We start from the raw sequence: 144,179 nt of genomic DNA, 5'->3' as shown, positions 1-144,179 counted from the left end.
ATCAAACTGGACGTGTTAATTCAATGAGTAGAGCCTATCGCATTCATTCGATGACACCAGCGTGACATATTCATTCAATGCAACAAACTGAATGAAACTTCAATTTGATTGAAACATTCTTGACACATTCGTTTCATGGATCATTCATTCAATGTCTCAAGCTGAACTCCCTCATTCAAAGAATCAAACTGAAAACATTCACTCGTTGAATGAAACTTCAAACATGCATTCAATAAAACAAGCATTATTTATTGATTTGATCAAACAAACGTAACTCGAACATTGACTGAATCAAACTGCACTAACGTTTTTACACAAACAAACCGCATTGATTCATTAATTCTGAGAATCAAACGGAACTCATTCAGTTCTTGAAATAAGCTCTACGTATTATTGCAAAGAGTAGAACTTATCTCAGTCATTCAATATCTCGACCTTAACGCATTCATTCAATCAAACAAACTGCATTCACTCATTCACTGAATCAAACTTCAATCGTACATTCAAAGAATCAAACATTATTCCTTGAATCAATGAAATATCCTTCACACATTCATTTAATGAATGCAAATGGATTCATTGTATCAGACTGTACTCAGTCATTCATTGAAACACACGGCACGAGTTAATACCAATGAGTAGAGTTTCTCTCATTGATTCAATACCACCAGCTTAAATTGATTATTCAGAGTTTAAACTGCATTCGTTCTTTCTATTGAATCAAACTGCATTCTTTCTTTCTTTCAATGAAACAAACCGCACGTGTTAATTCAACGAGTCGAGCTATTTCCTTAATACAATGTCTCGAGCTGAACGCATTCATTCAATGAAACAACCTGCATTCATTCTTTTGTGGAATCAGACGTCAATCGTACATTCAATGAATCAAGCGTTATTTATTGATTGAATGAATCATTCTTAATACATTCATTGAATGAATGCTACCGCACTCATTCATTCTATGAAATAAACTGAACAAGTTATTCAAATAAATGAGCTAATCTCATGATGTAAATATCTCGACCTAAACGCATTCATTCATTGAAACAAACTGCACTCTGTCATTGAATCTAACTCGAATCGTACAGTTAATGAGTTAAAAAGTATTCATTGATTAAATGAAACAAACATAACATAATCATTTCAGGAGACTAATTGCGTTCATTCATTCAGAGAATCAAACTGCTCTCGTTCATTCAATAAAACAAACTGCATAGTTAATTCAATGATTAGAGCTTACCACATGTCTTCAATGTCTCGAGTTAAACGCATTCATTCAATGAAACAAATTGTATACATTCATTCATGGAATCCAACATCTATCGTGCATTCAATGAATCAAGCGTAATTCATTGATTCAATGAAACAAACTTTTCACAGTTATGTAATGGAATCCTTTTGCACTCTTTGAATGAGACAACCATTCTAAACACGTTCATTTTATGACAACCAACTGCATTCATTGATTCATTGCATCAAGTTTTAATCGAACATTGAATGAATCAACAGTTATGTATTGATTCGATGAAACATTGTAAACACGTTTATTTCATGAAATTCATTCTTTCATTCATGGAATCACACTGCACTGGATCATTCAATGAATCAAACTGGACGTGTTAATTCAATGAGTGGAGCCTATCCCATTCATTCGATGCCACCAGCGTGACATATTCATTCAATGCAACAAACTCAGTCAAACTTCAATTTGATTGAAACATTCTTGACACATTCGTTTCATGGATCCAACTGCATTCATTCATTCAATGTCTCAAGCTGAACTCCCTCATTCAAAAAATCAAACTGAAAACATTCACTCGTTGAATGAAACTTCAAACATGCATTCAATAAAACAAGCATTATTTATTGATTTGATCAAACAAACTTAACTCGAACATTGACTGAATCAAACTGCACTAACTTATTTACACAAACAAACCGCATTGATTCATTAATTCTGAGAATCAAACTGAACTCATTAAGTTCATGAAATAATCTCTGCGTGTTATTGCAATTAGTAGAACTTATCTCAGTCATTCAATATCTCGACCTTAACGCATTCATTCAATCAAACAAACTGCATTCATTCATTCACTGAATCAAACTTCAATCGTAAATTCAATGAATCAAACATTATTCCTTGAATGAATGAAATATTCTTCACACATTCATTTAATGAATGCAACTGGATTCATTGTATCAGACTGTACTCAGTCATTCATTGAAACACACTGCACGAGTTAATACCAATGAGTAGAGTTTCTCTCATTGATTCAATGCCACCACCTTGACTTGATTAATCAGAGTTTAAAATCCATTCGTTCTTTCATTGAATCAAACTGCATTCATTCTTTCTTTCAATGAAACAAACTGTACGTGTTAATTCCAAAGTAGAGCGTATTTCCTTAATACAATGTTTCGAGCTGAACGTATTCATTCAATGAAACAACCTGCATTCATTCTTTTGTGGAATCAGACGTCAATCGTACATTCAATGAATCAAGCGTTGTTTATTGATTGAATGGGCCATTCTTAACACATTCATTGAATGAATCCTACCGCACTCATTCATTCTATCAAATAAACTGAACAAGCTATCTCAAATAAATGAGCTAATCTCATGATGTAAATATCTCGACTTAAACGCATTCATTCAATGAAACAAACTGCACTCTGTCATTGAATCTAACTCCAATCGTACAGTTAATGAATTAAAAATTATTCATTGATTCAATGAAACAAACATAACATATTCATTTCATGAGACTAATTGCGTTCATTCATTCAGAGAATCAAACTGCTCTCGTTCATTCAATGAAACAAACTGCACAGTTAATTCAATGATTAGAGCTTACCACATGTCTTCAAAGTCTCGAGTTAAACGCATTCATTCAATGAAACAAATTGTATACATTCATTCATGGAATCCAACATCTATCGTGCATTCAATGAATCAAGCGTAATCCATTGATTCAATGAAACAAACTTTTCACAGTTATGTAATGGAATCCTTTTGCACTCATTGAATGAGACAAACATTCTAAACATGTTCATTTAATGACAACCAACTACATTCATTGATTCATTGCATCAAGTTTTAATCGTACATTGAATGAATCAACAGTTATATATTGATTCGATGAAACATTGTTAAAACGTTTATTTCAAGAAATTCATTCTTTCATTCATGGAATCACACTGCACTGGTTCATTCAATTAATCAAACTGGACGTGTTAATTCAATGAGTAGAGGCTATCCCATTCATTCGATGCCACCAGAGTGATATATTCATTCAATGTAACAAACTGAATCAAACTTCAATTTGATTGACACATTCTTGACACATTCGTTTCATGGATCCAACTGCATTCATTCATACAATGTCTCAAGCTGAACTCCCTCATTCAAAGAATCAAACTGAAAACATTCACTCGTTGAATGAATCTTCAAACATGCTTTCAATAAAACAAGCATTATTTATTGATTTGATCAAACAAACTTAACTCGAACATTGACTGAATCAAACTGCACTAACTTATTTACACAAATAAAGCACATTTATTCATTAATTCTGAGAATCAAACTGAACTCATTCAGTTCATGAAATAATCTCTACGTGTTATTGCAATGAGTAGAACTTATCTCAGTCATTCAATATCTCGACCTTAACGCATTCATTCAATCAAACAAACTGCATTCATTCATTCACTGAATCAAACTTCAATCGTACATTCAATGAATCAAACATTATTCCTTGAATGAATGAAATATTCTTCACACATTCATTTAATGAATGCAACTGCATTCATTCATTCAATGTATCAGATTGTACTCAGTCATTCAATGAAACACACTGCACGAGTTAATGCCAATGAGTAGAGCTTCTCTCATTGATTCAATACCACCAGCTTAAATTGATTATTCAGAGTTTAAACTGCATTCGTTCTTTCTATTGAATCAAACTGCATTCATTCTTTCTTTCCATGAAACAAACCGCACATGTTAATTCAACGAGTCGAGCTATTTCCTTAATACAATGTCTCGAGCTGAACGCATTCATTCAATGAAACAACCTGCATTCATTCTTTTGTGGAATCAGACGTCAATCGTACATTCAATGAATCAAGCGTTATTTATTGATTGAATGAATCATTCTTGATACATTCATTGAATGAATCCTACTGCACTCATTCATTCTATGAAATAAACTGAACAAGCTATTCAAACAAATGAGCTAATCTCATGATGTAAATATCTCGACCTAAACGCATTCATTCATGAAACAAACTGCACTCAGTCATTGAATCTAACTCCAATCGGACAGTCAATGTATTCATTGATTCAATGAAAGAAACATAACATATTCATCTCATGAGACCAATTGCGTTCATTCAATCAGAGAATCAAACTGCTCTCCTTCATTCAATGAAACAAATGAGTAGAGCTTACCACATGTCTTCAAAGTCTCGAGGTAAACGCATTCATTCAATGAAACAAATTGTGTACATTCATTCATGGAATCCAACATCAATCGTGCATTCAATGAATCAAGCGTAATTCATTGATTCAATGAAACAAACTTTTCACAGTTATGTAATGGAATCATTTTGCACTCTTTGAATGAGACAAACATTCTAAACACGTTCATTTTATGACAACCAACTGCATTCATTGATTCATTGCATCAAGTTTTAATCGTACATTGAATGAATCAACAGTTGTGTATTGATTCGATGAAACATTGTAAACACGTTTATTTCATGAAACCAAATGCATTCATACTTTCATTCGTGGAATCACACTGCACTGGTTCAGTCAATGAATCAAACTGGACGTGTTAATTCAATGAGTGGAGCCTATCCCATTCATTCGATGCCACCAGCATGACATGTTCATTCAATGCAACAAACTGAATCAAACTTCAATTTGATTGAAACATTCTTGACACATTCGTTTCATGGATCCAACTGCATTCATTCATTCAATGTCTCAAGCTGAATTCCCTCATTCAAATACTCAAACTGAAAACATTCACTCGTTGAATGAAACTTCAAACATGCATTCAATCAATCAAGCATTATTTATTGATTTGATCAAACAAACTTAACTCGAACATTGACTGAATCAAAGTGCACTAACTTATTTACACACAAACCGCATTGATTGATTAATTCAGTTCATGAGTAGAACTTATACCAGTCATTCAATATCTCGACCTTAACGCAATCAATCAAACAGACTGCATTCATTCATTCACTGAATCAAACTTCAATCGTACATTCAATGAATCAAACATTATTCATTGAAACAATGAAATATTCTCCACACATTCATTTAATGAATGCAACTGGATTCATTGTATCAGACTGTACTCAGTCATTCATTGAAACACACTGCACGAGTTAATACCAATGAGTAGAGTTTCTCTCATTGATTCAATGCCACCACCTTGACTTGATTAATCAGAGTTTAAAATGCATGCGTTCTTTCATTGAATCAAACTGCATTCATTCTTTCTTTCAATGAAACAAACTGTACGTGTTAATTCCAAAGTAAAGCTTATTTCCTTAATACAATGTTACGAGCTGAACGCATTCATTCAATGAAACAACCTGCATTCATTCTTTTGTGGAATCAGACGTCAATCGTACATTCAATGAATCAAGCGTTATTTATTGATTGAATGAATCATTCTTAATACATTCATTGAATGAATGCTACCGCACTCATTCATTCTATGAAATAAACTGAACAAGCTATTCAAATAAATGAGCTAATCTCATGATGTAAATATCTCGACCTAAACGCATTCATTCATTGAAACAAACTGCACTCAGTCATTGAATCTTACTCCAATCGTACAGTCAATGTATCAAACATTATTCATTGATTCAATGAAACAAACATAACATATTCATCTCATGAGACCAATTGCGTACATTCAATCAGAGAATCAAACTGCTCTCCTTCAGTCAATGAAACAAATGAGGAATGCTTACCACATGTCTTCAAAGTCTCGAGGTAAACGCATTCATTCAATGAAACAAATTGTGTACATTCATTCATGGAATCCAACATCAATCGTGCATTCAATGAATCAAGCGTAATTCATTGATTCAATGAAACAAACTTTTCACAGTTATGTAATGGAATCCTTTTGCACTCTTTCAATGAGACAAACAATCTAAACACGTTCATTTTATGACAACCAACTGCATTCATTGATTCATTGCATCAAGTTTTAATTGTACATTGAATGAATCAACCTGTATGTATTGATTCGATGAAACATTGTTAACACGTTTATTTCATGAAACCAAATGCATTCATTCTTTCATTCGTGGAAACACACTGCACTGGTTCATTCAATGAATCAAACTGGACGTGTTAATTCAATGAGTGGAGCCTATCCCATTCATTCGATGCCACCAGCGTGACATATTCATTCAATGCAACAAACTGAATCAAACTTCAATTTGATTGAAACATTCTTGACACATTCGTTTCATGGATCCAACTGCATTCATTCATTCAATGTCTCAAGCTGAACTGCCTCATGCAAATACTCAAACTGAAAACATTCACTCGTTGAATGAAACTTCAAACATGCATTCAATCAATCTAGCATTATTTATTGATTTGATCAAACAAACTTAACTCGAACATTGACTGAATCAAAGTGCACTAACTTATTTACACACAAACCGCATTGATACATTAATTCAGTTCATGAAATAATCTGAACGTGCTATTGCAATGAGTAGAATTTATCTCAGTCATTCAATATCTCGACCTTAACGCAATCAATCAAACAAACTGCATTCATTCAATCACTGAATCAAACTTCAATCGGACATTCAATGAATCAAACATTATTCATTGAAATAATGAAATATTCTTCACACATTCATTTAATGAATGCAACTGGATTCATTGTATCAGACTGTACTCAGTCATTCATTGAAACACACTGCACGAGTTAATACCAATGAGTAGAGTTTCTCTCATTGATTCAATGCCACGACCTTGACATGATTAATCAGAGTTTAAAATGCATTCGTTCTCTCATTGAATCAAACTGCATTCATTCTTTCTTTCAATGAAACAAACTGTACGTGTTAATTCCAAAGTAGAGCTTATTTCCTTAATACAATGTTTCGAGCTGAACGCATTCATTCAATGAAACAACCTGCATTCATTCTTTTGTGGAATCAGACGTCAATCGTACATTCAATGAATCAAGCGTTATTTATTGATTGAATGAATCATTCTTAATGCATTCATTGAATGAATCCTACCGCACTCATTCATTCTATCAAATAAACTGAACAAGTTATTTCAAATAAATGAGCTAATCTCATGATGTAAGTATCTCGACTTAAACTCATTCATTCAATGAAACAAACCGCACTCTGTCATTGAATCTAACTCCAATCTTACAGTTAATGAATTAAAAATTATTCATTGATTCAATGAAACAAACATGACATATTCATTTCATGAGACTAATTGCGTTCATTCATTCAGAGAATCAAACTGCTCTCGATTATTGAATGAAACAAACTGCATAGTTAATTCAATGATTCGAGCTTACCACATGTCTTCAATGTCTCGAGCTGAATGGATTCATTCAAAGAAACAAATTGCATTCATTCATTCATGGAATCCAACATCATTCAATGTATTCAATGAATCAAGCGTAATTCATTGATTCAGTGAAACTAACATTACACAGCTATGTCATGGAATCCTTTTGCACTCTTTCAATGAGACAAATATTCTAAACACGTTCATTTAATGACAACCAACTACATTCATTGATTCATTGCATCAAATTTTAATCGAACATTGAATGAATCAACAGTTATATATTGATTGGATGAAACATTGTTAAAACGTTTATTTCATGAAATTCATTCTTTCATTCATGGAATCACACTGCACTGGTTCATTCAATGAATCAAACTGGACGTGTTAATTCAATTATAGAGCCTATCCCATTCATTCGATGCCACCAGCATGACATATTCATTCAATGCAACAAACTGAATCAAACTTCAAATTGATTGAAACATTCATGACACATTCGTTTCATGGATCCAACTGCATTCATTCATTCAATGTCTCAAGCTGAACTCCCTCATTCAAAGAATCAATCTGAAAACATTCACTCGTTGAATGAAACTTCAAACATGCATTCAATCCATCAAGCATTATTTATTGATTTGATACTACAAACTTAAATCGAACATTGACTTATTAAACTGCACTAACTTATTTACAGACACAAACCGCATTGATTCATTGATTCAGTTCATGAAAAAATCTGAACGTGCTATTGCAATGAGTAGAACTTATCTCAGTCATTCAATATCTCGACCTTAACGCATTCATTCAATCAAACAAACTGCATTCATTCATTCACTGAATCAAACTTCAATCGAACATTCAGTGAATCAAACATTATTCCTTGAATCATTGAAATATTCTTCACACATTCATTTAATGAATGCAACTGCATTCATTCATTCAATGTATCAGACTGCACTCAGTCATTCATTGAAACACACTGCACGAGTTAATACCAATGAGTAGAGGTTCTGTCATTGATTCAATGCCACCACCTTGACTTGATTATTCAGAGTTTAAAATGCATTCGTTCTTTCATTGAATCAAACTGCATTCATTCTTTCTTTCAATGAAACCAATTTTACGTGTTAATTCCGAAATAGAGCTTATTTCCTCAATGCAATGTTTCGAGCTGAACGCATTCATTCAATAAAACAACCTGCATTCATTCTTTTGTGGAATCAGACGTCAATCGTACATTCAATGAATCAAGCGTTGTTTATTGATTGAATGGACCATTCTTAACACATTCATTGAATGAATCCTACCGCACTCATTCATTCTATCAAATAAACTGAACAAGCTATCTCAAATAAATGAGCTAATCTCATGATGTAAATATCACGACTTAAACGCATTCATTCAATGAAACAAACTGCACTCTGTCATTTAATCTAACTCCAATCGTACAGTTAATGAATTAAAAATTATTCATTGATTCAATGAAACAAACATAACATATTCATTTCATGAGACTAATTGCGTTCATTCATTCAGAGAATCAAACTGCTCTCGTTCATTCAATGAAACAAACTGCACAGTTAATTCAATGATTAGAGCTTACCACATGTCTTCAAAGTCTCGAGTGAAACGCATTCATTCAATGAAACAAATTGTATACATTCATTCATGGAATCCAACATCTATCGTGCATTCAATGAATCAAGCGTAATCCATTGATTCAATGAAACAAACTTTTCACAGTTATGTAATGGAATCCTTTTGCACTCATTGAATGAGACAAACATAGAACATAGAACATAGAACATAGAACATAGAACAATACAGCGCAGTACAGGCCCTTCGGCCCTCGATGTTGCGCCGATCAAAGCCCACCTAACCAACACTAACCCACTATCCTCCATATACCTATCCAATGCCCGCTTAAATACCCATAAAGAGGGAGAGTCCATTACTGCTACTGGCAGGGCATTCCATGATCTTACGACTCGCTGAGTGAAGAACCTACCCCTAACATCAGTCCTATATCTACCCCCCCTTAATTTAAAGCTATGCCCCCTTGTAATAGCTGACTCCATACGCGGAAAAAGGTTCTCACTGTCAACCCTATCTAACCCCCTAATCATCTTGTACACCTCTATCAAATCACCCCTAAACCTTCTTTTCTCCAAAGAAAACAACCCCAAGTGCCTCAGCCTTTCCTCATAGGATCTTCCTACCATACCAGGCAACATCCTGGTAAACTTCCTCTGCACCCGTTCCAGTGCCTCCACATCCTTCCTATAGTATGGCGACCAAAACTGCACACAATATTCCAGAAGCGGCCGCACCAGAGTCTTATACAACTGCAGCATGACCTCAGGACTCCAGAACTCAATTCCTCTACCAATAAAAGCCAGTACGCCATATGCCTTCTTCACTGCACTATTTACCTGGGTGGCAACTTTCAGAGATCTGTGTACATGGACACCAAGATCCCTCTGCTCTTCCACACTACCAAGTAGTCTACCATTAGCCCAGTAATCCATCTTTTTATTACTCTTACCAAAGTGAATCACTTCACACTTAGCTACATTGAACTCCATTTGCCACCTTTCTGCCCAGCTCTGCAGCTTCTCTATATCCCGCTGTAACCTGCCATATCCTTCCTCACTGTCTACAACTCCTCCGACTTTCGTATCATCCGCAAACTTGCTCACCCAACCTTCTAACCCTTCCTCCAGGTCATTTATAAAAATGACAAACAGCAATGGTCCCAAAACAGATCCTTGCGGAACACCACTAGTGACGGCACTCCAAGATGAATCTTTGCCATCAACTACTACCCTCTGTCTTCTTCCAGAGAGCCAATTCCTAATCCAAACCTCCAACTCACCCTCAATGCCATATCTCTGTATTTTCTGCAGTAGCCTACCATGGGGGACCTTATCAAACGCCTTACTAAAATCCATATATACTACATCTACCGCTTTCCCCTCATCTACCTCCTTCGTCACCTTCTCAAAGAATTCAATAAGGTTTGTGAGGCACGACCTGCCCTTCACAAAACCATGCTGACTATCTAAACATTCTAAACATGTTCATTTAATGACAAACAACTACATTCATTGATTCATTGCATCAAGTTTTAATCGTACATTGAATGAATCAACAATTATATATTGATTCGATGAAACAATGTTAAAACGTTTATTTCAAGAAATTCATTCTTTCATTCATGGAATCACACTGCACTGGTTCATTCAACTAATCAAACTGGACGTGTTAATTCAATGAGTAGAGGCTATCCTATTCATTCGATGCCACCAGAGTGATATATTCATTCAATGCAACAAACTGAATCAAGCTTCAATTTGATTGACACATTCTTGACACATTCGTTTCATGGATCCAACTGCATTCATTCATTCAATGTCTCAAGCTGAACTCCCTCATTCAAAGAATCAAACTGAAAACATTCACTCGTTGAATGAATCTTCAAACATGCTTTCAATAAAACAAGCATTATTTATTGATTTGATCAAACAAACTTAACTCGAACACTGACTGAATCAAACTGCACTAACTTATTTACACAAATAAAGCGCATTGATTCATTAATTCTGAGAATCAAACTGAACTCATTCAGTTCATGAAATAATCTCTACGTGTTATTGCAATGAGTAGAACTTATCTCAGTCATTCAATATCTCGACCTTAATGCATTCATTCAATCAAACAAACTGCATTCATTCATTCACTGAATCAAACTTCAATCGTACATTTAATGAATCAAACATTATTCCTTGAATGAATGAAATATTCTTCACACATTCATTTAATGAATGCAACTGCATAAATTCATTCAATGTATCAGATTGTACTCAGTCATTCAATGAAACACACTGCACGAGTTAATGCCAATGAGTAGAGCTTCTCTCATTGATTCAATACCACCAGCTTAAATTGTTTATTCAGAGTTTAAACTGCATTCGTTCTTTCTATTGAATCAAACTGCATTCATTCTTTCTTTCAATGAAACAAACCGCACATGTTAATTCAACGAGTCGAGCTATTTCCTTAATACAATGTCTCGAGCTGAACGCATTCATTCAATGAAACAACCTGCATTCATTCTTTTGTGGAATCAGACGTCAATCGTACATTCAATGAATCAAGCGTTATTTATTGATTGAATGAATCATTCTTGATACATTCATTGAATGAATCCTACTGCACTCATTCATTCTATGAAATAAACTGAACAAGCTATTCAAACAAATGAGCTAATCTCATGATGTAAATATCTCGACCTAAACGCATTCATTCATGAAACAAACTGCACTCAGTCATTGAATCTAACTCCAATCGGACAGTCAATGTATTCATTGATTCAATGAAAGAAACATAACATATTCATCTCATGAGACCAATTGCGTTCATTCAATCAGAGAATCAAACTGCTCTCGTTCATTCAATGAAACAAATGAGTAGAGCTTACCACATGTCTTCAAAGTCTCGAGGTAAACGCATTCATTCAATGAAACAAATTGTGTACATTCATTCATGGAATCCAACATCAATCGTGCATTGAATGAATCAAGCGTAATTCATTGATTCAATGAAACAAACTTTTCACAGTTATGTAATGGAATCGTTTTGCACTCTTTGAATGAGGCAAACATTCTAAACACGTTCATTTTATGACAACCAACTGCATTCATTGATTCATCGCATCAAGTTTTAATCGTACATTGAATGAATCAACAGGTATGTATTGATTCGATGAAACATTGTAAACACGTTTATTTCATGAAACCAAATGCATTCATTCTTTCATTCGTGGAATCACACTGCACTGGTTCATTCAATGAATCAAACTGGACGTGTTAATTCAATGAGTGGAGCCTATCCCATTCATTCGATGCCACCAGCATGACATGTTCATTCAATGCAACAAACTGAATCAAACTTCAATTTGATTGAAACATTCTTGACACATTCGTTTCATGGATCCAACTGCATTCATTCATTCAATGTCTCAAGCTGAATTCCCTCATTCAAATACTCAAACTGAAAACATTCACTCGTTGAATGAAACTTCAAACATGCATTCAATCAATCAAGCATTATTTATTGATTTGATCAAACAAACTTAACTCGAACATTGACTGAATCAAACTGCACTAACTTATTTACACACAAACCGGATTGATACATTAATTCAGTTCATGAGTAGAACTTATACCAGTCATTCAATATCTCGACCTTAACGCAATCAATCAAACAGACTGCATTCATTCATTCACTGAATCAAACTTCAATCGTACATTCAATGAATCATTACATTATTCATTGAAACAATGAAATATTCTCCACACATTCATTTAATGAATGCAACTGGATTCATTGTATCAGACTGTACTCAGTCATTCATTGAAACACACTGCACGAGTTAATACCAATGAGTAGAATTTCTCTCATTGATTCAATGCAACCACCTTGACTTGATTAATCAGAGTTTAAAATGCATTTGTTCTTTCATTGAATCAAACTGCATTCATTCTTTCTTTCAATGAAACAAACTGTACGTGTTAATTCCAAAGTAGAGCTTATTTCCTTAATACAATGTTACGAGCTGAACGCATTCATTCAATGAAACAACCTGCATTCATTCTTTTGTGGAATCAGACGTCAATCGTACATTCAATGAATCAAGCGTTATTTATTGATTGAATGAATCATTCTTAATACATTCATTGAATGAATGCTACCGCACTCATTCATTCTATGAAATAAACTGAACAAGCTATTCAAATAAATGAGCTAATCTCATGATGTAAATATCTCAACCTAAACGCATTGATTCATTGATACAAACTGCACTCAGTCATTGAATCTTACTCCAATCGTACAGTCAATGTATCAAACATTATTCATTGATTCAATGAAACAAACATAACATATTCATCTCATAAGACCAATTGCGTACATTCAATCAGAGAATCAAACTGCTCTCGTTCATTCAATGAAACAAATGTTTAGAGCTTACCACATGTCTTCAAAGTCTCGAGGTAAACGCATTCATTCAATGAAACAAATTGTGCACATTCATTCATGGAATCCAACAGCAATCGTGCATTCAATGAATCAAGCGTAATTCATTGATTCAATGAAACAAACTTTTCACAGTTTTGTAATGGAATCCTTTTGCACTCTTTGAATGAGACAAACATTCTAAACACGTTCATTTTATGACAACCAAATGCATTCATTGATTCATTGCATCAAGTTTTAATCGTACATTGAATGAATCAACAGGTATGTCTTGATTCGATGAAACATTGTTAACACGTTTATTTCATGAAACCAAATGCATTCATTCTTTCATTCGTGGAATCACACTGCACTGGTTCAGTCAATGAATCAAACTGGACGTGTTAATTCAATGAGTGGAGCCTATCCCATTCATTCGATGCCAACAGCGTGACATATTCATTCAATGCAATAAACTGAATCAAACTTCAATTTGATTGAAACATTCTTGACACATTCATGGATCCAACTGCATTCATTCATTCAATGTCTCAAGCTGAACTGCCTCCTGCAAATACTCAAACTGAAAACATTCACTCGTTGAATGAAACTTCAAACTTGCATTCAATCAATCTAGCATTATTTATTGATTTGATCAAACAAACTTAACTCGAACATTGACTGAATCAAACTGCACTAACATATTTACACACAAACCGCATTGATACATTAATTCAGTTCATGAGTAGAACTTATACCAGTCATTCAATATCTCGACCTTAACGCAATCAATCAAACAGACTGCATTCATTCATTCACTGAATCAAACTTCAATCGTATATTCAATGAATCAAACATTATTCATTGAAACAATGAAATATTCTTCACACATTCATTTAATGAATGCAACTGGATTCATTGTATCAGACTGTACTCAGTCATTCATTGAAACACACGGCACGTGTTAATACCAATGAGTAGAGTTTCTCTCATTGATTCAATGCCACCACATTGACATGATTAATCAGAGTTTAAAATGCATGCGTTCTTTCATTAAATCAAACTGCATTCATTCTTTCTTTCAATGAAACAAACTGTACGTGTTAATTCCAAAGTAGAGCTTATTTCCTTAATACAATGTTTCGAGCTGAATGCATTCATTCAATGAAACAACCTGCATTCATTCTTTTGTGGAATCAGACGTCAATCGTACATTCAATGAATCAAGCGTTATTTATTGATTGAATGAATCATTCTTAATATATTCATTGAATGAATGCTACCACACTCATTCATTCTATGAAATAAACTGAACAAGCTATTCAAATAAATGAGCTAATCTCATGATGTAAATATCTCGACCTAAACGCATTCATTCATTGAAACAAACTGCACTCAGTCATTGAATCTTACTCCAATCGTACAGTCAATGAATCAAACATTATGCATTGATTCAATGAAACAAACATAACATATTCATCTCATAAGACAAATTGCGTACATTCAATCAGAGAATCAAACTGCTCTCCTTCATTCAATGAAACAAATGAGTAGAGCTTACCACATGTCTTCAAAATCTCGAGGTAAACGCATTCATTCAATGAAACAAATTGTGCACATTCATTCATGGAATCCAACAGCAATCTTGCATTCAATGAATCAAGCGTAATTCATTGATTCAATGAAACAAACTTTTCACAGTTATGTAATGGAATCCTTTTGCACTCTTTGAATCAGACAAACATTCGAAACACGTTCATTTTATGACAACCAACTGCATTCATTGATTCATTGCATCAAGCTTTAATCGTACATTGAATGAATCAACAGTTATGTATTGATTCGATGAAACATTGTAAACACGTTTATTTCATGAAACCAAATGCATTCATTCTTTCATTCGTGGAATCACACTGTACTGGTTCATTCAATGAATCAAACTGGACGTGTTAATTCATTGAGTGGAGCCTATCCCATTCATTCGATGCCACCAGCGTGACATATTCATTCAATGCAACAAACTGAATCAAACTTCAATTTGATTGAAACATTCTTGACACATTCATGGATCCAACTGCATTCATTCATTCAATGTCTCAAGCTGAACTCCCTCATTCAAATACTCAAACTGAAAACATTCACTCGTTGAATGAAACTTCAAAAATGCATTCAATCAATCAAGCATTATTTATTGATTTGATCAAACAAACTTAACTCGAACATTGACTGAATCAAACTGCACGAACTTATTTACACACAAACCGCATTGATTCATTAATTCAGTTCATGAGTAGAACTTATACCAGTCATTCAATATCTCGACCTTAACGCAATCAATCAAACAGACTGCATTCATTCATTCACTGAATCAAACTTCAATCGTACATTCAATGAATCAAATATTATTCATTGAAACAATGAAATATACTTCACACATTCATTTAATGAATGCAACTGGATTCATTGTATCAGACTGTACTCAGTCATTCATTGAAACACACTGCACGAGTTAATACCCATGAGTAGAGTTTCTCTCATTGATTCAATGCCACCACCTTGACTTGATTAATCAGAATTTAAAATGCATTCGTTCTTTCATTGAATCAAACTGCAATCATTCTTTCTTTCAATGAAACAAACTGTACGTGTTAATTCCAAAGTAGAGCTTATTTCCTTAATACAATGTTACGAGCTGAACGCATTCATTCAATGAAACAACCTGCATTCATTCTTTTGTGGAATCAGACGTCAATCGTACATTCAATGAATCAAGCGTTATTTATTGATTGAATGAATCATTCTTAATACATTCATTGAATGAATGCTACGGCACTCATTCATTCTATGAAATAAACTGAACAAGCTATTCAAATAAATGAGCTAATCTCATGTTGTAAATATCTCAACCTAAACGCATTGATTCATTGAAACAAACTGCACTCAGTCATTGAATCTTACTCCAATCGTACAGTCAATGTATCAAACATTATTCATTGATTCAATGAAACAAACATAACATATTCATCTCATGAGGCCAATTGCGTACATTCAATCAGAGAATCAAACTGCTCTCCTTCATTCAATGAAACAAATGAGGAATGCTTACCACATGTCTTCAAAGTCTCGAGGTAAACGCATTCATTCAATGAAACAAATTGTGCACATTCATTCGTGGAATCCAACAGCAATCGGGCATTCAATGAATCAAGCGTAATTCATTGATTCAATGAAACAAACTTTTCACAGTTATGTAATGGAATCCTTTTGCACTCTTTCAATGAGACAAACATTCTAAACACGTTCATTTTATGACAACCAACTGCATTCATTGATTCATTGCATCAAGTTTTAATCGTACATTGAATGAATCAACAGGTATGTATTGATTCGATGAAACATTGGTAACACGTTTATTTCATGAAACCAAATGCATTCATTCTTTCATTCGTGGAATCACACTGCACTGGTTCATTCAATGAATCAAACTGGACGTGTTAATTCAATGAGTGGAGCCTATCCCATTCATTCGATGCCACCAGCGTGACATATTCATTCAATGCAACAAACTGAATCAAACTTCAATTTGATTGAAACATTCTTGACACATTCATGGATCCAACTGCATTCATTCATTCAATGTCTCAAGCTGAACTCCCTCATTCAAATACTCAAACTGAAAACATTCACTCGTTGAATGAAACTTCAAACATGCATTCAATCAATCAAGCATTATTTATTGATTTGATCAAACAAACTTAACTCGAACATTGACTGAATCAAACTGCACTAACTTATTTACACACAAACCGCATTGATTCATTAATTCAGTTCATGAAATAATCTGAACGTGCTATTGCAATGAGTAGAACTTATCTCAGTCATTCAATATCTCGACCTTAACGCAATCAATCAAACAAACTGCATTCAATCATTCACTGAATGAAACTTCAATCGTACATTCAATGAATCAAACATTATTCATTGAAACAATGAAATATTCTTCACACATTCATTTAATGAATGCAACTGTAATCATTGTATCAGACTGTACTCAGTCATTCATTGAAACACACTGCACGAGTTAATACCAATGAGTAGAGTTTGTCTCATTGATTCAATGCCACCACCTTGACTTGATTAATCAGACTTTAAAATGCATGCGTTCTTTCATTGAATCAAACTGCATTCATTCTTTCTTTCAATGAAACAAACTGTACGTGTTAATTCCAAAGTAGAGCTTATTTCCTTAGTACAATGTTTCGAGCTGAACGCATTCATTCAATGAAACAACCTGCATTCATTCTTTTGTGGAATCAGACGTCAATCGTACATTCAATGAATCAAGCGTTAATTATTGATTGAATGAATCATTCTTAATACATTCATTGAATGAATCCTACCGCACTCATTCATTCTATCAAATAAACGGAACAAGCTATTTCAAATAAATGAGCTAATCTCATGATATAAGTATCGCGACTTAAACCCATTCATTCAATGAAACAAACCGCACTCAGTCATTGAATCTAACTCCAATCTTACAGTTAATGAATCAAACATTATTCATTGATTCAATGAAACAAACATAACATATTCATTTCATGAGACTCATTGCGTTCATTCATTCAGAGAATCAAACTGCTCTCGTTCATTCAAGGAAACAAACTGCATAGTTAATTCAATGATTAGAGCTTACCACATGTCGTCAATGTCTCGAGGTAAACGCATTCATTCAATGAAACAAATTGCATTCATTCATTCATGGAATCCAACATCAATAGTGCATTCAATGAATCAAGCGTAGTTCATTGTTTCAGGGAAACTTACATTACACAGCTATGTCATGGAATTCTTTTGCACTCTTTCAATGAGACAAATATTCTAAACACGTTCATTTAATGACAACCAACTACATTCGTTGATTCATTGCATCACATTTTAATCGTACATTGAATGAATCAACAGTTATATATTGATTCGATGAAACATTGTTAAAACGTTTATTTCATTAAATTCATTCTTTCATTCATGGAATCACACTGCACTGGTTCATTCAATGAATCAAACTGGACGTGTTAATTCAATGAGTAGAGCCTATCCCATTCATTCGATGCCACCAGCGTGACATATTCATTCAATGCAACAAACTGAATCAAACTTCAATTTGATTGAAACATTCTTGACACATTCGTTTCATGGATCCAACTGCATTCATTCATTCAATGTCTCAAGCTGAACTCCCTCATTCGAAGAATCAAACTTCAAACTTCAAACATGCATTCAATCAATCAAGCATTATTTATTGATTTGATCGAACAAACTTCACTCGAACATTGACGGAATCAAACTGCACTAACTTATTTACAGACACAAACCGCATTGATTCATTAATTGTGAGAATCAAACTGAACTCATTCAGTTCATGAAATAATCTGTACGTGTTATTGCAATGAGTAGAAATTATCTCAGGCATTCAATATCTCGACCTTAATGCATTCATTCAATCAAACAAACTACATTCATTCATTCACTGAATGAAACTTCAATCGTACATTCAATGAATCAAATATTATACATTGAATCAATGAAATATTTTCACACATTCATTGAATGAATGCAACTGCATTTAGTCATTCAATGTATCAGAGTGTACACAGTCATTCACTGAACCACACTACACGAGTTAATGCCAATGAGTAGAGCTTCTCACATTGATTCAATACCACCAGCTTAAATTGATTATTCAGAGTTTAAACTGCAATCGTTCTATCATTGAATCAAACTGCATTCATTCTTTCTTTCAATGAAACAAACTGCATATGTTAATTCAACGAGTATAGCTTATTTCCTTAACACAATGTCTCGACCTAAACGCATCCATTCAATGAAACAAACTGCACTCAGCCATTGAATCCAACTCCAATCATACAGTCAATGAATCAAACATTATTCATTGATTCAATGAAACAAACATAACATATTCATCTCTTGAGACCAATTGGGTACATTCAATCAGAGAATCAAACTGCTCTCGTTCATTCAATGAAACAAATTGCACCAGTTAATTCAACGAGTAGAGCTTACCACATGTCTTCAAAGTGTTGAGCTAAACGAATTCATTCAATGAAACAAATTGCAATCATTCATTCATGGAATCCAACATCAATCGTGCATTCAATGAATCAAGCGTAATTCATTGATTCAATGAAACAAATTTTTCACAGTTATGTAATGGAAACCTTTTGCACACTTTGAATGAGACAAACTTTCTAAACACGTTCATTTTATCACAACCAACTGCATTCATTGATTCATTGCATCAAGTTTTAATCGTACATTGAATGAATCAACAGGTATGTATTGATTCGATGAAACATTGTTAACACGTTTATTTCATGAAACCAAACGCATTCATTCTTTCATTCAATGAATCAAACTGCACGTGTTAATTCAATGAGTAGAGCTTATCCCATTCATTCGATGCCACGAGCGTGACATATTCATTCAATGCAACAAACTGAATCAAACTTCAATTTGATTGAAACATTCTTAACACATTCGTTTCATGGATCCAACTGCATTCATTCATTCAATGTCTCAAGCTGAACTCCCTCATTCAAATACTCAAACTGAAAACATTCACTCGTTGAATGAAACTTCAAACATGCATTCAATCAATCAAGCATTATTTATTGATTTGATCAAACAACCTTAACTCGAACATTGACTGAATCAAACTGCACTAACTTATTTACAGAAACAAACCGCATTGATTCTTTAATTCTGAGAATCAGACTGAACTCATTCAACTGCTTTCATTCATTCAATGTATCAGACTGTACTCAGTCTTTCAATGAAACACACTGCACGAGTTAATGCCAATGAATAGAGCTTCTCTCATTGATTCAATACCACCAGCTTAACTTGATTATTCAGAGATTAAACTGTATTCGTTCTTCATTGAATCAAACTGCATGCATTCTTTCTTTCAATGAAACAAACTGCACATGTTAATTCAACGAACAGAGCTTGTTTCCTAAATACAAATCCCTCGAGCTGAACGCATTCATTCAATGAAACAACTTGCATTCATTCATCTGTAGAATCAGACGACCATCGTACATTCAATGAACCAAGCGATATTCATTGATTCAATGAATCATTCTTAACACATTCATTGAATGAATCCCAGGGCATTCATTCATTGTATGAAATAAACTGTACAAGCTATTTCAAATCTCATGATGTAAATATCACGTTAACGCATTCATTCAATGAAACAAAACTGCACTTAGTCATCTGAATCAGAATCTAACTTCAATCGTATAGTCAAAATGAATCAAACATTATTCATTGAATCAATGAAATATTCTTCACTCATTCATTTAATGAATGCAACTGCATTCATTCATTCAATGTATCAGACTGTACTCAGGCATTCAATGAAACACACTGCACGAGTTAATGCCAATGAGTAGAGTTTCTATCATTGATTCAATCCCACCAGCTTAAATTGATTATTCAGTGATTAAAGTGCATTCGTTCTTTCATTGAATCAAACTGCATTCATTCTTTTTTTCAATGAAACAAACTGCATATGTTAATTCAACGAGTAGAGCTTATTTCCTTAATACAATGCCTCGAGCTGAACGCATTCATTCAATGAAACAACCTGCATTCATTCTTTTGTGGTATCAGACGTCAATCGTACTTTCAATGAATCAAGCGTTAATTATTGATTGAATGAATCATTCTTAATACATTCATTCAATGAATCCTACCGCACTCATTCATTCTATCAAATAAACTGAACAAGCTATTTCAAATAAATGAGCTAATCTCATGATGTAAGTATCGCGACTTAAACTCATTCATTCAATGAAACAAACCGCACTCAGTCATTGAATCTAACTCCAATCTTACAGTTAATGAATCAAACATTATTCATTGATTCAATGAAACAAACATAACATATTCATTTCATGAGACTAATTGCGTTCATTCATTCAGAGAATCAAACTGCTCTCGTTCATTCAATGAAACAAACTGCATAGTTAATTCAATGATTAGAGCTTACCACATGTCTTCAATGTCTCGAGCTGAACGCATTCATTCAATGAAACAAATTGCATTCATTCATTCATGGAATCCAACATCAATAGTGCATTCAATGAATCAAGCGTAATTCATCGTTTCAGGGAAACTTACATTACACAGCTATGTCATGGAATTCTTTTGCACTCTTTCAATGAGACAAATATTCTAAACACGTTCATTTAATGACAACCAACTACATTCGTTGATTCATTGCATCACATTTTAATCGTACATTGAATGAATCAACAGTTATATATTGATTCGATGAAACATTGTTAAAACGTTTATTTCATGAAATTCATTCTTTCATTCATGGAATCACACTGCACTGGTTCATTCAATGAATCAAACTGGATGTGTTAATTCAATGAGTAGAGCCTATCCCATTCATTCGATGCCACCAGCGTGACATATTCATTCAATGCAACAAACTGAATCAAACTTCAATTTGATTGAAACATTCTTGACACATTCGTTTCATGGATCCAACTGCATTCATTCATTCAATGTCTCAAGCTGAACTCCCTCATTCGAAGAATCACACTTCAAACTTCAAACATGCATTCAATCAATCAAGCATTATTTATTGATTTGATCGAACAAACTTCACTCGAACATTGACGGAATCAAACTGCACTAACTTATTTACAGACACAAACCGCATTGATTCATTAATTGTGAGAATCAAACTGAACTTATTCAGTTCATGAAATAATCTGTACGTGTTATTGCAATGAGTAGAAATTATCTCAGGCATTCAATATCTCGACCTTAATGCATTCATTCAATCAAACAAACTACATTCATTCATTCACTGAATGAAACTTCAATCGTACATTCAATGAATCAAATATTATACATTGAATCAATGAAATATTTTCACACATTCGTTGAATGAATGCAACTGCATTTAGTCATTCAATGTATCAGAGTGTACACAGTCATTCACTGAACCACACTACACGAGTTAATGCCAATGAGTAGAGCTTCTCACATTGATTCAATACCACCAGCTTAAATTGATTATTCAGAGTTTAAACTGCAATCGTTCTATCATTGAATCAAACTGCATTCATTCTTTCTTTCAATGAAACAAACTGCATATGTTAATTCAACGAGTATAGCTTATTTCCTTAACACGATGTCTCGACCTAAACGCATCCATTCAATGAAACAAACTGCACTCAGCCATTGAATCCAACTCCAATCATACAGTCAATGAATCAAACATTATTCATTGATTCAATGAAACAAACATAACATATTCATCTCTTGAGACCAATTGGGTACATTCAATCAGAGAATCAAACTGCTCTCGTTCATTCAATGAAACAAATTGCACCAGTTAATTCAACGAGTAGAGCTTACCACATGTCTTCAAAGTGTTGAGCTAAACGAATTCATTCAATGAAACAAATTGCAATCATTCATTCATGGAATCCAACATCAATCGTGCATTCAATGAATCAAGCGTAATTCATTGATTCAATGAAACAAATTTTTCACAGTTATGTAATGGAAACCTTTTGCACACTTTGAATGAGACAAACATTCTAAACACGTTCATTTTATCACAACCAACTGCATTCATTGATTCATTGCATCAAGTTTTAATCGTACATTGAATGAATCAACAGGTATGTATTGATTCGATGAAACATTGTTAACACGTTTATTTCATGAAACCAAACGCATTCATTCTTTCATTCAATGAATCAAACTGCACGTGTTAATTCAATGAGTAGAGCTTATCCAATTCATTCAATGCCACGAGCGTGACATATTCATTCAATGCAACAAACTGAATCAAACTTCAATTTGATTGAAACATTCTTAACACATTCGTTTCATGGATCCAACTGCATTCATTCATTCAATGTCTCAAGCTGAACTCCCTCATTCAAATACTCAAACTGAAAACATTCACTCGTTGAATGAAACTTCAAACATGCATTCAATCAATCAAGCATTATTTATTGATTTGATCAAACAACCTTAACTCGAACATTGACTGAATCAAACTGCACTAACTTATTTACAGAAACAAACCGCATTGATTCTTTAATTCTGAGAATCAGACTGAACTCATTCAACTGCTTTCATTCATTCAATGTATCAGACTGTACTCAGTCTTTCAATGAAACACACTGCACGAGTTAATGCCAATGAATAGAGCTTCTCTTATTGATTCAATACCACCAGCTTAACTTGATTATTCAGAGATTAAACTGTATTCGTTCTTCATTGAATCAAACTGCATGCATTCTTTCTTTCAATGAAACAAACTGCACATGTTAATTCAACGAGCAGAGCTTTTTTCCTAAATACAAATCCCTCGAGCTGAACGCATTCATTCAATGAAACAACTTGCATTCATTCATCTGTAGAATCAGACGACCATCGTACATTCAATGAACCAAGCGATATTCATTGATTCAATGAATCATTCTTAACACATTCATTGAATGAATCCCAGGGCATTCATTCATTGTATGAAATAAACTGTACAAGCTATTTCAAATCTCATGATGTAAATATCGCGTTAACGCATTCATTCAATGAAACAAAACTGCACTTAGTCATCTGAATCAGAATCTTACTTCAATCGTATAGTCAAAATGAATCAAACATTATTCATTGAATCAATGAAATATTCTTCACTCATTCATTTAATGAATGCAACTGCATTCATTCATTCAATGTATCAGACTGTACTCAGGCATTCAATGAAACACACTGCACGAGTTAATGCCAATGAGTAGAGTTTCTATCATTGATTCAATCCCACCAGCTTAAATTGATTATTCAGTGATTAAAGTGCATTCGTTCTTTCATTGAATCAAACTGCATTCATTCTTTTTTTCAATGAAACAAACTGCATATGTTAATTCAACGAGTAGAGTTTATTTCCTTAATACAATGCCTCGAGCTGAACGCATTCATTCAATGAAACAACCTGCATTCATTCTTTTGTGGTATCAGACGTCAATCGTACTTTCAATGAATCAAGCGTTAATTATTGATTGAATGAATCATTCTTAATACATTCATTCAATGAATCCTACCGCACTCATTCATTCTATCAAATAAACTGAACAAGCTATTTCAAATAAATGAGCTAATCTCATGATGTAAGTATCGCGACTTAAACTCATTCATTCAATGAAACAAACCGCACTCAGTCATTGAATCTAACTCCAATCTTACAGTTAATGAATCAAACATTATTCATTGATTCAATGAAACAAACATAACATATTCATTTCATGAGACTAATTGCGTTCATTCATTCAGAGAATCAAACTGCTCTCGTTCATTCAATGAAACAAACTGCATAGTTAATTCAATGATTAGAGCTTACCACATGTCTTCAATGTCTCGAGCTGAACGCATTCATTCAATGAAACAAATTGCATTCATTCATTCATGGAATCCAACATCAATCGTGCATTCAATGAATCAAGCGTAATTCATTGATTCAGTGAAACTTACATTACACAGCTATGTCATGGAATTCTTTTGCACTCTTTCAATGAGACAAATATTCTAAACACGTTCATTTAATGACAACCAACTACATTCTTTGATTCATTGCATCACATTTTAATCGTACATTGAATGAATCAACAGTTATATATTGATTCGATGAAACATTGTTAAAACGTTTATTTCATGAAATTCATTCTTTCATTCATGGAATCACACTGCACTGGTTCATTCAATGAATCAAACTGGACGTGTTAATTCAATGAGTAGAGCCTATCCCATTCATTCGATGCCACCAGCGTGACATATTCATTCAATGCAACAAACTGAATCAAACTTCAATTTGATTGAAACATTCTTGACACATTCGTTTCATGGATCCAACTGCATTCATTCATTCAATGTCTCAAGCTGAACTCCCTCATTCGAAGAATCAAACTTCAAACTTCAAACATGCATTCAATCAATCAAGCATTATTTATTGATTTGATCGAACAAACTTCACTCGAACATTGACGGAATCAAACTGCACTAACTTATTTACAGACACAAACCGCATTGATTCATTAATTGTGAGAATCAAACTGAACTCATTCAGTTCATGAAATAATCTGTACGTGTTATTGCAATGAGTAGAAATTATCTCAGGCATTCAATATCTCGACCTTAATGCATTCATTCAATCAAACAAACTACATTCATTCATTCACTGAATGAAACTTCAATCGTACATTCAATGAATCAAATATTATACATTGAATCAATGAAATATTTTCACACATTCATTTAATGAATGCAACTGCATTTAGTCATTCAATGTATCAGAGTGTACACAGTGATTCACTGAACCACACTACACGAGTTAATGCCAATGAGTAGAGCTTCTCACATTGATTCAATACCACCAGCTTAAATTGATTATTCAGAGTTTAAACTGCAATCGTTCTATCATTGAATCAAACTGCATTCATTCTTTCTTTCAATGAAACAAACTGCATATGTTAATTCAACGAGTATAGCTTATTTCCTTAACACAATGTCTCGGGCTGAACGCATTCATTCAATGAAACAACTTGCATTCATTCATTTGTGAAATCAGACGTCAATCGTACATTCAATCAATCAAGCGATTGATTGAATGAATCATTCTTAACACATTCATTGAATGAATCCTACCGCACTCATTTATTCGATGAAATAAACTGGACAAGCTGTTTCAAATACATGAGCTGATCTCATGATGTAAATATCTCGACCTAAACGCATCCATTCAATGAAACAAACTGCACTCAGCCATTGAATCCAACTCCAATCGTACAGTCAATGTTTCAAACATTATTCATTGATTCAATGAAACAAACATAACATATTCATCTCTTGAGACCAATTGGGTACATTCAATCAGAGAATCAAACTGCTCTCGTTCATTGAATGAAACAAATGAGGAATGCTTATCACATGTCTTCAAAGTCTCGAGGTAAACGCATTCGTTCAATGAAACAAATTGTGTACATTCATTCATGGAATCCAACATCAATCGTGCATTCAATGAATCAAGCGTAATTCATTGATTCAATGAAACAAACTTTTCACAGTTATGTAATGGAATCGTTTTGCACTCTTTCAATGAGACAAACATTCTAAACACGTTCATTTTATGACAACCAACTGCATTCATTGATTCATTGCATCAAGTTTTAATCGTACATTGAATGAATCAACAGGTATGTATTGATTCGATGAAACATTGTTAACACGCTTATTTCATGAAACCAAATGCATTCATTCTTTCATTCGTGGAATCACACTGCACTGGTTCATTCAATGAATCAAACTGGACGTGTTAATTCAATGAGTGGAGCCTATCCCATTCATTCGATGCCACCAGCGTGACATATTCATTCAATGCAACAAACTGAATCAAACTTCAATTTGATTGAAACATTCTTGACACATTCATGATTCCAACTGCATTCATTCATTCAATGTCTCAAGCTGAACTCCCTCATTCAAATACTCAAACTGAAAACATTCACTCGTTGAATGAAACTTCAAACATGCATTCAATCAATCAAGCATTATTTATTGATTTGATCAAACAAACTTAACTCGAACATTGACTGAATCAAACTGCACTAACTTATTTATACACAAACCGCATTGATTCAATAATTCAGTTCATGAATAGAACTTATACCAGTCATTCAATATCTCGACCTTAACGCAATCAATCAAACAGACTGCATTCATTCATTCACTGAATCAAACATCAATCGTACATTCAATGAATCAAACATTATTCATTGAAACAATGAAATATTCTTCACACATTCATTTAATGAATGCAACTGGATTCATTGTATCAGACTGTACTCAGTCATTCATTGAAACACACTGCACGAGTTAATACCAATGAGTAGAGTTTGTCTCATTGATTCAATGCCACCACCTTGACATGATTAATCAGAGTTTAAAATGCATGCGTTCTTTCATTGAATCAAACTGCATTCATTCTTTCTTTCAATGAAACAAACTGTACGTGTTAATTCCAAAGTAGAGCTTATTTCCTTAATACAATGTTTCGAGCTGAACGCATTCATTCAATGAAACAACCTGCATTCATTCTTTTGTGGAATCAGACGTCAATCGTACATTCAATGAACCAAGCGTTATTTATTGATTGAATGAATCATTCTTAATACATTCATTGAATGAATGCTACCGCACTCATTCATTCTATGAAATAAACTGAACAAGCTATTCAAATAAATGAGCTAATCTCATGATGTAAATATCTCGACCTAAACGCATTCATTCATTGAAACAAACTGCACTCAGTCATTGAATCTAACTCCAATCGTACAGTCAATGTATCAAACATTATTCATTGATTCAATGAAACAAACATAACATATTCATCTCATAAGACCAATTGCGTACATTCAATCAGAGAATCAAACTGCTCTCGTTCATTCAATGAAACAAATGAGTAGAGCTTACCACATGTCTTCAAAATCTCGAGGTAAACGCATTCATTCAATGAAACAAATTGTGTACATTCATTCATGGAATCCAACATCAATCGTGCATTCAATGAATCAAGCGTAATTCATTGATTCAATGAAACAAACTTTTCACAGTTATGTAATGGAATCCTTTTGCACTCTTTGAATGAGACAAACTTTCTAAACACGTTCATTTTATGACAACCAACTGCATTCATTGATTCATTGCATCAAGCTTTAATCGTACATTGAATGAATCAACAGTTATGTATTGATTCGATGAAACATTGTAAACACGTTTATTTCATGAAACCAAATGCATTCATTCTTTCATTCGTGGAATCACACTGTACTGGTTCATTCAATGAATCATTTTGGACGTGTTAATTCAATGAGTGGAGCCTATCCCATTCATTCGATGCCACCAGCGTGACATATTCATTCAATGCAACAAACTGAATCAAACTTCAATTTGATTGAAACATTCTTGACACATTCATGGATCCAACTGCATTCATTCATTCAATGTCTCAAGCTGAACTCCCTCATTCAAATACTCAAACTGAAAACATTCACTCGTTGAATGAAACTTCAAACATGCATCCAATCAATCAAGCATTATTTATTGATTTGATCAAACAAACTTAACTCGAACATTGACTGAATCAAACTGTACTAACTTATTTACACACAAACCGCATTGATTCATTAATTCAGTTCATGAAATAATCTGAACGTGCTATTGCAATGAGTAGAACTTATACCAGTCATTCAATATCTCGACCTTAACGCAATCAATCAAACAAACTGCATTCATTCATTCACTGAATCAAACTTCAATCGTACATTCAATGAATCAAACATTATTCATTGAAACAATGAATGAATGCAACTGGATTCATTGTATCAGACTGTACTCAGTCATTCATTGAAACACACTGCACGAGTTAATACCAATGAGTAGAGTTTCTCTCATTGATTCAATGCCGCCACCTTGACTTAATTAATCAGAGTTTAAAATGCATGCGTTCTTTCATTGAATCAAACTGCACCAGTTAATTCAGTGAGTAGAGCTGACTTCAATGTCTCGAGCTGAACGCTTTCAGTCAATGAAAAAACCTGCATTCATTCATTATTGGAATCAAAAGTCAATCGTGCATTCAATGAATCAAGCGTTAATTCACTGAATCATTCTAAACACATTCATTGAATGAATCCACCGCACTCATTCATTCTATGTAATAAACTGTGCAAGGTATTTCAAGAAAATGAGCTAATGTCATGATGTAAATATCTCGACCTTAACGCATTCATTGAATGAAACAATCTGCACCAGTGAATTCATTGAATCTAACTTCAATCGTACATTCAATGAATCAAACATTATTCATTGATTCAGTGAAACAAACATAACACATTCATTTCATGAGACCAGTTGCGTTCATTCCTTCAGAGAATCAAACTGCTCTCGTTCATTCAATAAAACAAACTGCACCAGTTAATACAGTGAGTAGAGCTGACTTCAATGTCTCGAGATAAACGCTTTCAGTCAATGAAACATACAGCATTCATTCATTCATGGAATCAAGCATCATTTGTGCATTCAATGAATCAAGCGTAATTCATTGATTCAATGAAACAAACTTTACACAGTCTGTAATGGAATCCTTTTGCACTCTTTGAATGAGACAATCATGCTAAACACGTTCACTTCATGACAATCGACTGTATTCATTGATTCATTCATAGCATCAAAATTAAATCGTACATTCAATGAATCAACAGCTTGAGAGATTGAATGAATGAATGCAGTTGGATCCATGAAACACATGTGTCAAGAATGTTAACTTGATTATTCAGAGATTAAACTGCATTCATTCTTTCATTGAATCAAACTGCATTCATTCTTTCTTTCAATGCAACAAACTGTACATGTTAATTCAACGATTAGAGCTTATTTCCTTAATACAAATGCCTCGAGCTGAACGCCTTCATTCAATCAAACAACCTGCATTCATTCATTATTGGAATCAAAAGTCAATCGTGCATTCTATGAATCAAGCGTTAATTCACTGATTCAATGAATCATTCTTGATTCATTCGTTGCATCAAACTTTAATCGTACATTCCAAGAATCAACAGCTTGAGACATTGAATGAATGAATGCAGTTGGATCCATGAAGAGAATGAGTCAAGAAAGTTAAATTGATTATTCACAGATTAAACTGCATTCGTTCTTTCTTTCAATGAAACAAACTGCACATATTAAAGGAACGAATAGAGCTTATTTCCTTAATACAAATGCATTCATTTAATGAAACAACCTGCTTTCATTCATTATTGGAATCGAAAGTCAATCCTTCATTCAATGAATCAAACGTTATTCACTGATACAATGAATCATTCTTAGCACATTCATTGAATGAATCCTACCACACTCATGCATTCTATAAATTAAACTATACAAGCTATTTCAAGCAAATGAGCGAATTTCATGATGTAAATATCTCGACCTCAACACCTTCATTCAATGAAACAAACTGCACTCATTCATTGAATCTATCTTCAATCCTGCAGTCAATGAATCAAACATTTTTCATTGATTCAATGAAACAAACATAATATATTCATTTCATGAGACCAGTTGCGTGCATTCCCTCAGAGGATCAAACTGCTCTCGTCATTCAATGAAACAAACTGCACCAGTTAATTCAGTGAGTAGAGCTGACTTCAATGTCTCGAGTTAAACGCTTTCAGTCATTGAAACAATCTGCATTCCTTCATTTATGGAATCAAACATCATTCGTGCATTCAATGAATCAAGCGTAATACATAGATTCAATTAAACAAACTTTACACCGTCTGTAAAGGAATTCTTTTGCACTCTTTGAATGAGACAAACATTCTAAACACGTTCACTTCATGACAACCAACTGCATTCATTGATTGATTCATTGCATCAAACTTTAATCGTACATTCAACGAGCAGAGCTTTTTTCCTAAATACAAATGCCTCGAGCTGAACGCATTCATTCAATGAAACAACTTGCATTCATTCATCTGTAGAATCAGACGACCATCGTACATTCAATGAACCAAGCGTTATTCAATGATTCAATGAATCATTCTTAACACATTCATTGAATGAATCCCACCGCATTCATTCATTGTATGAAATAAACTGTACAAGCTATTTCAAATCTCATGATGTAAATATCGCGTTAACGCATTCATTCAATGAAACAAAACTGCACTCAGTCATCTGAATCAGAATCTAACTTCAATCGTACAGTCAAAATGAATCAAACATTATTCATTGAATCAATGAAATATTCTTCACACATTCATTTAATGAATGCAACTGCATTCATTCATTCAATGTATCAGACTGTACTCAGGCATTCAATGAAACACACTGCACGAGTTAATGCCAATGAGTAGAGTTTCTCTCATTGATTCAATCCCACCAGTTTAAATTTATTATTCAGAGATTAAACTGCATTCGTTCTTTCATTGAATCAAACTGCATTCATTCTTTTTTTCAATGAAACAAACTGCATATGTTAATTCAACGAGTAGAGCTTATTTCCTTAATACAATGCCTCGAGCTGAACGCATTCATTCAATGAAACAACCTGCATTCATTCATTTGTGGAATCAGACGTCAATCGTACATTCAATGAATTAAGCGTTATTCATTGATTCAATGAATCATTCTTCACACATTCATTGAATGAATCCTACCGCACTCATTCAATTCTATGAAATAAACTGGACAAGCTATTTCAAATAAATGAGCTAATCTCATGATGTAAACATCTCGACCTTAACGCAGTCATTCAATGAAACAAACCGCACTCAGTCATTGAATCTAACTTCAATCGTACAGTCAATGAATCAAACATTATTCATTGATTCAATGAAACAAACATAACATATTCATTTCATGAGACTAATTGCGTTCATTCATTCAGAGAATCAAACTGCTCTCGCTCATTCAATGAAACAAAGTGCACCAGTTAATTCAATGAGTTCATGACTTCAATGTCTCGAACTAAACGCATTCATTCAATGAAACAAACTGCATTCATTCATTCATGGAAGCAAACATCAATCGTGCTTTCAAGCGTAATTTATTGATTCAATGAAACAAACGTTATACAGTCTGTAATGGAATCCTTTTGCACTCTTTGAATGAGATAAACATGCGAATGAGACAAGCATTCTTAACACGTTCATTTCATGACAACCAACTGCATTCATTGATTCATTCATTGCATCAAACTTTAATCGTACATTCAATCAATCAACAGTTATGTATTGATTCGAAGAAACATTGTTAACACGTTTTTTTCATGAAACCAAATGCTTTCATTCTTTAGATTAGATTAGATTACTTAGATTAGATTAGATTACTTACAGTGTGGAAACAGGCCCTTCGGCCCAACAAGTCCACACCGCCCCGCCGAAGCGTAACACACCCATACCCCGACATCTACATCTACCCCCTACCTAACATACGGGCAATTTAGCAATGGCCAATTCACCTAACCTGCACATCTTTTGGACTGTGGGATGAAACCGGAGCACCCGGAGGAAACCCACGCAGACACGGGGAGAACGTGCAAACTCCACACAGTCAGTCGCCTGAGGCGGGAATTGAACCCGGGTCTCTGGCGCTGTGAGGCAGCAGTGCTAACCACTGTGCCACCGTGCCGCCCACTTTCATTCATGGAATCACACTGCACTGGTTCATTCAATGAACTAAACTGCACGTGCTATTTCAATCAGTAGAGCTTATCCCATTCATTCGATGCCACCAGCGTGACATATTCATTCAATGCAACAAACTGAATCAAACTTCAATTTAATTGAAACATTCTTGATACATTCGTTTCATGGATCCACCTAACTCCCTCATTCAAAGAATCAAACTGAAAACATTCACTCGTTGAATGAAACTTCAAACATGCATTCAATCAATCAATTTCTTGATTTGATCAAACAGACTTAACTGGAACATTGACTGAATCAAAACTGCACTAACCTATTTACTGAAACAAACCTCATTGATTCATTAATTCTGAGAGTGAAACTGAACTCATTCAGTTCATGAAATAATCTGTACGTGTTATTGCAATGAGTAAAATGTATCCAGGTCATTCAATATCTCGAGCTTAACGCATTCATCCAATGAAACAAACTGCATTCATTCACTGAATCAAACTTCAATCGTACATTTAATGAATCAAACATTATTCATTGAATTGATGAAATATTCTTAACATATTCATTTAATGAATGCAACTGCATTCATTCATCCAATGTTTCAGAATGTACTCAGTCATTCAATGAAACACATTGCACGAGTTAATGCCAATGAGTGGAGCTTCTCTCATTGATTCAATACCACCAGCTTAACTTGATTATTCAGAGATTCGTTCTTTCATTGAATCAAACTGCATTCATTCTTTCTTTTAATGAAACAAACTGCACATGTTAATTCAACGAGTAGAGCTTATTTCCTAAATACAAATGTCTCGAGCTGAACGCATTCATTCAATGAAACAAGCTGCACTCAATCATTCAATCTAACTTCAATCGTGCAGTCAATGAATCAAACATTATTCATTGATTCAATGAAACAAACATAACATATTCATTTCATGAGACCAATTGCGTTCATTCATTCAGAGAATCAAATTCTCTCGTTCATTCAATGAAACATACTGCATTCATTCATTCATGGAATCCAACATTAATCGTGCATTCAATGAATCAAGCGTAATTCATTGATTCAATGAAACAAACTTTACACAGTCTGTAATGGAATCCTTTTGCACTCTTTGAATGAGACAAACACTCTAAACACGTTCATTTCATGACAACCAACTGTATTCATTCATTCATTGCATCAAACTTTAATCGTACATTCAATGAATCAACAGTTATGTATTGATTCGATGAAACGTTGTTAACACGTTTATTTCATGAAACCAAATGCATTCATTCTTTCATTCATGTAATCACACTGCACTGGTTCATTCAATGAAGCAAACTCCACGTGTTAATTCAATCAGTAGAGCTTATCCCATTCATTCAGTGCCACGAGCGTGAAATATTAATTCAATGGAACAAACTGAGTCAACCTTCAATCGTACATTCAATGAACCATTCCTGACACATTCGTTTAATGAATCCAACTGCATTCATTCATTCAATGTCTCAAGCTGAACTTCCTCATTCAAAGAATCAAACTGAAAACATTCACTCGTTGAATGAAACTTCAAACATGCATTCAATCAATCACGCATTATTTATTGATTTGATCAAACAAACTTAACTCGAACATTGACTGAATCAAACTGCACTAACTTATTTATACACAAACCGCATTGATTCAATAATTCAGTTCATGAATAGAACTTATACCAGTCATTCAATATCTCGACCTTAACGCAATCAATCAAACAGACTGCATTCATTCATTCACTGAATCAAACATCAATCGTACATTCAATGAATCAAACATTATTCATTGAAACAATGAAATATTCTTCACACATTCATTTAATGAATGCAACTGGATTCATTGTATCAGACTGTACTCAGTCATTCATTGAAACACACTGCACGAGTTAATACCAATGAGTAGAGTTTGTCTCATTGATTCAATGCCACCACCTTGACATGATTAATCAGAGTTTAAAATGCATGCGTTCTTTCATTGAATCAAACTGCATTCATTCTTTCTTTCAATGAAACAAACTGTACGTGTTAATTCCAAAGTAGAGCTTATTTCCTTAATACAATGTTTCGAGCTGAACGCATTCATTCAATGAAACAACCTGCATTCATTCTTTTGTGGAATCAGACGTCAATCGTACATTCAATGAACCAAGCGTTATTTATTGATTGAATGAATCATTCTTAATACATTCATTGAATGAATGCTACCGCACTCATTCATTCTATGAAATAAACTGAACAAGCTATTCAAATAAATGAGCTAATCTCATGATGTAAATATCTCGACCTAAACGCATTCATTCATTGAAACAAACTGCACTCAGTCATTGAATCTAACTCCAATCGTACAGTCAATGTATCAAACATTATTCATTGATTCAATGAAACAAACATAACATATTCATCTCATAAGACCAATTGCGTACATTCAATCAGAGAATCAAACTGCTCTCGTTCATTCAATGAAACAAATGAGTAGAGCTTACCACATGTCTTCAAAATCTCGAGGTAAACGCATTCATTCAATGAAACAAATTGTGTACATTCATTCATGGAATCCAACATCAATCGTGCATTCAATGAATCAAGCGTAATTCATTGATTCAATGAAACAAACTTTTCACAGTTATGTAATGGAATCCTTTTGCACTCTTTGAATGAGACAAACTTTCTAAACACGTTCATTTTATGACAACCAACTGCATTCATTGATTCATTGCATCAAGCTTTAATCGTACATTGAATGAATCAACAGTTATGTATTGATTCGATGAAACATTGTAAACACGTTTATTTCATGAAACCAAATGCATTCATTCTTTCATTCGTGGAATCACACTGTACTGGTTCATTCAATGAATCATTTTGGACGTGTTAATTCAATGAGTGGAGCCTATCCCATTCATTCGATGCCACCAGCGTGACATATTCATTCAATGCAACAAACTGAATCAAACTTCAATTTGATTGAAACATTCTTGACACATTCATGGATCCAACTGCATTCATTCATTCAATGTCTCAAGCTGAACTCCCTCATTCAAATACTCAAACTGAAAACATTCACTCGTTGAATGAAACTTCAAACATGCATCCAATCAATCAAGCATTATTTATTGATTTGATCAAACAAACTTAACTCGAACATTGACTGAATCAAACTGTACTAACTTATTTACACACAAACCGCATTGATTCATTAATTCAGTTCATGAAATAATCTGAACGTGCTATTGCAATGAGTAGAACTTATACCAGTCATTCAATATCTCGACCTTAACGCAATCAATCAAACAAACTGCATTCATTCATTCACTGAATCAAACTTCAATCGTACATTCAATGAATCAAACATTATTCATTGAAACAATGAATGAATGCAACTGGATTCATTGTATCAGACTGTACTCAGTCATTCATTGAAACACACTGCACGAGTTAATACCAATGAGTAGAGTTTCTCTCATTGATTCAATGCCGCCACCTTGACTTGATTAATCAGAGTTTAAAATGCATGCGTTCTTTCATTGAATCAAACTGCACCAGTTAATTCAGTGAGTAGAGCTGACTTCAATGTCTCGAGCTGAACGCTTTCAGTCAATGAAAAAACCTGCATTCATTCATTATTGGAATCAAAAGTCAATCGTGCATTCAATGAATCAAGCGTTAATTCACTGAATCATTCTAAACACATTCATTGAATGAATCCACCGCACTCATTCATTCTATGTAATAAACTGTGCAAGGTATTTCAAGAAAATGAGCTAATGTCATGATGTAAATATCTCGACCTTAACGCATTCATTGAATGAAACAATCTGCACCAGTGAATTCATTGAATCTAACTTCAATCGTACATTCAATGAATCAAACATTATTCATTGATTCAGTGAAACAAACATAACACATTCATTTCATGAGACCAGTTGCGTTCATTCCTTCAGAGAATCAAACTGCTCTCGTTCATTCAATAAAACAAACTGCACCAGTTAATACAGTGAGTAGAGCTGACTTCAATGTCTCGAGATAAACGCTTTCAGTCAATGAAACATACAGCATTCATTCATTCATGGAATCAAGCATCATTTGTGCATTCAATGAATCAAGCGTAATTCATTGATTCAATGAAACAAACTTTACACAGTCTGTAATGGAATCCTTTTGCACTCTTTGAATGAGACAATCATGCTAAACACGTTCACTTCATGACAATCGACTGTATTCATTGATTCATTCATAGCATCAAAATTAAATCGTACATTCAATGAATCAACAGCTTGAGAGATTGAATGAATGAATGCAGTTGGATCCATGAAACACATGTGTCAAGAATGTTAACTTGATTATTCAGAGATTAAACTGCATTCATTCTTTCATTGAATCAAACTGCATTCATTCTTTCTTTCAATGCAACAAACTGTACATGTTAATTCAACGATTAGAGCTTATTTCCTTAATACAAATGCCTCGAGCTGAACGCCTTCATTCAATCAAACAACCTGCATTCATTCATTATTGGAATCAAAAGTCAATCGTGCATTCTATGAATCAAGCGTTAATTCACTGATTCAATGAATCATTCTTGATTCATTCGTTGCATCAAACTTTAATCGTACATTCCAAGAATCAACAGCTTGAGACATTGAATGAATGAATGCAGTTGGATCCATGAAGAGAATGAGTCAAGAAAGTTAAATTGATTATTCACAGATTAAACTGCATTCGTTCTTTCTTTCAATGAAACAAACTGCACATATTAAAGGAACGAATAGAGCTTATTTCCTTAATACAAATGCATTCATTTAATGAAACAACCTGCTTTCATTCATTATTGGAATCGAAAGTCAATCCTTCATTCAATGAATCAAACGTTATTCACTGATACAATGAATCATTCTTAGCACATTCATTGAATGAATCCTACCACACTCATGCATTCTATAAATTAAACTATACAAGCTATTTCAAGCAAATGAGCGAATTTCATGATGTAAATATCTCGACCTCAACACCTTCATTCAATGAAACAAACTGCACTCATTCATTGAATCTATCTTCAATCCTGCAGTCAATGAATCAAACATTTTTCATTGATTCAATGAAACAAACATAATATATTCATTTCATGAGACCAGTTGCGTGCATTCCCTCAGAGGATCAAACTGCTCTCGTCATTCAATGAAACAAACTGCACCAGTTAATTCAGTGAGTAGAGCTGACTTCAATGTCTCGAGTTAAACGCTTTCAGTCATTGAAACAATCTGCATTCCTTCATTTATGGAATCAAACATCATTCGTGCATTCAATGAATCAAGCGTAATACATAGATTCAATTAAACAAACTTTACACCGTCTGTAAAGGAATTCTTTTGCACTCTTTGAATGAGACAAACATTCTAAACACGTTCACTTCATGACAACCAACTGCATTCATTGATTGATTCATTGCATCAAACTTTAATCGTACATTCAACGAGCAGAGCTTTTTTCCTAAATACAAATGCCTCGAGCTGAACGCATTCATTCAATGAAACAACTTGCATTCATTCATCTGTAGAATCAGACGACCATCGTACATTCAATGAACCAAGCGTTATTCAATGATTCAATGAATCATTCTTAACACATTCATTGAATGAATCCCACCGCATTCATTCATTGTATGAAATAAACTGTACAAGCTATTTCAAATCTCATGATGTAAATATCGCGTTAACGCATTCATTCAATGAAACAAAACTGCACTCAGTCATCTGAATCAGAATCTAACTTCAATCGTACAGTCAAAATGAATCAAACATTATTCATTGAATCAATGAAATATTCTTCACACATTCATTTAATGAATGCAACTGCATTCATTCATTCAATGTATCAGACTGTACTCAGGCATTCAATGAAACACACTGCACGAGTTAATGCCAATGAGTAGAGTTTCTCTCATTGATTCAATCCCACCAGTTTAAATTTATTATTCAGAGATTAAACTGCATTCGTTCTTTCATTGAATCAAACTGCATTCATTCTTTTTTTCAATGAAACAAACTGCATATGTTAATTCAACGAGTAGAGCTTATTTCCTTAATACAATGCCTCGAGCTGAACGCATTCATTCAATGAAACAACCTGCATTCATTCATTTGTGGAATCAGACGTCAATCGTACATTCAATGAATTAAGCGTTATTCATTGATTCAATGAATCATTCTTCACACATTCATTGAATGAATCCTACCGCACTCATTCAATTCTATGAAATAAACTGGACAAGCTATTTCAAATAAATGAGCTAATCTCATGATGTAAACATCTCGACCTTAACGCAGTCATTCAATGAAACAAACCGCACTCAGTCATTGAATCTAACTTCAATCGTACAGTCAATGAATCAAACATTATTCATTGATTCAATGAAACAAACATAACATATTCATTTCATGAGACTAATTGCGTTCATTCATTCAGAGAATCAAACTGCTCTCGCTCATTCAATGAAACAAAGTGCACCAGTTAATTCAATGAGTTCATGACTTCAATGTCTCGAACTAAACGCATTCATTCAATGAAACAAACTGCATTCATTCATTCATGGAAGCAAACATCAATCGTGCTTTCAAGCGTAATTTATTGATTCAATGAAACAAACGTTATACAGTCTGTAATGGAATCCTTTTGCACTCTTTGAATGAGATAAACATGCGAATGAGACAAGCATTCTTAACACGTTCATTTCATGACAACCAACTGCATTCATTGATTCATTCATTGCATCAAACTTTAATCGTACATTCAATCAATCAACAGTTATGTATTGATTCGAAGAAACATTGTTAACACGTTTTTTTCATGAAACCAAATGCTTTCATTCTTTAGATTAGATTAGATTACTTAGATTAGATTAGATTACTTACAGTGTGGAAACAGGCCCTTCGGCCCAACAAGTCCACACCGCCCCGCCGAAGCGTAACACACCCATACCCCGACATCTACATCTACCCCCTACCTAACATACGGGCAATTTAGCAATGGCCAATTCACCTAACCTGCACATCTTTTGGACTGTGGGATGAAACCGGAGCACCCGGAGGAAACCCACGCAGACACGGGGAGAACGTGCAAACTCCACACAGTCAGTCGCCTGAGGCGGGAATTGAACCCGGGTCTCTGGCGCTGTGAGGCAGCAGTGCTAACCACTGTGCCACCGTGCCGCCCACTTTCATTCATGGAATCACACTGCACTGGTTCATTCAATGAACTAAACTGCACGTGCTATTTCAATCAGTAGAGCTTATCCCATTCATTCGATGCCACCAGCGTGACATATTCATTCAATGCAACAAACTGAATCAAACTTCAATTTAATTGAAACATTCTTGATACATTCGTTTCATGGATCCACCTAACTCCCTCATTCAAAGAATCAAACTGAAAACATTCACTCGTTGAATGAAACTTCAAACATGCATTCAATCAATCAATTTCTTGATTTGATCAAACAGACTTAACTGGAACATTGACTGAATCAAAACTGCACTAACCTATTTACTGAAACAAACCTCATTGATTCATTAATTCTGAGAGTGAAACTGAACTCATTCAGTTCATGAAATAATCTGTACGTGTTATTGCAATGAGTAAAATGTATCCAGGTCATTCAATATCTCGAGCTTAACGCATTCATCCAATGAAACAAACTGCATTCATTCACTGAATCAAACTTCAATCGTACATTTAATGAATCAAACATTATTCATTGAATTGATGAAATATTCTTAACATATTCATTTAATGAATGCAACTGCATTCATTCATCCAATGTTTCAGAATGTACTCAGTCATTCAATGAAACACATTGCACGAGTTAATGCCAATGAGTGGAGCTTCTCTCATTGATTCAATACCACCAGCTTAACTTGATTATTCAGAGATTCGTTCTTTCATTGAATCAAACTGCATTCATTCTTTCTTTTAATGAAACAAACTGCACATGTTAATTCAACGAGTAGAGCTTATTTCCTAAATACAAATGTCTCGAGCTGAACGCATTCATTCAATGAAACAAGCTGCACTCAATCATTCAATCTAACTTCAATCGTGCAGTCAATGAATCAAACATTATTCATTGATTCAATGAAACAAACATAACATATTCATTTCATGAGACCAATTGCGTTCATTCATTCAGAGAATCAAATTCTCTCGTTCATTCAATGAAACATACTGCATTCATTCATTCATGGAATCCAACATTAATCGTGCATTCAATGAATCAAGCGTAATTCATTGATTCAATGAAACAAACTTTACACAGTCTGTAATGGAATCCTTTTGCACTCTTTGAATGAGACAAACACTCTAAACACGTTCATTTCATGACAACCAACTGTATTCATTCATTCATTGCATCAAACTTTAATCGTACATTCAATGAATCAACAGTTATGTATTGATTCGATGAAACGTTGTTAACACGTTTATTTCATGAAACCAAATGCATTCATTCTTTCATTCATGTAATCACACTGCACTGGTTCATTCAATGAAGCAAACTCCACGTGTTAATTCAATCAGTAGAGCTTATCCCATTCATTCAGTGCCACGAGCGTGAAATATTAATTCAATGCAACAAACTGAGTCAACCTTCAATCGTACATTCAATGAACCATTCCTGACACATTCGTTTAATGAATCCAACTGCATTCATTCATTCAATGTCTCAAGCTGAACTTCCTCATTCAAAGAATCAAACTGAAAACATTCACTCGTTGAATGAAACTTCAAACATGCATTCAATAAAACAAGCATTATTTATTGATTTGATCAAACTTAACTCGAACATTGACTGAATCAAACTGCACTAACTTATTTACACAAACAAACCGCACTGATTCATTAAATCTGAGAATCAAACTGAACTCATTCAGTTCATGAAATAATCTGTACGTGCTATTAATTCAATGAAACAAACTGCGTTCATTCATTCATTGGATAGGTATATGGAGGATAGTGGGTTAGTGTAGGTTAGGTGGGTTTTGATCGGCGCAACATCGAAGGCCGAAGGGCCTGTACTGCGCTGTATTCTTCTATGTTCTATGTTCTATGTAAACTTCAATCGTACATTCAATGAATCAAGCGGTATTCATTGAATCAATGAAACAGTCTTAACACATTCATTTATTGAATCAGACTGTACTCAGTCTTTCACTGAAACACACTGCACGAGTTAATGCCAATGAGTAGAGCTTCTCACGTTGATTCAATACCACCAGCTTAACTTCTTTATTCAGAAATTAAACTGCATTCGTTCTTTCATTGAATCAAACTGCATTCATTCTTTCTTTCAATGAAACAAACTGCACATGTTAATTCAACGAGTAGAGCTTATTTCCTTCATACTATGCCTCGAGCTGAACGTTTTCATTCAATGAAACAACCTGCATTCATTCATTTATGGAATCAGACGTCAACCGTACATTCAATGAATCAAGCGTTTTTCATTGATTCAATGAAACAAACTTAACATATTCATGCAAGGGATAATTTTGCATTCATTCAATGTAACAAACTGAACGTGCTCATTAAATGAATAGAGCTTATCTCATTAATTCAATTTTTCGAATTTAACGGACTCATTGCATGAAACAAACGACATTCATTCATTCTATCAAACTTCACTCGTACATTCAATGAACCAAACGTTATTCATTGATTCAATGAAACATTCTTAATACATTCATTTAACGACTCCAAGTGCATCCATTCATTCAATGTATCAACTGTACTCAGTTTTTCTATGACATAATGCAACGAGTAGAGATTCTCTCCTTCATTCATTACCACAAGTTTAACTCGTGAATTCGAACATTAAAGCTGCATTCGGTCTGTCATGGAATCAAACTGCATTCATTCTTAAATTCAATGAAACAAACTGCACGTGTTAATTCCATGAGTAGAGCTTATCTCATTTATTCAATGACTCGAGCTGAGCGCATTCATACATTCATGGAATCAAATGTTAATCGTACATTCAATGAATCAATTGTTATTCATTGATTCAATGAATCATTCTTAACACATTCATTGAATGAATCCTACCGCACTCATTCATTCTATGAAACAAACTGTACAAGTTATTTCAATTAAATGAGCTAATCTCACGATGTAAATATCTCGACCTTAACGCATTCATTCAATGAAACAACCTGCACTCATTCATTGAATCTAACTTCAATGATTCAATGAAACAAACATACCATATTCATTTCATGAGACCAATTGCGTTCATTCATTTATTCAGAGAATCAAACTGCTCTTGTTCATCCAATGAAACAAACTGCACCAGTTAATTCAATGAGTAGAGCTTACCTCATGACTTCAATCTCTCGAGCTTAACCCACCCAGACCCATTCCCCTACCCTATTACATTTACCCCAAACCCTACACATCCCTGAACACTTAGGGTAATTTAGCCAAACCAATTCACCTAACCTGCATATTTTTAGACTGTGGGAAGAAACCGTAGCACCCGGAGGAAACCCAGGCAGACACAGGGAGAATTTTCAAACTCCACACAGCCTGAGACTGGAATCAAACCAGGATCCCTGTGAGGCAGCAGTGTTTACTACTGAGTCACCATGCCACCCCATTTGTACATTATATAAATATGCCCTTGTGTGTAATATAGAGACGTATGTACGTTAGAGAGAACAACAATCCCTGTCTTTATTGTAGACAACTGTTGTCCCTGCCTTTATTGAAGAGAACAACAATTGCTATACAGATCACTGCGGAGTGATTGTTGAGTACTAGGAATACAGTTAAAAACCAGGACCTCGATGGTAGTAATCTCTGGATTACTTCCAGTGGCACGTGCTAGTGAGGGTAGGAACAGAAGAATGTGATGGATGAACATATGGCTAAAGCAATGGATTCAGATTCTTAGATCATTGGTATCTCTTCTATGGCAGAGGTCACCTATTCAAGAGTGCGGGTTACATGTAAACTGAAGGGGGACCAATATCAAGGTGGGCAGATCTGTTAGTCTTCAAGGGAAGGTTTAAACAAGTTTGGTAGGAGAGTGGGATCCTCAACAGCGGGGAGACAAGTGCGAGGTTGGAAGGAGATATAATAATCAAAAATAATAAGCTGAAGAGATAGGGAACATGATAAGGAATGAGGAATGCTATTGGATTAAATTGAATCTATTTCAATGCAAGAGGGCTAACAGGTAAGTCCGATGAAATCGGTAGAGACGTGGCACTGGGATATTATGGCCATTACAGAAACATGGTTAAGAGAGGGACAAGACTTAATTGCCATGGTACAGGTGCTTTATGCAAGACAGAAGTGGTGGAAAGAGGGAAGTTGCATTTTTCATTTAAGTTCCAAATAGCCAATGGGAATCAAAGGAACAAATATGCAGGGAGACTGGGCAATTCCTGTATCACGAGCATTGATTGAAACTTTGAAGGGTTTCAAAAAATTTGATGTCACTAAAAATTGATGCAGTGGTTAATATAATTTTTAAATTCTCAAATGTCTCCTGGCATTGTTCTGTCCATCGAAATTTTTTTTGTTCTTCTTTAGTAAATCCATCAGTGATGCCACCACGCTGCTGAAGTTTGGAACAAATTTCCAGTAGAATCCATTCAGTCCCACTTCTTTCTTTGAGGATGGTCTTAGAAATTCGTTGATGGCTTTCGTCTTCATGTTCCCTGGGATCAAGCTTCAATGTCCGTGGTGAAGTGGAGGAGATGTGGTTGACGATGCTCTCCACCGCATCTCTTCCGCCCTTGAACCCCGCCCCTCCAATCGCCACCAGGACAGAACCCCATTGGTCCTCACCTACCACCCCACCAACCTCCAGATATATTGCATCATCCTTCGTCATTTCCGCCACCTCCAAACAGACCCCACCACCAAGGATATATTTCCCTACCCTCCCCTATCAGCGTTCCGGAAAGACCACTCCCTCCGCGACTCCCTTGTCAGGTCCACACCCCTCCCACCAAAACAACCTCCACTCCCGGCACCTTCCCCTGCAACCGTAAGAAATGCAAAACCTGCGCCCACACCTCCCCCCTCACTTCCCTCCAAGGCCCCAAGGGATCCTTCCATATCTGTCACAAATTCACCTGCACCTCCACACACATCGTTTACTGCATCTGCTGCACCTGATGTGGCCTCCTCTACATTGGGGAGATAGGCCGCCTACTTTGTGGGCGGCACGGTGGCACAGTGGTTAGCACTGCTGCCTCACAGCGCCGGAGACCCGGGTTCAGTTCCCGCCTCAGACTGTGTGGAGTTTGCACGTTCTCCCCATGTCTGCATGGGTTTCCTCCGGGTGCTCCGGTTTCCTCCCACAGTCCAAAGATGTGCAGGTTAGGTGAATTGCCCATGCTAAATTGCCCATAGTGTTAGGTAAGGGATAAATGTAGGGTTATGGGTGGGTTGCGCTTCAGCGGGTCGGTGTGGACTTGTTGGGCTGAAGGCCTGTTTCCACACTGTAATGTAATCTAATCTAATCTACTTGCGGAACATTTCAGTGAACACCTCTAGGACACCTGCACCAACCAACCCAACCGCCCTGTGGCTGAACACTTTAACTCCCCCTCCCACTCCGCCAAAGACATGCAGGTCCTTGGCCTCCTCCATCGCCAGACCATAGCAACACGATGCCTGGAGGAAGGGCGCCTCATCTTCTGCCTAGGAACCCTCCAACCACAAGGGATAAATACAGATTTCTCCAGCTTCCTCATTTCCCGTCCCAACCCTCAGATTCAGCACCGCCTTCTTGATCTGCAATCTTCTTCCCGACCTCTCTGGCCTATCAAACTCCCTTAACTTCCTTTCACCTATCGCATTCCCAACGCCCCTCCCCCAAGTCCCTCCTCCCTACCTTTTATCTTAGCCTGCTTGGCACACCCTCCTCATTCCTGAAGAAGGGCTTATGCCTGAAGCGTCGATTCTCCTTTTCCTTGGATGCTGCCTGACCTGCTGCACTTTTCCAGCAACACATTTTTCAGCTCTGATCTCCAGCATCTGCAGTCCTCACTTTCTCTAAGCTGGTAGTCAGCCTCAGTTTGGCTGCTGTAACCGAGTAGCATAAACCTCTTTCACATCTTGAGTTTCCAATGCAGATTTTAACTAGAGAGACAGTATGTAATTTAAAAGAACCTAAATAACTGCAAGGTTACTCTGCAAATAGACAGGTTTCATAGAACAATGTACATATATCTCAGGTATTTCAACAATAATAAACCACCTCTCATGGTGAACCAGCAGTAATTCAGACTCAAATAACACTGACAAGGATTATTCCAGATTTCAAATAGGAGGCTGAAATAATTAGTTGCCTCAGCAGAAACAACAAGAGCAGATTCATAGCTCCTTGAAAGTGGAGTCGCAGGCAGATATGTCAGTGAAGAAGGCGTTTAGTAAGCTTTCCTTTATTGGTCAGAGTACTGAGTACAAGAGTTGGGACGTTATGTTGCAGCTGTACAGGACATTGGTTAGGCCACTGTTGGAATATTGTGTGGAATTCTGGTCTCCTTCCTATCAGAAAAATGTTGTGAAACTTGAAAGGTTTTGGAAAAGATTTACAAGGACGTTGCCAGGGTTGGAGGATTTGAGCTATAGGGAGAGATTGAAAAGGCTTGGGCTATTTTCCCTGGAGGCTGATGAGTGACCTTAGAGAGGTTTACAAAATTATGAGGGGCATGGATAGGGTAAACAGGCAAAGTCTTTTCCCTGGGGTCAGGGAGTCTAGGACTAGAGGGCATAGGTTTAGGGTGAGAGGGAAAAGATATAAAAGAGACCTAAAGGACAACTTTTTCACACAGAGGGTGATATGTGTATGGAATGAACTGCCAGAGGAAGTGGTGGAGACTGGTACAATTGCAACATTTAAGAGGCATTTGGATGGGTATATGAATAGGAAGGGTTTGGAGGGATATGGACCTGGTGCTGGCAGGTGGGACAAGATTTGGTTGGGATATCTGGTCGGCATGGATGGGTTGGTCTGTTTGCATGCTGTACATCTGTATAACTCAGAGTTTACAAACTATAGGCCTTGCTGACCATAGGGTAAGTGAAGGAAACAGTTTAATAAAATGCTGGAGATTCTTAGTTGATTGGGTTGCTACTAGCCAAGATGAGTTGAGTAATTCTACTTGACCTACATATTCTCTTTTGGTCAGTGGACAGGAGCCTGGACTATCCAGAAACCACCATACCTGGTATAAGGTTATCAGCTAACAATTGAGGGAAATTTCGGCAGTCAACAGCAGAATGATGCATTCTGGAATGTGGGGAGCAGATTAAAATTTTAGAGGGAAGAAGTCTGTAAAAAGTTTCAACTTGTGTGAAATAATCTTAAGCCTAAAAAGAATTTGGATTCCTGCAGATAAAATACCAATACTGGAGGTTATCACAAATTTTAAGTGTTCCATTCATGAATTCACTAGTGACAATTCTGATGAGGTTAAGTCTCAATTTGAAGTTAACCCCCACTACAGTTTAATCCAGACCGAAATCAGTCCAGGTGTGTGTGTGTGTGTGTGTGTGTGTAACTTTCTCTCAAAACTCTAAAGAGCAGAGTTAATTAGATTCCCTTTGGCCCAACAAGTCCATACCAGCCCTCCAAAGAGGGACCCATTCCTCATATTTACCACTGGCTATGCACAATTTAGCATGAGCAATTCACCTAAACTGCACATTTTTGAATTGTGGAGGAAACTGGAGGAACCCCCAACAGACATGGGGAAAATATGCACACTCCTCACAGTCAGTCACCCAAGGAGGGAATTGAACCTGGGTCACTGGCACTGTGAGGCAACAGTGCTAACCACTAAGCCACAATGTACACATATCTCAGGTATTTCAACTTATCTCAGTACTTTTACAGAATTACTTTGTTGTTTATATGGTATTTCGAATGTTCAACCAACTTCATTATTAAGCTAAACATTCAAACTAGAACAACAGCATCCACTAGTAGAGATCTATTCAAATGTAACCCAATATTCATGACAGGGAGCCTCAATTTACAGAGATACCTGTAGTAGTCTGAAGCCTTTAACATAAAACATAAAAGTGCAGTAGAGGCCCTTCAGCCCTCAATGTTTCACCAACCTGCGAAACCAATCTGAAGTCCATCTAACCTACACTATTCCATTCGCGCCCATATGCTTATGCAAGGACCATTTAAATGCCCTTAAAGTTGGCAAGTCTACTACTGTTGCAGGCAGTGTGTTCCACGCCCCTACTACTGAATAAAGTAATTACCTCTGACATCTGCCCTATATCTACACCCTTTAATTTAAAGCTATGTCCCCTTGTGCTAGCCATTGTCATCAGAGGAAAAAGGCCTTCACTATTAACCCTATTATCCTCTGATTATCTTAGATGTCTCAATTAAGTCACTTCTCAACCTTCTTCGTTCTAAAGAAAACAGGCCCAAGTCCCTCAGGTTTTCCTTTTAAGACCTTCCCTCCATACCAGGCAACATCCTAATAAGTCTCCTCTGAACCCCTTCCAAAGCTTCCATATCCTTCCTATAATACGGTGACCAGAACTGTACGCAATACTCCACATGCGGCCATACCAGTGTTTTGTACAGCTGTAGCATAACCTCATGGTTCCAAAAGTCAACCCCTCTACCAATAAAAGATAACACACCATATGCCTTCTTATCAACCCTATCCAGCTGGGTGGCAATTTTCAAGGATCTATATACCTGGACACATCCACACTACCAAGATTCTTACTATTAGCATTCCTGTTAATCCTTCCAAAGTGAATCACCTCCACTTTTCTGCAGCAAACTCCATTTGCCAGCTCTGCAGCTTATCTATGTCCCTCTGTTAACCTACAACATCCTTTGTCACTATCCACACTCGACTGACCTTTGTCTCATAGGACAGTAGCAGCAATTATATTGCCTATTCCTGGCAGAGGAAGATATAGAATATTGGGATGAGGTTTTTGCTGTATTTTATGCATTAATATTCCACGAAATTCCCCTCAACACTACCTCCAGGTGATTCTTCCCCCTTTTTCCTCCCTTATCTTCTCTACATTCTAATTCATTACACCCATCTCTCTTAACGACTGCATATGGGAGTGTGACCATTTCTATCACATTGCAGTTGCAATTGTGCTTTAAACAGGATCAACTGGTTAATAGATGGATTCTGGATTAGAGGTGTGGAAAAGCACAACAGTTCAGGTAGCATCCAAGGAGCAGTAAAATTGATGTTTCGGGCAGAAGCCCTTCATCAGGAATATAGGCAGAGAGCCTGAAGGGTGGAGAGATAAATTGGGGGGGGGGGGGCGGAAGAAAGTAGCAAAAAGCAAGAGCTTCAGGGCAGAGGAAATAACCTGGGAGTTGCAGTGGGAGAGGGACTCCCTGAGATTCTTGATTCTTGTAGGCAGAGGAGGGTTATGGAACCAATCCACTACTTCATTGATTCAATTCAATTTTCAGATCCAACAGTCCCAGGGAGAATGTGCCATTTATAAATCTCCTCTGCAACTTCTCCAATGCTTCTATATCCTTCCTGAAATATGGCGACCAGAACTTTACACAATATTCCAAGTGAGGCCACACTAGTGTTTTGTACAGTTACAGCATGACCTCACAGCTCCAGAACTCAAACCCTCTACCAATAAAATCTAACCACTAAGGCTCCTTAACAGTGGTATCAACATGGGAGGCAACTTGTAGGGATCTATGTACATGGACACCAAGATCCCTCTGCACATCCACATGACCAAGAATCTTGCCATTGACCCAGTATTCTGCCTTCCTGTCATTCTTCCCAATGTGAATCACCTCACATTTATCCGCTCTTAGCCCAATTCTCCAATTTTTCCAAGTCCCCTTGCAACTTTCAATATTCTTCCACACAGTCCACCCCACTGACTTTAGTGTCATCTGCAAGCTTACCTATTCACCTATGCTTGCATCGAAGTCATTTATAAAAATGACCAACAGCAGTGATCCCAAAACAGATCCTTGTGGCACACAACTAGTAACTGGACTCCAGACTGAATATTTTCCATCAATCACCACCTTCTTACTTAAGCCACTTTCAATCCAAACTGCTAAATCACTGTCAATCCTATGCCTCCGCATTTTTAGATTAGATTTAGATTACTTACAGTGTGGAAACAGGCCCTTCGGCCCAACAAGTCCACACCGCCCCGCCGAAGCGTAACTCACCTATACCCCTACACCTACATCTACCCCTTACCTAACACTACGGGCAATTTAGCATGGCCAATTCACCTGACCTGCATATCTTTGTGACTGTGGGAGGAAACCGGAGCACCCGGAGGAAACCCACGCAGACACGGGGAGAACGTGCAAACTCCACACAGTCAGTCGCCTTTTCTCCAAAAGGATACCACATGGAACTTTATCTGAAGTTTTACTGAAGTCCATGAACACCATTTCAACTGCCCTACCCTCATCCACATGCTTCTGGATTAGTGGTGCTGGAAAAGCACAACAGTTCAGGCAGCATCCAAGGAGCAGTAAAATCGATGTTTCAGGCAAAAGCCCTGCTTGGTGACCTTATCAAAAAACTCAATGTGAATCAATGAGAGATGGAAAACAAAGTGATCTTGAGTGAATGGAACAGACACAAAGAAACTATTTAATTAGACAAACATGAACAAAACCTCATTTGAAAATGTGGAAGAAAACTGGGAGAGAGGAAAAGTTAAACATTTCAAGGTTTTAAATTTATTCTCTGTATTCTATCAATATTGCAGGAAATAACATTGCCTAATATTCCCATTAAAATGGAGTGGTTCTAGTCTTGTAATGTGTGAGATTAACCTTAATTAATTGCAGATTAACAATTAAGAGGTACTGGTGTAGTGAGAATGTCACTGAACCAGTAATCCATAACCCCATGTTAATGCTTTAGGGGCATGTGTTCAAATCTCACCATGGCAGATCATGAAATTTGAATTAAATAAATTTCTGGAATTAGAAGTTAGTCTCGTGGCAACCATGTAACTATTATCAATTTTCATATAAACCACTGTGGGTCACTAATGTCCTTTCGGGCTAAAATTCTGCCATCCTAATCTTGTCTGGTCTAAATGGGCGGTTCACATGTGGAATTAACTTCCTGAAGAAGTGATGGTTATCAATACAATTACAACATTTAAAAGGCATTTGGATAAGTACATGAATAGGAAAGGTTTGGAAGGATATGGGCCAGGAGCAGGCAGGCAAGTGGGACTAGTTTTGTTAGGGATTATGTTCAACATGGTGTGCTCTGTGACTCTATGACATGTGATTCCAGACCCGTGGGATGGACGATAAATACTGGACCGGCCAGTGCTATCCAAGTTGCACGAATGAGTAAAACAAGAAGATCTTAGGGTGCTCTTGTTGAAAAGGTTAAAGATATTTAACCTGCTTTTATCACAACCACTGCACAAATTCTGTGTAGAGTTACTTGATGCACATTCACACCTGAGTAACTAGTGTGTACTTAAGAATTATCTTTAATGTAAAGGAAAAGATCTTCCCAGAGTTTGAAGACAAACTATATTAGATTAGATTACTTACAGTGTGGAAACAGACCATTCGGCCCAACAAATTCACACCTACCCTCCGAAGAGCAACCCACCCAGACCCATTCTCCTACATTTACCCCTTTATCTGACACTACGGGAAATTTAGCATGGCCAAGTCACCTGACCTGCACATCTTTGGACTGTGGGAGGAAACTGGAGCACCTGGAGGAAACCCACGCAGACACAGGGAGAATGTGCAAACTCCACACAGACAGTTGCCCAAGGCGGGAATTGAATCCGGGTTCCTGCCACCATGCCACCCAACCAATTAAGTTCATATGGGGGAGGAGTCAGTGGCAAGATTTAAGGTGAGAATTTTGGAAGGACATAGATAACTGAGGATATGCCTGCCTTTGGTTAACAGCTCTTTCCAAACCCATGTCCTCTTCCAGCTAGAGACAAAAGACTGCAGATGCTGGAATCCAAAAGAGACAGGCAGGAGGCTGGAAGAACACAGCAAGCCAGGCAGCATCAGGCAGTGGAGAAGTCGACATTTTGGCTGTGACTGTTTTTCAGGAAAGGGGGTGGGTGTAGGGGGAAGGTGCCGGTAAAGGCTGGGGAGTGGTTGGGCAGGGAGTTGGGGGATGGGGAGGGAGGTTATTTTAAATTGGGGAACTCAATGTTGAGTCCTCTGGGCTGAAGGCTGCCTAGGTGGAAGATGAGGTGTTGTTCCTCCAATTTGTGGTGTGGCTCGTTGAGCCAATGGAGAAGGCCAAAGATAGTCATGTTGAAAAGGGAGTGGTTAGAGGAACTGAAATGGTTAGTGATTGGTCAGTTCCTATGAGCCCAGCTGTGATGATCAGTGAACCAAGTTTAAGTTTGGTCTCCCTGATGTCGAAAAGACCACAAAGGGAGCACCTGATGCAGTAAACTGGGTTGGAAGAGAGACAGGTGAACCTCTGTTTTGGGCCCTGGATGGAGGTGAGCAGGGTGGTGTGCCGGGAGGTTTCGTATCTTTTCCGGTTGCAGAAGTACCTGGGGATTCGGGTGTGTTAGTGGGGAGAGTGGTGCAAACCATGGACTGTCAAATGGAACAGTCCTTGCAGAAGGCAGAGAGGGATGGGGAGGGGAAGATGTTCTTGGGACCCAAATGGGCCTGGCTATGTCTGCCCCTTTTTTGGCTATATCAAACAGTTCCTCTTCAGTTCCTACACCAGCACCTTGCTCCAACTCTTCCACCGCTACATCAATGAGAGCATCAGTGCAGCGTCCTGCACCCGGGCTGAACTGGAACAGTTCATCAACTTTGCTCAGAACTTCCAGCCCTCCCTCAAATTCACTTGGTCCATCTTGGACAACTCCCTCCCCTTTCTTGACCTCTTGTTCCATCTCCGGGGACAGTCTCCAGGTGGATGTTTACTACAAATCCACAGACTTCCATACGTACCTGGACTACACCTCCTCCAACCCAGTATCCTGCAAGAACTCCATCCCATTCTCCCAAATACTCTGCCTCTACCACATCTGCTCGGATGAGGAGACATTCCATTGCGAGCATTCTAGATGTCCACCTATTTAGAACAATGTGCTATTCCTCCCTCTGTCATCCACACAGCCCTCTGCCGTACTACCTCCATTCCCTATTCCACTTCTCTAAACCCTCCTCTCCCAACGTAATAAAGACAGATTCCCCCATGTCCTCACCTCCCTCCCCACCAGTCTCCACATCAAACGAATCATCCTTAAACACTTCTGCCAACTCCAACTAGACCCCACCATCAAGGACATCTTCCCCTCCCCACCCATCTCTGCCTTCCATAAGGACTATTCATAGCTTGCACCACTCTCCCCACCGACACCCCCAAACCTCCTTTTCCGACATGACCATCCTTGGCCTCCTCCATTGGCACAAAAAAAACATTGCAAATTGGAGAGACAACACCTCATCTTCTGCATGGGCAGCCTACAGCCTAGTGAACTCAACATTGAGTTGTCCAATTTCAAATAACCTTCCTTTCCATTCCTTGACTCCCTTCCTATCCCTTCCACTCCTCCCTGACACCAACTGGATTCATTCCTCCTATTAACTAACCAGGTCATACCTTCGACCCATCTTCACCTATTCCCCACCTTCATCACCCCCTTTATCTGTACCTTCCCCCTACACCCACCCTCAGTCCTGAAGAAGGGTTATACCTGAAACACCGACTTCTCCACCGCCTTGCTGTGTTCTTCCAGTCTCTGCCTCTTCCGACTAGAGGCTAAGAGAGCAGGCACATGGAACACTACCATCATATGATCCAACCATCCCACATTACACACAATCCTGACTTGAAGCGATCTCTTTGCTGTTTCTAGGGTCCATGAGGTATTGGCTGATAGTCATCAGGCTATGAAGGTGTTGGGAGAGGGCAAGATGGGCACAGGTGTGCACAGGACATAGGTAGAGCCGTGCAAAGTGCATGGACATCGATTGAGGATGTCAAACAGGATGTTGCCCTCCAAGCAGCTTATGGAATGAATGAATGTGAGCCACTTTATGCTATGCATGTCGTACAAGTTACTTGCTGGATAGTACGAGTGCTACTTACCCATTGTAAAGTCGTTATGTACCAAGTGGAATGACTCTGTTTTCCTATCCGCCTATAAGAAAAGGGAGCTCACACTGAAGGGATTACTGGGACAGGGTAGATGCCCATGAAATTAGAATATTGACCTCCTCTGAAGACGAAGGTGTGGAACTGAACAGAGATGAATGAGGCTGATTATATGTAGAAAGCGGTGCTAGAGTTTCAAAGTATTCACTTGACAATGCCTCTAGCTGGGTGCATAAAATTGGTCATCAAGTACACATGGGTCGGTGTGGACTTGTTGGGCCGAAGGGCCTGTTTCCACACTGTAAATCTAATCTAATCTAATCTGCTAGGTTCTGCTATATAACTTGTTCTGGTTCTGCTAGGAGTCCCACTGCTAGAATCTGGATGTAAGAAGTGTGTAGTTTATCATCGCTAACTGTTGCTGGTACCACCTTGCTTAGAAACATTATCTTTTTCCTCCTTGTCTTAGGAGGTACTGTGCTCCCCCATTTCCCTGATGGAAAGTTCTTCCCCCTTTCCTGTCTGAGCTTGTGTTGGGAGCAGTAGGCCACGGTAATCCTGCAAACTCTCTCTGTGGAAGGTGGTGCCAATTTCAGCTGCCCCATGTTCTGTTTTCATGCTTCCCCTTTGTTGAGTCTGCAGTAGGTTTTGAGGAGATCTCAGTTTGCCCTAGTCTGAGGCCGATGCTATGATTTTGCATTCACTCTTCATTGAATGTTCATGATACTTTCAATGTTGTGCTCACCATTCTACGGACCATGAGTGAACCTGCAGGCTCAGCTGGTCTTCTCTTCTATAGACTGTATTGTCCGAGAACAGGGGTATTGGAAATGTTGTAAGTCAACTCAAAGCCTTGCAAGTATCCTGCCAGTTAATGACCTGAGATGGACACACATCTCAACAGTTTTGCCACCATTGTTTAGGACCATCATGTTTTTCTGGGACTGACTATCCCAGCACTCTTTGTCCTCACACCATCCAGGACTTCAGGCCCTTCCAACATCACCCCGACATGACCAATCTCTGTCCACTCTGGAGTCCTCTTTCCTCTTCTATTTGCCCCTTACACCATTCCATGCCCATCTCCCACCACTACAGTCCCTTGCCATCCTGAGACTCTTCTGTCACTCTTCTGCTGTCCCACCTTGAGCCATAGAGTGAAACATGGAAATCCCAGAGAGAATTGCACCAGCATTGACTGGCACCGACTGGGACATCCCTGCCTCACCTTTAAACACACCTCTACTAAGTGCCACAGAATTCTCACACATCGCTGACATTTTGTTAAGATGTATGATTTTATAAGTGGCTCAGGCTAATGGATATTTTCTGGCTGAGCTCAGACTTGTTCCAAACAGGTTGCTGACTCATGTCATCCCACTGGTCAGGAAATCAGGATTTCACATCTTTCTGAACTAACCCTGCTTTTGTGTCTCCTGCTTTTGTGGGATACATAAACCTCCCTAGATTGGAAACCAGACAACCAGGATAATCGGATTCACTACAATCTCTTTCAGCTGATGGTAAAAAGATTTAAATAAAAATAAAATACTGCAGATGCTGGAAATGTTCAGTTCCAAAGAAACGTTACACCAGACTTGAAATGTTAATTCTATTTCTCTCTGCACAGATGTTGCCAAATCTGTTGAGTTTCTGCAGAAATTTCTGTTTTTATTTGATCTGACTTTGTTTCCTCAACAGAGCCTTAAATTCTTTCCCTCATAGAGTCATAGAGTCATGGAAACAAGCCCTTTGGTCCAAACTGGTCCATGCTGATCATGGTACCTACTCAGCTTGTTCCCGTTTGTGTACTTTCCAAATGTTTCTTAAATTTTGCTATTGTAACTGCACTTTCTCTGGCAGCCCTTTCCATATACACACTACTCTCTGCATGAAGAATTTGTTGCTCGGGTCCTTCTTAAATCTTTCCCCTCTCACCTTAAACCCATGCCCTCTAGCTTTCAATTCCCCATTCCAGGGGAAAAGACTTATATACATTCATTCCATTTATGCCCCTCATAATTTTATATACTTCAATAAGATCACCCCTCATTCTCCTACGTTCCAAGGAATAAATCCCTACCCTGGCTAACCTCTCCCTATAAGTCAGGCTTACTAGTCATGACAACATCCTTGCAAATCTTCTTTGCACTCTTTCCTCTTGCCCTCTGCAGAAAAATGATCTATGTCTCAATCTATGAAAAGCTTGTGTCAAAATCTTAAAGTATACTGAATACTTGTTTGATGACACAACATTATGGACAGACATATGTGCAACATTAATTTCTAATACTTTCAATTATTCAGTCACTGTTGGGTAATTTGAGTAATCCCTCTGTTAATGCTGAAAAATGTGTTGCTAGAAAAGCGCAGCAGGTCAGGCAGCATCCAACGAGCAGGAGAATCAAAGGGCTTATGCCCGAAACGTCGATTCTCCTTTTCCTTGGATGCTGCCTGACCTGCTGCGCTTTTCCAGCAACACATTTTTCAGCTCTGATCTCCAGCATCTGCAGTCCTCACTTTCTCCTAATCCCTCTGTTAGACCAGTAGAGGGCAGCAGCAAAGTGTACCTGTCTGAAATGTAAAGTGCACACTCTGAAGTTTCCAAACTTTTCACGTCACAAGCAAAACAACAACAGTTGAACAAATGATTAAACTGTGAAACTATAACAGTGTCTTCCTGGACTCCAGTGGGTTGTCAACTAGAATCGAATGTATCAAAAAAACTCAGCAGGTCGGCAGTATCTGTGCAGAAAAAAACCAAAGTCAACGTTTCCAGTCCAATGACCCTCCTTCACAACTGGTTATTGAAGTGACTTAATGCATCCTGGAGGTTTCAACACATGATTGCCCCTTGCTCCGTCCATTGGTCAGCCAACATATTCATCCATGTGATGCACTACCTCCGATCACCAATCTGAAAGTTAAAAGACTCATTGTCCAGTTAGATGGAACTTGACTGCCAATCAAATGGGCATCTTTCTCCTGTTTTAAATGCTTTTTTATGTCTGGTAACTGTTGTGTTGACACATTAATTATGGCATAAATTCTAGTCCAAATAAGCCTGTGCCTTTAAGTCAGTTACCTGGCATCAGGACATGTTATGTTCAAGTATAAAGGTACCTCACCCTGAGTCACTCTGTTTGTGTCATGGAGTCAGTATATTGTGTTCATCAGTCATATAGTAAGATCAATGAGTATAAAATCCAAACTCCGCATAAGTCTCTGATATTTAACTTTATGTTGTTCGTGAACTTCAAGGTTCTGTCTTAACAAAGGTATCTCTTTGAGATACATATTATATGGGCTAATATGTAGAAAACAACCAAGTACATCAGTAATGAGAAAAATCAAAAGAATCTGACAGAAAACAGAATCTTGTTATGTCCCTATGATTTCTCTCCAGGGTTGCACATAGCATGTAATTTTCAACTTTGCTTCACTTTTTCAGTTTCAATTTGATTTTCAATTCATGGAGTCTCCATGCCATTTATAGAAGTATAACAACTTAGGAATTTGCACTGATGGCAAACCAATTAGCTGGACTGGAATTGTCTATTGGCCACAATAGTCTATGGTAATTTTCCATATTGTTGGGTGATGTTCTGTGATATGGATGTGCAGGAGCAGTTTGCCGAGGGGCATGACTAGGTCTGGAGTCAGAATGTTGTCAGGATCAATAGCCTGTGCTGTATCCCATACATTAAATAGTTTCTTGATACCTCATTGAATTAATCCACTTGAGTGACAAATAGCCTCTGTGATGATGGGATCTCAGGAGTGCTGAGTTCAATTAGCTGGCAGAAATTGATTGCAAAATCTTGTCTTGTGTTCCACATGTTGGGCTCCACCATTGTTGCAGTTGAAAATATTCATTGAGACTCTTTATCCTGTCAGATATCTAATTTTACACTACTTTCATGACAGGATGTGGCAGGATCTACAAATGAATCTACAAAGCATTGACTTGATCAATTGGTTGGGACATCAGTCAGCTTCCGAAAGTGAGGACTGCAGATGCTGGAGATCAGAATCAAGATTAGAGTGGTACTGGAAAAGCACAGCAGGTCAGGCAGGTCAGCAGGCCAGAAGCAGGAAAATTGACGTTTCGGGCAGGAGATCTTCATCACCTCATTCCTGATTTTCCTGCTCCTCGGATGCTGCCAGAACTGCTGTGCTTTTCCAGCACCACTATAATCACTCAGCTCTGTCTATCACTTGCTATTTCTGCTGACTACCACCCACATTGTCTTGTGTTATATCTTCACTAGGTTGATCTCTCATATTTAGATATTCCTGATGTTGCTATTGGCTTGCTCTTCTGCAATCTTCAGTGAACAAGGGTTGATCCTCTGTCTTGATTGTGATGGTAGTATGGGGGCAGGGAGATGCTAGGCCAGGAAGCTATAGATTGTAATTGAAAATAATTCTGCTATGGCTGCTGGTCCACAACACATCAACGATGCCCACATTTGAGTTGTGGAAAGGATGTTCCATAAGTACACAAGACACAGGAGCAGAAATTAGGTCATTCAGCCCATCAAGTCTGCTCTACCATTCAATCATGGTTGATAAGTTTCTCAAACCTGCTTTTTCCCTGTAATCCTTGATCCGCTTGACACTCAAGAGCCTATCTATCTCAGTCTTAAATGTACTCAATAACTTGGCCTCTACAGCCTTCTGTGGCAATGAATTCCATAGATTCACCACTCTGTAGCTGAAGAAGTTTCTTCTTATCTCAGTTCTAAAAGGTCATCCCTTTACTCTAAGCATGTGCTCTCATGTCCTAGTCTCTCCTACCAATGGAAGCACCTTCCCAACATTCACTCTGTCTAGGGCAAGCAGTATTCAATTAGATCCCCTCTCATCCTTCTAAACTCCATCACGTACAGGCCCAGAGTCCTCAAACATTCCTCATATGTTAAGCTGTTTTTTTCTTGGGACCATTCTCATGAACCTCCTCTGAACATGCACCAGGGCCAGTAGATCCTTCCACAGATATGAGACTCAAAACTACACACATTACTCCAAATGTGGTCTGACCAGAGTTTTATAGAGCTTCAGAAGTACACCCCTACTTTTATATTCAAGTCCTCTCAAAATAAATGCTATAACTGCATTTGCCTTCCTAACTACTTATTCAAACTGTAGGTGTACCTTGAGAGAATCCTGGACTAGAACTCCCAAGTCCCTTTGCACTTCAGATTTCTGAATTTTCTGCCTATTTCAAAAATAGTCCATGCCTCTATTCTTCCTACCAAAATGCATGACTTCACACTTTCTCATGTTGTACTCCATCTGCCACTTTGCCCACTCTCCTAAACTGTCCCAATCCTTCTACAGCCTCCCCGCCTCCTCAATGCTACCTATCTCTCTAACTATCTTTGCAATGTCTGCAAACTTAGGTACAATGCCCTCAGTTCCTTCATTTTGATTGTTAAAGTAAAAAGTGAAACTTTGTGGTGCCAACACTGAATTTGGGTGTCCTTGGGGAACACCACTTGTCACCAGCTGTCATCCTGAGAAGGACTCTTTTATCCCCACTCTCTGCTCTTTGCCATACAGCCAAGCTTCTATCTATGCTAGCATCTTGCCTCTAACACCGTGGGCCCTTATGTTACTCAGTAGCCTCCTGTGCAGCACCTTGTCAAAGGCCTTCTTGAAGTCCAAGTGGATAACATCCATTGGCTCTCCTTGGTCTAGCTTGCTCATTACCTCCTCAAAGAAGTCTGTAAGATTTGACCGGTATGACCTCCCCTTAATGAAACCATGCTGAGTTTACCCTATTTTACCATATACTTCCATGTATTCAGAAATCTCATCCTTCACAATGGATTCTAGGGTCTTACCCACAACCGAGGTTAGGCTAATCAGTATGTAATTTTCTGTCTTTTGCCTTGCTCCTTTTTTAAACAGGGGTGCCATGTTTGTGATTTTCCAGTGCTTTTGGAGCCTTCCTGATTCTAGAGATTCCTGAAAGATCACCACTAACGCCTCTATTATCTCTTCGGCTATCTCCCTTAGGACTCTGAGTCTTAGTCCACCAGTCCAGGTGGTTTATCCACCTTCATGCCTTTCAGTTTTTCATTTTCTTCTTGTGGGTGGATCTACAATAAGAGTAATAGTTTAAAAGTAAGGGGTACCCTCATTTAAAACCGAGATATGGAAACTTCCTTTTCACAAAATCCCTACATTATGTAAGCAGGCCATTTAGTTCACCAAGTCCACACCGACCCTCCAAAAAGAAGCCCACCCAACTCCACTTCCCTGTCCTATCCCTGTAACCCTACATTTCCCATGGCCAATCCACCTAACTTACACATCTTTGGTCAGTGGAAGGAAACCAGCACACTCAGACACTGCACTGCCCTCTGGGCAATTAGGAATGGGCAATAAATTCTGACCTGGACAGTGATGCCCTCATCCCTGAATGAATTTTTTAAAAAGTTGAATACAAATGAACTGCTGGTCAGTTCAGAGGGCAGATTAAAATCAACAATATTGTTTTTGGTATGGAGTCACATATACCTGGATTGGATGAGGATGGGAGATTTCCCTCCCTGAATGATATTAGTGTATCAGATAGGGTTTTAAACATAAATCCAATAATTTCTTTAGCAATGCAAAGTTTTGTGCTTCTGATCTATTTAATGCCTGAATTTACATTGCACAGCTGCCATGTTGGGATTTGAACTCTTATATCTGGATCATTAGTCCAGATTCATTGGATTACCAATCCACTACATAACTACTATCTTTGTTCAAACTTTCATTGCTCTGGTACTGTGAGGATGAAGAATGAATAAATGCCACATATTTTGATAGCAGGAATGATTATAGGGAAAGGGAACGTAGCTGACTCTACCTGCTTTGGAGTAGCTGGTCATTAAACTTCCTCTGCATAAGAATCCACTGCATTGAGGAGGAAGCACTTAGTACCTCCACAAAGTGGGTATCAGACTCTTCATTGAGCAGCACCTTCCCATGCTCTAACGCTGTGCCATGATGACCGAATGTTTCTGCCATTCCAGAGCTGGTTGCATGTGTGCTAAGTAACATGAAGCTTCAGACCCCATCACAAATATTAACCAATCCCAGAGTTTATGACAAGATCAGTCCCACTTTGTGAGGTGGATGAAACTTTGTTATATCTTCATGTTTGGACTTTTAAGGGAAAAGGATTTCGACAGTTACTCCAATATGAAGAATCAAGGAGAGTTTAAACTAAATCATGGGTCCAACTTGATCTATCATGGAGTCACAGGGCCATAGAGTCATAGTCATAGAGCCATACAGCATGAAAACATCCCTTTCAATCCAACCAGTTCATGCTAACCATAATCTCAAATTAAACTAGTCCCACCTGCCTGCTCCTTATCCATATTCCTCCAAACCTTTCTTATTCACATACTTATCTAAACTTTTTTAAACATCGTAACTGTACCTGGATCCACCACTTCCTTTGGCAGTTCATTCCACAAATAGGCCACTCTCTGGTGGGGGGGGGGGGGGGGGGGGGGGGGGAGGGGGGGGGGAGGGGGGGTTGTTAGTTGCCCCTTTTTCAATCTTTCTCCAGTCATCTTAAAACTATGCCTCCTAGTTTTGAAATCCCTCAACCTAGAGAAAAGACACTTGACATTGACCTTACCTGTACACATCATGGTTTTATAAAGCTCTCTAAGGTCATCCTTCAGCCTCTTACACTCCCCTGAAAAACAAGCCAGTCTGTCCAGCATCTCCTTATAACTTAAACCCTCCAGTCCCGGCAACATTCTGGTAAATCTTTTCTGAACCCTCTCAGATTTATTAATACCATTCCTATAACAGGGCAACCAGAACTAGACACCATAGTCCAGAAAAGGCCTCACCAACCTCCTGTGTAACTTTAATATGTCATCTCAACTCCTATACTCAAAAGGTCTGAGCAATGAAGGCAAGCATGGCAAATGCCTTCTTAACCACCCTGTCTACCCATGGTACAGGCACAATGTTTTCAAATTGCCAGCTGTAGAAGCCAATGGATGGTCAGACAGGGACTACTGGTATTGGGATGATGTGCTCAAAAGCTGACTTCCAGATTGACATTGAACTAATAAATAACCATTAGTTTATAGTCCAATTTGCCTGCTGGACTGGGTAAGGGGAGGAGTTGGGGAAAGTCAGTGACTAGGAGAGAAAGGTTCACAATCTCAGGACTTCTTTTGGATTTAATTCAGTAAAGGTAATGACATTAACATGAATTGTTAATGTAAGGCTGTCTATATATACTGGCCGACATCAAAGCAAAAGAAGCACAGCCTGAGTATTTCAATACACATGCGAAAGGTCTTAATATTATCATGAAGGGGCCTCACCAACTCTGGAATCACTGCAGGAGTTTAACATGGCCCAAAACTTTGGGAATTAGAAACACAAAGCAAATCAGGTTAGTGTTAATCGATATAAAGGTGACGGAAGTCGGGAAAAGTGGACCAAAGAAAGTAGTCAGGAACCTACAAAATGACTATATTAAAATATAGTAATTATCAGATGAAACTTCAAACAAATAATAGATATAAAGGAACAAAGCGAGAAATTGCTGGGAAAAACCCAGCAGTCCGACAGTATAGTGGAGAGAAATCAGAATTAACTTTTTGGTTCCGGTGACCCTTCTACAGAACTGGTTAATACGTATGCAGGAGATGGGATGGGGGGAGGAGTGAATGATAGGTGGAGATTGAGTCCAAAAAGAAAGAAAAACAGTTGGACAGAACAAGGACCGGCTGAAGGTTAGTCTGGGAGAACGAATAGCTGTTAAAAGGGACTATTAGGAGCTGACAATGAGTTGTGTGTGGTAGAAGCCCATGTAATAACAAGGCCTGATGTGTGGGGTTCGGGTAAGGACTTGGGAGAAGATGCCTCAAGCTCCAAAACTGATGAACTCGATATTGAGTCCAGAAGGCTGCAGAGTTGCTAAACGGAAAATGAGGTAGTCTTCTTCCAGCTTGGACTAAGATTCAAGGCAAGCTTGAGATGGAGATGTTAGCCAGAGAACAAAGTAATGTGTTGAAGCATTAGTAATCCTGGAAGCCCAGGATCAATTTTGCAGAGAGAACAAATAAAGGATTTGGGGTATCGTATGTAAAAGCAGGAAGTTACGTTGAACTTTTATGTACCTTTTGTTATACCACAGTTAGGGACTGTGAAAGCTGTGAGGGTTCTTGAAAGGGTACACGAGGGAGTTGTATGAACAGTTGCAAGGATGAGAGATTTCATTTACAATATTGGAGTGGAAAAGCTGACATTGTTCTCCTTGAAGCTCGTGGGATTGTGGGCAGATTTAATAGAAATGTAGAAAAATGAGGTTTCGAAAAAACAGGGAAAAGCCGTTGTGATTTTTTTGATGGTACAATGACTAGGGGGCACAGTTTTAAGGTTCAGAGCAAAGGGTACAGGTATGATCTGTGTAAAGGGGGCATAGCTTTAAATTAAGGGGGGGTAGATATAGGACTGATGTTAGGGGTAGGTTCTTCACTCAGCGAGTCGTAAGTTCTTGGAATGCCCTGCCAGTAGCAGTGGTGGACTCTCCCTCTTTATGGGTATTTAAGCGGGCATTGGATAGGTATATGGAGGATAGTGGGTTAGTGTAGGTTAGGTGGGCTTTGATCGGCGCAACATCGAGGGCCGAAGGGCCTGTACTGCGCTGTATTCTTCTATGTTCTATGTTAAAAGTGTTTTTCATGCAGCAATGAATAGTAACCTAGAACTTGCTGCCTGAAAGTATAATAGAAACAGAGATAATGAATGATTCAAAAAGAAAATGGCATGGATATTCAAAGTAAATCAGGAGATGGCATGGTGAAATGAGATTGACTGGATTGTGCCAGATGGGCTCAATGCATCAGATGGCAGCCTTACTGTGCTGACTTTATAACAATAACCCTATTGCAAGTCACAGGAAAACAGGTTTGACATGCTCATTTCGGATTGTGATTTTATCTGAACCCAGGAAAAACACACAATTCTGCACCTCACAAAATATGCACCTGGCCCATTGTGTGACTGTACAAAGCTTTTTTGCTGTTTTCACTGGGAGCGAGAGTTGTTGTATTTGTGAGCCGTGAGAAAGTTGACATGGAGTATGGTTGAGGAGGGCCAGTAGGGGTGACCATTTTCAGCAGCTCAATTTCTAACACTGTTTCAAAAGCCCCCTAAATAATGTCTCTCAACTTCTTATACCTCCACCCACCCCATGTCAGTTCATGCTATCTACAATTCCCCCCCAACCCACCACTTTGCCACCTCACCACTGCCCCCAGCACCCCCCACCCCCAGCCATACTATGTATCGTCCATATACTATGACCACTATACACACAGATTTATTAGGAAGTTTGTTGGTCTACATCACAAGGGAATTTAAGTAACTTAAGTAAAGATGCCTTCTTGCAATTGTATAGCATCATATTACGACCTCACCTGGAGCATTGTGTACAATGTTCGTATTTTTATCTAAGAAGGTATTTGCTTGCCATCAAGGGAGAGCAACCAAGGCTCACTAGATAACCCCTGAGATTGAAAAGATTGGGTCTGTACTTCTTGGAGTTTCAAACAATAATGGGAGATCTCTTTGGAACTCTTACAATATGTATTAGAATTGATGCAAATAAATGTTTCCCTGGTTGGTGAGTCGAAAACTAGGCAACATAAACTCTAATAAAGGTTTTAAAACTGAGATTGGAGGATTTCTTCTTTGAAGATCATATCATAAAGTCATACAGTACGAAATGAGATTCTTTGGTCCAACCAGTCCATACTGATCTTAATCCCAAACTAAACTGGTCCCTCTTCCCTGGTCCTGGTTCATATCTCTCCAAACCTTTCCTATTCATGTACTTAGCTTTTAAACATTGTAACGGTGCCCAAATCCACCACAACCTCAGGAAGTTTCTTCCACACACAAACTACCGTCTGAGTAAAAAGATTGCCCCTCATGTCTTTACTAAATCTCTCTCCTCTCACCTTAAAAAATGCCGTCTAGCCTTGAAATCCCGAGGGAAAAGACACACACACACACACACACACACACACACACCTCTCTTGATTTTATAAACCTTTATAAAGCTACCTCTCAACTTCCAACACTTCTGTGAAAAACGTCCCAGCCTGTCAGCCTTTCTTAAAAACTCAAACCTTCCGTATCTGGCAACATGCTGGTAAAATCTCTTCTGAACCCTCTCCAGCTTGATAATATCCTTCCTATAACTAGGCAACCAGAACTGGACACAATTATCCATAAGAGGCTCTTTGTTCAGGTTTACTCCAAGGTGCCTTGTGATTGAACACTGAACCTTGCAACATTGCTCGTTGTTCAGCCCCAACTGATTGATATCAATTATTTAGCTGGTTTGATTTAATATAGATGGAAAAGACAGAGTTACTATGTTTGCCTGAGTATGACGGTGTGATCTATAGTCCTCATAAAGACGTAGAATATTGTCAGGACTCTGTAATAAAACAGCAACATCAGTCACAGATAGAGAGTGTCAGGTATATTGGTTCTAAAATGTAATGTCTTCTCCTACATACCTCACTTACATTCTCAAAACAACCAATCTCATTGGCAAAGTGGTCTTTGTGGATGGAAGGTTGCTGCCATCAATTCTTTCTTTTGGCTAAGTCAAAGAGTTTAATTGGTTCACAGAGATACAGAGTCAACAACTAGTGAGTCTTAACAAGAAGAGGCTCGTATCTTAACAAGAACTGGTTTATTGTATGATAGCAATTAGGAACAAGTTTGACTAGCTAGTTGGGCATTGTAACTGAGACGATAAGGAGACCAGTGGAGATTGATCTGCGCTCAATGAGATAAGATATTCTGCTTTATCTCCATCTCAGTCTGTATGATTGGGTAAAACTTAATATATTAACCCTTTCAGAATCATTACCTTACACGACAGAGTCCCATGTAAGAGTTGAACATGCTGAAATAGGAACACAACACTGAACAGTAATCCAATGATCAGTAATACAGGCTGCCAAATTAAAACCAATACTGCATTACACCGAATATTACTCAGAATAGTGTTAAAATACTACATCAGGATTTATACTAATACCAAACTGACTCATTGAATCACCCCCAATTATATCACATCACAATTATCAATAACTCAATCATTAACTGCCGATTGTCATATTACAATACAATACTGTATTGTATCAAAACACTGTTTTGCAAATAATACTGTATTATGTGCTGTAATCCTGCATAGTAACACTGTGCTATATCAGAACAAAGATATAAATACAGAGATAAAGAAAAGCAAAGAAGATGCTAAAAATCTGAAGTAAGAACAGAAATTGCTGGAGTATCTCAGCATGTTTGGAGAGAGAAATCTGAAGTCTACTTTCCCCTGCAATTTCTGTTTTTATTTTATAAATACCTCAGATCACAACATAGAAACACTCATGTTGGTCCCACCAGATCTGTTGCTGTTCACCTGCTTTGTGGGAATTTGTTTTTTCAATCACAGGATGAGGGCATTGATGAATTGGCCAGCATTTATTGCCCATCTCTAATTGTACAGAGGGTTGTGGGTTCGGCCCAACAATTCCACACTGACCCTCCTAAGAGCAACCCACCCAGACCCATTCCTCTACATTCACCCTTGACTAATGCACCTAACACTACGGGCAATTTAGTGTTGCCAGTTCCCCTAACCTGCACATCATTGGACTGTGGGAGGAAACCAGAGCAGCTGGAGGAAACCTATATATAGGCCAGACCAGGTAAGGATGGCAGTTTCCATCCCTAAAAAACATTTGTGAACCAGATGAGATTCCCCCAATAACAAATTCAAAGTTATCATTAGAATGCTAATTCCAGATATTTGTGAATTTAAATTCCATCTGCCATTGCAGGATTTGAACCTAGGTCCCCAGAATGTTACCTGGGTTTCTGGATTAATAGGTCAAGTGATAACACCGCTAGGCCATCATCTACTGCTGTGAGGCAGCAGTGCTATCGAGCATTGAGCTATCGAGACATGTTTAGCTGCCAGCACTCTGAACTCACCCCAATAACTGTGAGAACTGTTATCACTGGCCAGCACGGTGCCTCAGTGGTTAGCACTGCTGCCTCACAGCACCAGGGTCCTGGGTTTGATTGCTGCCTGTCTGTGTGGAGTTTGCACATTCACCCTGTGTCTGCATGGGTTTCCTTTGGGTGCTCTGGTTTCCTCCCATAGTCCAAAGATGTGCAGGTCAGGTGAATTGGCCATGCTAAATTGATGACAGGTATAGAAAGCTGTAAATATGATTGAGGCTCTAAGATAGTGTGGCCATTGTTACTGATTCAAAGTAGGTTCTGAGGAGATTTAATAAAGATTATCTTAAATTGTGAGGGTTGATTATGTAGTAACTATTTGTCCTGGTTAGTGAGTTAATGTTTGGGATCAAGTGATTGAAATCACATTTACTTTTTATACCAATATAGGTAGGAAAGCAAGTGAGGATGACATACAAGGTCAGTGGAGCGATTTTGGTTAGGTGTTAGGTGCATTAGTCAGAGGGAAAGGGGTTTGGGTGGGTTACTCTTCGGAGGGTTGGTGTGGACTTGTTGGGCTGAAGGGTCTGTTTCCACATTGTAGGGAATTTAAACCTGTTGCAGGGACACTTGCTAACCATTGGAGAGAGATAACCACATTCTCACAGTAATAGGGATGAGCTCAGCTAAACCGATCCCAAGATAGTTACAACTCAGTAAAAGGCCATTCAACTCTCTAGGTCTATACTGGATTTTGTGAGACCAATCCAAAACTAATTCCACTGTCACAAACTTTCCCTAAATCCAACATTTGCTTCAGTTCCAAACATGTGTTCAATTTTCTCCTAAAAGTTGCAACAGTCTCTACTTCAGCCATTTCCCTGTGAAAGAACACCGTGGCAGAAACATATTAGTGCAGTTCCACTTCAGCGTGGACCTGTGGGAATTGTGTGCTGCATTTTCATTGAGAATACTGAGTGCCACTGTGACCAACCGCCCTGGACACTATAACGGGTGAATTTTTCCCCACTGGGTTAATTTTGTTCTTGTCACTCCCCATGTAAGGAGATTCCTCCCAAGCTCTTTCTTAATCTCTGTGTCCCAAAATTAATTTGATGACATCTCAAAGCACAGGAAACAGGAGCAGGAGTTGACATTTGGCCCCTTAAGCCTTCTCTGCCATTCAGTAAACTCATTATGGATTTGATGGCAGCCTTAACTCCATTTTCTTGCCTGTCCCCCATAACTCTCTTGTAGATCAAAAATCTGTTGAACCTAGCCTTGGATATGTTCAATGTCGCAAATTTAAAAAATTCCAAAGAAATTCCTCCTCACCTCCATCTTCAATGAGTCACCCTCATTGTGGCCCATCATTCTAGATTCTACTATGGGGGAAACCATCCTCTCAGCACCCCCACCACCCCCTCTCAGAATTTGTATGTCCTCATAAGATTGTGTCTTAGTCTTCCACATTCCAATGGGTATTTATCCAAACTGTTCACCTTTTCCTCACTAGATACCACGCTCATCCCGAAATGTAGCCTTGTCATTTTCCTTTGTACAGTTTCCAATGCAAGTGCAATCCTCCTGGAAGAAGGGTATCAAAATTGTGCTCAATTTTCCAGGTACAATAACACTGTAAAGTTGTAGCAAGATTTCCTACTTTTATACTCTATCCCCCTTATCACAAAGGCTGACAGTCCAGTTCCCTTTATAATTACTGCAATTGTATGCTGGCTTCTTGTGATGTGGGTACAACTTTATCCAGATCCTGTGGCATTCTGCAATTTCTCTTCACATCAATGTGAACAATCTCTCACCTTCTCACATTATACTCCACTTGCGTAATGTTACTCACTCACCTCACTGATCAAAATCCCTCCACTGACCTTGTGTGTCATCCTCACTTGCTTTCCTACCTATATTGGTATAAAAAGTAAATGTGATTTCAATCACTTGATCCCAAACATTAACTCACTAACCAGGACAAATAGTTACTACATACTCAATCAACCCTCAAAATTTAAGATAATCTTTATTCAATCTCCTCAGAACCTACTTTGAATCAGTAACAATGGCCACATTATCTTAGAGCCTCAATCCCATTTACAGCTTTCTATACTGTAGTGATTTTTTAAAATCTTGCATACTTTCTCCAATGAGGCATCAAAAGCCCATATAGTTCTCTCATTGTGTGCTAATACAGTGTTGAAATTCATCCTTATTTCATTTTTATTGTACCAATGTATAAAACTCGAAATGATATTCAGTGATTCTTAAGAATCTTACCAAGCTACACTTGCAGTTCTTTTGGTTATTGTCACCTTTCAATTTATTTCTATTTTATGTCCAATCTTTGACTTGCTCACAAAATGAACTAGCCCACACTTCGCCATCTCTAACTCAGTCTGTCACCTGTCTCCATTTTTACAGCATCTATCAGTCTCTTTCAGTCTCTTCAGTCCTATCATCAGCAGATGCTTACAAGATCCATCATTGATTTATAAAGGAAAAAGGTAGATTCAGCACTGACACCTGGGACTTAGCCCTTCTGCCTATCTCCAGCTTAAATAACAATCCATTTCCCAAAATCCCTAACCCCACTATAGTATTTCTTATGACAAACACCTATTTCTTCTCTAAAACACTTCATCAATTGCTTTCAGGAAATTCATATAAAGACACCTGCTGCATTCTTTGTTCATCCAATCAATAACTTCTTCATAAATCTCCAGTGAATTTCTTGAACATGATTCATTTTGAACAAATACATGGTGTTAGGCCCAATTCCACCTTTTCCCTAATTTCACAGTAATTTTATCTCAAACTATGGATTTGAATATTAAATAAAAGTTTAACAGCCAGAGATGGGTGGATGGTTTTGATAGGCTTAGGAGGAAATACCACTTTGAAAATCTCTCCAGAAAAAAGTAAATCCAAGACCCAAGTTTGGGTTAAATTGACAGAGAAATCTCTGCAAGCTTGCGTCTTCCAATCTGTGGTTTGTCATCAGTTCTTACATTTTAAAACTTTATATTCGATGTTGGTTGTTGATGTGAGTTTTATTTGATGACAATTTGTTCACTCACTCCCCACTGCTGATGGCCATCAAACTGCTGTCCGTTCAGTTCTCCAAAGAACGCAAAGATCGTGATCAGTCTGTATAAGTGAAGCAAAGAGAATTGGGTCATAGTCATGAAATTCACCTGTTATTGTAGCAGTGGCAGCTCATGAATCTTATCATAGAATTCCTACAGTGTAGAAGCAGGCTATTCTGGCCATTGAGTCTAGACTGATACTCTGAAGTGCAGCCCATCCAGACCCATGCCATCCTTGTAATCCTGCATTTCTCCGAGCTAGTCCATTTGGCCTGCACATTCCTGGATACTATGGGTGATTTAGCATGGCCAATCCACTCAACCTTTTGGACTGTGGAAGGATGTGACGAGACACATTGATGAAGGTAGAGGAGTGGATGTGCCTTACATGGATTTTAGCAAGGCATTTGCTAACGTCCCCCATGGTAGAAAGTAAGGATATAGGGAAATTTTGCTGTCTGGATACAGAATTGGTAGTAGATGGATAGTATTCAACCCAGAAGTCAGTGACTAGTAGTATCCTGCAATCATCTGTTCTGGGACCTCTGCTCTTTGTGATTTTTATAAAGGAAGTGGAAGGGTGGGTTAGTAAGTTTGCCAATGACACAAAGGTAGGTGGAATGGTGGTTAGTGTGGAGGGCTGTTGTAGATTGGAAGGGGACGTTGACAGAATGCAGAACTGGGCTGATAAGTGGCAGATGGAGTTCAATCTGGAAAAGTGTGAAGTGATTCATTTTGGAAGGCAGAATACAGGGTTGAAGGCAGGATTCTTGGCAGAGTGGAGAAGCAGAGGGATCTTGGGGTCTATGTCCATAGATCCCTCAAAGTTGCCAACTAAGCTAATAGGGTTGTTAAGAAGGCGTACGGTGTGTTGGCTTTCATTTGCAGGGGGGTTGAGTTTAAGAGCCCTGAGGTTATGCTGCAGCTCTATAGAGCCCTGGTTCGATCACACTTGGAATATTATGTCGAGTTATGGTTGCCTCATTAAATCAATGTTGAAGCTTTAGGGAAGGTACAAAGGAGATTTACCAGGATGCTACTTGGACTGGAGGGCAGGTCTTATGAAGAACTGTTGAGGGAGTGAGGGCTTTTCTCATTGATGCAAAGAAGGGTGAGAAGTGACTTGATTGAGGTGTACAAGATGATGAGAGGCATAGATAGAATGAATAGACAGAGACTTTTTCCCAGGGCAGAAATGGCTATCGCAAGCAGGCAAATTTTAAGGTGATTGGAGGAAGGTTCAGGGGAGATGTGAGAGGTTGGTTCTTTACACAGAGAGTGGTGGGTGCATGGAATGCACTGCCAGCTGTGTTAGTTGTTAGAGAAACTGCAGATGCTGGAATCCTAAGTAGACAGGCAGGAGCTGGAAGCCAGGCAGCATCAGGAGGTGGACAGTCTATGTTTCAGTTGGAACCCTGCTTCAGGACTGGGGTTGAGTATAGGGGGAGCTGCAGATAAAAGGGGTGGTGGAGGCAGGGTGGTAAAGTGAGGATAGATAAAGACAGGTAGAGGGTACGACCTGGTTGTTGCTGGTGAGTAGAGTGGCGCAAAGTCAGATACATTGGGGATATTTAAGCGACTCTTGGATAGGCACATTGATGATAGTAAATCGAAGGGTATGCAGGTTACTTTGAACTTGGAGTAGTAGCAGGTGGAATCAAATCTGGGTCTCTGGCACTGAGGCAGTAGTTGTAACTGTGCTACCCCAAACCTTCGTACCTAGACAATGAATTAATGAAGAAGCATTGCCAGCTCCTCAGGCTGGTCACACTCACCTCCAGATAAGTCCATATACTCCACATTGCAACGACTTTAGAGCTAAACATCTGAACATTGAACATTATGAGGCCTTTCATTCCCTTTTATATATTCAATCATTCAATTGAATTGTGGCAGATCCATACTCAACTCTATTTATCTCCACTTGCTCAATTTTCCCTCGATATTCTTGTGTAATAATCATCTATCAGTCTTTGATTATATTATATAAATAGACCCCTAGCATTCACAGTCTTTCATTGGGGAAGAGAGTTCAGAGATTCTGTTGCATTTTGCCTAAAAACTAAATCCTAGAACCTATCCTCTTTTAACCTACCTCTTGTTCTAAAATTGAAACAGAGGCCATGGAGGTCTCATGCTTGGTGCATTGGGAAGCCTACCTGAACATGTCTCAAGGAACACTTTTTAAAAATTCATTCACAGGATGAGAGCATCACTGGCTAGGCCAGCATTTATTGTCCATACCCAATTACAGACAGGGCAGTTAAGAGTCAACCACATTGCTGTGGGCCTGGCCAGATCAGGTAAGGATGGCAGATTTCCTTCCTTAAAGGCCATTAATGAACCAGACAGGCTTTTCCTGACAATTGACAATGGTTTCATAATTATCAGTAGATTCTTAATTCTAGATTTTAAAAAAATGAATTACAAATTCCACCATCTGCCATGGTCCCCAGAACACTCCCTGGGTTTCTGGATTAATAGGTCTAGCAATAATAACACAAGGCATTGCCTCCCCTTAAGGCTTTGACCCAAGCATGGAGTCTACCCTTTCCAACAAAGAAATCGCTCCAAACTCTTCCATGGAAACCACCATGATGCAATATGTGACAATGCAGTACAAGCAGGATCCAACAAAGCTCAGAATGCTCAGAGTGTTCTCACAATTGTTCTATATACCACAGTTCAGGGTTAATCCTCAACCTATTCACCAGAGGAGCAGCCAGATTGGTGAGGCACACCTCCAAAAGTGTGCCTGTGGTTCTGAAGCATATTAACTTATCATCCACTGTCAGGCCAACAGCATTCTTGCTCTCACCCTGTCAATCTGGCTTGGTGTCTGGCAGTCAACTGAGGTTTTCTAATCCCAAAGCTACTTGATGCCATTCTGCAGTGCCATCAACCATGCTCCCAAACCAAACTAATCCCACTTGCCTGCATGTGGCCCATATCCCTCCAAACGTTTCCTATTCACATACTTATCCTTTTAAACAATGTCTTTTAAACATTGTTACTGCGCCAGCATTCATCACTTCCTCTGCCAGTTCATTCCAAACACGAACAACTCTCTGTGTAAAAATGTTGCCCCTCAAGTCCTTTTCGAATCTTTCTCCTCTCACCTTAAAAATATGTCCCTTATGTGCTAAATGAATGGACAAGAGAAATTGGCTTAATTTCACACAGACTTTGTAATGGGTGAACTTATAAATTGAGAGTTGGAAATTGCATTTACCAATGGCTTTTACTATTATATTTAGAAACATACAAACTAGGAGCAGGAGTAGAACAGTCAGCACTTCAAGGCTGCTCTGCCATTCAATATAATCATTCAAATCAGTTTCTTATTCCCACTTTCTCACCAACGCTTTGGTCCCTGTCACCCTAAGACCTGTATCTAGCTCCTATATTAAATAACCACATCTAATTATTTTCAGTAATGTCCTTGAGAGAAGGAAACTACCATCTTTACCTGATTTTGGACTACATGTGTCTCCAGACCCACAGCAATGTGATTGACTCTTAACTGCCCTCTGGGATGGCCCATAAATCCTGGTCTAGCCAGTGACACCCTCATCCCATGAATGAATGAATAAAATAAAGCTAACTGAAATACTGTTTAGACAATGGTGCTTTTAACTCATTTGTTACAGTAAAAAAAGTGACAGCTAAAATCTTCTTGTGTAATTCTTCCAGTTAATTGTTAGAAATTCAGGTATCTTTTTTCAAAAGTTATCTGTCTCCATAGGGATTGTAACAAAGGTAATGTACAATTTGATCAATGGCACTATGTGATATGGGAAAGACTATGATTCTAGCAAACCCCTGTGCTTGCATCACCTGCTTTATGCGGTTGGAAAAAGATAATGGCATCCTTCGTTGCATAGCTAGATTAAGTGATCATTCTTATACAGCTGTTAGTGTACTGTAATTTATGAGGTTAGAACTCACACCACAGGTTTATTTGGGTTAGAACGCAGTCCAACAGGTTGATTTGGAAGCACTAGATTTCTGAGTGCCACTCCATTAGACTATAACCTGATGTTGTGTGACTTTTAACTTTGTCCACCCCAGTCCACCACTGGCACCTCCAAAAAATTTGAGGTGCTGTTAATATCTCTCTTATAGCCTTGATGGAGACAGCGACATAACCCAGTTCAGAAAGGTGGTCACCGCGTGATCCATAGGCAATGTTGTCCTTGCCCAGTTTTGAGGTTGCTGTTCAAGTTGTGGCAATTACATGAACATAATCACATGAATTCGGAGCAAAGGTCTGTCATCAAACCCATTGATGTTGCTTTTACCATTCAATAACATTACAGATGACCTGTTTTTGTTTTCAATTTCACACTCCTATCTCCTCCCCTGCTTAACAAGAATCAATCTACAACAATAAAAATAAAGAACTGCAGATGCTGGAAGTCAGAAATGAAAACAAAAATTACTGGAAAATCTCAACAGGTCTGTAGAACAAAAGCAGAGAGACCATTTTGGGGCCAATGACCCTTTTTCAGAATCTATCTACCTCTGCTTAATATTTATTCAGCCTCCACTTCTGAGGCAGGAAGTTCTGAAATTGCACAATGAGAAGAAATTCCTCTATATCTCTGTTCTAAAAGGGTGACCCCTCACGTTTAAGCTGTACCATCTGGGCTGACCTACAGATGAAACATCCTTCTTATTTCCATCTTGTCAAGACCATATCAGATCTTAAACACTCAAAAAAATAAAGCTCTTCTAAACTCAAGTGAAAACCAGCTCAGTCTGTCCAATATTTCCTCATTATTCCAGCTCTCAATCTTCCAGATCTTCACTGAGCTGCCTGCAATGCATTTAACCTTTCCTTAAATAAGGAGACCAAAATTGCACATGGTATTTGAACATAGAACATAGAACATAGAACAGTACAGTACAGAACAGGCCCTTCAGCCCACGATGTTGTGCCGACCATTGATCCTCATGTATGTACCCTCAAATTTCTGTGACCATATGCATGTCCAGGAGTCTCTTAAATGTCCCCAATGACCCTGCCTCCACAACTGCTGCTGGCAACACATTCCATGCTCTCACAACTCTCTGTGTAAAGAACCTGCCTCTGACATCCCCTCTATACTTTCCTCCAACCATATTAAAACTATGACCCCTCGTGTTAGTCATTTCTGCCCTGGGAAATAGTCTCAGGATATTGACTCTATCTATGCCTCTCATTATCTTGTATACCTCAATTAGGTCCCCTCTTCTCCTCCTTTTCTCCTCATAAGATAAGCCCTCCAGTCCAGGCAGCATCCTGGTAAACCTCCTCTGAACCCTTTCCAAAGCATCCACATCTTTATTATAATAGGGCGACCAGAACTGGACGCAGTATTCCAAGTGCAGTCTAACCAAAGTTTTATAGAGCTGCAACAAGATCTCACGACTCTTAAACTCAATACCCCTGTTAATGAAAGCCAAAACACCATATGCTTTCTTAACAACCCTGTTTACTTGGGTGGCCATTTTAAGGGATCTATGTACCTGCACCCCAAGATCCCTCTGTTCCTCCACATTGCCAAGAATCCTATCCTTAATCCTGTACTCAGCTTTCAAATTCGACCTTCCAAAATGCATCACCTCGCATTTATCCAGGTTGAACTCCATCTGCCACCTCTCAGCCCATCTCTGCATCCTGTCAATGTCCCGCTGCACCCTTCAACAGCTCTCTATACTGTCAACAACACCTCCAACCTTTGTGTCACCTGCAAACTTGCTGACCCATCCTTCAATCCCCTCATCCAAGTCATTAATAAAAAATACAAACAATAGAGGCCCAAGGATAGAACCCTGTGGAACACCACTCACCACAGACTTCCAGGCAGAATATTTTCCTTCTACTACCACTCGCTGTCTTCGGTTGGCCAGCCAATTCTGTATCCAGACAGCTATGTTCCCCTGAATCCAATTCGTCCTGACCTTCTGAATGAGCCTACCATGGGGAACCTTATTTGAGATGTGATCTCACCAATGTCCTGTATAACTGGAAGCATAGCATCCCTGTTTTCATGTTCAATTTCCTTTGTTATAAATGATAATATTCTGTTCACTTTCCTAATTGCCCCTTGGATCTGCACACTAAACATTTCCTCGAAGCTCATGACAGCAGAATTCCAGATGTAACCATATTCGACTCCCTGACCCCCACTTTGGGAAGTCTCACTCCAACACTTGAATACAAATTACTGCAGCATTGTTTGCTGAAATTCATTTCATTTCCCCAAATGAAAAATGAAAAGCAAGGCTGAAAAGTTTTTAAAAATAGAAATAAAAGGGCAGAATGCTGCAAGCTGTTTCTCAGAGATAAGGAAGACCATGCACAGGAATGAAGCACCAGGTTGTTCCAAAACACAGATGTATCTCTTTGCCATGACATTATAAAAAAATGTTCCTGTGAAACACCTTGAGAGATTTCATTGCATTAAAGGAGCTACATAAATGCAAATTATTAATATTGCTTTCAGCAAAGAACTCAAAATCCTATTGGATAATTTTGTATTAAAGGGTTAGGCAATAAAATCCTGTAAACACAACACAGATCTACCTCACAGTAAGGTAGAAGTGGTGTTGTAGTGTATTGTTGCTCAGATCTCAGAAAGGCACTCGACGTATAAGAAAGCTGAATGACAACATGACGTGATTCTCTCCTACAAGAGGTCTTACACTCTGTACATTCATAATGTGGATGGCTCGTGTTGGACTAGGGTGGACAAGGTCAGAAGTCACACAACACTAGGTTATAGTCTAACAGGTTTATTTGAAATCACAAATTTTCAAAGTGCTGCCCTTTCGTCAGGTGAAGTCTTCACAAACTCTGAAAGTTTGTGATTTCAAATAAACCTTTTGGGCTAAAACCTGGTGTTATATGACTTCTGACTCTATACATTCAATCAGTTCGTCTGTTAGCAAGCAGCTTGTCAGTCTGGTACTCAACCTGTTAGTCTGTCATCAGATATCAATTCAGTCTGTTAGTCAGTCTGTTGGTGAACCGCTCATCAGACTGCTGGAAAGACAATCAGTTTGTCAGGCTGTTGGCCAGTCTACTAGCAAATAACCAGCAAGTCTGCTAGTCAGTCTGTTAGTCAGCTAGCATACAATGTAATAGTAATAGACAATAGGTGCAGGAGTAGGCCATTCTGCCCTTCGAGCCTGCACCGACATTCATTATGATCATGGCTGATCATCCTCAATCAGTATCCTGTTCCTGCCTTATTTCCATAACCGCTGATTCCACTATCCTTGAGAGCTCTATCCAACTCTTTCTTAAACAAATCCAGAGACTGGGCCTCCACTGCCTTCTGGGGCATAGCATTCCACACACCCACTTTCTGGGTGAAGAAGTTTCTCCTCCTATCTGTCCTAAATGGCCTACCCCTTACTTTTAAGTTGTGTCCTCTGGTTCAGGACTCGTCCATCAGCAGAAACATGTTTCCTGTCTCCAGAGTGTCCAATCCTTTGATAATCTTATACGTCTCAATCAGATCCCCTCTCTGTCTTCTAAACTCTAGGGTTTACAAGCCCAGTCGCTCCAATCTTTCAACATAAGATAGTTCCGCCATTCCAGGAATTCACCTTGTGAACCTACACTGCACTCCCTCAATAGCCAGAATGTCTTTCCTCAAATTTGGAGACCAGAACTGCACACAATATTCCAGGTGCAGTCTCACCAGGGCCCTGTACAGCTGCAGTAATGTAAAATAAATACATGATTTAGACTGTAAGTGTGCCTCTGAGATGCCAATTTAGTGCACAATTAGTTGCTAATAAACTTCCTGACATCAAACTCAATTTGAACTCTTATCTATAGAATGTGTTATGTGAGCTAACATAGAAAATCACAATCACATTAAAAGATTCTTCGAAAGGATTTGGGGCTGCTGCTGACCGACAGTTGATCAGACGCCAATTAAAGCATTATGTTGATTCACTACTGAATTTATTCATCTTCAGACATGATCTGGAGATGCTGGTGTTGGATTGGGGTGTACAAAGTTAAAAATCACACCACACCAGGTTATAGTCAAACAGATTTATTTGGAAGCACTAGCTTTCAGAGTGCTGCTCCTTCATCAGGTGGTTGAAGGAGCAGCGCTCCGAAAGCTAGTGGTTCCAACTAAACCTGTTGGGCTATAACCTGATGTTGTATGATTTTTACCTTCATACATGTGATTTTTGCTTGAAACTAAATTAAAAGGATACATCTGAGCTTGTTCATGTGAACCCCAAGAATAAAGTGTGGCATTCGTAATAGATTCTTACTTGGAATCACGTTGATTTTTAAAAATGGAATTATTCCTGAAATCTCACTGAGGATAATTTCTCTTTTTTTAAATATCTGGCGAGTGGCATGATGGCTCAGTGGTTAGCACTGCAACCTTGCAGTGCCAGAGACCTGGGTTTGACTCCAGCCTTGGGTGACTGTCTGTGTGGAGTTGGTATATTCTCCTTTTGTCTGTGTAGTTTTCTCCAGGTGCTCTGGTTTCCTCCCACAATGTAAAGATGTGCAGGTTGAGTGGATTGGTCATGCCTGGTCATGCTAAATTGCCTGTAGTGTTAGGTGCATCATTCAGAGGAAATGTAGAGAAATAAAGGAATGGGTCTGGGTGGGTAACTCTTTGGACTTGCTGGGCTGAATGGCCTGTGTCCACACTGTAGGGATTCTAAGTAATGCAGAAACGTGCTTACATATAACTGATATGTTTTCTATTACCTGGGGGGAGGGAGAGGGAGCAGGAGAGACAAAATGAAGTTGCAAGGGGAGAAAAACCACTGCACCCCTTGGTGGTGGCTACCATTTTTGAAAACCAAAGCTGACTTTAGATATTTTCGAATCAACCTGTTCAGAGATGTTATTACACACTTCTGAAGTTGACAGGACTTAAACCCTTCACTCATATCTCAGAGACAGAAACTCTACCACTGTGCCAGACCCGGAGGCCCCTTCATGCTGAAGAATGTTGAGTTCAGCTGTGAGAGGTTAGGTAAGTGTTAAGTTTGAAAGTGTCAGCATTGGCAGGAAATGTTTTGCAGGGTGATTAACATCAGATTCTGTGACTTTTTTAATACATATTCATTCATGGGATGAGGGCATCACTGGCTAGGCCAGCATTATTGCTCATCCCTAATTACCCAGAGAGCAGTTAAGAGTCATCCATGTTGCTGTGGGTCTGGAGATACATATAGGCCAGGCAAGGATAGCAGTTTCCTTTCCTAAACATTTTTCCAACAATTGATAATGGATTTATGGTCATCATTAGACTCTGAATTCCAAATGTTTACTGAATTCAAATTCTACAATCTGCTGTAGCAGGACTCAAACATGGTACCCCAGGACTTTACCTGGGTGTCTGGGTTAACAGTCCAGTGATAATACCACTAGATCAATTGCCTCTTCTTTGTGTACATGCTTGCTATGCACAAACGTGGCCCAGGGCACTTCCTATCAGACTTGTGTACATACGAATCAAACCCGATTGTCGAGCATAAAGGAGAACAAATTATACCTGACAAATAGATTCTCAGAAAGCTATTTTCTCCTTTACAGATTGAGCCTGATGCTTTGGGCAACACAGAGGCCCAGTGGTTCGCTCTGCTGCCTCACAGCGGAAGAGACTAAGTTCAATTCCACCCTCGGATGGCTGAGTGGGGTTTGCACAATTTCTGTGCGGGTTTCCTCCGGATGCTCTGTTTTCCTCCCACGTTCCAAGGACGTGCAGGTTAGGTGGATTGGCCATGCTAAGTTGCCCATAGTGTCTACGGATGTACAGACTAGGTCGGTTAGCCATGAGAAATACAGGGTAACAGGGATAGGTTGGGGTGGGGAGTATGTCTCGGTGGGATGCTATTTGAAAGACTGGTGTGGAATCGATGGGTCAAATGGCCACTTCCACACTGTAAGAATTCTATGACTGTAACACTTGTGCACCAGCCAGTCACAGATAATAAAGCATTTTAGAAATAAAAGCAAAATACTGTGGATGCTGCAGATCTGAAAGAAAAATAAAAAGTGCTGGAGAAACTCAGCAAGTCTGGAGTATCTGAGGAGACAAAAATAGAGTTGATTCGTTAAGTCAAATATGACCATTCTTTGGAGCTCAGATATCCTGAAGAAGTGAGTTCTGAAGAAGGGTCATATTAAAATCAGAACTTTAACTCTGTTTCTCTCTCCATGGATACTGCCAGACCTGCTGAGGTTCTGAAGTACATTCTGCATTTTTTAGAGTAGTGTCTGAAGTCTGGGAGTAGTTCACTGTGCTGCCTTCATAGCAAGTACAGATTGAGATCGAGTTGTTTGTAAATTTTGCAGTGGGAAAGGCTGAAGTGAGAGAACTTTTGGAATGAGGTTACCTCAGCATTTTCATTACACTTTGAAATCCAAGTGTTTTGAATGTTCAGGGCCATATCTTCATCAGGGCTTCTGGTCAAAGCCTCTTTCTGCACATCCTGTTGTGATTTAAAGCTTCCCTGAAAAGAATTGGAAAACATCTCACAAAAGCCAGGCAAAGCAAGGTCTTATATTTGAACAACACAAAATCACATTGACATGTCAAATAGGTTCATTGTAGTGAATTAATAGGAACATGCAAGGATTGTTGTAATTGAGGTAAAAGAGAAGTCTTTCTGCACCAGCTACAGTGAGACAAGAAATGGGAGTCCTTGTAATTTTGGGTGGTGGCAATGGTGGAAAGAATATTAATCCTTATGCCCTGCTTAAGAATTTAAACATGGGATCATTTCCATCCCACTGATCCTCTGTAGGATAAGGCTTCAGCTAAGGAAAGACAGCATCAGCAAGGCAGGAATCATTAGAGTCAGAGCTCTATCTCTTGGAATTCAGATTCAAATAACAACCTATCAAACTCTTGATAACAGTGCAACTGAGTGAATCAGATGGACACACAATATCTGCTTGGTTTGAGATGTGTGTTACCTTGTTGAATTTTCACCCTACTCCTCTGTGTGGTCAATGTTGAGATAACAACTAATATTATGTTTTAAAAAGGACATAAGAACCAGGAGAGCAGGGGTCTAACCAAAACCTTCTGCTGAATGTGGCAGGGCAAGGTGCATGGAAACTAACAGATTGGAATTGCAACCTCATGACCAGAGGAATATGAGTATAACTGAAAATAGGCAAGTTGTGTGAAATCTTTTCAAATCATTTGTGAGGCCTCCATTAGAGTATTATACCTAGATCAGGTCACCACACTTCAAAAAGAATCTCAATGCTTTGGAGGGAACATAGAGCAGAAATATAAAAATGTTCTACAGGATATGGGATTTACAGTTGTTCTTCTCAGAGCAGGTTATGGGCAAATTTAATAAAATGTTCAAAACTATATTTGTTTTGATACTGCAAATGGCAGAGAGATCAGTCATACTGTGTTACTTCAGTTTCGGATGCACTAATTGAAGGTGTTTGTGATATTTTTGCTCATAGCTTATGCCAAGAATTGAATCAATAACAGAAAAGGAAAGTTTTCAGGACTCTCGATAAAGAACAAAGGGATGAGGTTAATCGTATAATTCTTTTGAAGAGTTGACCCAGACAGGATGAACAGCCTCTTTCTGTGCTTCATGAGTCTAAGATTCTAACAAGGTTTTCCCTGTAATCCCATTGACCCAACAACAATCAGTTCTTCTTGGAACTGGGATCGTCATTTTAAGGACACAGGTTACCTCTTCCATGAGGAGAAAGTGAGGACTGGAGATAAGAGTCAAAAAGTGGGGCACTGGAAAGCACAGCTGGTTAGGCAGCATCTGAGGAGCAGTTTCATGCATAAGCTTTTCATCAGGAATGTGGGGGAGGCCCAAGGGAGCTGAGAGATATGTGGAGGGGGGATGAGGCTGGGGTGGGGGGGGGGGAAGGTAGCTGGGAATGCGATAGGCTGATGAAGGTCGGAGGTGATGGCAATAGGTTGGAGTATACAGTGGAGTGGAGAGGTAGGAAACAAGATGCACAGGTAGGACAATTCAAGAGGGTGGTGCCGAGTTGGAGGGTTGGATCTGGGATGAGGTGGGGGGAGGGGAGATGAGGAAACTGGTGAAATCAAAATTGATCCTGTGTGGTTGGAGCATCACGAGGCAGAAGATGAAGCATTCTTCCTCCATGCATTGGGTGACTAGAATCTGGCGGTGGAGGCGGCCCAGGACTTGCAGGAGTGGGAAGGGGGTATTGAAGTATTCGGTCACAGGGTGGTGGGGTTGTTTAGTGCATGTGTTCTAGAGATGTTCTGTGAAATGTTCCGCAAGTTGGCATACTGTATCCCCAATGTAGAGGAGACCACATCAGGAGGTGCAGAAAATCTCTGCCATTCCATACTTTGGAACACTGACAGACTCTGTGGGACACTGTTGAGCTTCACATGTCTATACCTCTGCTGCAACCACTGCATTGTGAGTGGAATTTATTCATGTTTCTCCACTTTTTATTTCCCTCCCCTGCGTGTTTCTTGGGTATAGTACACAACCAGCACCAGTCAGCCGGTATTTAACTGCAATTTTCACACATGAGTTGAGTCTGTTGAACGGGCAGCAAATTACCCACAAAACAGTAATTTACTTTAGCCAAGGATCAGTTTGATAGATTGATGTGGAGATGCCAGTGTTGGACTGGATTGGACAAGGTCAAAGATCACATGACACCAGGTTATTGTCCAACAGGTTTATTTGAAAACACAACCTTTGGAGCCCCGATCCTTTTTCAGCTGTGAAGAAGGAAGGGGGCTCCAAAAGCTTGTGTTTTCAAATAAACCTGTTGGACAATAACCTCGTGTTATGTGATTTTTGACTTTGATGGATTGTTGATAGGCAAGGGTGTCAGGAATTATTGGGGTAGACAGGAAATTGGAGTTGAGAGCACTAACAGGTCAGCCTTAATCTTGATGAATAGCAGAACAGGCTGAAAGGGCCAAAGGCCTACTGCCTTAGCAAAATCCAATGTTCCATAGGGAGCATTAAAACAAAGGGTTGATGTCTACAGAGTTAGTCTTCCTCTAGGGTCACTGGACAGAATTTTGCTCACAACGGAGGTCAACCCCTTACCACCACAGGAAACTTGGAACATTCAAAATGTTTAATATTTAATTTTAAGATATGGTCCTGCCTCTAGTTATTGCCATTTGAGACTTGTCTTCATTTGACTGAGGGACTTGTTGGAACTCTTTAAAAAAAAGGTTAAGAGTCAACAATGTTGGTGCAGAATTCATATTACAGTCAGACCAGGTAAGAATGGAAAATTTTCTTTCCTAAAGGACATTAGTGAATGATTTAGTCTCTGCAACAGTCAACATAGCTCCATGCTCACCTTTACTGAATTGCCAAGCCTTTATGACAAAGTTACTCATGGGAGACTGGTTAGCTAGCTTAGATCTCGTGGAATACAGGGAGAACTAGTCATTTGGAGACAGAACTGGCTTGAAGGTAGGAGACAGAACTGGCTTGAAAGTAGAAGACAGAGGGTGGCGGTGGTGGAGAGTTGTTTTTCAGACTGGAGGTCTGTGACGAATGGTGTGCCACAAGGATCAATGCTGGGTCCACCACCTTTTGTAATTTTATAAAAATGATTTGGATATGAACATAGCAGGTAATAGTTAGTAAGTTTGCAGATGACACTAAAATTAGCGATGTAGTGGACAGCAAAGAAGGTTACTTTAGAGTACAATGGGATCTTGATCAGTTAGGCTGAGGAGTGGCAGATGGAGTTTAATTTAGATAAATATGAGGTGCTGCATTTTGGAAAAGCAAATCTTAGCAGGGCTTATGCACTTAACAGTAAGGTCCTGGGGAGTGCTGCTGAACAAAGAGACCGTGGAGTGCAGGTTCATAGTTCCTTGAAAGTAGAGTCACAGGTAGAGAAGGTAGTGAAGAAGGCATTTGGTGTGTTTTCCTTTATTGGTCAGAGCATTGAGTAGAGGAGTTGCTGCTGTACACAGCATTGGTTTTGGCCACTTTTAGAATATTGCATGCAATTCTGGTCTCCTTTCAAGGATGCTGTGAAACTTGAAAAGATTCAAAAAGGATTTACAAGGATGTTGTCAGGGATGGAGGATTTGAGCTATAGGGAGAGGCTGAATAGGCTGGGGCTGTTTTCCCTGGAGCATTGGTGGCTGAGGGATGACCTTATTATAGACGTTTATAAAATAATGAGGGGCATGGATAGGATAAATAGACAAGGTCATTTCCCTGGGGTGGGAGGAGTCCAGAATTAGAGACCATAGGTTTAGGGTGAACAACTTGTTCACACAGAGGGTGGTACATATATTGAATGAGCTGCCAGAGGAAGTGGTGAAGGCTGATCAGTTACAGCATTTATAAGACATCTGGATGGGTATAAGGAAAGGAAGGGTTTAGAGGAATATGGGCCAAGTGCTGGAAAATGGACTAGATTAGGTTAGGATATCTGGTTGGAATGGACAAGTTGGACCGAAGGGTCTACTTCCATGTTGTACATCTCTATGACTCTACCTATAACTCTAATTCAAACAAATAACTTGATAAGTTTCAAATGTACCCTTTCTCAATTATTATCCATCTACCTAGTGAAACAGAAACACATTGTCTTGTTATCATTTCATTTCTATTTGTGTATATTTGCTTTGCACAATTAGGTTACCAAGTTTCCTGTGTTCTAATAATGACTACATTTCATAAATATTTATTTGGCTGTCAAGTGCTTTGGAATGTCCAGTGACTCGGACAGGTGCTATATAAACACAGGCTCTTTCTTATGACAATGGATCATTGATTAATTGTGAGAAATTACAAAGAAAGAATGATTGAGAGGATTTAATGTGATATGGTTTTACAACTTGAAATTGAAGGGAAAGGTCTTTGACAATTGGCACAGGATATGTTTTATTGTAGGCCTGCTTGTGAACTAATGTGGCTGGAGGTTTGAATGAGACTTATATATCTATATTTCTAACAAATTAAAATGTATTTTGGACAAAATTATCTCAAACACTCAAATCAGTGCGGGGTCTTCGTAGAATCAGTCAGAAAATAGCTGGACAGAAAATAGCTCTTTTTCTGTTAGACCTCCCTCAAGTCAAATGACTATATTGCCTCATTGAATGCTTTAACAGAAAAATCAATAGTTTTTTTAAACAGTAAAGGAATTAAGGGTTATGGTGAGTGGACAGTTAAGTGGAGCTGAGTCCACAAACTAATCAGCAATGATCTTATTGAATGGAGGAGCAGGTTCAATGGGCCAGATGGCCCATTCATGCTCCTATTTCTTATCAGTACAGTGAGAAATAATTTTAGTTCAAAAGATCAAGATGTAGAATCAGGTTAGATGGAGATAAATAGCAAAGGAACAAAGCCACTGGTGGGGCTAATTTGCAGTTCCACCAGCTATACTTTATTATACATTGAAAGAAAAGTACTGCAATAATCATGGGGGATTTAAGTCTTTACTTCGATTGATTAATTGAATTCAACCAAAGTTGGCTAATTCTTAGATTATAATGAGGACAGTTTCCTCAAACAAAACATTCTGGAATCTGTCAGGCAGCAGCCTATATTAGAATTAATAATGTATAAGGAGGCAGATTAATTGGTGCGCTCATAGTAAAGGATCTTCTTAGTAAGAGTTATCAAAAGATGGTAGAAATTCAGTTTGGTGGCCTATGAATAAAATTATTGCCTTTAACTGAAATAAACCAAAGAGGAGACAGAAGAAAGACAACAACGACAAACATTTAAGAAGATAAGTCTGTGAGAAGATAAGTCTGTGGGTGCTCGTTGTTGTGGTTCTGTTCGCCGAGCTGGGAATTTGTGTTGCAGACATTTCGTCCCCTGTCTAGGTGCTTGGGAGCCTCCTGTGAAGCGCTTCTGTGATCTTTCCTCTGGCATTTGTAGTGGTTTGAATCTGCAGTTTCCGGTTGTCAGTTCCAGCTGTCCGCTGCAGCAAAACCAATGTAGTGTACAAAGTCCCATGCAAGGACTGCACAAAACACTACATAGGACAAACAGCTAACGATCTGCATCCATGAACACCATCTAGCCACGAAACGACACGACCAGCTATCCTTAGTAGCTACACACACAGATGACAAGCAACATGAATTCGACTGGGACAACATTACTATTATATGACAAGCCAAACAGAGAACAGCCAGGGAATTCCTAGAGGCATGGCACTCATCCACAGATTCAATCAATCAATAAGCACATCGACCCGGACCCAATATACCGATCACTGCAGTGGACAGCTGGAACTGACAACCGGAAACGGCAGATTCAAATCACTACAAATGCCGGAGGAAAGATCACAGAAGCACTTCACAGGAGGCTCCCAAGCACTGAGGATGTCACCTAGACAGGGGACGAAACGTCTGCAACACAAATTCCCAGCTCAGTGAACAGAACCACAACATTTAAGGAGTTATTTTGTAACTCTCAACAATCATTAAGAAATAAAAAGGAAAAAGGATGTATTGTCCATGGCTAATGCAAAGTTAGGGAGGTGTCATCATAAAATAAAAGTTGTACATTTCTGTAAATTTAGTGATAGGATTGAAGATTGAAAGTTTTAGAACCCAGCAAAGGATGACTTTAAAAAAAGTAAGAAATTAGCATATAAGAGAAAATGCATGACAATATAAAAAAAATTAAAATCTTCCACAAGCATATAAAAAGGAAAAGCGTAGCGAAGGTAAATTATAGTCACTTAGAGAGTCAGACTGACAAATTGATAATGAGAAACCAGGAAATGACAGACACTTTGAAAGAATATTTTGCACCTGTTTTCATAGTAGCTCAAACCAGAAGTGTTTCAAGCATTGTAGAAAATTCCAATGCAAAATGTTGACAATCCCTGAATATGATGATTTACATCATAAGATCTTTCTGGAAATGGCTGCAGAGATAGTGAGGTGGTCTTCTTGAAGAATATAGGATTCTGGGAAACTTGATAAAATAGATGTCTGCATCAGACCCCTACATCTTTCAATAAGATCACCTTTCATTCTCAAACTCCAAGAGAATAGTACCAACTTGCTCAACTTTGAATTGCAAAGTAGGCTCAATGGGCTGAATGGCCTACTCCTCCTCATATTTCTTATGATGCTTATGTTCAGTCTTCCAGTGCCTTGCAGGTCTTGGAAATTCTACATTATAGAATAATTAAAGGAAGTTTTTATTTATTTGATCATAGGGTAAGGGCATTGCCGGAGAGCCACCATTTATTGCCCATTCTTAATTTTACCATGGGACATTTAAGAGTAAACCACACAGTGGGTTTGAAGTCTAATGGAAGTCAGACCAGGTAAGGATGGCAGATTTCCTTCCCTAAAGGACAGTAATGAACCAGATGTGTTTTTACAACAATCAACAGTGGTTACATGGTCACCATTAAATCACTTTTTTCACAATCCCATAATTTTACTGAATTCAACTTTTTCTCTCTGTCATAGTGGGATTTTCACTCAGAACCCAGGACATGAGCCTAGAGTTCGCATTACAGTGTGGTGACATTGCCATTATGCCACCACCTCCCAGTGGTTTTACGTATCTTTCACAATATAGCATTGATTATGTAAGGTTGACACTTAGAGAACAGAGGAGGCCAATCTGCTCATTATATCTGTCCCAAGTCTTTGAAAGGCCATCCATTTGGTCTCACACCCCTCTTTCTGAAGAAGGCTGTAAGTTGTCTTGTACAAAGATCTGCCCAATTCCCTTTAGAATATTTGCTTTGACTATCCTTTCAGGCAGTGCATTTCAGACCACTGTAACTCAAGTTAGGGGAATTCTCTCCTAATATTCCCCCTGGTCCGTTTTACCAATTACCATAAATCTATATCCTCTGGTACTGAAAACAGTCTTTCCCTGTCCATTTTGGAACTCCTTATAATTGTTAACACTTTTTATTTTTCTTTAATCTTCTCTGCTTGAAGCAAAACAATCCCAATGTCTTTCGTCTTTTGCCCTGCAATCTGGCAACACAGATGGTCAAGTGGACAATAGCCACTGGTTGGTATCTCCTTTATTAACCATCTGCAAGACCAATCCCCATTGAATGAATGTAGGCATGGGAGGGATATGGGCCAGGAATAATAGGTGGGCCGAGCTTAGTTTGGGATTATGTTTGGCATGGACTGGTTGGACCCAAGAGTTTGTTTCCATGTTGTATGACTCTATGTATTGGAACTGCTACATTCCTAGAAATTCCAAAACGAAATATATTTGGCACTTGCTGCACTATTATTAGGTTACAGGCTTAAAATTCATTGTGAACTACATAATGTGAATTGTAGGAAGACAGCAGAGGGAGCTGGAGAATGCACAGCCCATTCTCCAGCTGTGATTTGGACTGAGAGATGGAACCATGAGTCTAGGTTGAGACAGAATGAGCACACGGAGGGGGATGCCTGCATCAGATGAAGGAAGGGATAAGGAAAAAAAATTCAATGAAGCAATGGCAATGATAGTTTCTGAACAATTTTATGAAATTTGAGAAATCTACAGTACACCGATCATCATCTGCTGGGGGATGGTGACAATTAACAAACAGTAACCTACATTTAGATAGTGTCTTTGGGAGGCAATGGCCAATGACATATGCAGTCAAACCACATAAAGAGATTGTGATTCACACAACAAAAACCTTCAGGAAAATGGTAGATTTTAAGGATAATTCTGAGGCAAAGGTGGAGGGGTAGAGAACAGGTGCGATTTAGGAAGGGAATTCTGGAGTTTGGAGTCTACCCACCAGTAAAACTAGGAGATCAGATATTTTGAAGGGATGCAAGGATGGGGGAAGTCTCCAGAAATAGGGAGGGATTTAAATGTGCTGATAAAATTTTAAAATCAATTTTAAGATGGTGTTGCTATCTGGGAGGCAATATTTAAGGGGAATAAAGAGAAACAAACCAAGAAAAGGCAATGACTCAAGACAAACAAAGCTTAAAGAATTGACAGAAGGAGTAATTTACCTGAGTCAGGTGATTCTCACCGAGTAGTGTGGATTGAGAATTGGGGGTATGGCTAGCCAATGGGGAACAATTTCCCTGCTGGCATATTTCAGACCAGAAAGATGAGTTGATGTGTGGTGTTGAAGAAATCCACAGCTTGCTAAATAAATAAGAGAACATGTTAGAATCTTAGCAGGAGCCAATGATCTAATCAGCTTGACCAACTGAATGTCTACAATTATAGCATTATTTTTGATGATTGGGCTCACCAAGTAAAATGAGTTTCCTCAGAGCTCCAGATGTACTGACAGAGCATTTAAACCAGCTGATTTACAATGTGTTATAAGGGCATTGCTCTACTCAGGGTGGGCAGTCTGTATCCCTGCTTTACTTTCTCTTGGTGCACCCAAATTGCTTACATTCTGTCCAAAAGTAGAAATACAATGTTGATGGATCAATGTTGATAGAGAGTAAAGATATCAGCTCAGGAAAAGATATGAACAAGCTAAACCAATTGAATGAATCACAAATGGTTTATTTGCACTATGAAGTGCTTTCTTTTCCCCCTCACTTTAGAAACGTGACAACATAGGGTGAGGGGGGGGGAAAGATTTAAAAGGAATTGAAGGAACTATTATTTCATGCAAAGGGAGGTGAGTATTTGGAATGAGATGCCAAAGGAAATGGTGGAGACTGGTACAATTACAACATTGAAAACGCATCTGGATGGGTCCATGAATAGGAAGGATTTAGAGGGATATGGGCTAAGTGCTGGCAAATGGGACTAGGTTAATTTAGGATATCTGGTCAGCATGGATGAGTTGGACTGAAGGGTCTGTTCCCATGCAGTATATCTCTATGACTCTGTGACTTATACATTTAATGGTAAAGTCCAAGGGAGTGTTCCTGAACAAGGAGCCCTCAGAGTGCAGGTTCATAGTTCCTTGAAAGTAGAGTTGCAAGTAAATAGGATAGTGAAGGTGGCATTTGGTCAGAGCAATAAGTTATGGCTGGACAGCACATTGGTTAAGCCACTTTTGGAATATTGAGTGCAATTCCAGTCTCCTTCCTATCAGGAGGATGTTATGGAACTGGAAAGGATTCAGAAAAGATTTACAAGGATGTTGCCAGGGTTGCAGGATTTGAGCTACAAACTGCTGAATTGGCTGGGGCTATTTTCCATGGAGCATCGGAGGCTGAGGGGTGACATTATAGAAGTTTATAAAATCATGAGGGGCACAGATAGGATAAACAGAAAAGGTCTTTTCTCTGGGGTGGGGGAGTCCAGAGGGGAAAGATAAAAAAAGGGACCTAAGGGTCAACTTTTTCATGCAGAGTGTGTTGTATGTATGGAATGAGCTGCCAGAGAAAGTGGTGGAGGGTAGTACAATTGCAGCATTTAAAAGTCATCTGGATGAGTATAGGGTTTGGAGAGATATGGGCCAAGTGCTGGCAAATGAAATTAGAATAGGTTGGGATATCTGGTCAGCATGGACAAGTTGGACCAAAGTGTCTGTTTCCATGCTGTATATCTCTATGACTCGATGACTGTATGATTCTATGACTTGACAAAATATATTTTGACTCATCCCCAGAATACTTACCATTTCACCCAAGGGGCTGTTCTGTATTTCTAAACCTGAATCTAGATGATGGGTGTTGGGAAGTTTTCCAACTCAGTACACACCTGTCACCAGCTGTGCCTATCAGGGTCACTGCATACAGATCAGAAGCAATAATTCCACCCCTCCCAATAGAGGCAACACAGAGACACATTGGAAAACCCAGCTGCTGTTTTGTCTGGCATCAACAAGGATAACACAAATGGGAACCCAGGCTGGTGTCTTTCTGATGGTTTTGTAACCAACACAGAACATAGAATATAGAGCAGTATAGCACAGAAACAGGTCCTTTGACCTACTGTGTCAGTGTTTACTATGACTCAATTCTAAATTAATCCCACCTGCCTGGACACTGTCTCTATCCTTGATTCCTTTCCTCTTCATGAGTCTGTGTAAATATCTCTTAAAAGTTGTTATTGTATCCGCTTCAATCACTTCGCCTGGCAGCACGTTCCAGACACCCACTACCCTTTGTATATAAAAAAAAACTTACCGCATCCATCAGTGAATCCCTCCAGTATGAAGGCAGGTCATTTGGCCCATCAAGCCACACTAACCTTTCAAAGAGCATTCCACCCACATGCGCACCACCTACCATTTAACTCTACTTTTCTCATGGCTAACATCTCTCTGCACATCAAAGAGAACAAAGAACAAAGAACGTTATGCCACAGGATCAGGCCCTGAGAGCCTCCAAGCATTCGCAGCTCCAGATCCTCTATTTAAATCTGCAGCCTATTTTCTAAGGATCTGTATCCTTTGCTCCCTGCCTATTCGGGGTGGCACGGCGGCTCAATGGTTAGCACAGTTACCTCACAGCACCAGGGATCCGGGTTCAATCTGGGTTCAATTCAATTCGTGTATCTGTCTAGATACATCTTAAATGATGCGATCATTCCACCCCTACCACTCCGCTGGCAATGCATTCCAGGCACTCACCACCCTCTGCATGAAGAACGTCCAATGTATATCTCCCCTAAAATTCTCCCCTCTCACTTTGAACTTGTGACCCCTAGTAATCGAATCCTCCACTCTGGGAAAAAGTTCCTTGCTATACACCTCTCATGATTTTGTAGGCCTCAGTCAGGTTCTCCCCTCAACCTCCTTCTTTCCAATGAAATTAATCTTAATCTATGCAACCTTTCCTCATAGCTAGCACCCTCCATACCAGGCAATATCCTACTGAACCTCTCTGCACCCTCTCCAAAGCATCCACATCCTTTTGGTAATGCGGCGACCAGAAATGTGCGCAGTATTCTAAATGTTGTTAAACTAAAGTCTTATACAACTGTAACATGATCTGCCAACTGTTGTACTCAATATCCCGTCTGATGATAGAAAATATGCTTTCTTGATGACCCTACTGACCTGCGTTGCCATCTTCAGGGAACAATAGACCCAAACACCCAGATCTATCTGTACAGCAATTTTCCCAAGGAACTTTCTATTTACTATATAGTTTGCTCTGGAATTGCATCTTCCAAAATACATCAACTCGCATTTGTCCGATTTGAACTCCATCTGCCATTTCTCTGCCCAACTTTCCAATCTAACTATATTTTGCTGAATTCTCTGACAGTCCCTTCACGATCTGCTACTTCACCAATTTTAGTGTCATCTGCAAGCTTGCTAATGAGGCAACCTACACATTCCTCCAAATCATTTGTGTATATCACAAACAACAGTGTTCCTGTGGGACACCACTGGTCACAGGTCTCCAGTTTGAGAAGCTACCTTTCACTACTACTCTCGGTCTCCTGTCTCTTGTTGCCCAACCAGTTCTCTATTCACCTAGCTTGTAAATCCTGGACCCCATGTGACTTCACCTTCTTCATCAGCCTACCATGTGGAAACTTATCAAATTTAGGGTGGTTCAGGGCTCAGCGATGAGCACTGCAGCCTCACAGCGTGAGGGACTTGGGTTCAATTCCAACCTCGGGTGACTGTGTGTGGAGTTTGCACATTCTCCCCATGTCTGCATGCGTCTACTCCGGATGCACCAGTTTCCTCCCACGATCCAAAGATGTGCAGATCAGGTGACTTGGCCATGTTCAGTTGCCCAAAGTGTTAGGTGCATTAGTCAGGGGTAAATGTAGGGGAATGGGTTACCCTTCGGGGGGTCGGTGTGGACTTGTTGGGCCGAGGGGCCTGTTTCCACACCGTAGGGAATCTAATCTAATCTAAGCAAACACTTTACTAAAGTCCATGTATATGATGTCTACATCCCTTCCCTAATCAATCAACTTTGTCACCTCTTTGAAGAATTATATTAGGTTTGTAAGACATGACCTTCCCTGCACAAAATCATGCTGCCTATCACTGGGTCAGTGGGGAGAGTGGTGTAAACCAAGGACTGTTGAAGGGAATGGTCCTTGTGGAAGGCAGAGAGGGGTGGGGAAGGGAAGATATTCTTGGTGGTGGGGTATAGTTGGAGTTGGCAGAAGTGTTTAAGGATGATGCGTTGGATATGGAGACTGGTGGGGTGGTTGTTGAGGACAAGAGCGACTGTCTTTAATGCATTGTGGGGGTTAGAGTGTTGGAATGGGGAATGGAGGTTGTGCAGTAGAGGGCTGTCTAGATGACAGAGGGAGGAAAAGCACATTATTTGAAATAGGTGGACATCTGGGATGCTCACAAGTGGATTGGCTCCTCGTCTGAGCAGATGTGGCGGAGGCAGAGGAATTGGGGGAATGGGATGGAGTTCTTGCAGGATACTGGGTGGGAGGAGGAGTAGTCCTGGAAGTAATGAGAGTCTGTGGGCTTGTACTAAATGTCCATTTGGAGACTGTCGCTGGAGATGGAGATGTTGAGGTCCAAAATGGGAAGGGAGGTGTCTGAGGTGGACCAAGTGAATTTGAGGGCGGAATGGAATTTGTGGGCGATGAACTGTTCCAGTTCAGCTCAGGTTCAGAATGCTGCACTAATGCAATCATCGACGTAACAGCGGAAGAGTTGGGGCACAGTACTTGTGTAGGTACTAAACAGTGCTTTTGCCCGAAACGTCGATTTTACTGTTCCTCGGATGCTGCCTGAACTGCTGTGCTCTTCCAGCACCACTAATCCAGAATCTGGTTTCCAGTCATTGTTTTTACCCACTAAAGAGTGACTGTTCGATATAGCTAACAAAGAGGCGGATGTAGCTGGGGCCCATCCGGGTGCCCATGGCCACCCCTTGATTTGGAGGAAATGGGAACAGTTAAATGAAAAGTTGTTGACAATGAAGGCCTGTTCAGTGAGGCAGAGGATGGTATTGCTGGATCAGTCTTTTGGAGAGGAAGAAGCGGAGGGCTGGAGGTCATCCTGGTAGGGTATAGACATGTATGAAGGCTGCACGTCCATCGTGAAGATAAAGCACTGGGGGCAGGAGAACAGAAAGTTGCTGAAGAGATAGAGAGCATGGTTGGTGTCGTGAATGTAGGTGATAAGTACCTGAAGTAAGGGGGAAGAGGATGAAGTCAAGGTAGGACGAGATGGGTTCAGTGGGACAGGAGCATGCTGAAATTACGGGTAGGCCGGGGTCCTTCCCTATTCAGACCATCTACATATAGTTTTAAGAAACCCTCCTGAATCACCTAACAAATTCTGCCCCATCGAAGCCCTTGGCAGTAAGGGAGTTCCAGTCAATATTGCTGAAGTTAAAATCACCAACTACAACAACCCTGTTGTGCTACATCTTACTTAACTGCTTACATATCTGTTGCATAATTCCTGTTGGCTATTGGGAGGCCTATAGTGTAAGCCATCACAGCGATTGCACCTTTCTTATACTTGTGTTCTACCCATAAGTCCTCACTGGATGAGCCCTCCAAGATGTCCTGTCATCGTACAGCTCTGACATTCTCCTTAATCAGTAATGCAACTCTCCTACCCATTTTACATGCCTCTCATCACAACTAAAATATGTAAACCCTGAAACATTAAGCTGCCGGTCCTGTCCTTCACTCAATCAGGTTTCTACAATGGCGACATCCCAGTTCCATCTACTAACCCATGTTTGAAGCTCATTTGCCTTACCTGTTCAGTAACGTGACCCTACTTCTTCTTCCTACTAAACCTTTCTTCTCTACAAACACTCCAGATGCTGACCTACTGCTCTGGTTCCTACTTTCCTGCCACACTAGTTTAAACTCTCCAGAGTGGTACAAGCAATCCTCCCTGCCAAGATATTGATGCCCTTCCAGTTTATCACCTACCCAACATATAATGCCTTTATCTATTAAGCCACTTAATCACCACTTTGGAGAGAGCTCTTGCCTCTTACTTCAGAGGTTGTGCATGAATCACAACATTAAGCTTGAGCTTGACCCAGGATGTTGTTGCATTGCTGAACAACATAGGAACAGAGGGAAAATTGCTCCTGTTTTACTACTGAATGAAATTACAATTGTTCTGTGATCGAATGTCCCATGTCATCCCATTTTTAAAAATTATATATCTCAGATTTAAATGAATAATTGATCTAACATTTTAAAAAGTACCCTATTCTATTCTTTTTAGGTACTGAAGCCTACTTACCAAGGTTTCACCTACTCGCTTCATCTTTTAATAAGTATCCCTCTGAATGTTTATGTTTCCATGTAAAATGTCTGAAATGCTCCCTATCTTTGTGTCATTGACAAACTTGCAATGTGGCTTTTGTGAGCTTCAACTGCAGCTAAACCATTCTCTGTTGAGAGGATTTATGCAATACCTTCTGGAATTCCAGACAAATCACAACTAAAGGTCTCCCCTTATCCATTACTTTATTTCTCTCTTCCCAATTAGTCTAAATATACCAAGATTGACCAGCACATACTCTCCTCCTCTCTCTTGTGCCCTAACATTTATTTAAGGAAACTGTTACCAGTACCATCTAGCAACTAAGTACTTTTAAGGTATTTCAATGTCATATCCTCAATTATAAATTATAGTCATAGTGTGATAGTGCAGAAAAATATGCGTATGGGGCTAACTGGTCCTGAAGTTCCCTTGTTTCCCTCTTTGACCTTTCTTAAAGAACAGAATAATATCAACACATTTCCAGCCAAAATGACAATTCACCAATAAAAATAATTTTGGAAATTTATAGCTGGGGTATCTATAATGTTCTTACCCCTTCCTTAAAATTTTTGGCTATAAATTCTGTGGTCCTAAGGATCTGAAGATTTTTCTTTAATTCTTTCATGGAATGGGTCATTATTTTCAATCTGCCAGCCATCCCTAATTGCGATTGAAAAGGTGATGATAACGTACCTCCTTGAGCTGCTGGAGTTTATGTAAAACAGGTAGTGCTTTCAATCAAGAACTGAACATTATTGGGTTGTGAGCATCCATACATGTAGTGTCCCTGAAGCTGCTTGCTCTGATTAGTCAGGAAGGCTTTTCAAGCCCTTGTGTACTGTAACACTTCATTAGATCTGAATATAGGTTCTCAAATACAGCTCTTAATGCATTGTCTGAGGTCTGTCTCTTCACCCACTCATTCGAGACTGACACCTTCTCTCTTACTGATAGTAGAATTGTGGCAGTGGTTCATAGAATAACAAATTCCCTACAATGTGGAAGCAGGTCATTCGGCTCATTGAATCCACACTGACCTTTTGAAGCACATCCCATTCAGACTCAACCCTGTAACTATGAGTTTCCTATGGCTGGTCGACTTAGCCTGCACATCCCTGAACTGTGGGAAGCAATTGGAGCAACTCCATGCAGTCAAGGGGAGAATGTGCAAAATCCACATAAAGTCACCCAAGAGTGACTCTGAACCCAGGTCTCTGGCACTGTAAGGCAGCAGTGCTAATCACTGAAGCACTTTTGGAATGTCACTAGGTTACTAATTCAAAGCCCCCAATTAATATTTTTGGAAAGGTGTTCGAATCCCACCATTTTGATGGTGAAATTTGAATTCAATAGGTTCTGGAATTTAAAGCTTGCCGAATAGCATTGTTAATTATTACAAATACCCTCTGGTTCACTATCGTCCTTCAGGGAAGGAAGTCTGCCACCTTTCCATGGTATGGCCTATATGTGACACCAGACCGACAGTAATGTGATCAACTCTGAAATGGCCAAACACAGTACTTAAGTTCAAGGGCAGTGAGGGATCTGCTACAAATGTTGGCCTCACATCCTATAAAGGAATTTAAAAAATCATGTTTCACATGAATCTCCTTATAGTGCAGCAGGACATGTAGGAAGGGAGTTCCAGGATTTTAACCTATGGACAGTGGGCAATTCAGAGCAGAATTTTCTGCAGACATCAAGGGCACTATCTGCTGGCTGGAAGGCTGCTTTTTGATGCTACCTTTACTGGGCAAGGTCCTCTGACCCACACACCAAACAGGCGAGACCACCAGCTGGAAGCAAGACCCCAAGGACAGAAGTACAATCTCTCAATCTGCTCCTGGTAAAATCTGTCAGCCAATCAAGGAATTGCAGCTCTTCAGTTCAACAGTGTCATAGAAGATTCAGTGACTGCTGCATGAAGTGTGACCTTGGACTCCCAGGATCAGGACAACAAGGGACAGAGTGTCACGGGTTCCTTGGGTTGGTCTATGTTCAGAGAGAAATGTACAGGTGTTGGAAGCAAGGGCAGTAGTGTGACTTTTAGCGGGTAGCACCTCTCTGGCCCAGTGTCCAGCCCCTTGATAAAGGACTGATTGGCATTAATCGAGGGATCCTCCATCCCATGAAGATAAGTTGCCCATGTAGTTGCAGTGAAGTACACTGCATGGTGACCGGACTGGATGCAGCAGGGTTAATCTACTTAAGGGCCTCAATGGGAAGCAGGATGGCAAAGTTGACCATGGCCCTCAACAACCAGAAATTAATGCTGGCAGACACAAGAAGGGGAAGGTTTGGTTATGCCACAACCAGTTGAATTAAATGTCATTCTCATCTCCAGTCCCGGGATATCCAAGAGCAGAAGACCATCTGTATCTACAACTCAAGATGGAGGGAAACTGTCATACAGTGGTGTCTGCTGCCCTGTTCTTTCAGGTGGTACAGAGTACAGGTTTAGCTGGCGCTGTTGGTGACTCTACAGTATATCCTGTAGATGGCACACTCTGTGCATAGGTGATGGAGGGAGTGAATGTTTAAGTACCACCAATAGGATGGCAGATTTCTATTTCTAAAGGACAAAGCTGAACCAAATGAGTCTCATTAATTTCTATATCTGTGTTACTTTGATTTGAGTAATTTTGCTGAGTCTCTATCCCTGATTTAATCATGGTTTTTTGTTGGGATTGCTGACATTCTGACGTCTCCTGCAAGTCTCAATACATGTCACCCTGGTAACGTATTCAACAAAGACCCCAAAAACCACAAGACTTTAAAGAACCCAGAGATCTTGGTTTTCAAAAACTAGTAGAATAACAAAAATCAGTATGAATTCTTTGGGAATTAAGAACAAAGAAAATTTACAGTCCAGAATCAGGCCCTGCGACCCTCCAAGTCTGAGCCGATAAAAATCTACTGTCTAAACCTGTCGCCCACTTCCTAAACATCTGTATCCCTCTGCTCCCCACCTACTCATGCATCTGTCCAGTCACATCTTAAATGAATCTACTGTGCCTGCCTCTACCACCTCTGCTAGCAACGCATTCCAGATGCTCACCACCTTCTGTGTGAAATACCTGCTGCGTGTATCCCCCTTAAACTTCCCACCTCTCACCTATAAAGTGTGACCTCTTGTTATTGAATTCTTCACCCTGGGAAAAAAGCTTGTCTCTATCCGCTCTGTCTCTATTAGACAGGAAGAAATATTATCAGTAAAAATCAAAATATATTGTAACCATTTTCACAGTAGATGCAAAATCATTGAATCCCGACAGTCCAGAAAGAGGTTATTTGGCCTGTCAGGTCTGCATTGACCCTTTGAAGAATATATTAACTTACTCTCGTGTAGCCATTTACTCAGATTCATTCACATAACCTGCATATTCCTGGACACCAAAGAGTAGGTACAGGGATAGGAAAGATTTAGAGGGATATATTCATGAATAAGAAAGGTTTGGAGGGATGTTGGCCAAGAGCAGGTAGGTGGGATGAGTTTAGTTTGGGATTATGGTCAGAATGTATTGGTTGGAGCAAAGGATCTGTTTCTGTGCGGTTGAACTCTATGACACTATGACAATGATATGGGCCAAATGCAGGCAAAAGAAACTAGTTCAATTTGGGAAATCTGGTTGGCATGGATGAGCTGAGCCAAAGGACTTGCTTCCGTGCTGTATGACAATTACTTTATTTCAGTGGACCTGTTGGGCGATTTCCTGGTTTTTTTGGCTAATGTCCAATTATTTTGTTTTCCCTGTTCAAGTTGTTATAATAACACACACCTGATCTTGGGTGCCCAAATTTCCAAACAGGACCTAATTCAAACATTCCATGAACAGCAATATAGTCTTGTTAGGCTACTAATGCAGATATCCTTCAACAGTTCATTTGAAGATAAGGGTACATACAATGTGTCACCAACCTTCTGGAGTCAAATGTTTGCTGTTTGTTTTTTAGTGACCGTAGTTTTACAACAAAGGCTACCATCAGTGTGAGGAATAGGAGAAGAGTGATTAAGCATGCTCCAATCAATATGCACGTGATCTGAATCTCTGTGAGTACTGATTGACAGCGCTGTCCTTTGTACCAAGTGTGTTCCTTCTCACTGCACCTAGTCACAAAGGCAAAGAGTTAGAAGAATGGGCATGCATAACAGGTATCAAAAAAACAATATAATACTTGTGTAGTTTAAAGATTTCATTACATTAGACTGAATTGCATTGGATAGAACTGGGTGATTGAAATTGACTGAACTAGGCCAGAGTAGACTAGATCGGATGGGTTTGGCAAAATTAGATGGGATGGACGTGCAGGTGTTGGACTGGGGTTCACAAAGTTAAAAATCACAGAACACCAGATTATAGTCTGACAGGTTTACTTGGAAGTGCAAGCTTCCAGAGTGCTGCTCCTTTGTCAGGTAACTAGTGGAGCAGGATCATAGGACATAGAATTTCTTGTAAAAGATCAAAGTGTCATACAACTGATGTGATAGATTGAACAAACCTAGATTGTTACTAAGTCTTTAACCACTTAGAATGGGTTGCAGGTTTCAATTCATTAATATATAAACCCCAGAACTTCTTTCAAGTCACATTCCCAAAATAACTTAAGGTTTTATTAAAAAAAAGTGACATCTCAGCCCAGACAATGCATTTAAGGTTTGAGGTTAGAGTCTGCCTGTATCCCAACCTTGAGTCAGACTGGTTCTATTTCCAAAGTAGGGATTGATAGAATGTCACATGGACTGACTGTCTATAGATTGTGAGCTTTTTGAACAAAAAGTGTATCTGCGAATAAAAATCTGTAAATGCAAATTCACCCCATAAACTTATATGTGTGTGCATTTGTGGGAGAGAGAGAGAGCGCGAGAGAGCGCAAGAGCGAGAACATAGTGTATAAATGTAGGTCACTTGTAGTGTGACATGAACCCAAGATCCCAGTAGAGGCCATTCTCATGGGTACTGAACTAGGCTATCAGTCTCTACTCAGCGACTCTGCATTTTTGTGTATCCTGAAGTCCGTCTTGGAGGATGGTCACCTGAAGGTCTGAGGTCAAATGTCGTGAAGTATTCCTTGACTGGGAGAGAACATCCCTGCATGGAGATTGTTGTGCGATGTTCTCTCATCCGTTGACGTAGTGTCGGCTTGGTCTCACCAATATTCTATGCCTCAGAGCATCCTTTTCTGTCGTGTATGAGATAGACAACATTGGCCGAGTCATATGAGAACCTTCTGCACACATGGTGAGTGATGAACCTACGTGTAATGGTGGTATCCGTGTTGACACTGACACATCTTGCAATGGTTGTCATGACAGGATTGTATGGTGTTGTGGTCGATGCTGTCCTGAAGACTGGGCAGTTTGCTGTGAACAATGGCCTGTTTAAGGTTTGGTGGCTGTTTAAAGGTGAGAAGTGGGGGTGCAGGGAAGATTTTGGTAAGGTGGTCATCATCATCGATAATGTGTTGCAGACTGACAAGAACATGGTGTAGTTTCTCTGCTCCTGGGAAACGCTAGATAACGAAGGGTACCCTATCGGTCGTATCCCATGTCACTCTCCTGAAGAGAACATTTCAGTTTCTCACCATGGCACATTGGAACTAGTAATTAATGAGTTGAGCATTGTATCTTGTTCTAGTGAGGGCATCCTTCAGCACCTTCAGATGTCCATCATGTTCCTGCTCATCTGAACAGATCCTGTACATGTGCAGGACTTGTCCGTAGTGAATGGTTGTTTTGATATATTTGTGGTGGAAGCTAGAGAAGTGCAGCATCGTGAAGATATCCATGGTATCTGCAGTACAGTGAGGCATGAAGGTGCCCGTCCTTGATGGAGATGCTTGTATCCAAGAATGAGACTAAGAGTAGTCCATGGTAAGTCGGATGGTGGGATGAAACTTGTTGATATCACTGTGCAGTTGTTTCAGTGACTCCTTGCTGTGGGACCAGAGGACGAAAATGTCAATGTATTAGTGTTGGTTGGAGATCCTGTGCAGCAAAGAGGTCTTGTTCAAACTTGTGCATGAAAATTTTGATATATTGGGGTGCACATTTGGTACCCAATGCCTGTTCTCCGCGTTTGGTTGTCAAAGGTGAAGACATTGTGGACAAGGATGAAGCAGATGATTTGTAGGATGGTGCCTGGAGATTAGCAGTTGTTGTTATTGAGTGCTGAGACAACTGCAGCAATGCCGTTGTGGTGGTGTGTGCTTGTGTAGAGTACTGAAATGTCCATTGTGAAATAGAATGTTCCTTGTTTGACTGGTCCAGGTATGCCGAATTCTGTAAGAAATCTGTAGTGTCGCAACAGAAGCTGGGGATTTTCTATACAATGGATGTCAAGATGCCCTCAACATAGCCAGAGAGGTTCTCACACAGGGTTTTGTAGCCTAATACAGTGGGACATCCAGGTGTGTTGGCTTCCTGTATCTTCACAAGGCTGCAAAAGTTCCTGACATGAGAAATACATGAAATGAGAACACAGTTCTGAAGGATTGGATCAAAAGTCTTGATCAATTTGTTTAAGTTCTTTGGTCAGATTGGCCAGTAGCTGCCTGTAATGTTCCTGGTTGTTCAGTTGTCAGTACACTTTGTTGCAGTAATCCATGCTATTCTGAATGTCCTCCTTTATCTGCTGGTTTGATGACAATGTTGCGATTGGTCTTGAAAGCATAGCTGGCATTGCGCTGTGATTGGGTGATATTTTGCTCTACCTTGAATGAATCTGACATTTACACATTTCCTGACATTTTGAGTATACATGTCAAGCCCAGGGAAATGGCTCTCTAGAGGGATCCAAATTAACTCCTCCTTTGGTCGCTACACTAAGATCACTCTGATGACTGTTCCAGTTCATTGGTTGCCCTTTGGGCTCGCTGCTGACATCTTCGAAGAATTCCAGAAGTCTCATGCATCTGATGAACTCCTCTGTGTCTGCCGCAAGACCAATGGGGTCCATTTTGGTGGTGGAGCAGAAACTGAGCCCTCAACAGAGAACTTCAATCTCAGAGTCATAGAGTCGCACAGCATGGAAAAAGACTTTGGTCCAACTCGTCCATGCCGACCAGATATCCCAACGTAATCTAATCATATTTACTAGCACTTTGACCATATCCCTCTCAACCCATATACCCATCCATTTAAATGTTGCAATTGCACAAGTCTCCACCACTACCTCTGGCAACTCTCTCCATACACCACCACCATCTGCATGAAAAAGTTGCCCCTCAGGTCCCATCTTTCTCCTCTCACCCTAACCCTATGCCCTCTAGTTCTGGACTTCCCCACCCCAGGGAAAAAACTTTGCCAATTTATCCCATCCATGCCCCTCATGATTTTATAAATGTCTAAAAGGTCACCCCTCAGCCTCTGAAGACCCAGGGAAAGCAGTCCTAAGCTATTCAGCTTCAAATCCTCCAACCCTGGCAACATCCTTGTAAATCTTTTCTGAACCCTTTCAAGTTTCACACCATTCTTCAGAATTGCATGCAATATTCCAAAAGTGGCCTCAACAACATTCTGTACAGCTGCAACATGACCTCCCCACTCCTATACCCAATACTCTGACCAGTAAAGAAAGAATAGCAAATGCCTTTCTCCATTATCTTATCTACCTGTGAATTTACTTTTAATGACTATGAACTTGCACTCCAAGGTCTCTTTGTTTAGCAACACTCCCCAGGACCGTACCATTAAGCGTATAAGTCCTGCTAAAATTTGCTTTCCCAAAATGCAAAATCTGTCATTAACCTAAATTAAACTCCATCTGCCACTCCTCGGCCCACTGGCTCATCTGATCAAGATCCCATTGTAATCTGAGATAACTTCCTTCTCTGTCCACTAAACCTCCAATTTTGGTGTCACCTGCAAACTTACTAACCATACCTCTTATGCTCACATCCAAATCATTTAAATAAATGACGAAAAGCAGTGGACCCAGCGCCAATCCTTGTGGCATTCCACTGGTCATAGGTCTCCAGTCTGAACGACAACCTTCCACCAGCACTCGGTCTTCTACCTTTGAGCCAGTTCTGTATCCAAATGGCTAGCTCTCCCTGTATTCCATGAGATCTAACCTTGCCAGCCAGTCTCCCATGGGGAACCTTGTTGAACGCCTTACTGAAGTCCATAAAGATCACATCCATCACTCTGCCCTCATCAATCCACTTTGTTAGTTCTTCAAAAAACTCAATCAAGTTGGTGAGACATGATTTCCCACGCACAAAGCCTGACTATTCCTAATCAGTCCTTGCCTTTCCAAATACATGTAAATCCTGTCCCTCAGGATTCCCTCTAACAATTTGCCCACCATCGATGTCAGGCTCACTGGTCTATAGTTCTCTGGCTTGTCCTTACCACCTTTCTTAAATAGTGGTACCACGTTAGCCAACCTCCAGTCTTCTGGCACTTCACCTGTATCTATCAATGATACAACTATCTCAGCAAGGGGCCCAGCAATCACTTCCTTAGCTTCACACAGAGTTCTAGGGTACACCTGATCAGTCCTGGGGATTTATCCACCTTTATGCATTTCAAGACATCCAGCACTTCCTCCTCTAATATGGGCATTTTTCAAGATGTCACCATCCATTTCCCATTCTATATCTTCCATGTCCTTCTCCACAGGAAACAATAATGCAAAATACTCATTTAGTATTACCCTCTCTCTTCTGGCTCCACACTGAAGGCTGCCTTGTTGAAATTTGAGGGACCGTATTATTCTCTTCCCAGTTACCCTTTTGTCCTGAATGTATTTGTAAAAACTCTTTGGATTCTCCTTAACCTGATTTGTCAGAGGGGAGGCCATATTGGATTTGGTACTTGGTAATGAACCGGGACAAGTGATGGGCTTGTTAGTGGGTCAACGTTTTGGTGATGGTGACCACAATTCTGTGACTTTCACCTTGGTTATGGAGAGAGATATGTGCGTGCAACAGGGTAGGTTTTAAAATTGGGGGAAGGGTAAATACGATGCTGTAAGACAGGATCCGAGGAGCATAAGTTGGGAGCATAGGCTGTCAGGGAAGGATGTCGTGGAAACGTGAACTTTTTCAAGGAACAGATACGACATGTTCTTGATATGTATGTACCTGTCAGGCAGGAAAGAGATGGTCGTGTGAGGGAACCTTGGTTGAATGTCTTGTAAAGAGGAAGAAGGAGGCTTACATAAGGTTGAGGAAACAACGTTCAGACAGAGCATTGGAGGGATACAGGATAGCCAGAAGGGAGCTGAAGAAAGGGATTAGGAGAGCTAAGAGGGCATGAAAAATCTTTGGCGGATAGGATCAAGGATAACCCCAAGGCATTTTATGCGTATGTGAGAAACATGAGAATGACGAGAACAAGGGTAGGCCCGATCAAGGACAGTAGTGGGAGACTGTGTATTGAGTTGGAAGAGATAGGAGAGGTCTTGAATGAGTACTTTTCTTCAGTATTTACAAACGAGAGGGACCGTATTGTTGAAGAGGAGAGTGTGAAACGGACTGGTAAGCTAGAAGAGATACTTGTTAGGAAGGAAAATGTGTTGGACATTTTGAACACCTTGAGGATAGACAGGTCCCCTGGGCCTGATGGGATATATCGTAGGATTATGTGGGAAGCAAGAGAGGAAATTGCAGAACCGTGATCTTTTCGTCTTCACTGTCAACGGGGGTAGTACCAGAGGACTGGAGAGTGGCGAATGTTGTGCCCCTGTTCAAAAAAGGGAATACGGATAACCCTGGGAATTACAGGCCAGTTAGTCTTACTTCGGTGGTAGGCAAAGTAATGGAAAGGGTACAGAGGGATAGGATTTATGAGTATCTGGAAAGACACTGCTTGATTAGGGACAGCCAGCACGGAATTATGAAGAGGAGGTCTTGCCTTACAAGTCTTCTTGAATTCTTTGAGGAGGTGACCAAGAATGTGGATGAGGGTAGAGCAGTGTACATGGATTTTAGTAAGGCATTTGATAAGGTTTCCCATGGTAGGCTTATGCGGAAAGTCAGGAGGCATGGGATAGAGGGAAATTTGGCCAGTTGGATAGAAAACTGGCTAACCGGTCGAAGTCAGAGAGTGGTGGTGGATGGTAAATATTCAGTCTGGAGCCCAGTTACAAGTGGAGTTCCGCAGGGATCAGTTCTGGGTCCTCTGCTGTTTATAATTTTTATTAATGACTTGGAAAAGGGAGTCGAAGGGTGGGTCAGTAAATTTGCAGATGATACGAATATTGGTGGAGTTGTGGATCGTGAGGAGGGCTGTTGTCGGCTGCAAAGGGACTTAGATATGATGCAGAGCTGGGCTGAGGAATGGCAGATGGAGTTCAACCCTGTCAAGTGTGAGGTTGTCTATTTTGGAAGGACAAATAAGAATGCGGAATACAGGGTTAACAGTAGGGTTCTTAGTAAGGTGGAGGAGCAGAGGGATCTTGGGGTCTATGTTCATAGATCTTTGAAAAGTTGCCACTCAGGTGGATAGAGCCTTTGGTGTATTAGCGTTCATTAGCAGAGGGATTGAATTCAAGAATCGTGAAGTGATGTTGCAGCTGTACAGGACCTTGGTTAGGCCACATTTGGAGTACTGTGTGCAGTTCTGGTCGCCTCACTTTAGGAAAGATGTGGAAGCTTTGGAGAGGGTGCAGAGGTTTACCAGGATGTTGCCTGGAATGGAGAATAGGTCGTACGAGGATAGGTTGAGAGGCCTTTTCTCATTGGAACGGCGAAGGATGAGGGGTGACTTGATAGAGGTTTATAAGATGATCAGAGGAATAGATAGAGTAGACAGTCAGAAACTTTTTCCCCGGGTACAACAGAGTGTTACAAGGGGACATAAATTTAAGGTGAAAGGTGGAAAGTATGGGGGGGGGGGGATGTCAGGGGTGGTGGGGGCATGGAATGCGCTGCCTGTGGGAGTGGCAGAGTCAGAATCATTGGCAACCTTTAAGCGGCAATTGGATAGGTACATGGATGGGTGCTTAAGCTAGGACAAATGTTTGGCACAACATCGTGGGCCGAAGGGCCTGTTCTGTGTTGTATTGTTCTATGTTCTATGTTCTATCTCATATCCCCTTTTTGCCCTCCTGATTTCCCTCTTAATTATACTCCTACTGCCTTTATACTCTTCTCAGGATTCACTCAATCTCTCCTGTCTTATACCTGACATATGCTTCCTTCTTTTTCTTAACCAAACCCTCAAGTTCTCCAGTCACCCAGCATTCTCTATACCTTTCCTTTCACCCTAGCAGTATTATAATGTCTCTGGACTCCCTTTATCTCGTTTCTGAAGGCTTCCTATTTTCCAGCCATCCCTTTACCTGTGAACCTGTGTACCCCCAAGCAGCGTTTGAAAGTTCTTGCTTCATATTGTCAAAATTAGCCTTCCTCCAATTTAGAATTTCAACTTTTAGATCTGGTCCATCCTTTTCCATCACTATTTTAAAACTAACAGAACTGTGGTCACTAGCCCCAAACTGCTCCCCCCCACCTCTGTCTTATTTCCCAAAAATAGGTCAGATTTTGCACCTTCTCTAGTAGGTACACCCACATACTGAATCAGAAATTTTTCTTGTCCACACTTAACAAATTCCTCTCAATCTAAACCCACAACACTATGGCAGTCCCACTCTGTTTGGAAAGGTTAAATCCTCTACCATTACCACCCAATTATTCTTCCAGATAACTGACATCTCCTTACAAATTTGTTCCTCAATTTTCTGCTGACTATTAGGGGGTCTATCGTACAATCCTAATAAGGTGATCATCTTTTTCTTATTTCTCACTTCTACCCAAATAACTTCCCTAGATGTATTTCCAGGAATATCCTCCCTAAGTACAACTGTAACACTATCCCTTAACAAAAATGCCACTCCCCCTCCTCTCTTGCCCCCCTTTCTATCCTTCCTGTAGCATTTGTGTCCTGGAATATTAAGCTGCCACTCCAGTCCAAACTGAGCCACGTTTCCATAATTGCTACAACATCCCCGTCCCATGTTCCTAACCATGTCCTGAGTTCATCTGCCTTCCCTGTTAGGCCTCTTGCATTGAAGTAAATGCAGTTTAATTTATCAAATAAACCTGTTGGACTATAACCTGGTGTTGTGTGATTATACACCCCGGTCCAACACTGGCATCTCCAAATCATAAGTTATCAGCCCTACCTTGTTCTCTGCTTTGTCCCTGTTTGCCCTGACTGTTGGACTTACTCCCTTTCCTGACTGTACCAGTCTCACATTGATTTCTTTCCTCACTATCTCCCTGGGGCCCACCCTCTGTCCCCATCTTCCTAGCTTAAATCCTCCCAAGCAACTCTTGCAAATCTCCCTGCCAATATGTTAGTCCCCTTTCAATTTAGGTGCAATTCATCCTTCTTGTACAGGTCACTTCTAGCCCAGAAGAGATTTCAATGATCCAAAACTGTGAATCCTTCTCCCATACACCAGCTCCTCAGCCACGCATACATCTGCTCTATCCTCCTATTCCAACCCTTACTAGCTTGTAGCACTTGGAATAATCCAGATATTACTACCCTCAAAGACATTCTTTTTAAATTCCTGCTGAACTTCCTATATTCTCCCTTCAAAATCTCAACTTTCACCATTCCTAGGTCTTTGGTTCCAATGTGTACAATGACCTCCTGCTGGTCCCTGTCCCCTTTGAGAACATTCTGCACCCTCTCTAAGACATCCGTGATCCTAGCACCAAGGAGGTAACACACCATTCTGGTTTTTCACTGCTGGCCATATATCTGACTAGCCATCTGCAAAACACTGCTCCAGGCAGACTTAATACTTACAGCTTATATTTTTAAAATTTAACCAAGAGACAGATCTCAGTAAAACATATAATCAAGAAAGAACCTACTCTACTCACTATTATAGATTTACAGCAAGGCCACACTTAAAATTATGCACTTATCTGTTTGTGTTGTGACCTCTCCCAAATAGGTTTCTCCAAGATCATTTGTCAATTTCACTGTACCATTTCTTCTAGTTGAACAGTGTGATCTGATAAGTTGATGATCGATTTCCTGTTTCTCTGGTGCCAGGGCCGAGTTGGCTACTGCTGGTGGTAATGCCATGTTTCTCCAGTTTCTTGTTCTTGGTGTTCATGTAGGTGGTGTAATTCCATTGCTTCATCTGTTTGGCAGTGTCTCATAACTGTACTGCTGTATCTTGAGCACAAGCAGAGAATATGGACTCTATCTCGATTTCAAGTTTATGGCGCCTATTGTGGAGTTGGAGCATGAGATGATTGAGGAGTTTGAAAGAGGTGTGACAGCAAAGTCTCTCAGCATAGTCTGTGATGTAGGTCTACTTGAGTGGGTTTGTGACCCATAGTCATTTTGGGATCTTTCCTGCTTTCTTGCATTTTTGCAGAAACTTGATGTCTATGTTGATATGTGCAATCTTTTTGGTAATCCTCTCCACTTTGAGCCGGTAGTTGGTGGTGTCAATGGTAGCCATGATGTGGGGGTGCCAGTGTTGGACTGGGGTTGACAAAGTTAAAAATCACACAACGCCAGGTTATAGTCCAACAAGTTTATTTGGAAGTGCAAACTTTCGGAATGCTGCTTCTTCATCAGGTAGCTAGTGGGGAAGGATCATATGAGACAGAATTTATAGTAAAAGATCAAAGTGTCATGCAACTGATTGATGTATTGTACAAACCTAGATTGCTGTTAGGCCTTTAGTCACATAGAATGGGGTTTCAGGTTGTGTTTCCTTAACATGTAAATCCCAGAACTTCTTTCAAGTCACATTCCTGAGATAACTTAAGGTTTTAAGTGAGACAGACTTTAACCTCACACTTTTACTGTATTGTCTGAGCTGACACGTCACCACTTTGTCATCTTGGGAATGTGACTTGAAGGATGTTTGAGGATCAAACCTGCATCCCCATTCTAAGTGATTAAAGACTTAACAGCAATCTAGGTTTGTTCAATACATCGCATCAGTTGTATGACACTTTGATCTTTTGCTATAAATTCTATGTCCTATGTTCCTGCCCCACTAGTTACCTGACGAAGGAACAGCGCTCTAGAAGCTTGTGCAGCCAAATAAACCTGTTGGACTATAACTTGTGATTTTTAAGATTTAGATGAGGGTAGATTTGATTAAATTAGGCAGGATTAGGTTAGGTTTAATGGGTAGACCAATATCTCCCATTTTACTTGGTTTTCCCATTACTGTACTGAGGTCAGTAACATTAGAATATTATTAGTTTGCAGTGTGTCAGCATCATTAACTAGGTCAAACAAAACAAAAACATATGTGGATGCTGGAAATCAGAAATTGCTAGAATAACTCAGCAACAGAATTGCCACAGTTTTGAAGAAATGTCACTGGACCCAAACTGTTGGCTCTACTTTCTCCTCAAAGATGCCTGCTGATTCTTCCAGCAATTTCTGATTTTGTCACTAGCTAGGTCAGCATTCATGTGCAATTCATGTTGGTCTAGCCAGCTTACATCCACAACCCATGAATACACAAAAAAACCCACTAAATTCCAGACCAGTCTGTGAAAATAGGAATAAAGGAAGGGATAAGAGAGTGTGCTGGGTGAGGATAGACCTGATCAGTTTCAGATTATTGGGTTTGGCAATGTCAATGGCTTCAGGAGCATGACAACATTTATTTTGAAACAAAAGAGTTTCCTACCTGCAGAACACGCCAATATTTTCTATGACTCCACATTTGCCTCCATTAAAACAGTAATCAGGAATCACTTCACAGATTGACCAACAGGAATTGTTTTCATGGATATATCCTGGATTACAGACAATCTGGGAATCATTTGAGCTCTGATCTATATTTAGTTCAGGGACCATCACTGGTTTGTTTGGCCAATGGTCATTTGATGCAATTCTTGTTCTGGTTGATGTCCTTTCTGGAATTGTGTTATTGTAATTCTCTCTCCTGCTGTCTACCAACAGCTCATCCACTGGAGACTTAGGCTCTTGGAAATCGATGTTAGATTTTGTTGGGGTGGCAAAGCCCAGTGCTGGCCAAGGGTTTAATGTGTGAAATGTAGTCAAGCTGTTTTCTGGTTGATTTTCTTTGGAAGGAGGGATTATCAAACTTTTGTATCTTTCAGTGATTCCTTCAATTTCCAAATTGATTATCCTTTGGGATTCAAGATCAGTGTCATTACGATCAGGCAACTGTTTATGCATATCACCACTTCCCTCTGTCACCTCACTGAAAATGGGAACAAGAAAAGTATTTGAGGGAAACCTAGAATTTTGATTTGAGTCTTTGTTATCCTGAGGGGATGAATTTGAATTGGTCAGAAATCTGGAGTCCAGTGTAGCATCAAGAGCACAGTCATTGGATATGCATGTGTCAGGGTGCTCAACCTCATTATATTCTTTGTCTGCATTTTCGAAGGAGTCTTGTGGATTAATGTCAGGTTTTGCACTGGCCTGGTCAAGAATGGCATCTCTGTTCCCAGCTTGTGATTTGTCAACAGCTAAGGTTTCAAACTGAGGACTTTCATCAAAAACAATTGGTTCTTCCAAGTAGAGATGGTCAATGGACCCAGAGTTGGCCATGTACTGGAATTGAAGGGACTCATAGGTAGCTTCTGGTGGGAAGTCTGCAGGCTGTTGCCCTTCATTGTGGGAGATCCTTTCACCAGATGCTCCAATATCTGTTTAAAATGACAACATCAAATAGAAGTGGTTAGTACACAGGTCCTGTGTCTTATCTCTTACTCAAACGTGGTGGGTCAAAGCCAGGCTTTTTACTTGACTTGCTGGGATTCTGTATTTGCGGGCACATAGCGTGAATGTATGACCATGTGACAGCTGAACAAAGAATTTGGAGGGAGGACAAAGGACTCAAGGTACGGAAATTGCTCCTTAGGAAGGCCAACATGGAGCCTATGGATCCAATGACCTTCTTCTGTGCTGCAACAATTCCACAATTCCATGGTGACACTTGTCTTCTGTTTTTAAGTGATTTGAGTCACAGTTTAAACATTGTCAAAATGTGGCTTAAAAATTCTACATTTTGAAAACTGTAACACGTTTGGGGCTTCAGCCCTCAGGCTTTCAGGTCGCCTCTCTGCCAGGGGAAGATGTCACCATATTAGCTAAATATTGCTCCCTGTTTCTGTATTCCCATGGTGTTTACACCAAGCCTGGAAGAGCTAGAAATGCAAGTCCCTTTAAGGTTTGATCAAAATAGCTCCTCGTTGATTGAGAGCAAGTGATGCTAAGTGGACTTTGTATTTAAGAGCTGAGTCCTCCTTCTTTCCCTTGGGAACTTGAGGTGAAGAATGTTGCATGCAGCAGTCCTGTATAACCACAGATTGTGGCAGACTCCCAGCCCAACTGCTTATTTTGCTGTGCTGTGGAGTGCATGGACCATGAATACATTGTTTGTAACGTTTCTACTCCCTGTTTAGTCATTTGAAAAACCTCTTGTACTGTTTTTGATTGTACCTGGCCAGGCTGGCTATACAGAGGTCCAGGCAGTGGGCTGTGGAGGGGGTAATCTCTGCCAACTACCTACCTTCTTCCGCAGTTATGTTTGAGCCCTGATGTCCACCAATACTCTTGATGCCTTCAAGGAGAGGTGGGTGCTGTGTTGGGTGGAGTGCTTTATTTCCTCCTTTAACTCCATTTTGATTTAGCCCTGTCCTGCTCTCTCCCACCCTTTCTCGCTTTTGATGGTTTGTATTGCCCACAATGGGCTTTGCTTGTAAATATTGGTTACATGGGTTGACTGGTGGTAGTTGAAGGTTAGAAACAAAACGAAGAGCTACAGTGACTTTCTGTGGGTAAGCCATTTGGTTCTCTGTACATAGAACAGGGCTGAGTTCTTCCAGTTCTGTAACCCTTTCCATATCTCCCCCCCCATATTTGGTGCTATCAGATAGTCCTGGATGGGCTCAGCATATAAACTGAACAATTGGAAACTGGTTGATTTAGTGATGCTGGTTAATAGATAAGTAATTGCCATGGTGATTTGGTGATGGGGAAGAAAAAATTTCAGTTGTATGTAAGATCACTTCTGAATATAAAAAGATGACCTGTGTTCTTCTGCAGCGGAGAGTTAGCTTGAGAACAAGGAAAGAGTCCAGGAGGGAAATGTGGAAACTGATAATTGTGCTAAACTGTTGTTTGGCAATAAAATCTTTATAAATTTCAGGAAGTCTTTTGATTAATAAAATGATTAATGAATTTTGATTAATAAAAACCAAACATTACCTCAATCAGGAGTGAATGGGTAAGTCTGTAATGACTACAATCATAAGGTATTATAATGGCAAGAGTAGTGGAAATGTGCTCTTCATCTCAAATATCACATGACTACCAATTTTAAAATTGCTGCTTCGAGTATCTGTCAAATCACAAGAAGAGGATTTAGTTTGATAATTAATGCATTCTCTGCCTCCTCATTGTGAAGCTAGCTGTTAGAAGTGTCCTCGTTCTTTAACTCACTGGTTCAGTCTGTGGGCTACTTATCACACACATATTTCTGCTGATTCACCCAGTTTGCATCAAGTGACATTAGTCAGCATGTCAAAAATAGGATGGCAATTGGAAACAGAAATTAATAATGCTGCTGGAAAAACTATATCCCAAGCTGCTGAGGTCAGGGAATATGTTGCCAAGCAGACATTTTCCATTGGTTTGGCAGAGATTTGGAGTTAAGTACAGAAATTTCAGTCAATGACTCATCCAAAACCTCAAAAAGCAATCAAAATGTAACTTCTGATGTGTGAGTGAGACTATGTGTAAGAGGGTGCATGTGTGTGTGTGTTTATGGTCTGTGTGTATTTGTGAGAGAGTACGTGTGCATGTCTGTGTGTCTAAAGATCAGTGTGTGTGCTTGTGTGTGAGAGAGTCAGCGTGCATGTGTTTGTGAGTGAGTCAGTGTGTCCCTGTTTGTGTGAGAGATTCAGTGTTTGTTTGTTTGTTTATGTGCAAGGTAAGTGTGTGTGTGAGAGAGAGAGAGTTAATGTGTGCATGTTTGTGTGTGAAAGTGTGTGTGTGTGTCTGTGTCTGTGTGTGTGTCAGAGAGTCACAGTGTGTTTGTGTATGAGAGAGTCAGAGTGTGTGAGAATCAGTGCATCCATATTTGTGGGAGAGAAACAGTGTGGGTGTGTGGGTATGTGTGTGTGTATGCCTGTGTGAGACCTTGTGTGTGCTTGTGGGTCTGCGCATTTGTGTGCCTGGGGCACGATGGTCTGAATCTCTTGACGGCAGATGAGGAAATTTGAATTCAATAAAATAAATCTGGAATTAAAACTAGCCTAATGGCAGCTTCTGTTGGTTGTTGTGTAAAAACCCATCTGGCTCACTCATATCCTTTAGAGAAACTAATCTGCTGTTCTTACCTAATCTGGCCCAAATATGACTCCTGACCCACTTAAAAGTAATAGACTCTTAAGTGTCTTCTGAAATTGCCCTAAAAAACAACTGGGTGGGCAATTAGGAATGGATAAGAAATGCTGGCTCAGCAAAAGATACCAACATCCTATTAATTTCTTTGAATATTCATATGTAGAACATGAATGTCACTAGCTGGCCAGCATTTATTCCCCGGCCCTACTTGCCCTTGAGAAGGTAGTGGTGAACAATCTTTTTGAATTGCTTCAGTTCATGGGCTGTAGGTAGACTCACAATGAACAGTGAGTCTACTTACAGCCCTTAAGGGGGAATTTCCAAGATTTTCACCCAGCAACTATGAGAGAGTGACAATATATTTCCAAGTCAGGGGAACTTACAACTGATAGTATTCCCATATAGCTGCCGCCCTTGTCCTTCGAGATGAAAGTGGTCATAGATTTGGAAAATGATAGCTAGGGAACATTGGAGAATTCCTGTTGTGCACGTTGTAGATAGTACACATTACTGCTACTGAGCGTCAGTGGCAGAGGGAGTGGATGCTTGTGGATGTGCTGCCAATCAAGCAGGCTGCTTTGTCCTGGAAGGTGTCAAGCTTCTGGAGAGTTGTTGGAGTTGTACCCATCCAGCCAAATGAAGAGTATTCCATCACAATCCTGACTTGTGCCTTGTAGATGGTGGACAGGCTTAGGGGAGTCAGGAGGTGAGTCACTCACTGCTATATTCTTAGCCACTGACCCGCTCTTGTAGCTACTGTGTTTATGTGGTGAGTCCAGTTGAGTTTCTGGTCAATGATGACCTCCAGGATGTTGATAGTTGGGATTCAGTGATCGCAACACTATTGAATGTCAAGGAGCAGTGATTAGATTGTCTCTCATTGCACAGGATTTATGTGGCACGAATGTTACTTGCCTTAGTATATGAGGAATTGTGAATGGTGCTGAACATTGTGCAATTATCAGTGAACATCCCCACTTCTGACCTTATTATGCAGGGGAGGTCAAACAGCTGAAGGTGGTTTGGTCTGCAATTGAATGTTTTAAACAATGTCTTGTCTGTCTTATGGGTGTCTGTGCTGCCTGTTTGGTGAACATGTAGGGTATGTCTATTTAGTAAGTGCGTGTGTACCTCTGTGAGAACCACTATCTGTGCTCAACTTTGTCTCTGGCACTTCACGAGGGATTAACAAGGTTTGGCCATGATCTTTGTAATGGAGAGGATATTGTATCAGAAACCCAACTCAGCATCAAATAGGACAGTGAGTTTCAGATTGTGCACCGACTAAACCTGTGGTATGATCGAAAAACATACCTTCAGTTTTCCAAGTGTTAAAACAGACTGAATGTCAAACAGCCTGATGGTACAAAAAGATCAAGTCAGGTATAACCGGTTGGTTTAGCAAGATGGCTCATTATGTTCAAAGGATGGGCATAATTTTTGGGAGGAAGCAGAAAAGGCAAGGGCCTTCAGAAATTATATTTCTGGGGCTGTGAAGAGATTGCTGGAGATATTCCAGCTGAAATTAGATTGTAAGACCATTCAGCCCATTGAGTCTGCTCCACCATTCAATCATGGCTGATGTTTCTCAATCCCATTCTCCTACCTTCTCCCTGTAAACTTTTTTAATGAATAACCTATCTATCTCTGTCTCACATTGCATCTTTTACCCCCTTCATGCTGTTAGTTGTCCTCTGCTGGTTTTCAAAGACATCATAATTCTCTTGCTATCTAATAATCTTCACCACATTGTAGGTTTTTTCTTTTGCGCTTGTTGAGTTACTTGTCTAATTGTTAGACTTAGCTGAGAAGAGTGAGGTCGAAGATGCAATATATCATGAGGCATTTTTTCCAGCATTGATTACAGGAATATCACACTTACTTGTACATTTTCATCAATTTTGTAGCTATTTCACATTTTTGACGCTGAAATTGGAAAAAATCTATATCGGTCTTATATTTCCTTTCATTTTCACAGCAAATAGAGTGGAAATTCTACAGCCATTCTGACTCACTAAGCATTTTGAAGTTGCAGTTTTAATCAATCACTTTTTTTTAGTTTATTGGCTCTCTTGTAGCTCTGAAAAGACACCCAATGTCAGCTTCACACTTCTGAAACCATGTTTCATGTCATATTTTTTCATGGATAATAAAATGAAAGAAGTCACATGACTAAAACAATCCAACATGTCCACTGTGTACAAGTGTATTTCTCTAAAGAAATACTGTTCCTTCAACAGGATAGCATCACCTTAATGCTATTTCTCCACTTCTTCAGTACTGCCCCTCCGTCAGGGGAGCACCTAATCTATACTGCTCCTCCAACAGTGCAGTGCTATCCCAATACTTTCAGTAATATCTGATAGTGTAGTATCCACACATTACAGCCATTCTCACAGTGTGGTACTTCCTCAGCACAACATCTGTCACACTACAACACTGAACCTCTGATAGCGTGGCATTCCCTCAATACTGCCTTGCCAACAGTGCTGTGCTCCCTTAGTACTTTCCCTTTGCCAGTGTTCACTCTCAGTATTGTCTTTTGCCAGCAGATTGTCTGCACTACCCCTCTGCGAGTACAACACTATTGCAATAATGCCTCACTGATTGGGCAGTAACCTCTCATTTCCGCAGTCTGAAAGTGCAATTTACCCTCAGTGTTAGTATGGAGTATCAACTATGTATTCTGAAGATGAGTCACTGAACGTGAAATATTGACTCTGCTTTCTGTCCACAGATGCTGCCAGATGTGCTGAGTTTCTCGAGCAATTTATGATTGCCAGTATCTGGATTTCTTTGTTTTATTTTATTATGTCAGCTATGATGCAAGCTGTGTCATACATTATATGCATAGATATCATTTATTTTGGATTTTTGAACTAGTGACATTGGGGGTGAATGAAGGGAATTAATCATTAAACATGTAACGTTTCTGCAACCATGATAATTTATTATGAAGCACATTATTAGAGAGACATTCTGAAGACTAATGCGAATTTGATTACATTAGAAGAGTTCATGAGTGACCAAAATAAACAAGGTTTCACTAAGCTTTTGTATAGAAGACTCTGGAATTTTATTTTGGCTTAGGGGAAATACTGGTAGCTTAGAAAGAAAATACCTTTAGTTTCAGTTTGTGGCAATTTTGCAGCAATCCTGGCTGAAGCTGGACATTTAAACCAATATCTCCCGAGACAGAAAGATAGTTTAGAATTGTTAGGAAGAAGTTACCTCAGAAAAGGAGTTTTGTTTCAAATTTTGAAACTGAGGAAGTCTTAGCTCCAAGACGCTAAGACTTAACTCCAAGAAGAGGCTATTAGGTTCTTATGACTGGAAAATGAAGACACATCTAAATCTTCTTTGTATGGTATTTGAATGTTTAAATGGAATGCTTTTGTTTAATAAGGGTAGCAGGGATAATCCAGGTAATTATAGACCGGTGAGCCTGATGTCAGTGGTAGGGAAGTTGCTGGAGAACATACGGAGGTATAGGATCTATTTATATTTGGAAGAAAATGGGCTTATCAGAGATGGGCAACATGGTTTGTGCAGGCAAGGTCATGTCTTACCAACTTAATAGAAGCCTTTGAGGAAGTGACAAAGTTGATTGATGAGGGAAGGGCTGTAAATGTCATATGTATGGGACTTCATTTAGGCATCTGTTAAAGGTTCCCCTTAATAGTGATGGAGAAAGTGAAGTCGCATGTGGCTCAGGATGTACTAGCTAGAAGGATAGGGAACTGGCTGGGCAGCAGGAGACTGAGTACTAGTGGAAGGGAGTCTGTCAAAATGGAAAACTGTAACCAGTGGTGTTCCACAAGAATCCATGCTGGGACCACTGTTGTTCCTGATATACATAAATGATCTGGAGGAAGGTATTGGTGGTCTGATTAACAAGTTTGCAGATCATGCTAAGATTGATGGAAATCACCTGGGAGAAAGTGAGGACTGCAGACACTGGAGATCAGAGTCAAGAGTGTAGTGCTGGAAAAGCACAGCAGGTCAGGTGGCATCTGAGGAGTAGAAGAATCAATGTTTTGGGCATAAGCCCTTCATCTTCTTTCTGATTAAGGGGTCATGCCTGAAAAGTCGATTCTCCTGCTCCTCAGGTGATGCCTGACCTGCTGTGCTTTCCAAGCACGACACTCTTGACTAATATTGGTGGAGTAGCAGATAGTGAAGGGAACAATCAGAGAATACAGCAGAATATAGATAGATTGGAGAGTTGGGCAAAGAAATGGCAGATGGAGTTCAATCCAGGTAAATGCGAGGTGATGCATTTTGGAAGATCGTTTTTGAGGTATTTTAGGTGTTGAAAGGAAGCGCATAGTTAGGTCAGTGCAGGAGAGAGAGAGAGAGAGAAGATGAACCTGCATAGTTACTGCCTTTGCTGTTTGAATTCATGTATCATTGGACATCGGAGTGAGTCTGGGAAAATTAACAAACAGTAAATTCACAATTGATCTTGGAGGAAGCTGTTTGGGAGAGGTCACAGTACAGAAACAGATAAGTGGATATTTTAAGCTTGGTCTTACAGTAAGTCTGCAGTAGTGCATACAGTGGGTTCTTTCTTGATTATATGTTTTATTGAGATATGTCTCTTGAATAAACTTAAAATATAAGCCATAAGTATTAATTTAACCTGGAACAGGGTTGTGTAGAGGAATAAAACAGTGCTATTTTCTGGGTCTGTAGATTGAAAGAAGCAAGAATGGCCTTTAATAGAGTGATATGCTCCTCTTGTTGGACGTGGGAGTTTAGGGAGAGTTTACAGGTTACTGAGGATTATGTCTGCAATAAATGTTATTGGTTGCGAATCCTATCAGATTAAATGGATCGGTTGGAGAGACAGTTAGAGGCAATGAGGAATTTACAAGAGCAAGGGAATGCGATGGTTGACAGTTATAGGAAGGGGGAAAAGTCACAGATACAGTCACAAAGATGGACTAACTCCAGGAAAGGTAAGAGAGGTAGGCAGTTAGTGCAGGAGTCTTCTGTGGCTATTCCCATTTCAAACAAGTATGCTGTTTTGGAAAATGTAGGAGGTAATGGATTCTCAGGGGAATGTGGCATGAACAGCCAAGTCTTTGGCATTGAGACTGGCCCTAATGCAATAAGGGGTATGTCAGGTTCCAAGAGATCGATTGCGTTAGGGGACTCTCTAGTCCGAAGTACAAACAGATATTTCTGTGGCCAGCAGCGAAAAATCAAAATGGCATGTTGCTTCCCTGGTGCCAAGATCAAGGATGTCTCAGAGAGGGTGCAAAATGTTCTCAAGGGGGGAGGAGCCAGCTGGAGGCCATTGGACTCATTGGAACCAATGAGATAGGAAGAGAAAAGGTTGAGACTCTGAGGGGAGATTATAGACAGATAGGCAGTAATTTAAAAAGGAGGCCCTTGAGAATAGTAATATCTAGATTACTCCCGGTGCTACAAGCTGGTGAGGGCAGGAATAGGAGGATAGAGCAGATGAATGTATGGCTGAGGAGTTAATGTATAGGAAAAGGATTCACATTTTCGGATCATTTGAAGCTCTTTTGGGATAGAAGTGACCAGTGCAAGAAGGATGGATTGAACCTTAATTGGAAGAGGACTAATATATTGACAGGGACACTTGCTAGGCTGCTCGAGAGGATTTAAACTAGTCAGGAAGTGGGGTGGAATCCAGGGAGATAGTGAGGAAAGCGATCAATCTGAGACTGGTATAGATGAGAGCAAAGGCAAGTCAGAGTCAGGGCAGGCAGGGACAAAGCAGAGAACAAGGTAGAACTGATAAATTAAACGGTATTTATTTCAATGCAAGACGCCTTACAGGGAAGGCAGATGAACTCAGGCTATGGTTAGGAACATGGAACTGAGATATCATAAACATGGCTCAAGGATGGACAGGACTGGCAGCTTAATATTCCAAGATACAAATACAACAGGAAAGACAGAAAAGGTAGGCAAGAGAGGAGGGGGAGTGGCATTGTTGATGAGGGATAGTATGACAGCTGTACTGAGGGAGGATATTCCTGGAAATACATCCAGGGAAATTAGTTGGGTGGAACTGAAAAATAAGAAAGGGATGATCACCATATTGGGATTGTATTATAGACGCCCTAATAGAGGGAAATTGAGAAACAAATTTGTAAGGAGATCTCAGTTATCTGGAAGAATAATAGGGTGGTTATCTTAAGGAATTTTAACTTTCCAAACATAGACTGGGACTGCCATAGTGTTAAGGGTTTAGATGGAGAGGAATTTGCTAAATGTGTACAAAAAATCTTTTTGATTCAGTATATGGATGTACCTACTACAGAAAGTACAAAACGTGATCTACACTTGGGAAATAAGGTAGGGCAGGTGACTGAGGTGTCAGTGAGGGAGCGGTTTGGGGTCAGTGACTATAATTCTATTAGTTTTAAAATAGTGATGGAAAAGGATAGACCAGATCTAAAAGTTGAAGTTCCAAACTGGAGAAAGGCCAATTTTGTTGGTTTTAGGCAATAACTTTCAAAAGCTGATTGGGAACAAATGTTCACAGGTAAAGGGATGGCTGGAAAATGAGAAGCCTTCAGAAATGAGATAACGAGAGTCCAGAGAAAATATGGTCCTGTTATGGTTAAAAAAAAGGCTGGTAGGTACAGGGAATGCTGGATGACTAAGGAAATTGATTGTTTGGTTAAGAAATAGAAGAAAGCATATGCCACATATAGACAGGATAGATCCAGTGAATCCTTAGAAGAGTGAAAAGGCAGTAGGAGTATACTTAGGAGAGAATTAAGGAGGGTAAAAACGGGACATGAGATTAAGGACCCAGCGGTAACCAGCAAGAGAATAGGGCCCTCAAAGATCAGTAAGGTGTCCTTTGTGTGGAGCCATAGGAGATGGAGGGGGGTGGTGGGGGGGGGGGGGGGAAGGGGTGATACTAAACGGGTATTTACTGTGGAAAAGGACATGGAAGATATAGAATTTAGGGAAATAGAAGGTGGCATCTTGAAAAATGTCCATATTACAAAGGAGGAAGTGCTGATCAGGTGTACCCTAGAACTCTGTGGGAAGCTAAGGAAGTGATTGCTGGGCCCCAACTATAGTCACAGGTGGTGCTGGAAGACTGGAAGACTTGGCCACTGTTTAAGAAAGCCAGCAAACTATAGACCAGTGAGCCTGACGTCAGTGGTGGACAAGTTGTTGGAGGAAATCCTGAGGGATATGATGTACATATATTTGGAAAGGCAAGGACTGATTAGGGCTAGTCAACATGGCTTTGTGCGTGGGAAATCATGTCTCACAAACTTGATTCAGTTTTTTGAAGTAACAAAGAGGATTGATGAGGGCAAACGGTAGATATGATTTATATGATCTTCAGTAAAGCGTTTGACAAGTACCCTTTGGTAGACTGGTGAGCAATGTTAGATCTCATGAAACACAAGGAGAACTAGTCACTTAGATACAGAACTGGCTCAAATGTAGAAGACAGAGAAGAGGGTGGAGCGTTGTTTTTCAGACTGGAGGCCTGTGGTCAATGGAGTGCCACAAAGATCAGTGCTGGGTCCACTACTTTTCATCATTTATATAAATAATTTGGATGGGAGCATAAGAAGTATAGTTAGTAAGCTTGCAGATGACACCAAAACTGGAGCTATAGAAGACAGCAAAGAAGGTTACCTTAGATTACAACAGGATCTTGATCAGATGGGCCAATGGGCTGAGAAGTGGCAGATGGAGTTTTAGATAAATATGAGGTGCTGCATTTTTGGGAAGCAAATCTTAGCAGGCCTTACACACCTCATGGTAAGGTACTAGGGAGTGTTGCTGAACAAAGAGATCTTGGAGTGCAGGTTAATAGCTCTTTGAAAGTAGAGTCGCAGGTAGACAGGATAGTGAAGGCGGCGTTTGGTATGCTTTCCTTTATTATTCAGAGTATTGAGTTGGGACGTCATGTTACAGCTGTACAGGGCATTAGTTAGGCCACTGTTGGAATACTGCATGCAATTCTAGTCTCTATCCTATCGGAAAGATGTTGTGAAACTTGAAAGGGTTAAGAAAAGATTTACAAGGACGTTATCAGGGTTGGAGGATTTGAGCTATAGGGAGAGATTGAATAGGCTTGGGCAATTTTCCCTGGAGTATTGGAGGCTGAGGAGTGACGCTATAGAGGTTCATAAAATCATGAGGGGCATAGATATGATAAATAGACAAAGTTTTTTTCCCTGGGATGGAGAAGTCCAGAACAATAGGACATAGGTTCTGGGTGAGAGAGAGGAAAGATATAGAAGAGACTTAAGGGACAATGTTTTCATGCAGAGAGTGATACGTGTATGGAATGAGCTACCAGAGGAAGTGATGGAGGCTGATACAATTGCAACATTTAAAAGGCATTTGGATGGGTATATGAATAGAAAGGGTTTGGAGGGATATGGGCCAGGTGCTAGCAGGTGGGACTAGATTGGGTTGGGATATCTGGTCGGCCTGGACGAGTTGGACCGAAGGGTCTTTTTCCGTGCTTTACATCTATGACTCTAAGAGCAAGCTATACAGTAAAAGGGAAAGTCCTGCGGAAAATTGATGTACAGAGAGATAGAACATAGAACATAGAAGAATACAGCGCAGTACAGGCCCTTCGGCCCTCGATGTTGCGCCAATCAAAGCCCACCTAACCTACACTAACCCACTATCCTCCATATACCTATCCAATGCCCGCTTAAATACCCATAAAGAGGGAGAGTCCACTACTGCTACTGGCAGGGCATTCCATGAACCTACGACTCGCTGAGTGAAGAACCTCCCCCTAACATCAGTCCTATATCTACCCCCCCTTAATTTAAAGCTATGCCCCCTTGTAATCGCTGACTCCATACGTGGAAAAAGGTTCTCACTGTCAACCCTATCTAACCCCCTAATCATCTTGTACACCTCTATCAAGTCACCCCTAAACCTTCTTTTCTCCAATGAAAACAACCCCAAGTGCCTCAGCCTTTCCTCATAGGATCTTCCTACCATACCAGGCAACATCCTGGTAAACTTCCTCTGCACACGTTCCAGTGCCTCCACATCCTTTCTATAGTATGGCGACCAAAACTGCACACAATATTCCAGATGCGGCCGCACCAGAGTCTTATACAACTGCAGCATGACCTCAGGACTCCGGAACTCAATTCCTCTACCAATAAAAGCCAGTACGCCATATGCCTTCTTCACTGCACTATTTACCTGGGTGGCAACTTTCAGAGATCTGTGTACATGGACACCAAGATCCCTCTGCTCTTCCACACTACCAAGTAGTCTACCATTAGCCCAGTAATCCATCTTTTTATTACTCTTACCAAAATGAATCACCTCACACTTAGCTACATTGAACTCCATTTGCCACCTTTCTGCCCAGCTCTGCAGCTTCTCTATATCCCGCTGTAACCTGCCATATCCTTCCTCACTGTCTACAACTCCTCCGACTTTCGTATCATCCCGCAAACTTGCTCACCCAACCTTCTAACCCTTCCTCCAGGTCATTTATAAAAATGACAAACAGCAATGGTCCCAAAACAGATCCTTGCGGAACACCGCTAGTGACGGCACTCCAAGCTGAACCTTTGCCATCAACTACTACCCTCTGTCTTCTTCCAGCCAGCCAATTCCTAATCCAAACCTCCAACTCACCCTCAATGCCATATCTCTGTATTTTCTGCAGTAGTCTACCATGGGGGACCTTATCAAACGCCTTACTAAAATCCATATATACCACATCTACCACTTTCCCCTCATCTACCTCCTTAGTCACCTTCTCAAAGAATTCAATAAGGTTTGTGAGGCACGACCTGCCCTTCACAAAACCATGCTGACTATCCTTGATCACATCATTCTTATCCAGATGTGCATAAATCCTATCCCTTACAATTCTCTCTAAGACTTTGCCCACAACAGAAGTGAGACAGATCTGGGTGTTCAAGTCCATTATACCCTGAGGTGGCAACGCAGGTCGATAGAGTGGTCAAGAAGGCATACGACATGCTGTCCTTCATCGGACGAGGTACTGAGTACAAGAGTTGGCAGGTCGTGTTACACTTGTATCGGAGTTGGTTTGGCCACATTTGGAATACTGCGTATAGTTCTGGTCACCACATTGCCAAAAGGATGTGGATGCTTTGGAGAGGGTGCAGAGGAGATTCACCAGGATATTGCCTGTTATGGAAGGCACTTGCTATGAAGAGAGTTTGAGTAGATTAGGATTATTTTCATTAGAAAGACGAAAGTTGAGCTGGGACCTGATTGAGACCTACAAAATCATGGGAGGTATAGACAGGGTGTACAGCAAGGAGCTTTTTCCCCAGACTGGGGGTCTCAATTGCTAGGGGTCATGAGTTCAAGGTTAGAAGGAAAAAGTTGAGAGATATGCATGGAAAGTTCTTTTCGCAGTGGCTGCAACACTTTGCCAGTCAAGGTGGTAGAGGTGGGTGTGATAGCATAATTTAAGATGTATCTAGAGAGATAAGTGAATGGGCAGGGAGCAGAGGGATACAAATCATTAGAAAAGGGTTGACAGGTTTAGTTTGAAGATCTGAATCAATACAGGCTTAGAGGACTGAAGACCCTGTTTCTTTGCTGTAGTTTTCTTTGTTCTTTATTCATTGTTGAGACTAATGCGATTATATTTTCACTGCGTGTTTTGATATCTTTAAACATTTGTTACATGGAGATAGTTTGATTTATTCTACTTTTTCTTTATTTCTTTTATGTATTAACTTTCCGTTTCATTGTTAAACCCAAATCAGCTGCACTGGGTGTTTTTCTTTCAGTAAACGACCATCACATTAAAACCACCAACAAAAAAAAAAGTTGATCTATCAAGAGAGATTTCAGACTGGCATCTGACTTTTCCAGTGGTGACATAAGTTGAGATCATAACACAAGCTTGATGATATATTCAAGGGTCAGAAATAAAGATTGGGCCACAACTTGCTAATTCTGAAATGAGACTGCCAGCTATTGAGTCAAGGTGCAGGAACTGATTGAAACCTTTCCAGTAGGTGAGAAATCTCAAATGAAGCAATATTCATTAAAAAAAACGGAACAGCTACACTTTTATAGCTAATGTATATGGATACATTGTATAACAATAAAACATTGACAGGATCTAATATCAGGACACATAGATTAGATTAGCTTCCCTACAGTATGGAATCAGGCCATTTGGCCCAACAAATGCACACCGACCCTCTGAAGAGTAACCCACCCAGACCCATTTCCCTTTGACTAATGCACCTAACACTATGGGCAATTTAGCATGGCCAATCCATCTGACCTGCACATCTTTGGATTGTGGGAGGAAACCAGAGCAACCGGAGGAAACCCACGCAGACAAAGGGGAGAATGTCTCTGTGGAGTTTGCACAATCACCCAATGCTGGAATCAAACCCAGATCCCTGGTGCTGTGAGGCTGCAGTGCTAGTCACCAAGCTACCGTGCCGCCCATACATAACAATGGTATGGGCAGGGAGGTTTTGTGAATTGTCTTCAAGTGACAGATTATGACTGAGAGGTAGAGAGGGGCAGGGATTGCATTCCTAAACTTACTAGGTGAAAATGAGGAATGCAGATGCTGGAGAGTAGAGTCAAGATTAGTGTGGTGCTGGAAATGCATAGCAGGTCAGGCAGCATTTGAGGATGAAGGGCTCCTGCCCAAAACGTCGATTTTCCTGCTCCTCAATGCTGCCTGATCTGCTGTGCATTTCCAACACCACTCTAATCTCGATTCCTGAACTTACGTCTTGGCAGCTAAATGGCTGCCAGTTAGGGATTAAAATAGGGATGTGAAAGTACCAGAATTGAAAGAGAGTTCATTCTCTGAATGTTTCAGAGAACATCTCTGGAATACCCACACCCAACTCCCCCTCCCACTTTGTTATGGATATGTGCGATCCGGGCCTCCTGTACCACCAAACCATTACTACCCGATGCCTGAAGGAGGAACGCCTCATATTCTGTCTTGGGACCCTGCAACCACACACGATAAATGTGGATTTCAACAGCTTCCTCATTTCCCCTCCCCCCGACATTGTGCTTGTCCAAAGCTTCCAATTCTGCACTGCCCTCTGGATCTGTCCATCACTCCCCTCTCTGACCTATCACCTTCATCCACCTATCGCTTTCTCAGCTACCTATCCCCAACCCCACTCCCATCCCATTTATCTCTCAGCCATAGCCCCATGCCTCATTCCTCTGCCTAAAACATTGATTCTCCTGCTCCTCAGATGCTGCCTGACCTGCTGTGCTTTCCCAGCAGCACAATCTTGACTTTGATCTCCAGTCCTCACTTTCTCTTGGCCAGATTATGGTGCAGAGCAGCACCAATTCCATTTAAAGCAGAGGTCACCACGAAGGTCCTGCCTTCCCAACCTCATCTCTCACCTGAGGCCAAGCAACCCTCAGGTTATACTCACCCCCCATTGTTGTTCTTTAATGAGAGAGCAGCCCAATGGTCCTCTGAGTTTAAGATCACTTTCATTACAGGAGAGATAGGTCCATGATAGGCACTGGGATGAGAGCATGAGATTCAGGACAATACAGGAAGGAAATACTTTTTCAGCCAGACAGTCACATTTAGGCCAGACCAGGTAAGGATGGCAGTTTCCATCCCTAAAGAACATGAGTAAACCTGACAATCGACAATGCATTCATGATCATCATTAAACCCTTAATTCTCAAGTTTTGTTTCAAATGAATTCCATCATGTGCCATGGTAGAATTCAAAAACCACATCCCCAGAACATTCCCTGGGTCTCTGGATTGTCCAATGATAATATGTCTAAGCTGTAACCACCCACTTATTCTGACATGATTAACTAATAAACCAACTGAGGAGGAATCAATCATCTCACTCAAGGCAGGGATTCCTCCTCTGATTTTGCTCAGTTTCTTGTGGATGGAGGATCACGAGTTTGGCAATTGAACTGATAGCCAAAATTACCCCTAAATTGCCACAAAGGGGTCAATTTCCTTCTTACATTTCCAGGAAAGAGCCATTACCACAAGGAGCAAATCTTTTGAAACAATTTGGAAATTCACCAACTGTAGCGAGTTGACTCCCAAAAGCCTGCACAAGGCACTACTGTAGAATGTGATGGAATACTCCCCACTTGCCTGGATGGGTGCAGCTTCAACAACGCTCAAGAAGCTTGACACAATCCAGGACTAAGCAACCCACTTGATTGGCACCACCTTCAATCACTAACACAAAAGGACAGATCAACAAGATGCATTGTGACAATTCATAAAAGTTCCTTTGACAGAACTTCCCAAACCTGCAACTGTAACTACCTAGAAGGAGAAGAGCAACAGATACATGGGAACACACTACCATCTGCAATTTCTCCCTCCAAGCCACTCACCATCCTGACATGGAAATTTATCGCTATTTTCAGTGTCACTGGGTCAAAATCCTGGAATTCCATTCCCAAGGGTTTTGTGGGTTTACTTACACTGCAAGGACTCCAATAGTTCAAGAAAACAGCTCACCATCACCTTCTCTGGAGGAATTAGGGTTAAACAGTAAATGCTGTAAATGCACAACCCATGAGCAAATGAAAAAAAATCAGCATGATTCACTGATATGTGTTTGTATTGGGCATGGGTTAATGCAAGTTGTGATGGAGGGGAACATGTATACAGTGGTGTTCCCATACGTCTGCATCCCTTGTCCTTGTAAGTGATTGAGGTTGTTGGTTTGGAAGCTGTTGCAGATGGTACACACAGCTGCCACTCTGTGTTTATGGTGGAGTGAATGAATACTTGACAGTCATAGCATCATACAGTTGTACAACATGGAAACAGACCCTTCAGTCAACTCATCCACACCAACCACATATCCTAAATTAATCTGGTCTCATTTGCCAGCATTTGGTCCATATCCCTCTGAACCTTTCCTATTTATGTACCCATTCAGATGCCTCTTAAATGTTGCAATTGTAACAGCCTCCACCACTTCCTCTGGCAGCTCATTCCATACATGCTCCACCCTCAGTGTGAAAAAGTTGCCCTTAGGTCCCTTTTAAATCTTCCCCATCTTACCGTAAAGATATAGTTCTAGACTCCCTTGCCCTGGGAAGAAGACCTTGCCAATTACTCTATCCATGATTTTATAAACTTCTATAAGGTTACCCTTTAGCCTCTGACACTCCAGGGGAAATAGCCCCAGCTGAGAAGTCTCTCCCGTTGTTCAATCCTCCACCCTGGCAATGTCCTTGTAAATGTTTTGTGAACCTTTTCAAGTTTAACAACATCTTTCCCATAGCAGGGAGACCAGAATTGAATGCAGTATTGCGAAAGTGGCCTAACTAGTATCCTGTACAGCTGCAACATGACATCCCAACTCTGATACTCAATGCATTGACCAATGAAGGCAAGCATATCAAATGCCTTCTTTTCAGTATCATGTCTACCTGCAACTCCACTTTTAAGGAACCATGAACCTGCACCCTAAGGTCTCTGTTCAGCAACACTCCCCAGGCCCTTACCAGGACTTACCATAAGTCCTGCCCTTAAATTGGCTGAAAGTGGGCTGCCTTGTCCTCGATGGCAACAATCTTCTTCAGTGCAGGAGCTGCACCCATTCAGGCATGTGAGGAGTATTCCATCACTCTCCTGATATGTGCCTTGTAGATTGTGAAGAGGCTTTGGGGAGTCAGGACGTGACTTACTCAGTGCTGTATTCCTCGCCTCTGACCTGCTCTTGTAGCCACTGTGGTTATGTAGCTGGTGCAGTTTATTAATCCAGAAGGTAGTTTAGATTAGAAGGGAAACAAGTAGTGACTTATAATTAATTGTCTGAATATATTAAAAAGGGCCAGCTGGGACTGAAAGACAGGCTGTTGGACTGGTGTAGCCAACCTATACAGAAAATCTACGTCTCTTAGATTTTGTTTGACCAAGCAAGTTAGAACCCAATAACCCGGACAATTTCTGGTCAATAATAGACAGGATATAATGCTGGCTAATAAATTCCTGTTGGGGGTGGCATTGTTCAGATGAATCAAGATGGGATTCTATTTTCCTCTTAGATTGGAGTAAAAGACCCCACATTATATGTCTTAAAAAATGACAGTAAATTATGTTGATTTCTGTGGCAGCATTTACCCTCATGAGCATCTGAGCTGATTATTGTTTGCACTATTTCTGCTTCTGGGTGTAAAAATTATTCCAACGTTATGGCTGTGACTATACTTTCAAAGTGCTCAGTTAGTTTAAAGTATTGCTTTTCAGTGCCCTGAGGTCATGAGTGATGGTAAATACATGCAAATCTTTCTTTTTATCACTCTTTCAGTGCCGGCACAAACCATGCATAGTTCTTACTCAGAATTAAGTCCGGAATGATTTCCCGAATTTTCAAAATTGCACTGAAACTGAGGGAAAGTTATGAAACGCGGACAGTGAGAAAGCATGTTAAATTGTTTGGCTAACAGAGAGAAGGAACCTTACCATCGATGAGGAGAAATACAATCACTAATCGAAGCATTCCGTCAAAAGTGTAGCATCGAGTACTACGAGCTCCAGTCTTTACTCTCACTGATGCTATTTTTAATCTAACCCAAGCAGCTCAGAACTGTTTGATACTCGGTTGCGAATGTTGCTGCCTTTTCTGTCTCATTGCTTTCAGACGACAGCTCATCGATGATCTAGCTACTGGCACATTGCTGAGATAATTGGATACACATCGTGTCTCCCTACTTCTATGAGCAGCTTTTCGCTGCGGTCTCCTTGGTCGAATACTCACTGTGAGCTGAAATTAAAATGAGATTGGGCCCTAACTGTTTCAGACAGTTTCCGACATTGCTCAGACACGCAAAACAACGTGAACAGAAAATAAATCTGAGACTGAACCAATTCTTTTGCAGTCTTGTTGAATCTTGATTTGAGTTTTTAAATTTATATTCACACTATTACTAGAATCACCTATTCCTATCAAAATAATATTGCCCAAGTTCACCCCATTTTACTGCTGAAGCCAACATTGGTTTCCCAACACATTCCGAACTGATTTTCCACATTCTACCCACTATAAACTTGAGATCACCCTAAACTCCATGTCTGAACTTGCACCAAGTTCTTTGATCTACATCAGCATAAGGCCAAGCAATGTCTTGACTTTAAGATTCACATTCTTGATTTCAAATCATCCACAGTCTTGTTTCTCCCTTTCTCTATAATCTCCTCCAACCCCATCTGAGATATCAGTGAGTCTCTATTTCTGGACAATTATTCACAGTTTCAATTGTTCGATCACTGGCACCTATGCCTCGGTTACTTCTGAAATTCTCACCCTACACCTTTCCATTTCTCAACCTCAATTTCATCCCTTAAGATGGTCCTTAAACTTACATCTTTGAGAAACTGGTGGAGAAATTGCTGGAGGAACTCAGCAGCAACTGTTGAAAGAAAACTGGGCTGAAGTTTTGAGTCTGGAAAGACTCTTCTTCGGAACTGGGGAAGAAGAGTCACATCAGATTTGAACCAGTAACTTACGTCAACTCACATGGCTCAGTGTCATACTTTGATTTATAGTGTTATAGTGGAATGCTGCATTACATTCAAGGTTAGGTGGCAGATGAAGTTCAATGCAGAGAAATGAGAGGTAATGCATTTTGGTCAGAAGAAAATGGATAGACAATAGAAAATAAGGGTTACAATTCTCAAGTGGGTGCAGGAGCAGAGAGACCTGAGCTTATATCAGCACGGAATATTTGAGATGGCAGGACAGGTGGAGAAGGCAGTTAAAAAGCATGCATGGTCCTCAGCTTTATTAATGGGGCATAGAGTACAAGATCAAAGAGATGATGTTGAATCTGTATAAGACAGTTGTTAAATGTCAGCTGAAGTAATGTGTATGCCATACTATAGGAACAATATGAATGTATTGGAGAGAATGCAGTAATGATTGACAAAGATGGGTTTGAGGATGAGAAGCTTTAGTGATGAGGATAGATTGAAACAATTGGGACTGTTCTCCTTGAAGAGAAGAAGGCTGTAAGGAGATTTGACAGAGGTTTTCAAAATCATGAATGAGCTAGATAGAGGTGATAGGGAGAAGCTGTTCCCATTCATAAAAAGAACAAGAACAGGAGAGCATAGATTGAAAGTGATGTGCAAAAGAAGCAAGAATGATGTGTGAAATATTTCACTCAGTAAGTTGTTGTCATCTGGAATGCATTGGCTAGAAATTGGGTAGGTTCAATTGAAGCATTCATGGAATAATATTTGGATAGAAATGGTGTGTAGGGAAATAGAGAAAAGGTAGCGATTGATACAAGGTAATGATTCTAGATTAGAGTGATGCTGGAAAAGCACAGCAGTTCAGGCAGCATCCGAGAAGCAGGAAAATCGATGTTTCAGGCAAAAGCCCTTCATCAGGAATTGAGGATGCTGCTCATTTGAAGAGCCAGTTGTGGTACAATGGACTGAGTGGTCTCCTCTGCGCTATAACAATTCTGTGATTTTCGATGCTTTATATGTTGTTGTTGGGAGTAACTTCTATTCTTATATACAGTTACAAATCACATAGCACCAGCTTACAGTCCAACAGTTGATTTGGAAGTATTAGCTTTCAGAGCACTGCTCCTTCATCAGGTAGCTAGTGGAGCAGGATCATAAGGCACAGAATTTACAGCTAAAGATCACAGTGTCATGCAATTAAAACAATATATTGACAATATATAAAACAATATACCTTTTTAATTGCATAACATAGCTCTGAAAGCTAATACTTCCAAATAAATGCTGGTGGGGACAGCCTACTGGGGGAAAGCCATACTTATCAGCTCTCGAGCACTGAGCCTGGTGCTGTGGCTCAGAAGGGAAGAGGGAGAATAGAATAGCGCTAGTGGTAGTGGACTCAATAGTTAGATGGATTGACAGGAGATTTTGTGGTCAGGAACGGGACTCCCGGAAGGTAAGTTGCCTCCCTGGTGCCAGGGTCTGGGATGTCGCTGCTCGGGTTTACAGGATTCTGAAGGGGTAGGGTGAGCAGCCAGAAATTGTGATACATATTGGCACTAATGATATAGCCAGGAAAGGGACTGAGGATCTGAAAAGTATTTACAGAGAGTTAGGTTGGAAGCTGAAGAGTAGGATGAGTAGAGTAAGTGATCTCAGGTGAGGAACAGTCACCGAATGCAGCTTAACACGTGGCTGCAAGGCTGGTGCTGGAGGGAGGGCTTCAGATACCTAGACCATTGGGATACCTTCTGGGGAAGGTGGGACCTGTACATGAAGGATGGGTTGCATCTGAACTGGAGGGGTATAAATGTCCTGGGTGGGAGATTTGATCATGTGATTCGGGAGGGTTTAAACTAGTTTATCAGGGGGGTGGGAATCAGAGCCACATATCTGAGAGGGGGGCAGTTACAGATGGGGCAGTGACAGGATGTAGTGAATCTATCGGGAAGGTTTCTCACATGATGAAACAAAGGGGTTGGTTAAAGTGTGTCTGCTTTAACGAAATAAGAGTGACAAACTTAGAGCATGGATCATTACTTGAGGCTACGATGTTGTGGCCATAACGGAGACGTGGGTTTCACAGGGGCAGGAATGGTTGCAAGATGTTCCGAGATTTAGATCGTTTAAAAATAACAGAGAGGGTGGAAAGAGGGGCGGGGGGGGGGGGGAGGTGGGGTGGTGTGGTGGTATAGCATTGCTAATCAGAGAGTGCATCACAGCTACAGAAACGAAGGTTGTTGAGGAAAGTTTGTCTACTGAGTTAGTATGGATGGAAGTTAGGAACAGCAAGGGAACAGCCACCTCATTGGGAGTTTTCTAAAGACCCCCTAATAGCAGTAGAGAAAATGAAAAACTCGTGGCGGTCAGATTCTGGAAAAATGCAGATGTAGCAGTGTTTTTGTTATGGGTGATTTCAACTTTCCCAATATTGACTGGAACCTCCCAAGTGCAGATGGTTTGGTTGGAGCCATTTTTGTCAGATGTGTTCAATAGGGTTTCCTTACTCAGTATGTAGACAGACTGATGAGGGGAGAGGCCATTTTGGATTTGGTGCTTGGCAATGAGCAAGGACAGGTGTCAGATTTCGTGGTGGGAGAACACTTTGGTGACAGTGATCACAACTGCCTCACATTTACCATAGCCTTGGAGAGGGAAAGGAGAGTTACCAAGGGAAGATATTTAATTGGGGAAAAGGAAATTATGACACTATCAGACACGAATTGGGAAGTATAGACTGGGCGCAATTGTTCCATAGTAAGGGCACAGCAGACATGTGAAGACTATTTAAGGAGCAGTTGTTGCGAGTGATGCAGAAATTTGCTTCTCTGAGGGGGTAAGAAGGGGTAAGATTAAGGAACCTTGGATGATGAGAACAGAGGAGCTTCTCGTCAAAAGGAAGAGGCAGCATATGTAAGATGGAGAAAGCAAGGATCTAGCACAGCTTTAGAGGATTATAGGCTTGCTAGAAAGGAGCTCAGAAATGGACTGAGGAGAGCCAGGAGGGGGCATGAATAAGGCTTGGCAAGAAGGATTAGGGAGAACCCAAAGGCATTTTACTCATATGTGAGGAATTGGAGAATGATCAGGGAGAAGGTAGGGTTGAACGGGGATAGCGTAGGAAACTTGTGCATGGCGTATGAGCAGATAGGGGAAGCTCTAAATTAGTTTTTTGCTTTGGTTTTCAAGGAAAGGGACCTTGTTGTGAATGAGAACTTTGAGGAGCTGGGATACAGGCTTGACCAGATCAAGATTGATGAAGTTGATGTGCTGGAAAGTTTGGAAAATGTTAAGATTGATAAGTCCCCAGGGCCTTACCAGATTTATCCTAGGCTGCTCCGAGAAGTGAGAAAGGAGGTTGCTAGGCCGCTGGCGAAGATTTTGCCTCCTCAGTCTCCATGGGAGTCGTATTAGAGGATTGGAAGGAGGCGAATGTTGTTCCTCTTTTCAAGAAGGGTAATAGGGAAATCTCTGGCAATTACAGACCAATTAGTTTCACGCCTGTGGTCAGCAAAGTTTTGGAAAAAATTTTGAGGGATAGGATTTAAAACTATATGGCAAAGCATAGCATAATTCAAGACAGTCAGCATGGCTTTGTGAGGGGCAGGTCTTATTGAGTTATTGAGTTATTGAGTTCTTTGAGGAGGTGACAAGACAGGTCAATGAAGGTTGAACAGTGAATGTGGTGTATATGGACTTCAGCAAGGCATTTGATGAGGTTCCCCATGGTAGGCTCATTCATAGAGTCAGGAGGTATAGGATACAGGGAGATTTGGCTATCTGGATTCAGAATTAGTTGGCTGACAGAAGGCAGCGAGTGTTTGTAGATGGAAAATATTCTGCCTGGAGTTGAGTGTGGAGTGGGGTCCTGCATGGCTCTGTTCTTGGGCCCCTGCCCTTTGTAGTTTTTATAAATGACTTGGATGAAGAGGTTGAGGGGTGGGTTAGTTAATTGACAGATGACACAAACGTTGGAGGTGCTGTTGATAGTATTGAGGGCTATTGCAGGCTGCAGCGTGTCATAGACAGGATGCAGAGCTGGGCTGAGAAATGGCAGATGGAGTTTAACCTGGATAAATGTGAAGTTATGCATTTTGGAAGGTAGAACCCGAATGCTGAATATAGAATTAAAGACAGCATTCTTGGCAGTGTGGAGGAACAGAGGGGTCTTGGTGTGCAAGTACATAGATCTCTCAAAGTTGCCACCCAAGTGGATAGGGTTGTTAAGAAATCATATGGTATTTTGGCTTTCATTAACAGGGGGATTGAGTTTAAGAGCTGTGAGGTTTTGCTACAGCTCTACAAGTCCCTGGCAAGACCACACTTGGAATATTGTCTCCAGTTCTGGTCACCCTACTATAGGAAAGATACAGAGGCTTTGGTGAGGGTGCAAAGAAGGTTTACCAGGATGCTGCCTGGACTGGAGGGCTTGCTTTATGAATAGTGGTTGAAATAGTGGTTGACCTTTCTCTCTGGAGAGAAGGAGGAAGAAAGATGACCTGATCGAGGTATACAAGATAATGAGAGGAATGGATAGAGTCAATAGCCAGAGACTTTTCCCCAGGGCAGGATTGACTGGTATGAGCGGTCATAGTTTTAAGATATTAGGAGAAAGGTATAGAGGGGATGTCAGAGGAAGGTTCTTTAGGCAGAGAGTTGTGAATGCCTGGAATGCGTTGCCAGCGGTGGTGGTGGAAGCAGAGTCATTAGGGACTCTGGACATGCAGATGGATACCAGTGAGTTGAGGGATGCATAGGTTGTTATTTTATTTTACATTAGGATTAACCCTCGGCCCAACATCGTGGGCCAAAGGGCCTGTTCTGTGCTGTACTTTTCTATGTGCTATGTTCTAAACCTGATGTTGTGTGATTTTTAACTTTGTCCACTCCAGTCTAACACTGGCCCCTCCACATCATTCCTAGATATGACTTAGATTAACTCTAATGTTCCAGAGATTGTGTTACTTCATGTCCGGAATTCCGAGTACCAGGAATCATGGAAGGGGAATTTAGAGAATAGAGCCCCTCAAAGATCAGCAAGGCGGCCTTTGTGTGGAGCCACAGAAAATGGGAGAGATACGAAATGAATATTTTGCTGTGGAAAAGGATATGGAAGATATAGACTGTAGGGAAATAGTGGTGACATCTTGCAAAATGTCCATATAGGGAGGAGGAAGTGCTGGATGTCTTGAAAAGGTTAAAGGTGGATAAATCCACAGGACCGGATCAGGTATACTCGAGAACTCTGTGGGGAGCTAGAGAAGTGATTGCTGGTCCTCTTGCTGAGATATTTGTATCATTGATAGTCACAGGTGAGGTGCCGGAAGACTGGAGGTTGGCAAACGTGACGCCACTGTTTAAGAAGGGCGGTAAAGACAAGCCAGGGAGCTATAGACCGGTGATCCTGACCTCGGTGGTGGGTAAGTTGTTGGAGGGAATCCTGAGAGACAGGATGTACATGTTTTTGGAAAGGCAAGGACTGATTTGGGATAGTCGACATGGCTTTGTGTGTAGGAAATCATGTCTCACAAACTTGATTGAGTTTTTTGAAGAAGTAACAAAGAAGAATGATGAGGGCAGAGCAGCAGATGTGATCTATATAGACTTCAGTAAGGCGTCCGACAAGGTTCCCCATGGGAGACTGATTAGCAAGGTTAGATCTCATGGAATACAGGGAGAACTAGCCATTTGGATACAGAACTGCCTCAAAGGTAGAAGACAGAGGTTGGTGGTGGAGGGTTGTTTTTCAGGCTGGAGGCCTTTGACCAGTGGAGTGCCACAAGGATCAGTGCTGGGCCCTCTACTTTTTGTCATTTACATAAATGATTTGGATGCGAGCAAAGAGGTACAGTTAGTAAGTTTGCAGATGACACCAAAATTGGAGGTGTAGTGGACAGCGAAGAGGGTTACTTCAGATTACAACAGGATCTGGACCAGATGGGCCAATGGGCTGAGAAGTGGCAGATGGAGTTTAATTCAGATAAATGCGAGGTGCTGCATTTTGGGAAAGCAAATCTAAGCAGGATTTATACATTTAATGGTAAGGTTTTAGGGAGTGTTGCTGAACAAAGAGACCTTGGAATGCAGGTTCATAGCTTCTTGAAAGTGGAGTTGCAGGTAAATAGGATAGTGAAGAAGGCGTTTGGTATGCTTTCCTTTATTGGTCAGAGTATTGAGTACAGGAGTTGGGAGGTCATGTTGTGGCTGTACAAAACATTGGTTAGGCCACCGTTGGAATATTGTGTGCAATTCTGGTCTCCTTCTTATCGGAAAGATGTTGTGAAACTTGAAAGGGTTCAGAAAGGATTTACAAGGATGTTGCCAGGGTTGGAGGATTTGAGCTACAGGGAGAGGCTGAACAGGCTGGGGCTGTTTTCCCTGGAGGTTGGAGGCTGAAGTTTTGTAAACCTTATAGAGGTTTACAAAATTATGAGGGGTATGGATAGGATAAATAGACAAAGTCTTTTCCCTGGGGTCGGGGAGTCCAGAACTAGAGGGCATAGGTTTAGGGTGAGAAGGGAAAGATATAAAAGAGACCTAAGGGGCAACCTTTTCACACAGAGGGTGGTACACATATCGAATGAGCTGCCAGAGGATGTGGTGGAGACATTTAAGAGGCATTTGGATGGTTATATGAATAGGAAGGGTTTGGAGGGATATGGGCCGGGTGCTGGCAGGTGGGACTAGATTGGGTTGCGATATCTGATCGGCATGGACGGGTTGGACCGAAGGGTCTGTTTCCATGCCGTACATCTCTATGACTCTATTATTAAGTTTTTACCCGTTAAATACTTGAATGACCTTGTGCTGACCACCTCATCATCACCTCTCTCTGTTTTTTCTCTATCTCTTCCTTTTTCTCTCTCTTTTTTTCTTTCTCTCCCATTCTCACCACTCTTTTAAAATCATCCTTAGAATACCCTGATGATCAAGGCACCCTTCCCGGTGAAAGGTTTATGCTCGAAACATTGACTCTCCTGCTCCTCAGATGCTACCTAACCTGTGTGCTTTTCCAGCACCACACTCTCAACTATGACCAAGACACTCTTCCTAATATTGTATTATTTTGCTGATCACATTTTCTAGGCTGTTCCCAATATTTTTAAGGTGCTATGCAAATGCAAGCCTTCTCAGGTAGATGTAAATGATCATATGACACTATCTCAATATACAGCAGGTTACTCTCTCATGAATTGAACAAAGAATGGAGAACAAAGAACATTACATCATAGGAACAGGCCCTTTGGCCCTCCAAGCCTGCACCGATCCTGATCCTCTATCTAAACCTGCCACTTACTTTCTAAGGAGCTATATCCCTTTGCTCCCTGCCCATTCATGTATCTGTCAAGATATATCTTAAAGACATTATCTTTCCCGCCCCTACCATCTCCGCTTACAATGCATTCCAGACACCCACCACCCTCTGCATGAAGAACTTTCCATGCATATCTCCCCTAGTAATTGAGTCCTCCATCTGGGAAAAAGTTCCTTGCTATACACCCTGTCTACACCTCTCATGATTTTGTAGGCCACAGGCAGGTTTCTCCCTCAACCTCTCCTCATAGCTAGCACCCTCTATACCAGGCAATATCTCAGTGAACCTCCTCTGAACCCTCACCAAAGCATCCACATCCTTTTGGTAATGTGGCGACCGGAACTGTACGCAGTATTCTAAATGTAACTGAACAGAAGTCTTATACAACTGCAACATGTCCTGCCAACTCTTGTACACAATACACTGTCCGATGAAGGAAAGCATACTGTATCCCTTCTTGACCACTCTAAGAAACCTACATTGCCATCTTAAGGGAACAATGGACCTGAACACCACGATCTCTCTGTTCATCGATTTTCCCAGGACTTTTCCATTTACTGTTGAATTGAATCTTCCAAAATTCAACACCTCACATATTTCTGGATTGAACTCCATCTGCCATTTCTCTGCCCAACTTTCCAATCTATCTATATTCTGCTGTATTCTCTGACAGTCCTCTTCACTATCTACTACTCCACCAATCTTTCTGTTATCTGAAAACTTGCTAATGAGGCAACCTACACCTTCTTCCAAATCATTTATATATATCACAAAAAACCAGTGGTGTCCCAGCACCCTCACAGGTCTCCATTTTGAGAAGCTCCCTTCCACGATCTCCTCTGTCTCCTGTTGCCCAACCAGTTCGCTATCCATCTAATTAGAACATCCTGGACCCCACACGACCTCACCGTCTTCATCAGCCTTTCTAATGCTTGCTGAAGTCCATATATATGACATATACATCTCTTCCCTCATCAATCAACTTTGTTACCTCCTTGAAAAATTCTATTAGGTTTGTAAGACATGACCTTCCCTGCACAAAACCGTGCTGCCTGTCACTGGTAAGCCCATTTTCTTCCAAAAGGGTATATATCCTATCCCTCAGCATCTTCTACAGTAGCTTCCCTACCACTGACATTAGGCTCACATGTCAGTAATTACCCAAATTATCCCTGCTACTCTTCTTAAACAAGGGAACAACATTAGCATTTCTCCAGTCCTCTAGGACCTCCCTGTGTTCAGGGATGCTGCAAAGATACCTGTTAAAGGCCTAGCTCTTTCCTCTGTCGCTTCCCTCAGTAACCTGGGATAGATCCCATCTGGACCATGGGACTTGCTTACCTTAATGCCTTTTAGAATACCCAACACTTCCTCCCTCCTCATGCTGACTTAACCTAGAGTAATCAAAAATCTACTGCTAACCTCAACATCCGCCTCATCCTTGGTGAATGCCGATGCAAAGTATTCATGAAGAATCTCACCCATTTTCTCAGACTCCACGTACATCTTTTCTCCTTTGTCTTTGAGTGGGCCAACCTTTTCCCTAGTTACCCTCTTGCACCTTATACATGAATAAAAGACTTTGGGTCTTGCCTTAACCCTGCTCACTAAGGATATTTTGCGACCCCTTTTCAGTTCTCTTACTTCCTCATTTCAGATTTGTCTTCCATTCCCGATATTCTTCCAAAGCTTTGACTGTCTTCAGTCACCTAGACCTTATGTATGCATCTTTTTTCCTCTTATCTAGTCTCACAATTTCACCTGTCATCCAAGGTTCTCTAATCTTGCCATTTCTCTCCCTCATTTTCATAGGAACTTCTCTCTCCTGAACTCCAATCAACCTCTCTTTAAAAGCCTCCCACACATTGAATGTGAACTCCCCTTTAAACAATTGCTCCCAATCTTCATTTCCCAGTTCCTGCCAAATTTTGGTATAGTTGGCCTTTGCCCAATTTAGCAATCATCCTTTAGGAACACGCTCGTCTTTGTCCATGAGTATTCTAAAACTTATGGAATTCTGAGCACTATTCCTAAAGTAATATCCTACTGAAACTTCAACCACCTGGCTGGACTCATTTCCCAACACCAGGTCCAGTATGTCCCCTTCGCAAGTTGGACTACTTGCATACTGCTCTCAAAAACCCTCATGGATGCTCCTTACAAATTCTACTCCATCTAAACCTTTAGCACACTAAGTGAATCCCAGTCAATGTTGGGAAAATTAAAATTGCCTATCACCACCAGCCTGTTGCTCCTACATCTTTCTATGATCTCTCGACACATTTGTACCTCTACCTCACGGTCACTGTTAGGAGGCCTGTAGTACAGTCCCAACATTGTTATCACATCCTTCCTATTTCTGAGCTCTGCCCATGTTGTCTCACTGCTCAAGTCTTCCGTACTGCCCTCCTTCAACAGACTGTGATATCTTCTTCGACCAGTAATGCAACTCCTCCACCCGTTTTACCTCCCTCTCTACCCTCCCTGAAGTATTGATATCCTCGGATATTTAGTTGCCAATCATGCCCTTCCCTCAACCAAGTCTCAGTAATAGCAATAACATCATACTCCCAGGTATTAATCCAAACCTTAAGTTCATCTGCCTTACCTACAATACTTGCATTAAAACAAATGCACCTCAGACCACCAGTCCCTCTGCATTTATCCCCTGCTCCCTATCTTCTCTTTCCCTTAGTCACTCTCTAGTTCCTTACAGGCTTTAGATACTACCTCCTTCCTGTCCACAAACCTCCTCATTTTGTTCCCAACCCCTTGCCACAATTGGCCAATGACTTTTCCTTATTTGTACCACAAAAAACAGATGATCTGATATCTGGCTTTTATCTCAATGCTGTTTGTAGGGTTTTGCTGTGAGTGAACTAGTTGCCACAACAAAGGCTACATATTGATATGTTTAATTGGTTGCAAAATGCTTTCAGTCATCCAGAGTTTATAGATTAGGCCCAATGAAATGTGCACATGGGGACTAAGAGAATCTGGTTACGACTGAAACACTGATGATATCTGTCACATGATATTTTTTCATGATGTGATTGGTTTGGTCTGTCACCCCAACAGCCCACCATGATGCTCAAGCACAGAGAAAATTGTCAGACCCAGAGCAAATTGTCAAGCCAGTTTAAATTCTCTGGGGCATGATTACCCTCCACAGTTTTCTATGACTGAACCAGGTGACCAATACAAGGAAGAAGTGGAAAAATAGACACAAATTGCATCACTACCAAGATGGAACCAAGTCTTGGTGTTGATGATCCCTCACAAAAGTAAGCAAAATGATTTTTCAATCATAGAATTATCAAATCCCTACAGTGTGGAAGCAGACCATTTGTCCCACTGAGTCCACACTGACCCTCTGAAGAGCATCTCACCCTCTACCCTCTCCCTGTGACCCTGTATTTCCCATTGTTAATCCTCCTAGCCTGCATACCCCTGGACACTATGAGCAATTTAGCACAGCCAATCCATCTAAGCTGCTCATCTTTAGACAGTGGGAGGAAACGAGCACCCAGAGGAAAGTCACGCAGACACAGAGAGAACCCGCACAGACAGTTGCCTGAGGTGGGAATCAAACTTGAGTCCTTGGCACTGTGAGGCAGCACTGTTAACTAGTAAGCCAACATGCCATCCCTGCATTGTGTTCAAGTGTCACATTTAGACAGATTCCTGGTTTTTACAGGGGTTCAGTTCTCAGAACGAGATTCCCTTTTGGATCAAGTGTATGTTGCCTTGAAAAGAATTCTCAGGGAAGAGGTCATTTTCAGCAGACTTAGTGAATGTGGAATATTGTCACATGTACAGTGAAAAGTTTTGGAGAAAGTGAGGACTGCAGATGCTGGAGATCAGAGCTGAAAAATGTGTTGCTGGAAAAGCAGGTCAGGCAGCAGGTCAGGCAGCATCCAAGGAGCAAAAGAATCGATGTTTCGGGCATAAGCCCTTCTTCAGGAATGAGGAAGGTGTGCCAAGCAGGCTAAGATAAAAGGTAGGGAGGAGGGACTTGGGGGAGGGGCTTTGGGAATGCGAGAGGTGGAAGGATGTTAAGGTGAGGGTGATAGGCCGGAGATGGGGTGGGGGCGGAGAGGTCGGGAAGAAGATTGCGGGTCAAGAATGCGGTGGTGAGTCCAAGGGTTGGGACTGAGATAGGGTGGAGGGAGGGGAAATGAGGAAGCTGGAGAAATCTGTATTCATCCCTTGTGGTTGGAGGGTTCCTAGGCGGAAGATGAGGTGCTCTTCCTCCAGGCGTCGTGTTGCCATGATCTGGTGATGGAGGAGGCCAAGGATCTGCATGTCCTTGGTGGAGTGGGAGGGGGAGTTAAAGTGTTCCGCCACGGGGCAGTTGGGTTGTTGGTGCAGTTGTCTCAGAGGTGTTCACTGAAACGTTCCGCAAGTAGGCGGCCTGTCTCCCCAATATAGAGGAGGCCACATCGGGTGCAGTGGGTGCAGTAAATGATGTGAGTGGAGGTGCAAGTGAATTTGTGACGGATATGGAAGGATCCCTTGGGGCCTTGGAGGGAAGTGAGGGGGGAGGTATGGGCGCACGGTTTGCATTTCTTGCGGTTGCAGGAGAAGGTGCCAGGAGTGGAGGTTGGATTGGTGGGGGGTATGGACCTGACGAGGGAGTCACAGAGGGAGTGGTTTCTCTGGAACACTGATAGGGGAGGGGAGGGAAATATATCCTTGGTGGTGGGGTCTGTCTGGAGGTGGCAGAAATGACGAAGGATGATATGATGTATCTGGAGATTAGTGGGGTGGTAGGTGAGGAACCAATGGGGTTCTGTCCTGGTGGTGATTGGAGGGGCGGGGCTCAAGGGCAGAAGAGTGGGAAGTGGAGGAGATGTGGTGGAGAGCATCGTCAACCATGTCTGAGGGGAAATTGCGGTCTTTGAAGAAGGAGGCCATCTGAGTTGTTCGGTATTGGAATTGGCCTTCCTGGGAGCAGTTGCGGCAGAGGCGAAGGAATTGGGAATACGGGTTGGCATTTTTACAGGGGGCAGGGTGGGAGGAGGTGTAATCTAGGTAGCTGTGGAAGTCGGTCGGTTTATAGTAAATGTCCGTGTTGAATCGGTCACCCAAGATAGAAACGGAGAGGTCTAGGAAGGGGAGGGAGGGGTCTGAGACAGTCCAGGTAAATTTGAGGTCGGGGTGGAAGGTGTTAGTAAAGTGGATGAACTGTTCAACCTCCTCGTGGGAGCACGAGGTAGCGCTGAAAAAGTCATCGATATAGCGGAGGAAAAGGTGGGGGGTGGTGCCAGTGTAGCTGCGGAAGATGGACTGTTCCACATATCCGACAAAGAGACAGGCAGTGCTGGGGCCCATGGCTACTCCTTTGGTTTGGAGGAAGTGGGAGGATTGAAAAGAGAAGTTGTTCAGAGTGAGGACCAGGTCAGTCAGTCGAAGGAGGGTGTCAGTGGAAGGGTACTGGTTGGGTCAGCGGGAAAGGAAGAAGCAGAGGGCTTTGAGGCCTACGTGATGGGGGATGGAGGTGTATAGGGACTGGACATCCATGGTGAAAATAAGGTGTTGGGGGCCGGGGAAGCGAAAATCATGGAGGAGGTGGAGGGTTTGGGTGGTGTCCTGAACATGGGTGGGGAGTTCTTGGACTAAGGGGGACAGGACCATGTTGAGGTATGCAGAGATGAGTTTGGTGGGGCAGGAGCAGTATTGTATTGTATTATAGTGAAAAGTATTGTATTGTATGCTATCCAGACAAATTACATCTTACATAAGTAAGTTAGGATAACAGACAGAATGCAGAATATAGTGTTACAGCTACAGAGAAGGTGCTGAGAAAGTTCAACTCTAATATATGAAACATCCAATCATAATAATAGCGAGGAAGAAGGTGTTCTTGAATCCTTTGTTACTTGTTTTCAAACTTTTGTATTTTCTGTCCAATGGAAGAAGATGAAAAGACAGCATAACTGAGGTGGGATGGGTCTTTGATTATATTGGTTGCTTTACAAATGCAGCAGGAAATGTAGACACAGTCAATGAATGGAAGACTGATTTTCATGATGGACTGGGCAGTTCATAACTCTCTGTAGTTTCTTGCAGTCTTGGGCAGAGCACTAGATTTCCAGGTTGTGATGTATTTGGATAGGATTCTTTCTATGATGCATCTATAAAAATTTGTATGAGTCATTGTGGATATGCTGAATTTCCTTAGCATTCTGAGGATGTAGAGGCTTTGGTGTGTTTTCTTGACTGTAGCACCAATGTTGATGGACCAGGACACATTGGTGATTCTTAATCCTAGAAACTTGAAATTCTCGACCACTTCCACCTCAGCACCATTGTTACAGATAGGGGCATGTCCTCCACTCCCCTTCCTGAAGTCAATGACTAACTCCTTCATTTTATTGATATTGACAGAGAGATTGTTGTTTTTACACCATGCCACTAACCTCTTCGTCTCTTTCCTATACTCTGCCTCGTTGTTGTTTGAGGTCCGATCCACATCAACCAGGTATCACTGCTAAGCTTCAAGATCACAGGGGAGTGGTGAGAATGAAAGCAACTTTAGTGAATCAGAGATCACAGCAGAAGACAGAATTGGGACAGTAATATTGGGTGAATGAACCACAGGGATATTTAACTTGATGTTCAGGCATGACTCAGAATATTATTATATAATGACCTTTTCAAAGTGACACAAAGAGAATGGCCAGGCTTCAGAAGATGTCACCATTTGGTTGAACAATGGTCAATTTCAAACCCACAGCCTTTACCACCCAGAAGGGTGTGTGGA

The 144,179-nt window shown here is 40.2% G+C and overlaps 1 protein-coding gene across 1 annotated transcript; it reads right to left on the bottom strand.

Annotated features, from left to right (window-relative positions):
• Nucleotides 1-69,203: 69,203 nt before the first annotated feature.
• Nucleotides 69,204-129,367, bottom strand: LOC140465921 (uncharacterized). The gene is made up of 6 exons (XM_072561874.1): nucleotides 129,088-129,367; nucleotides 109,940-110,930; nucleotides 99,229-99,417; nucleotides 89,170-89,308; nucleotides 80,576-80,692; nucleotides 69,204-70,262 (listed from the first exon to the last, which is right to left on the bottom strand). Exons 1-6 carry the CDS (start codon nucleotides 129,122-129,124, stop codon nucleotides 70,212-70,214), a joined length of 1,524 nt encoding a protein of 507 aa, XP_072417975.1. The 5' UTR covers nucleotides 129,125-129,367; the 3' UTR covers nucleotides 69,204-70,211.
• Nucleotides 129,368-144,179: the final 14,812 nt, after the last annotated feature.

This window comes from Chiloscyllium punctatum, chromosome 42 (genome assembly GCF_047496795.1).
Source record: "Chiloscyllium punctatum isolate Juve2018m chromosome 42, sChiPun1.3, whole genome shotgun sequence".
Lineage (NCBI taxonomy): Eukaryota > Metazoa > Chordata > Chondrichthyes > Orectolobiformes > Hemiscylliidae > Chiloscyllium > Chiloscyllium punctatum.
This window is presented reverse-complemented; position numbering and strand designations above follow the sequence as displayed.

Bases quoted from the DNA above. Each gene is read 5' to 3' on its own strand.
- LOC140465921 (XM_072561874.1), bottom strand. From the start codon at position 129,124: ATGCTTCGATTAGTGATTGTATTTCTCCTCATCGATG. The intron at 80,693-89,169 runs GTAAATTACTCC...AATTCTTTTCAG, and splicing joins GTGAGAATCACCTGACTCAG to GGAAGCTTTAAATCACAACA. The intron at 70,263-80,575 runs GTAACCTCATTC...TCACTTATACAG, and splicing joins AGTGTAATGAAAATGCTGAG to ACTGATCACGATCTTTGCGT.